At 42.1% G+C, this 144179-nt stretch overlaps 4 protein-coding genes, 1 non-coding gene and 1 pseudogene across 19 annotated transcripts in view; 4 read left to right on the top strand and 2 right to left on the bottom strand.

Moving 5' to 3' along the window:
• Positions 1-2632, bottom strand: part of DDX20 (DEAD-box helicase 20) — a 14121-nt gene extending 11489 nt beyond the window's left edge. Inside the window, exon 1 of the mRNA XM_063625683.1 lies at positions 1-2632. This exon is cut by the window's left edge and continues 827 nt beyond it. The gene's annotated coding sequence lies outside the window, so the exon portion shown is untranslated.
• LOC134734842 (uncharacterized) overlaps positions 1-10090 on the top strand; it is a 10618-nt gene extending 528 nt beyond the window's left edge. Inside the window, exons 2-4 of the mRNA XM_063628214.1 lie at positions 1-92; positions 2096-2252; positions 7704-10090. The exon at positions 1-92 is cut by the window's left edge and continues 301 nt beyond it. Of these exons, the coding sequence (XP_063484284.1) occupies positions 1-92; positions 2096-2252; positions 7704-7827 (373 nt within the window). The 3' untranslated portion in view covers positions 7828-10090. The remainder of the gene's footprint in view (positions 93-2095; positions 2253-7703) is intronic.
• A 6080-nt stretch (positions 10091-16170) lies between these two features.
• On the top strand, positions 16171-32835 carry INKA2 (inka box actin regulator 2). Of its 2 annotated transcripts, XM_063625667.1 has the most exons (3): positions 16184-16408; positions 19155-19240; positions 27830-32835. In XM_063625667.1, exon 3 carries the CDS (start codon positions 27830-27832, stop codon positions 28664-28666), a length of 837 nt encoding a protein of 278 aa, XP_063481737.1. In that variant the 5' UTR covers positions 16184-16408; positions 19155-19240; the 3' UTR covers positions 28667-32835. The 2 variants fall into 2 exon arrangements, with proteins under 2 accessions (XP_063481736.1, XP_063481737.1); XM_063625666.1 differs by lacking the exon at positions 19155-19240 and having other exon boundaries at positions 16171-16408.
• A 9912-nt stretch (positions 32836-42747) lies between these two features.
• Positions 42748-139598, bottom strand: RAP1A (RAP1A, member of RAS oncogene family). Of its 14 annotated transcripts, XM_063625677.1 has the most exons (11): positions 139410-139483; positions 131676-131769; positions 98707-98805; positions 91963-92042; positions 65042-65125; positions 61059-61127; positions 58963-59019; positions 52426-52566; positions 51419-51562; positions 46610-46725; positions 42748-43433 (listed from the first exon to the last, which is right to left on the bottom strand). In XM_063625677.1, exons 5-10 carry the CDS (start codon positions 65096-65098, stop codon positions 46639-46641), a joined length of 555 nt encoding a protein of 184 aa, XP_063481747.1. In that variant the 5' UTR covers positions 65099-65125; positions 91963-92042; positions 98707-98805; positions 131676-131769; positions 139410-139483; the 3' UTR covers positions 42748-43433; positions 46610-46638. The 14 variants fall into 14 exon arrangements, with proteins under 14 accessions (XP_063481747.1, XP_063481752.1, XP_063481748.1 ...); XM_063625682.1 differs by lacking the exons at positions 91963-92042; positions 98707-98805 and adding an exon at positions 130584-130720 and having other exon boundaries at positions 139410-139589; XM_063625678.1 differs by lacking the exon at positions 131676-131769 and having other exon boundaries at positions 139410-139566.
• Positions 106541-106647, top strand: LOC134734961 (U6 spliceosomal RNA). Its single transcript, XR_010117829.1, has one exon. It is a non-coding gene; the product is annotated as a U6 spliceosomal RNA (small nuclear RNA).
• LOC129468526 (keratin, type I cytoskeletal 18-like) lies at positions 107522-108807 on the top strand (annotated as a pseudogene).
• Positions 139599-144179: the final 4581 nt, after the last annotated feature.

Genomic DNA, 144179 nt, shown 5'->3' with positions numbered 1-144179 from the left:
TTGGCTGGTGTATCCGTCTGCTGTGCAACCCCATTTATCTCCGGGTCCCCATCCCCTAGCAAGTCCCTGGCGCACAGTGAGCTCTGATGAAAGTACGTTGAATTGGAACCTGGAACTGGACTAACAGCTCCCAAGTTCATATCTCCGCCTCAGATCTGCCTTTAAACTCTAGACGTGTGCATCCATCTGCCTCCATGCATCTGCCTCCGCAGCACCTCCCCTGGGATGCCTAATAGACTGTCAAATGTTACATGCCTTCTGTATTGCTCCTTCCCCCATCATTTCATGCGTAGGCAGCTAGCAGTCTCTGCCACTTTTCCTTACTGTGGACCTCTGCTCAAATATCACCTTTTCAAAGAGCTCTTCGTTTTCAAAGAGGTCTTGAACACCCTAAGACAGCTCTGTCATCCTCTCTGCTCCCTGGCCTTTCCCAGCACTCTCTTCTTTTGTTTTGCTTTATTTTTTCTTTGTGATACTTATACCTACCTGAAATTATATGTCTACTGCCTGTCTCCCACACTCTATGAGGACAAGGACCTATCCTGTCTTGTTCTCTGCATCCCTAGTGGGAAAAACAATCTGACTTATAGGAAATGTTCACTATTTATCAAATGATTGAGATCCCATAACAAACTCGTAGTCATCATGCCAAATTTAAATATTTATGGACCTCAGCCATATTCAGCCATATTCATAATTCCAAATTTAGTTGTGTGGGGTGGCTCGCACCTGTGATCCCAGCTTCCTGGGAGGCTGAGGCGGGAGGATCACTTGAGGCCAGGAGTTGCCAGCCTGGGCAACATGCAGAGACCCTGTCTCAAATTCTTAAAAAGTAAATTTTTAAAACTACAAAGAATACCAAACTTAAATATATTCTGCAACCAAGCCCAACTTTGTCCATAGATTATAATGCTAGTCATTGTCCCTACCCCCTTGACACAAACACACACAGTGATGGTCTAGATTCCATATGATATAGGAGGGGTTTTGACATGGTAATCCTGTTGGAAGGTGGTCCTGAAGGTTTATTTTGCCTGGAAATTTACAAAACATTGAGAAAATGTCAACTATCCGTTTGATGGAATGGAGACTGATCGAGGAGATGGCACTAAAGGTCCCAGCCTTCCTCTTAGTGCCCTCACCTCTTTTATCTGCCTAATCCCCAGACCACAAACCTGGGAATTATTCTTGACTCCTTCGCCACTTTCTAACAATTTACCAAGCACAAGTAATTTTGCCTCCAAATATTTCATCCATTCTTCTTCAGTCTCCATAGCATCTGCCCTATATTTTAGATCCCTTTATCATCCTAACTTGGAAAAACCTCCTGAATGGTTTCTCTGGCCAGAGTTTCTTCTCTATCCCAGCCATGTACCCCACAGGTGCTGGAGTGATCTTTCTTAAGTGGACATCTTAGGTTGCTTGGGTCCAGCTCCAGATCCTGCTCCTTTTGACACCCTTTTTTATTCCCCACCCCAGGGTCTCACATCACACTATAAATAATTCCAGTCTGGCTCTTATGTTGTATTTGCTTGGTAACTTGTATGTGCCTCACATTAAATAAACTGTGAGCTTCTCAAGGACAGTAATTTTGTCATCCTAGGCCCTCCAGGCCAGCACCAAGCACCTGGTGGACCCAATAAACATTGAATGGCTGACACCTTGCTCAAAAATCTTTTCTGGGTCTCCATGCACATAGCAGCGGTTCTGTAGAACTCACACCAATCACTGCTGAAGAACCACAGGATTATCCCAAGAAAAGCAAAAAGTACATTTCCAGAAAACATTTATAGTTTTATAGGCATTCTGTTACTGCATTTGTTGTTTATGATGTTTTACAGACACAAATAATTGAGTAATGTTATTGGGAACCATGGTGAATAACACAATTTTTTTTTCTCACTAGTCGAAAGTTATAACAGTGTTGTTGACCATAATTCTTAGTGCTATAAAGATCTCTTGCACAAAAGCAAGAAATCATTTAATAACTAGGTAAGGTGTGAGCATAACACATACAGAAATGGGCTAGATTGTGTCTGTCTCCCAGCCTCCCCCAGGATAAATAACAGTGGGATCCCTGTCTCTTCTCTGGCAGAGCAGCCCATCTACCTCCTCCAACCAGACCAAAGTAGCCCAGATGCTTTATTCTCCATGACTTGTAACACCTCAGTACCTTTGTATTTGCTGTTCCATCTACCTGGAGAGCCTTCCCAGGGAGCTAGAGGAGGGAGAGATTTCTATGAACTGAAGAGGTGAGAGTGACACTTAGACTCAGAATGGGTGTTAAGATTCAAATGATCTCATCCAATCATTTTGCACTGGAGGCTTCAGAACCCAGAGGAAAAGAAAACAGGCCGGGCGCGGTGGCTCACGCCTGCGATCCCAACACTTTGGGAGGCCGAGGTGGGCGGATCACAAGGTCAGGAGATCGAGAACATCCTGGCTAACACGGTGAAACCCCATCTCTACTAGAAAAAAAATACAAAAAATTAGCCGGGTGTGGTGGCGGGCCCCTGTAGTCCCAGGTACTCGGTAGGCTGAGGCAGGAGAATGGTGTAAACTGGGAAGGCGGAGCTTGCAGTGAGCTGAGATCACGCCACTGCACTCTAGCCTGGGCAACAGAGCGAGACTCCATCTCAAAAGAAAAAAAAAAAAGAAAAAGAAAACAGTATAAAAGAAGGCATAGTGTAAGGTGGCCCACCCTGGGTGTGAGGATCGGTGGGGGAATGTGGAAAGAAGGAAAGAAAACTTAAGATTTTAAAGCCACTTTTTCTCATTTGACCCTCAAAGCAACACAAGGTAGGCAATATTATTATTTACATTCAATCTACAAAACATCTCTAATCATTCAACAAAAATTTCCTGAACACCTACTATAAACCAGCCAAGTGCTAGAGATACAAAAATGGAACAAAGCAAACAGAGCCTCTGCACTCGGGGAGACAGATGCACACAAACAGGTGGCCTCATTTGCTGTATAAAGTGCAGGGTGCTACTGAAGTCAAGGAGGTAATCAGATGTGGGGAGCCAAGAAAGACTTAGCCGTCAAGATTAGGTTTGATTGAAAGTAAGACCCCAAAATAGGAGTTTACCTCCCCAAGATAGAAGTTCATTTTGCCGTTGTAGAGAATTCTGGAAGCAGGACTGATAAACAGCCCTGGTCCACAAAGATCCCAATCACCCAGGCTTCTGCCTTGGTCCCCAAACAGTTGCTGTAGTTCCAGTCATCATGTTTGCATTGCAGCCAGCAGGAAGGAGGAAGATTCAAAATAGAAAGTAGAAATGGTAATGGTCATCATGCCAGCAGTCCTTTTAAGAAATGTTCTCAAAAGCTGCCACACTATCTGGCATTTCTTGGAAAGAACTTAGCCATAAAGTTATACCTTCTTGCAAAGAAAAAAAAAAAAATCTGGGAAATGTCATTTTTCTGGACAGTCACGTGCCCAGCTATACACTGATTTGAGAGGAGGTCCATTACTGTAGAGGAAGGGGGAAAGGACATTGGAGGCAACTAACAATCTCTGCCACATCTTCCTAGCATTAGTGAGAGCTACGGTAAGTCTGAAAAATGAATTGAAGTTGGCCTTGTGACAGAGGAGGGGAAAATGGAGGTCTGGAGGTGAGGACCACCATAGCACATTCTAAAAGAGCTTAGAATGCAAATGGGACAGTAAGCTTTGATGAGGCAGGAGAGTGAAGTGTAGGCCAGGTTGGTGTCTGGACTTTATCCTAAAAGCCTTCTATGTGTCAGATGCCAAAGGAGATGCTGCCCTCAAGTAACTCCTCAGAAGAAGATTAGTAATCTGCTCAAAGTCACAGAGCTCATAACTGGGATTGGAACTCAGATCTATTTGACAGCAAAGTCTAGGCTCTTTCTATCCTCTGTCCTAAAAGAGTTGACAGCCCAGCTGGGGAAATGATCAAGCATGAAATATGCAAGTAGCACAAGCTGGTGTAAAATCATATGCAGTACTGACATTTTTTCAGGGCCTTAGTTGTTCAAAGTGTGGCTGTCATGTGGGAGAGAGTGAGAACTTCTGAGAAATTGAGGAAAACAGCTTTTGGTATTCAAAGAGCAATAGCTTTATTCTCTATGTCCTTCTCCTCCACACCCCAAATCAAAGTTGCTTAAAGTATATATGGAAGTATGATAAAACAACTGCACATATAAGATCATTGTTTACCTAATTCCTGGAGCCTAGCACTTCTGCCAAGACAGCAGCACCAGGAGACAAAGCTCAAGTCCTGTGAAGCAGTGGGGGCTGATACCCTGAGCTTATCCTGAATAAGGCGTTCATCAGGCAGTGGGAGTGCAAAGAGAGCTCACCAGGCAGACAAGTCTCAGAAAGATATTCTAGGCACAGAGAACAGTTTGTGTAGAGGCGTGGAAGCATGAGAGCCATAGTTGTTTAGGGAAGTTAAGTCTTTTACTGTCAGTGGAGGCAGGTATGGCAAAAATGACCCGGACATGAGGATGCAGAGATATACTGGCCCTATATTAAGGAGCACCTCATCTGCCACCATAAGGAATATAAAATGAGTGTGTTATGCTCTTCCAAAGCGGGGTAGTGTTATTTAGCAGTGAAGAGAAATACAGTTGGAAATGTAACTTGGGGCTTGGGTAATGGCAAAGCCGAGCAGTTTGGATCTTAACTTGCAGACTTTGGAGCATCACCTAGGTTTGGGATCTAATATGAGGCAAGTAATGGGAAGGCCCACAACACACACTGTTTCTTAGACCTAGCAGTTCCTAGGACTTTAGGTGTTGGAACACTGCTTTCCAAGTGCCAGTGCCACCCCTATGTACATGCTGCTTATCCAGCAAAGCACAACTAGCTTATGCTTCCTAGTTGCTCTGCCTAGCCATGGGTACTTTCATTGTTATATTCTTGAGCCATCTGTTCAGTGAACTGGCACCATCTATAAACTTATGTTGTATCAAGTTTATCAAGAAACAACTTCTGCCCTTCTGAATAGAATGTATTATTTCATGACCCTGCTCAATCCTAGCTGGCTACCTCCCAACATGGAAAATTCCCATTTTTACATGTGTCTCATGGCTTATGGGGTGACTAGCCTCAGGAATTAGGAAAGAGGGAGAAGTAGCAAAAGCCTGAGCCCATGCCCACTACACAGCCAGCCCCCACCATGGGGATTGCCTGACTGGCTTTTGGAAGAGAACCCCAGGTGATCCTCCCTCAGGCTTCAGACCAGATTCCTCTCTGCGCAAGGCCCACGTTGATTAATTGTCCCATTTAACACCACTGCCTCAGTCTTTAGGGAGGAAGGTGACATGTTTACTCTTCTCCTTTTGAGAAAGGGGCCCAATTTATTCTTGTCCAGGCAGCATAATAAATAACCTGCCCCTTTTGGCAGGGAGTTTATTAGAGACTGATGGGACATTTAACAATAACTGGGGGCCTATGATTTATTAGGCAGGGAGGTTCATGGCATCTCTGAAGACTGGGAATGTGGAATTTAATTGATAAAGCGGCTGTCAGCAGCAATGAGATGCACTCAATAGAATATGCATTTGAGGGATCCTCTTTGGAGCTGTCAGGAAGAGTTTCTGCTAATCATATTCAGCTCCTGTGGATGGTGGTGTCTGCTGGATATCTGGGTGAGAGACAAATGGTAGGGAGGGGGACTCTGAATGGGGCTCAGGGACGGGTACACCTGTCAGTTGCCTGCCGACCGATGGAAGAATGTGGCACAAAGGAGCAAAAAGAAAAAGAATTTCTATCACCTTAAGTAAGGGCTCCCCTTCAAGAGGTCTTTGTCTCTTCTCTGAGCCGCTCAGGAGAACAAGAGGTGCTGAGCACCCACTTCCTGAAAAGAGAGGGAAATGAAAGGGTTAAATGACAACAAAAGAGATTTGCTCTGGAATTCTGAACTCTGCACCAGAGACTCCCCTGCTTTGGCTCCCTAGTGCACGCACACACACACACACACACACCCACCCCAACACACACAGCATAGCTACCTCACACCCACGCAGCCACCCCTGAACCCCTCCCTGGCTCAGGTGGCATCTCCTCTTGTCACTGCAGCTTCCACACCAAGAACAGAGCCACAGAAGCTCAGATGGATGGGGCCTCACCTTCCTGTTGTTGTGGTTGTCTCCCAGCTCCGGAGACCCCAGAATCCAGGCCGAGAACGTGGAAATAAATGCTTGTGGTCTGGAGTACATAGAGCATGCAGCTATCTTACTTCTCTACCCACCCTCCACCCCAGTTTCCTGACAATAAGGGAGACTGGTTTCATCTCTGTGGGGCCATCAGTGATGGCACAGCTCTGTCCTCAGGCAGCCTTGAGCCTTTGCAAGGCAGCTTTGCTCACATTTTCTGTTCCCTCCACCCTTTGAGCTGTTGCTCAGCTTTAAACCAGGCCATGTAAGGCGTGGAGAGGGGCTTTCTCAGGCCAGAGCCTGTTTCCCTCCTTTGATCCTCCCGCATCTATTCTTAGGTCCCGAGAGATTGGTCTGCCTCCTTGTTCCCTCCAGGGAGTGAAAGGGAGGGGGGAGGCAATAGCTAGGAAAGAAGAAGTAATTGTCACTGTCTAATCTGAGCCTCGGTGGTGACACTGAGGGACCTCTGAGCAGGATGGATACAGCAACTGGTTTGATTAAATCAAACCTCTCCCAGAACCTTGTTAAATTAAACTGACAGGCCCAGAGCAGATGAGGGAGAGCAGCAAGATCATCGCATCAGGTCAGGGGGAGGGGAGGCGAGGGTAGGATTGGTAAGAAGATCAGACAGAGGCAGAGCATCAGCCTGCCCTTTTTCTTATTTGCTGACTATAGATAGGAGGTGAGATTTACGGATGTGAGATGCTTAAGTACCTGTCTGAGCACAGACTATAGAAACTGACACAGAAGCAAACTGCTGCCTCCCAGTAGGCCTGGCAAATTCCTTTGGCAGGCAAGCCTCACATTTAGAACTGTGCTCTCGACATTTCAGAGGGCCTTTGCATACTTTACCTTCACAAGAAGGTAGCAGTGGGATTATCTGTCCCACTTTACAGTTAGAGAAACTGAGGCATTAGAGATTACAGGGCCAATCTAGAGCCAGCCCAAGAACCCAGATTTCCTGCCCTCCCGGTCCTGGCACACACTGCCTCCAACATTGTGCCAGATGGCAGAATTTCCTAGGACTTAGTCCCTGGAGTGCCATCTTTTCTTCCACCCACTAGAAATGTAAACCACCCAGCTTGCTTCATGGGACGTCAGGAAAATGCTAATTCCCAACTGGCCTAGCGCAGCCCACCTGCAAGCACATGGCTCACTTACAAGGTCACAAGGCCATTGTAACATCTTCATATTACTCTCCCACATGCCCAAGCCCTTCCAAGTCATTTCTACTCTACCTAATTACATTTCATGGAACAGGGAGAGGTGGGAGAGATATTGTTAGCAACACCAGAAACAGCAATAGTAGAAGGATAACACTGATACCCTGCTGGCTTCCTCACCTGTCACCCAGTTCTCCACCTGCCAAAGCTAATTTTCCACTCACCAGTGGGTGAGAGCTCATTTCAGACTGTCTGAACCACACACACACACACACACACACACACACTCTCACACACATATATGTATACACATTGTGAATAATGCCTCACCCAGGATGTCCTTGTTCTATTTCAGATGCCTTCAATGTGTGTTTATTGACACATCCACCCCTTTCCCATCTCTTTTTCAATAGGGAGGATACTGGGATGAGGATGCTTGTAATGTGGTGCACACTGATTACCAGAGCACAGCTGAGATACTGTTGGGCCCTGTCCCCTCCCAAAGCACACATCACATCCCAGGGTGCACACCAGTAAATGATCAGATTCTGGACATGGGGAGCCAAGGACGGGGAAGGCAGAGAGAGGAGCAGAATTGCAACCACTGTCATCATGAAGGAAGCTGGGTGAGAGAGCTGGCACAAGGTGGCAACATTTGCATAAAGAGGACAAACAACTGGAAATACCGCCAGGGGGCGTGCATAGATGTAACACACCAGTCATGCTCTTTCCCTGCGGTTACCAGGCGGGGTTTGATCACTATGCATAACCTGAGAAAGATAGACAAACTCAGCAGACAGATAGATAGGTTGGAGGTGCTTAGATAGACAAATATGACCAGCCTCCTAAGCTCATCCTGGTGTTATGACTGGCCACACCAAAACGTAACATCTCCAGTCTATCTGATATCATTGAACAGGTCTCCTCTAAGGCAAGGAGTTGGATTCCCCTAGAATACCTGCCAAAGTGCAGTGGAAGGGAAGGAGGTCTTGCCTGGGGGCAGTGGTCACTGGGCCTGGGTTTCTGTGCTGATTCTGCCCTTAGCAACCTGGGTGACCTAGGGCAAGTCACTTAACATTTCTGCGCTACACTTTTCTGACTTGTAAAATCACATGCTTGGGTGGCAGATGCAGACTGTTAGTAATTTTAAAACTTTAGAGATCACGGAGGAGAAAACTGAGAACCAAAGAACTTAAATTACTTGTCCAAAGCCACTTGATGAGGGAGTGGAATGACCGAGAGGATGTGGATTCTGGAACCAGGGCCAGTTCCACGTGATGGTTCCAACACACCCCTCACGGTGCCCTCTAGTGATCTACTGTCTCCTCATCTCTCTTCCTCCTCTGCAGAACAGAGGAATAGCAGCACCTACCTCCCAAGGTTTGGGAAGAATAAATGAGTACCTGACACAAGGAAAGCCTCCAATATATGTTAGACCAGGCCTATTTTTAGTGATGAACCAGAGGCTCATACCCACAAATCTTTTCTTCCAGTCTTTCTATGAGGCCACGTGCCCTGATGAAGGTCCTTTTCAGCTCCCAAATTCTATGATTCTAAGTTGGAAAGATTAAGATGCAAGTTATTTCCAAAACTCTCCAGGCAGAAACACAAAAGCCTATTTGAAGGATTCATTATTCACTCTCTGTTGCCTCAGTCACTTTCTATGGATGATGATTCATGGAGAATAATCACAGCAGAGAAGATCTGTCCAATGCTAGGAGAGAAGGCAGTAAAGCAAACTCCTTCGCATGTTCAGCTCCTATTCTCCAGTATGCGTCTTCACTTGTTAAGCGGTGGCAGCGTTTCTTGGCCTCACTGCCTTTCTTCTCTGGGAATTTGAGGCCTTCTCTTGGTATAGACTGTTGCTAGTGCAGTCACTGCCCACCCAGCACCGCTCCTCAAAATGCCGGGGAGAGGGTCCTGCCTCTCTGGCCAAGCAAAAGCCCTCACAGAAGCAGCTGTCACCAATGGCACTGGCTCTTCTCAGGGTGTCCAGGCTGAAATGTTTAGCATGCCCCAGGTTGATGTCTAATCAGAGCTATGAGAATTCTCTGGCTTCTGAAAAACAACAGAAGAGACTTAAGAGCCAGCCTGGTGGAAGTAAATATGCAGATAGCCAAACCTGAGATGTGACCTCTTTTTCTCCTCACCCCATGGTCTCAGGAGGAGAAGCAGGTGGCTTTTCTTTCCCTCTTGCTAACATGTCACTCCCTGGCAAGCTGCCAACCACTGGTCCTTACTTACAGCTAGCTAGTGGAGATGGCCAAGTGGTATCTGATAAAATGAGCCTTTGCTCTGAGTTCCAGGCCATGGTAAGGTTACAGGGCAGCCAGCACTGGGCCTCTGGAGTATCAGATGTTACAGAATGTCCCAGGAGAGTCCTGGGTATGAGCCATTTTCCTTCCTGGTACAGTTTGCATCCACCAGCATTAGTTTGCACAAATGCCGTATTTCCCTTAGCTGTGCCCTGGCATTCTTCACGTGTTCTTCATAGTTCAAAAATATTTGCTTTTCCTGGCCCAGCATGGTGGCTCACGCCTGTAATCCCAGCACGTCGGGAGGCTGCAGTGAGCAGATTGCTTGAGCTCAGGAGTTCAAGACCAACCTGGGCAACATGGCAAAACCCTGTCTCTACAAAAAAAAAAAAAAAAAAATTACTGGGCATGGTGGCATGTGCCTGTAGTCCCAGCTACTTTGGCGGCTTAGGTGGGAGGATCACCTGAGCCAAGGGAGCTCAAGGGTGCATTGAGCCGTGATCACACCACTGCACTCCACCTGGTTGACAGAGTGAGACCCTGTCTCAAAAAAGAAATATATATATATATATATATCTGTGTATATATGTGTGTATATATATATCTGTGTATATATGTGTGTGTGTATATATATATATATATATATATATATATATATATATATATATTTGCTTGCCTTTCCAGTAAATGTTTGCAAAATGGAAATACTTGCTTCCCAAGTAGCAATGAGATCTTTGCTTAGGCACCATAAGCACCAAGCCCATAGCTCCAAATTATTCCATATAGAAGTGAGTATCAGCCCACAGACTACCTGTTCATTATTTGGACAAATCTAATTTTGCACTTGAAAACTGTTCAGATGAGATCGCCTGGGAGCCATTCATACATGAAGTTTACTCAGAATACCATATTGCTATTTCTTCTTCCATCACTTTCCTTCAGTCCCTCTCTAAAAAGTTTCAGCAACTCTATAATTGATAGCCTGATCTTGAAGCCCAGTGACTTTATAAAGAAGTAAAGGTTGTGAGAGTGGTGGTCTAAGTTAGCACTATGGGTAAAAGTATGAGGCAGGCAGACCACGAGGTCAGGAGTTTGAGACCAGTCTGGCCAATATGGTGAAACCCCGTCTCTACTAAAAATACAAAAATTAGCTGGGCATAGTGGCACACACCTGTAGTCTGCACACGTGTAGTCCCAGCTACTCAGGAGGCTGAGGCAGGAGAATCGCTTGAATCCAGGAGGTGGAGGTCGCAGTGAGCCGAGATCATGCCACTTACTCCAGCCTGGGCGACAGAGCGGGACTCTGTCTCAAAAAAAAAAAAAAGAGTGATGGCAATTCTGTGGATGTGGAACATCAGAACTCACTTCTTCAGTGGCTTTCATCGTTTCAATAATCCACTTTAGGGCACATCCCTCCTGCTTTCTGAAGAGTAGAATAGCTGAATGAGTGCTGTGCTGAAAACTGGGAGACCACATCCCGTCACCATACAGACCAACCTTTTTGGGTTGAGTCACTCCATTTGTAAGAGACTGACAACCTTTGTTTGAAGACACCCAAAGTTCATGGAGCTTTTTATGACTACAGTCTTTGATTCCTCCACCCATTCCAAAGGGTTTTTTTATTTTTTATTTTTTATTTTTTTTTATTTATTTTTTATTTTTTTATTTTATTTTTTTTTTGAGACGGAGTCTCGCTCTGTCGCCCAGGCTGGAGTGCAGTGGCGCAATCTCGGCTCACTGCAACCTCCTCCTCCCGGGTGGGTTTTTTTATTTTTAATTAAAACCCAAAGTGATTAGTTCTTTTGGAACTGAGAGAGTTCCCCAACACACAGGCCGCTTCATCCTCTCAGCTGTCCCTCCTGGTATTGGAATTATAAGGGTCAGAGGAGGCCAGTCCTCTGTCTAAGGTGGACAAAGGAAGATGTCATGAAAGCTAGGAGTTGGATTCTTTCAAGAATAGCTGGGCCTCAGTCCAGTTCCTCCCCTGCCATCCCAATGTGTTCCCACACAGACACGTACACAGTCTCTGCTCAGCACCTCTGGGCCAGCCTGTCAGGCAAGGTCCTCTCCCTAGAGAGAAACAGTTCCGCAGTGATATCTGAACACATTCCAACAGCATGTGTTTATCTCTAGGGTCAGCCTTTCCTGTTGATGATCAGGCAGCCTGTGGTGGGTGATGGGATTGGGATAATAGTTGTTGGCAGCCACAATCGGGGGCAAGGAATGAGGGCACTGGGGATAGGGTCCCTGCCCTTGGAAGGGTGATGTTATGATGAGGTTTCCAGACTGGTATGTGACCACATATCTCTCTCCTTGCACCAGGATGTGCTGTCCAGCTCTCCTGTTTCCAGTGGAGGTGAGAAGCTGGACACTGCCTCACTTGGGTATGTCTTCCAGAGCTGGCTAGGGCCTGGTGGATAGGGACCTCCAGGTGGGTGCCATAGGATCTGGAGCCAGGAGAATGATGGTGTTTCCATTATTTAATGTAGGATCTGAGCTCCCTTGGGACACAACTGGTTCTGCCTCTTCATTTGAGTGCATTGACAGGTGCCAGGAGCTTCAGGCTCTGGCAGTGGGACAAAGGGGGCCACCCTCCCTAGCTAGGTTAGGCAGACAAGTCCCAAGAGTTGACAGCACTGGACACAGTTTCCAGGAGCTGCACCCTTTCTGTCAGGTAAAGTACCGACCACTGGAGGGCAAATGGCTACGTACCTTCTGAGGGTTCCACCCCAGCTCTGAACAGCGTTAAGAAGGTGTGTTCACAACCAATCTCAAGACCTTTGATTTCTTTATTATTTATTTTCGAATGAGATAACCTCATCCTTCCTCTAGGCTGAGTTTCAGAGGGGGGTGGGTGGAAGGGAGGAGGCTGAGCCATCTGATTCCTCTTCAGCAAAAATGAATCATGTCCCCCAGCCCCCATCCTCAGCCCAGAAATATTTATCCATGTTTATATAACCATGGCAACAGGCTTTATTCTCTATCACTTAAACCCTTTTTTAAAAAGAAAAAGCAGAAGGCAGCTATTTTTCCTACTTTTGCCACCTGCCTGCTCTGCCCAGATGAGAGTTACCTCTTCAGAAACAAGGCCAGAGAGAGACCCCCCGCCAACACACACACACTCCTGGGGTAACGTTGGCCTTCTCAGAAGCAAGGGAATAGGTAAGTTGCAATGGCCCAGCACCATGAAAGGACTTCAGAGTTAGACAGTAATTGTCCTCCAAAGTCTTGTGGGAACCACACAGTGATACCACCTCAGACTTGTCTAAAACTTCTCTTTTGAGCTCTGCACTGGTATTATGATTATCAATTTGTTTTCTTGCTATCTCTCTCTACCTGAAAATGGATGGAACGTGAGCTGGCTTTGCTAACAATACATTCTTCATCTGTAAGATGGGGTAAACATTCCCCTGCTCCTGACTACTTCACAGTTAGTTTTCAGAAGAGAGTTGTTTTTTTGAGACAGAGTCTCGCTTTGTCGCCCAGGCTAGAGTGCAGTGGCGCGATTTCGGCTCACTGAAACCTCCGCCTCCCAGGTTCAGGCAATTCTCCTGCCTCAGCCTCTTGAGTAGCTGGGATTACAGACGCCTGCCACCACACCAGGCTAATTTGTGTATTTTTAGTAGAGACAGGGTTTCACCATATTAGCCAGGCTGGTCTCAAACTCCTGACCTCGTGATCTGCCCACCTCGGCCTCCCAAAGTCCTGGGATTACAGGCATGAGTCACTGCGCCCAGCCCAGAAGAGAGTTTTGTAAGGAGTATAAAGTGTTATAAAGTGTTAGACTCACAAAGGTTTAAACCCATAAGCAGGGGAAACTGATGGCCAGTAAAAGGAAAGCATTTGTGCAAGGTCATACTCTGTTGTCAGCAGCACAGAAGACCTAACCACCCAGTCCTAGGTTCTTGCCAAGAGATCAGCCCACTTCTTTTGGATTTTCAACCTTAGCCTCCCAACTTCCAAGTGGATTCCAGCCCATGAAGTCTCAGAGAAGGAGAAAACTGGGGCTTAAGCTTGACCCTAAAGACTATTTCACCAGGCCGGGCACGGTGGCTCATGCCTGTAATCCAAGCACTTTGGGAGGCTGAGGCAGGCGGATCACCTGAGTTCAGGAGTTTGAGACCAGCCTGGCCAACATGGTGAAACCCCGTCTCTACTAAAAATACAAAAATTAGCCAGGCGTGATGGCACGCGCCTGTAATCCCAGCTACTCAGGAGGCTGAGGCACGAAAATCGCTTGAACCTGGGAGGCAGAGGTTGCAGTGAGCCAAGATCACACCACTGCACTCGAGCCTAGGAGTGAGGCTATCTCAAAAAACAAAAACAAAACAAAAACACGATTTCAGCCACAGATCCACAAACGTTTACTCAGAGTTTCTTACATCTGACTACCGTGCTGGAGACTGGAGATGGAGCAAAGCAAGGCCCTTCAAGCTGGGGAACACTTTTGTGGTGTTTCTCCCCATTGAAGACCCCCTCTGTGGACTATATGTCAATGCTGGGTCCTTTCTATCCCAGTCCCATAGCATTCAACTACAGAACTTCTTCAGCTGGACTGAAAACCACAGCTGTGTCCTTGGGGGCAGCTCTCACTCTGAACATCTGGTGGGTCCCATAGAAAGGGATCTCTTGGAGAATTTCTGCCCACAGCTGCAGAAAAGGCAGGAGGGCCAATGCTGCTCAGACTGGTAGGACCAGAGTTGCCTGGGCTTGGCCAGCGGTCACCGACCAAGTTCAGCCCATATTGTGCCTCTTTTTTCTTTTCTCTATCCGTTGGCTATAGCTGCCCCAGCTTCGCCCAAAGGGACACTTGGGGCTAGGCTGAAAGGTGTGGGCAAGGGCTATTGTATAATTGAGGACCTGGGGTTGTTAAGTGGAGGCCATTCAGCTGGACTCTGCAAAGTCTTCTAAAGATTAATTCTCTCTGTTTCTCTCTCTCACCCTCTCTCTCTTCCCCTCCATCTCTGTCCCTCCTCCCTCCCCGCGCCATGTCTCTGTTTCTCTCTGTATCTATCTCTCTCCTCCTCCTCTCCCCCATTTTTTTTTTTTTTTTTTTTTTTTTTTAGACGGAGTTTCTCTCTTGTTGCCCAGGCTAGAGTGCAATGGCCCAATCTCGGCTCACTGCAACCTCCGCTTCCCGCTTTCACGCGATTCTCCTGCCTCAGCCTGCCGAGTAGCTGGGATTACAGGCATAGGCCACCACGCCCAGCTAATTTTGTATTTTTAGTGGAGACAGGGTTTCACCATGTTGGTCAGGCTGGTCTCGAACTCCTGACCTCAAGTGATCCACCCGCCTCGGCCTCTCAAAGTGCTGGGATTACAGGCGTGAGCTACCCGCGCATCTTTCAATAGTTAGCATATCTGGCACTTTTGGCTGCCACGGACGGACGGATCGCGGCGCCGGCACCGTTCGTGCCTTCTCTGTTCTTACAGTTGTCCCACTCAGAGACCTCAAATCCTGCCTGGGGCAAACTTTTCCCCGTTAATTACCTTTTAACAACACGTCGCTAATTGCCTAATTACTCTCCGTGCTCTCCGCCACCGTCCCCGGCTGGCCCGGCCGGGCGCGGCGTCTCCGCGCTGGGAGGGAGCAGCGCTGGCGGGCGCAGAGCCCGGCGTCCAGGGCTGGGCTGGGAGGAGCACCCCCACCCGTCTGCGGAGCCCATCGGCCTATCGAGCCCATTGGCCGCAACTCCATCCTCCAGGGCCTGGCTGGCGCTCGCACGGCTCTTTTTGAATAACATCGGAGCATCCCGGCCTTAGAGCTCTTCGCCAAAGGCCAGAGCGTCAGCTAGGTTGACTGACGCCGAGCCCTGGGGAGAGAAAGGCTTGTTCCCTGCCCACCCCACTGAAGGCCCCAGGGAAAGCAGCCCCACCCCCTTACCCCGTTTCATGTTTTCATAAAAATCGTTGTCTGAAATTACCGTGCTTACCGTGTGTGTGTGTGTGTGTGTGTGTGTGTGTGTGTGTTTACCTGTTTATCTCGCCTCCCCTTCTCCCCCATGTAAGCTCTTGAAAGCAGGGACCTCGCCTGTCATACTCAATATCCCCAGCCCTACAGCCTTGCCAGGGGCGCAGCCGACCCTCGGCGGCTTTGTGTGACAGGCGTGAACCAGACAAGCGGCGGCGTCTCCGCTCCGCCCGCGAGGGCAGAGCTGCGAGGATTTCACTCTAGGAGTGAGGCGGGAGCCACCTTCCCAGGGTCGTCTTCTGGGAGAAAAGAGCTTCTGAGGGACTTCTGGGGATGGGAACGGAGTGGGTGGGGGTGTTTCCTTCCTGATCGGAGTTTGGGAAAAGGGACTGACACTATGGCACTCTGCCTGTTACTGAGACCGCTACCTGGTCCCTCCCCGTAAAGCTGTGCTCTCCCTTTATGACCACACGAGGGTCACGTGCTTCGTTGGGGGCCGCGGTACGGCCTGGAGTCACGATGCCCTCCGCCGCGCTGGCCGGGACCAGGTGTGTCCCCGCCAGCCCCAGTGGCTGCTCCCCGGTCCTGTGCAAACACTGCGGTAGGGTCCGCCTCGGCCGCCCAGCCCGGCCCCCCGGCCGCCCTGCCTATTGGCTGAAGACAGCCCCCCTGAATTCTCATTGGCTGTCCCACTTTTCCCTCCGCCCCCAGCACCGACCGCGCGCGGCTAGCTGCGGGGGAAGCGGCTCTAAGTCCCGGGCTCGTAGCGCAGGCTCAGCTCCGCGCTGCGAGCGCTACGGGCGCAGGGGCGGGGAGCCGGCCCGGAGCGCAGTTTCCAGTGGGGCCGGGGTCCCACCCAGGTACTCTGTTTGAACCGAACCCGACAAATGGGCGCATGACGATGGAGAGCAGGGAAATGGACTGCTATCTCCGTCGCCTCAAACAGGAGCTGGTAAGAGCGAAGCTGGCGCCGGGGCAGGGAGGGCTGCTCCGCCCCGACGGGCACCTGGTCCCCGCCCCGGCCCCCGGGGAGCCGGGACGTAAGCAGGGCGGAGGAGGGCCAGGGAAGAGAGGAGAGGACGGGGGCCCGCAGGCAGAGGGCAGGGCTTGTCCTCAGGAAAGGGGGCCACGAAGAAACTTTGAGCAAAGATTTGTGATGAGACAAGAACAAGTGACAGAGAGAAAGAGAGAGTAAGCCAGCCAGGCTGAAATGTGACACAGAGAATCCCAGAGAGACGATAGGGCGCGCCCAGAGACGGCCAGGCACACGGACGTAGTGGGGGCCCCCGCGCCGCCGACGCGGAAAGCGCGGGAGCGAAGGCCGGGGGAGCGGGACGCGGGCGCCTGGGTGCGGGGCTGCGCGGGGCGGCCTGGAGCGCGGGGAGGAGGAGGGTGCTGGGGCCTGATCCCTGCCCGGGCACGAGGTCAGCGGGACTGCTCGCTCGAGGGGAGCCGGTACCACCCTGGGCCCCCAGCTCTGCCGGGCTTGGCAGAGCTGGCGCGGCTGCGGGGGCAGGCTTGGCCGGCTGTCTGCCTGGGCTTGTCTGCCAGCCGGGAGGGGGCTGGCAGCTGGAAAGGCGGGGGAGGGCCCTGCGCTGGAGGAGGGGCTCTGCCTGGCAAATTGCGAGCGGGAGCTGCCGAGGCCCAGCCAGATGTCAGGTCTGGGCTTGGGGAGTGCGCAGGGAGCGTTCGGAGGCCCCGGGGTGCAGGGAGGGGGAGAGGTAGCTCAGTCTGGGGAGGAGGGTGGAAATCACCGAAGTCGGGGGAGTGGTGTCCGCTAAAGCTATGTTAGGGAGAGCCAGGTTGATTCTCACTGGCTTCGTATACTACTGCCCCCGCCCCCACGCCACCTGCCACCTTTCTTATTCCTTCACCCACCGGAATTCAGGAAAATGTTATGCACATACAGCCCCATCTCTGCTTTGCCCATCTCTCGTTCCACTAGGCTCTGTTGTGTCTTTGCCCTCCTCTGTTTTTGTCTCTTTTAGTTTGTCTCTCTTGGAGTCGACTCTTCTCAGTCTCACTTTTCGGCTCTCCTCTTTCTTCTTACTTTACAGAGCCAGGGGCACCCAGGCCACACAACAGCAGACCTGGATCTAGAAAGGGCCAGCTTATGGCTCTCCGGATTCTGTGACAGCGTTTCCCACTGCTGCCTGCAAAGGCTACACTCTTCCTGCTTGGGAAGGAACTTGGCAGTGTGTTAGGGGCCAGCTCTGGGGGTAGGGGGCAGAGTTTGAAACTGCAGGTGTTCTCACTGATGTTTCCTGACCAAGTAACCCTGCCACTCTTCCTGTCAGTCCTACTCCAGGGTTGGCCTGCTCACATCAACCATCATTTCTCTTTCTAGTCCTCCCTCCTGGAGCCCTTTCTGTGGTGACACTTAGATGCAAAAGTCAGTGACTCAGAGAGATACTTCTTGAGAGACAGGAGTATTCATTGCTTTTCTTCTGAACTTACGCCATGCCCCTTCCCTTAGTCGTTTGCACATGCTTCTCATGCCAGATTGGGATGGCTGGCCCCACCCCACACGTACACAATTCTCATTTTTTTCCATTTATGTGTGCAGTACCAGACAGAAAGCTCAAGGTCATCACAGATAATGTCCGAGGTCCAACACCCATGCAGAGAAAAGAATCTAATAGAATCCTCCTTTTTGTGCTTCGAACTGGGGACTCCACCACCCACCTCAGGATCTGCCTTAATGGAGGGTTTGTGGGTGTTCCTGGCATGGGCTCGAATTTTTAAATCCTACTGATTTGCAATTTTTATAGCAGTCTAGGTGGGAGGTGGTGAGGGGAGGAAGACAGAGACTACGGGTGCCAGGAGAATAAAAAAGGCAAATGGGAATCTGCACTGAGCTGAGCTTCACATCTTGATTTGCACCCTCTCTTGCCAAGGACTTGAGCCCCCAATGCCTGGGAGGAGGAAAGGGAGAGGCTGAAGTCACTGAGCGCCCCATTAGCTTTCATTTGGCCCTTTGTCTGAGCAGCTTCAGCCTTTGACTCTCTTGGAGAGGAAGCCGAATGCCTGGCCTGGATCCCAGAATGACACTCAGATGGGAGAGCTCTGCACTACCCCCCATGGTGCTCCGCCCCCCTCCCCAATGCCAGCCTGCTCAGAGACGAGACAGAGCAGAAGGACAGACAGAGCTAGTAGAATGTCACTCACTCCCTGACACCTCAGTTCAGTGCTTAGGTAGTTGGGCCAAATCTCAGTGCCTTAGTAGCAAAGGGGAAAGCAGAGCTGAGTTAGTCCAGGGTTAGCCCTTTGGCTGCCTTGCCCAGGGACAGTAGGGATTGAATTCAGTGCAGCTTGCTTGTGGCTGGGATAGAAGGGTGTTGACTTAATACCCTAGGTCTGCAATGGGGTGGGAAAGGAATACAGTTGGTTTCTGTCATGAGCTAGGGAGCTTTTGCACTGCAGATGGCTCATCCCAGGCAGGATCTCCCTTGCCATCCGGGAAGACATTGTGTTGCCTGGCTCTGCCCTTAGTTCGTGTTTACACAGGCATGGCCTCCTGTAATACTGGTCAAGTTCTATATTCATTTATTTCAGTAAATTTCTTTCAAGAATCACACATTCTGCAGACACTGTGGGATAAACCTGCTGGGAAACAAAACATTAACAGGTTGTGAAATTATCTTTGTCAAGGGTGTTTTATGCTCCCCTCCTGCATTCTACCCCTGTCCTTGGCCCAGAAAATCTAGGCAAGAAGAGTGTGTTTCTGAAAACCAAAGTAGTGGAACTTCCCAATTCCCTGAAGCAGAAAATTTCATTGTAACAGGTGAGCGCTGGGAGAAGGCTGAGGGTTTGGGGATCCTGACTCAATTAGTTGATAAGTAGAGAGCTGGCCCTTTCCTTCTGCCTGGAAAGGGAAGGGGATCGGGTTTCAAGGATGAAATGTGGCAGGAGAAGTAGCAGCAGCTGACATACTTCTTCATTAGAATGAGGGGTTGGGGCTGCAACAGCTCAGCAGGGAACACATCTCTTTTCTCCCTCCAGCCACCAAAGAGGGGCCCTGCCTGAACACAGGCCTTGGGACCAGCTGTTCCGTACACACAGCTCCCTTGTGGGCTGCCAATAAGTGGGGTAGACATAGGCACACAGAGGAGGCAGATGTACGATGCTCACAGGGCATCCCTCGTGAGTTCAGATCAGTGTAGAACAAATAGAATGCGTAAAGGCTGAGTGATCAGAGCTCATGAAGTACAGCCAGGCCGGGAAGGCTTCCTGGAGGAGGGAGAGGTTGCAGGAGGCCATCTCTGGGAATGTCTGTCCTAGCTGAGGCATGGGGAAGCAGTTCTCTAGCTTTTAGTGGCCACAAGTTCAGGGGGTTCTGGCAAATGGGTAAGGACCAGGGTCTAAAGGCAAAATAAGGAGAAGAAAAATAGGAGATCTGGAGAAGATACAGTAGGAACAGCCTTCAGATCTTGGGGCAAAAAGGCAAATCTCCTGAGGCAGAAAAACTTTTGCAAAGGATCTCATAATGCCTCTTCCTTGATGTTTAACGCTGGGGAAAGATGACTATGTGACTAATTAGGCAAAGTGGTCAATGGGAAGAATGCAGAGTATAAGATTTGGGGTCAGGCCAACTTCATTTCAAATCCTTAACATACTACTTAACCTCATTGTGCCTTGGTTTTCTCATCTCTAAAATGGGGGTTTTAAAATACCTACTCTATACGGCTACTGTGAAGATTAAATGACAATATAAGTGCCTTACCAACTGTTTGTCTTTCGCACATAGCACAGTGTCAGATGTGTCGCCTCGTAGGCACTTGGTAAACTGTTGATGATGGTTTGATCAGACTGTTTTGCATAACAGTCATTCATACATAGAACATGTTATTGAGTTCATACTGTGTTTAGGGCATTTACTGGGCACTGGCACTATTGTTACAAACAGACACAGATCCTGTCTTCAGGGAATACACAGTTTAATAGAAGATATAATAATGATATTAATTGATGTTAACATTGATATGCCAGACATATAATTTATGATGTCATTTAATTGCCAAAACAACACTAAGAAGTTGTACTTTCGTTCTTCTCATTTTATGAATGAGTCAATAAAGACATGGGAAGGTTAAGTCACTTGGCCAAAGTCATAGAGCTGGTAAGTGGAGGAGCCAGGATTCAAACCCCATCAGTCTGATTGCAGAGCTTATGTTCTCAACCAGTACATGTATGCAGACCTCTGGGGCAGAAATAGAGGAGTTGTGCTAGATAACAAGCACAGGTTCAGTGCTCTGAGAGAGGGAAGTAAACTCCAGCTGGGAGATTGGAGAAAGCTTCATGTCGTGGAAGAGGTAGCATTTGAACTAGACTTTGAGGGATAAATAGGGACACGCACAGCAGAAGAGCAATCCAGGCAGATAGTGAAACAACATGAGCAAAACGTACAGAAGCTGAAGTGGTGGGGATGTCTGAAGACCAGCTGGAGTTTGCCTAGAGCATAGGGTAAAATGCAGAGAAAGAGTGGGCAACAGTGCTGAAAGAGCTGTCGTAGACACACTCTGGATATCATACTAAAGAGTCTGGCCTTTTCTGTATGCATTGGAGAGCAGCCCTGGGATCCAGAAGGTGATATGGGGTAGAGGTGGAGGTGGAGGGAGGGAGGAAATTGAGGCAGGAGGATGAGTTAGAAGGTTATTACAAGAGTCAGGCAAGAGACACTGAAGGCCTGAACCAGAAAGGAAAAAAAAGAAGGTAACTTCTTGAGGTCCCTTGGATGTTCGAGGAAGTTGATTGACTGCAACGGAGAGAAGTTAAAGGTGGTCAGAGGGAAGAGGGCTTGCGTAGACTAAGAGGCAATCTCCGAGAAGAGGCAGCATTGGAATCCCCTCTCCATCTGTCTGCCCCTTGCCTAAGCATGTGACCCCAATAGATGGTTCCGTTGGGAAAGTGGGCCCATCCATTTCACAGCCCTCACTTCCTCCTTTCTTTACCCTCCTCCCTCCTCCAGCTCTTGGCACAGTTTCCACTTTACCTTCCTGTTGAGAGTTCCAGCCAAGTGTGAGGGGCTGTGAAGGTCCCTATTCACTGAGCTGGAGAATGGGCCACTTGGCAAAAGCAGGGCTTTTCCCATTTCCGGCCCTCAGCCTCCTCCTAGCTTCCCCAGGGGCTGAAAGGAACTTTGTGGGGATCTTGTGAGTAATGGAGTGGGGGAAGTGAGGCAGGGCACACAGCCAGGCTCATGGGCAAAGCTGGAGCCTGTATCAAAGGATTCTGGCTGAGCTGGGAGAGGGCGTGAGATGGATGGAAGGAGGGCACAGCTGCAGGATCAGTCGGGGCCCAGGGGAGGGATTGGGAAGGGAGCCGAGGATGCTGGCGTCACATTTTCCCATCCCTGCTCCTCCCTTACCACAAAGGGCCCCAAGAGGGCCCAGGGGGAGGGTGCTGTCCATGGCCAGCTGACCCCACACAACCTCTGTGGGGCTCAGGGCTGCAAGTCCAGGATGGTGGGGTCTGGTTCCCAACCGCATCTTCCCCTCCAGCCCCAGGCAGGCAGTTCCTCTTCCCTCTTCAGATGACTCAGTGAAAGGGAGGCCTCGGAGTCCCTCAAAAGGATGACTTCACGTTCTTCCTCCACATCTGGTGGTAACTGCCCTTTGCACTTCCTGCTGGCTGCCCTGGTTTCTTCTCACAACAATCCCAGGAGGCTAAGAGGTCAGGGGTTATGATGACATGGAAAGCTCGTTGGCCTGGAGTATGAAAGCCAGCCTTGGGGTCCCAGCCGTCTCACTAATAAGCCTCAGGACCCCAGGGACCACTGGTGGTGCTCAGGATGATGGAGGCAATACTCCAGGAAAGCTTTCAGTTTAAGATGTGTGTTGATAGGTGCCATCTGTCTATGGCAAGTGTAAACACTTCACACAAGTTCCCTCACAAGTACACTATTTACATAAACAGATAGGAGATGTGTTCATGGAGACGAGGTCCTATGTAGACATGGTGAAAATCATGAAGGAGGTCTGGGGAGGAATGCTGGGAAACACTGAGGGAGAAGATGGACCTCCCAGCCCCTGGTTACCTAATCCATTACATGGGGATAACTCCACCTACCTGGCCAGCTCCTTAGAGTTTAGCCGTGGGGATCAGGCCGTGCAGAGGAAAGGGCTAGTGCTGACACCAGGAGTTGTCATCTGAGATTGAGAACCTCGGGCACAAAAGGTGGGCGATTTTGCCCAATGTCACGTGGCTGAGTAAGTCAGGTCTCCAGATGAGTGTGGGGCCCTTCACAAACACCAGGAGGGCGCCTGTGGCACTACAGCTCTAATACAGTGAGGAACCCAGGGGCTGGTTTAAACTGCAGCCACGGAGACTGAAGTTTGACATGCAGACTTCCAGAGACGCTGAGGGTGGGAGAGGGACTGTGGGGTGGTGTGGAGGCAACGAGCGGGTGAGAAGACCTTTCCTGGCTTTTCACAGAAGGGATTCCCACAATCTTCATTGGAATATGGTTATTAAGGGTTTTACCTTTGATGGTGGAGCAGGTTAGTTCTGTGTGTGTGTATGTGTGTGTGTGTGTGTGAGAGAGAGAGAGAGAGAGACTAGGGGTGGGTCGAAAGGAGGTGGCTCTTGCTCAGACTAATCAGGACCAGGTCGACCTTCTTGTGAATTCTCTCAGCTGACCCCTGAGAGCAAGTCGGGTATGATTTGGTGCCTGTTCTGAGGAAGAACCTGAGGCTCCAAGACAGTAAGAGGCTCCGGAGGAACTCTGCACCCTGCAGCCTGGAGATGGGTTTAGAGCTACTCATGTCTGCTCGAGATTTTGTCTATCTGAGCTGGCCCCTCTCCTTTCCTCTACCTCCCTCACTGCCCCCGTTTTTTCCCCTTTTGGTCCTGAGGCAAGGGAATCCCAGGGACCTGAGAGGATCCCAAGCTCTGGAAGAAGAAGGCATATCCCAAGCTCGGCCTCCGACTCTTCCTCCTTGGGTGATGGCATCCCCTGGGGTCAGTCTGGAAAGGCTGTTTTGCTGGCTCCTCTCTTAGTCAAGAACCAGCTAACACTCCTGCCCACCACTGCCCTGGCCCTCCCAGGTTCCCACAACTCCTCCTTCGCTTCTCATCCCTCTCCCAGCTGCCTTCTCGCCCTTCAGTGTCGGCACCCTGGATGTGGCTGGGCTGACTGAGCGTGGCTGGGAGTGGGCAGGAGGGTGCCAAGACTTCCCTTCCTTCCCTCCCCATCCCCTGCACGGGGCAGGAGTGAGGAGGGAAAAAACAGGAACTTCTCCTTGTGCTTCTCCTTGATTAGACCAGATATAAGGAATGGAATCCTGTCATTACGATGTGCTGAGTTTCACCAGGGAAGAAATGTTGTGAAAGTACATGGGAAGTCTTAAATTCACCTAATGCTTTCTTGGTTTCATGCAGAGATACACGTTACCTCACCTAATCTGCACAATAGCTGTATGAGGCAGGAACTGTTATTCCCATTTCAAAGAGTGGAGAAATTTGGCTGGGCGCGGCAGCTTACGCCTGTTAGCCGAGCACTTTGGGAGGCTGATGTGGGAGGATGGCTTGAGTCCAGGAGTTCGAGACCAGCCTAGGCAACATGGTGAAACCCCGTCTCTACAAAAAATACAAAAAAGTTAACTGGGCATGCTGGCCTGTGCCTGTAGTCCCAGCTACTTGGGAGGCTGAGGTGGGAGGATTGCTTGAACCCAGGAGGCGGAGGTTGTGGTGAGCCGAGATCATGCCATTATACTCCAGCCTGGGCAACAGAGCGAGACTCTGTCTCCAAAAAAAAAAAAAAAAAGTATGGAGAAATTGAAAAACAGAATGTAAATAACTTGCCCAGGTCACACAGCTGCTAATGGCAGAGCTGAGATTTGAACTTTGTTCCATTGTCTTTAGAACCCAAGTTCTTAACCAATGCAGAATATTATTTTGCAGATGGGTGCAGTTTCAGCACTTGCTTACTTACACAGGGCCTCTGTTTTATGGGCAGCTTGAATTCATGCATACCCACACATTCATTCTCACTGGAAAAGTGTGCAAAATGTCAGCATTATTTCTTCTGGATTTTTCCACACTGGAAGAGATTGAATGGGGTCATTTCATTCCTCCCTCTACCTCCGACCTGGGCTGGGTTTAGCCTTCTGGAAGGAAGCCTGCCAGTTTGGACTCCTTGCCTCTGGGTGAAACGAAACCTTGGGAAGCAGCCCTGCCTCTTTCTCCCTGTGTAGTGAGTTACTTTCTGAGGGTAGCAAGCAGCCTGGAGGGTGGTCTGGGGTGGTCAGTGGTATTCAATATGTGTTTTATGGGTATGTAGCAAGTGCCAGGTGCTAGCGAGGTTCTGGGGTGACATACTGATGTATAGATCTCAGCCCCTGTCCTCAAGGAGTAGATACTCAATACATATTTCCCAAGGGACTGAGCATTTAAATGCACAGAGGACATGAGGTGAGTGCATAAGTGGCAGGACTACAGGGAAGAGCATATTAAATATCACAGAAGATTTCTAACAGGAGCATGGGGGCTACATCTCAGGGAGTAGGGATATTCCTGGAACTGAAAGTTGGAATTCTGTCCTGGAGGATCTTGACTGCAGGACCAAATAGTTTGGATTTGAGTCTGGGCATTGGAGAGCCACGGAGATGACAGGAGGTGTGTGCTGGGAAGACTGATCAAGTGCTCACGTGTCTGGCAGTTCGGAAGCCGTCTAGGAGGCTTCTGCAGCATTCCTGAGGATGGAATGAAAGATACGCGACATTTATGGGAGGAAAAATCCAACATGAGTAAGTGGGGCAGGAGCAGGGGTAGTTGAACGGAGAAGCCAAAAATGACGAGGCTCTAGGTAGGGAAGACAAGGAAAGTGGCATTGGAGGAAGGGGGAGAATAGGGAAGTCTGAGGGAGAAGCAGTTTGCAAGGGAGGCACTGAGTTTGGTCTGGGGCTTAGAGTCTCCTCTGACTCTGCTCTAGGTCTTAGCAGCTGTAGCTGAGTGCTTCCAAAAGGAAGGGGTCAGTAGAGTAGAAGCAAAGAGGCCAGAGAGAGGGGCTGTCAACAACATGTGCATCTGTCCCACAGGCTCCGTGTCTCTTGCTGCTCCTGCCACGCCCACCATACAACTGGTGAAAACTCTGGCAAATCCCAGGGCTGTCAGGGCCTGGAACAACCATTTCTTCTTGCCTGTCTTGGGGAAAGTGCACAGAGCTTGGGCGATCTCCACGCCCCAGCAAAGGCCTCCTTGCCCTCAAGGGCAGTCAGTCCTCCACTGTCCTTTAGTGCTGCTTCTGCTGGCTCATTGAGAGCCTGGCGGGAATCTCCCATCCCCCTCAGGGCCAGGGTTGGCAGGGGAGGATTTGACCCAGAAGCCTGAGAGGGTCAGCTGCAGCCCAGCCCTGCATAGCCTCTGTGCCTGCCCTTCCGATCCCTCCACCTTCTGGGTTTAGCCCTGTGCATTAAGACAAGCCTGGGAGGTAAGATGATCCCGCGGGTCTCTGGAGGGCTTAAGAAACAGATGGTCCCCGCATATGAGGTTTGCTGTTGGTAACTTGATCAGGAGCTGGGGAGGGAGCTGGCAGGACCAAGGCAGCTTGGGCCCAGGAACTGGGAACCTTGTGAATGTTATCAGACACAACCCCCCCGCCCCTTCCCACTGCAGCCTCCAAATTCGGCCCTCACCCAAGTCAATCTCTCAGCCCCTTCCAGCTGGCAGCCGGGACTCAGGCCTTAGACACCCACAAAGGGGCTGGGAGAATTGGCCCCCAGCATCCCACTCTGGCTTGGCCAGGGCAGCAGAGCCAACTGGGCTGAGAAGGCAGGAAGAGTGTTGAAGCCAAGTCTGAGAACAGCTGAGAGAGGACAGGTGTTTGGGAGGGAGAGGCAGGCTGAGAAGCGCTGGGTTTTCAGCAAACAGGAGTTTCCTGGCCTCCTTGTCTCCCTCCTGACCGGTCAGATATGAACAGCAATTGCAGGAAACCCCAGGCCTACCCTTTCTCTTGGGGAATCTGGGCTCTTCCTTAACCACTAATGCCCTTTTCAGCCCTTCTTCACTGTCCTGTAGAGGACAGAGTAGCCTTAAAGTCCAGCTCTGGGTGCAGGTAGCACACACCTGTGGTCCCAGCTACTCAGGAGGCTGAGGCCAGAGGACTGCTTGAGGCCAGGAGTTAGAGGCTGCCGTCCACTATGATTGTGTCTGAGAATAGCCACCACTGTGCTCCAGCCCGGCAAACAGCAAGACCCTGTCTAAAAAAAAAAAAACAAAAACAAAAACAAAAAAAATGCCTAGCTCCACTGCCCACTGCCCAGCCATCTCGAGTCTCGAGGTAGTACAGGAGGTTTGGGCATTCCTTATCTGAAATGCTTAGGGCCAGAAGTGTTTTGGATTTTGGAATATTTGTATATATACAATAAGATATCTTAGGGATGTATAAGAAGATATCTTAGGGATGGGACCCAAGTCTAAACATGAAATTTATGTTTCATATACATCTTATACAAACAACCCAAAGGTAATTTTATACAATATTTTAAATAATTTTGTGCATAAAAGAATTTTGACTGTGTTTTGGCTTCCGCTTGTCGCATGAGGTCAGGGTAGAATTTTCCACTTTTGGTCACGTTGTGGCTCAAAAAGCTTTGGATTTTGGAGCATTTTGACTTTCAGATTTTTGGAGTAGGGATGCTCAACCTGCATTTGGTAGTTAGGACTACAGCATCTGGAGTGGGACAGTACTGTGTTTGAGTCCTAGCTCTATGAGCTGTGTGACGTTACAGAAGTTACTTCACCCCTTCCAGCTTACTCATGTTAAAATGAGAAAATAGCAACCTCATAGGGTCTATATAAAGATGAAATGAGATGAAGCACGTAGAGCCCTTAGCACAATTCCTGTTACAAAGCAGATTCTCATATTGTTTTTTCCACCATCATCACTATCATCATTTCAGGGAGGCCCAGGGAGGAAGAGGGCTCAGACTCAAAAAAGGATGAGGATGGCCACTATAGCTTTGTGCACTTCAGGCTGATCTCAGCCCCACCTCTTACTATCTTATCTGGGGCAAATTACCTGTTAAATGGGAACAGTAATAGTCACTACCTCATAGGGTAGTTGGGGAGATGAAATGTCTGTGTGTGTGTCTCTCTGTGTGTGTGTGTGTGTGTGTGTGTGTGTGTGTGTGTGTGTGTATGGGGTGGGGGGAGCCTTCTCAGGACAGTGCCTGCCTTAGCTAGTTAGCTACCATTATTATTTCCTTTACCCAGCACTGCTCTGCACTGCACTAGCCTATAGAGAGATGGAGCTGGTGGCAGGCTGGATGACCCTGGAAGTGTATGTTTGCGTGGGGGACCTAAGTTCAGGTCTGGGAGAGGCACTGCTGCCCATTGTGGCTCATAGGCCCCATGCTTTCTCTCTCCCCTGCAGATGTCCATGAAGGAGGTGGGTGATGGCTTACAGGATCAGATGAACTGCATGATGGGTGCACTGCAAGAACTGAAGCTCCTCCAGGTGCAGACAGCACTGGAACAGCTGGAGATCTCTGGAGGGGGTCCTGTGCCAGGCAGCCCTGAAGGTCCCAGGACCCAGCGTGAGCACCCTTGTTGGGAGGGTGGCAGAGGTCCTGCCAGGCCCACAGTCTGTTCCCCCTCCAGTCAACCTTCTCTTGGCAGCAGCACCAAGTTTCCATCCCATAGGAGTGTCTGTGGAAGGGATTTAGCCCCCTTGCCCAGGACACAGCCGCATCAAAGCTGTGCTCAGCAGGGGCCAGAGCGAGTGGAACCGGATGACTGGACCTCCACGTTGATGTCCCGGGGCCGGAATCGACAGCCTCTGGTGTTAGGGGACAACGTTTTTGCAGACCTGGTGGGCAATTGGCTAGACTTGCCAGAACTGGAGAAGGGCGGGGAGAAGGGTGAGATTGGGGGGGCACGTGAACCCAAAGGAGAGAAAGGCCAGCCCCAGGAGCTGGGCCGCAGGTTTGCCCTGACAGCAAACATCTTTAAGAAGTTCTTGCGTAGTGTGCGGCCTGACCGTGACCGGCTGCTGAAGGAGAAACCAGGCTGGGTGACACCCATGGTCCCTGAGCCCCGAACCGGCCGCTCACAGAAGGTCAAGAAGCGGAGCCTTTCCAAGGGCTCTGGACATTTCCCCTTCCCAGGCACCGGGGAGCACAGGCGAGGGGAGAATCCCCCCACAAGCTGCCCCAAGGCCCTGGAGCCCTCACCCTCAGGATTTGATATTAACACAGCTGTTTGGGTCTGAATGCTAGAGACAGAAAGTTGACTGAACCTGAAAGGGCCAGGTCCCAGTGCTGGACCCGGGCCCCTAGGGAGGAGGGAGGGGGGCGCGGTATGGCTCTCGAAAGCCCAACTCCAAGTTCCTTTCCCCCAGAAAGCAGGGAGAAGCCAGAGTTCTTGGCTCAGGACTGAAGGGAATGTGGTTGGGAGAGGCTGTCTTGGGGGCTGGCTGGTGGAGGAGGTAAGAGTAGCTGGAGAGCGAGCTGTGCGTGTGTGTGTGTGTGTGTGTGTGTCTGTCTGTCTGTCTGTCTGGCATGCACGCACTCACTTTGGGGCTGGAGGTGATGGTAGGTGAGGGCAGAGGAGGAGTTCAGAAAATCCCTCTGACATCTCCACTGCCCCCGAAGACCTCCGTTGAACATTCTGTGTGGAAAAGAGCCCTGGAGCATCAGGTTCCCCAGATAGGCCCCCAAATAAAGACCTGTCTATGGCTCTCCCAACCTTCTGTCAGCTTCTTTGGCAAGACATTGCTCCAGGCACAGGGACTGAACCCCAGGCCTCCTGGGACTGGAGCAGCAGTGAGGCAAAACCCAACCCGCCAGCCCTTCCTGCCTTTGAGGTTTCAGTCCATACCTGGACCCTGAGAAAATGAGCTGAATAAGGAGTACAGTGTGCAAGGAGCAGCCGGGGAAGCCCTAGACACTCCCCGCGTCTCCCCCATGCACAGGGGAGGAAGGATGTTGACATAGCATTGGGCCGTTTGAATGCCTTTTCATCTCCATGGTCTCATTTGAAAGTGAGCGAGGCAGACAGGCATGATCCCATTTTCCAGAGAAGGAAACAAGCCTAGATATGCTACATGTCCAGGAACAACTGCAGCCAGGAGGCAGAACAGCCTAGGCCTGACTGCAGAGTAGAAGCTGGACCCTGGAGTTACCAACACTCCTCCCCAACAGTTCTTAGCGCTGCGCAGGCCGGGCACTGTGGCTCACACCTGTAATCCCAGCTCTTTGGGAGGCCAAGGCAGGCAGATTACCTGAGGTCAGGAGTTCATGACCAGCCTGGCCAACATGGTAAAACCCCGTCTCTACTAAAAAAAATATATAAAAATTAGCCAGGCGTGGTGGCACACGCCTGTAAACCCAGCTACTTGGGAGGCTGAGGCAGGAGAATTGCTTGAGCCCGGGAGAGGGAGGTTGCAGTGAGCCGAGATCGTGCCACTGCACTCCAGCCTGGCTGACAGAGCAAGACTCTGTCTAAAACAAAAAACAAAACAAAAAAAAACCCAATTCTTAGCGCCCCATACCCCACAACCCCCTGTCTCCTGCACTTAACTCCCACCTGGGTCAGAGAACAGTCAATTCACCAGTGAGGTAAAGGTGAACCCAGAAGAAATAGCCACTTGATTTTAAAATTCCTAGCTCCATTCCGTGGTTTCCTCCCCACTAGACACAGCAGTCCCAGGCCTCCTGTTCCCTCCTCACCTAGAGGCAGCCGGGATGGAGGGGGAAGGGCCAGGCAGCAGCTCAGCTCCGGCTTCTCTAAAGCCACTCTGGGCACATGGCCCAGGAGGGCCGCCTAGCGATCCAGGGACCCCCTAGGACCGCCCTGGGAAGCCACTGTCCCTCCCACTCCAGCAGGAAACACCCACTGGATGGGAAAAGACAATGTGGATCTTCTTTTGGGCCGACAAAGCCAGGAGGGCACACCCTCCCACTGCCCCTCTCTGCCTCCCACTGATTGTCCCTCAGCCTGATGGGGTGTGACAGCTGCAATTAGAGGCAGGATTCCTTCCCACCCTCAAAGCATTAATAGCCAGTTGGAGAGGCAAAATAGTAAGAAAAGTCTCCTCTGCTTGCTTCCTGGATCCCTGGGGAGAGTGGAGACAGGGGCAGAGCTCAAGATGGGATTATGGGGGCGCAGCCGCGGTGGTTAGGGTCACCCTCAAATCCTACGCGGTCAAATGGTAAGATGTTTCATTTTTGGTGGCGGAGCTACAGGAGGGAGGAAGGCGCTCATGTTTTTGGGTTTTGTTGAGCACTCACTGTCAAGTAGTGTGCACATCTTTCAAACTCAGAAGGACCCTAGAAGGCATTGTTCTCCAGACACATCTATGGAGGTTATTAGGGGGCATGTAAACTGCCCAGATTAGGCTGCTAGCAAAGGAAAGGACAGAGATTTGAACAAAGGGTTGGGTTATCTGGCTCCAAAACCCCTGTCCTTTTCTTGCTACCTCTCTACCTGGAGTTTGCCAACCGAGCAAGCCCACTCTGGTGGAGCCAGCCATTGCAAATCCTTTGTGTCTTCCCAGAGAATACTAACATTCAGTTTCGAGTGAGGGAACGTTGGCTCTGACTGCCTTTGAAGGTGGAGATGGTGGAGGTGGTGGTGGAGGTGGTGGTGGTGTGTGTGTTGGTGGTGTGTGTGCCTGCGCGCGTGCACAAAGAAACTGCATGTGAAGATTCCACCTACTGAATCACGAGAGGAGGAAGTCGTGGGTTGCTGGCTGGTGGAGAAGCCATCTAGCATATTATTCAAGATGACACCAGCTCCAAGTCTGGAATGAGTCTATGGGAAACCAAGGTACTTCTTGGACATTCACCTATAACTCACCTGTTTCGTGGACTGGTCACAGTGGTTCGGATAAATTGAACAGAACTTTATGAACACCTCCCAGCACCAGGTGTTGTTATAGAAACTAAGAACAGAGCAATGAAAAGGACCCAACTCCTGCTCTCAAACGGATGCAGTGGAAAATAAGCAGACTTTGAACCATTGGTTAGTCAGAAGAGACTTGGGGGACTGAAAACTTATTTCAACTTGGGCCAGAACAAAAAATTAGGAAGCAACACTTGCTGCCAACATGATTTACAAGTGCCAGCACCTTCACCTCTGTTATTTCCTTCTCACTACACACTGAAAGCAGTTGCTCTTGTTTTACGTGGACAGGCTCAGAGAAGTTAAGCAACTTGTCCAAGGTCACATAGTAGTGGAACTGAGATTGAATCAGTTCCAACTGACTTGCAATCTTGTGCTTTTCAGACGATCCCACTAATTGTCCATATCTGTTCCAAAGCCAAATCAAGAGGAATGAGAGCAAAATCTGTCCTCCCATATTATCCCTGGTCCTGCGTGGATCATAAACGGCATGCTGACTGTCCGATGGAGACTTACTTTTCCCTTCCCCCGGACACCTGCCACGGCAATGACAGAGGCTGTATTTTACTGAAGTGGAGGGAAGAGGTGAATGCGAATGCCTAGGGCCTAAGTATACAGGAAGGTGTAGGGAGAGGGAAGCAGTGTGTATGGGGAGGAGATAGTGGACGTAAGCAGAGAAAAATCAGACAGCTTAATTCTTCCTCTGGGGCGCACTTTGTGGTTAATCAGGACATGCAAATGAGCTAGAAGCTCATTTAATATCCTCCCTGACATGTAGCCCCACCCCACCCTGGCCCACTTCCCTGGCAGGTACGAGGGCCACCTGATTGGCCCAGGTATCTGTGGAAGGTTCCACCTGCTTCTTTGTGGCCCAGGGAACAGAAAAGAGTCCCTGCTGGGCATGGCTAGTGGGGCCGGCCTGTTCTCCCTCCTCCCTTTCTCTTCCCAACCTTTCAGACTTGGGACCTCTCTTTTCCCTCTCCCTCAGACACTTCCCTTGTGCCCCGCCCCTCAGGGTGATCTCTGAACCCAAACTTGCCCCAAAGAAGGTTGCTCTGTCCTCTCCACATCCCCACCTCCTCCCCAGGGCCTTGTAGGGGAGAGGCTCCTCCATCTTTGCCAAGTCACACCATCGTTTCCAACGTGGCCTGGACAAGAGCAAGAGCACACCTTGTCCCCACCTTCTCCAGAGCAGCCAGAACCCACCTCAGGTGCCTTCCCCATCCAGTGCAGCTAAGGCACTTCTGCCAGCACCATGGTATGAGCACTAGACTTGGAGTTAAGATTTGAGAGCCCCCTCTGTCACTGTGGAAGCTTGAGCATGTTGCTTGATCTCTCTGAACCTCGTGTTTCTCATCTGTGAAAGGTGATAATGTGGGGCTGCTGTGAGATTTAAAGGACATAATGCACCTAGGGTCCAAGCACTGCCTGGAACACAGCGGAAGCTCAGCAGATACTGGACTACCAATCCCCTTAGTAGAGGCACTAACCATGTGACCCAAGGCAAAAGTGCTTAAAAAAAAGTGCTTTCTCTGAGCGTTGGTCTCTTCTTCTGTCAAAACATTTATATTGATTTAATAGCTCACAGGATTGTAGCAAGGGTCAGAGAAGACAATAGGTGACATGTTTCTGTGCGCCGTATACTAGCCACCCAGATGGGCTGTTATTTGCTAAATGGCAAATTTACACTGTTCCCAAAGGATGACATGCACTGGGGAGGACGGGGGTGTGGGGGTGGAGAAAGGCTGAGGTGGAAAAAAGGTGCTTGAGGACCCCACTGCCTAAGGACCTCCTCTAGGAAACATTCCCACCCCCTACACCCTAGCTGCCCCTCACAGTCAACCCTTAAGGACCTCAAATTCTTGGCAAGGGGTAAAGAGTTGAAAGTGCCAAGTCCTAGTGGTTTTGAGAAGCCTCTGGTCTGCTCTTTCTGCTCTGTAAAGCCTTAGTTGCCAGAGTCCCCTATAGCCCCCACATCGCTCTCTTCCTCCTGCCCTCCGGCCACCCTGGAAACTAATGGCCTAAAGGTGCTGTGGCTGTCCTCCTAAAATCCATTCCCTCCTGATAGGGTGGAGGAATCTGTGAAGCCCACCTTCATGAGAGGTCTCGGGGCTCAGGCTGGTGCTGCCAGAGAAAGGGTGACTGAACCAGAAAGGCCTAGAGGTAAGAAGCTCACACGCAGCCATCCCCTTAGTACGATTATTAGGATGTCCCTTGCCTTCCTTTTGCCTCCTCCACCCAACCCCTAAAATAAACAGTATGATGAAGCCTCTCTTCCAGATTCCCTCTGAATTTGACAGAGGACTTACTTCCTGGCTCTCTACCCTTCAGTGAGTCCTGACCTATCACTCTGTCCACCCCCTCCAAGCCCTAGATCTACATACCCCAGTTCTGGAGTACACATGCACATGCACGGGCGCCACAATGAAGTCGGCCTTGCCAATGTCCCAGAAACAAAGTCCTTGCAATTCTTACACTCTTCTCTCCCACTGGAGTCCTCCTCGTCCCCGCCACCACACACACACACACCATCCCCTGAAAGTGCTTCTGTGTTCCTGGTCAGAGAGGACACTGAGGAGCAGTGTGTCCCTGAACACAGTTTGTGGCAATAATTATTTGACAAGGGGACCATGACAATCACCGTATGCTTTCCCTTTTCCTTGCATCTTTGAGGAGAAAGGGCAGAATTCTATGCCTGGCTTCACGCCACAGCTGCGCACAGTCCCTGGCTTCCACTCACAGAACCTATTCACCCATATGCCCCTCTGGGCTTGTCCTTCAAGATGACTGGCCCTCTACAGGGACATACCAGAAACACTGCCAAAAACCAGCTCCTGTGAGCTCTACACCCCCACCCTCTCTGGTTCCCAATTTGCCTCCACCCACCATGACCTGGCTCTGTGCTGTCTGCCTTGTCCCTTTTTGAGTCTTCTCCACTCTGAATGTGATGACCCCAGTTTCCTTCAACTGGCCAGGGAAGGGGGTGGCTCAGGAGCCCATCTGAGGCTGCCTGGGGGCTGCTGGTTTGCAGGGGAAGCTGTCCTCATCCAAAGGAAGAATCAAGTTTTGTTTTCCTGTGGTTCTCTTGCTCTCCCCCTGCCTCACCTCGAGGTTCCACTTGGGCCCTTTCCCATGCTTCTACTTGAGCCCCGCCTGCCTCACCGCCTGCCTCACAGCCTGCCTCACCGCCACCTCCTGCTCAGAGTCTGAAGGACAGAGGAGTGAATGCAGGATCTGTCTGCGAGCTCCTGTCACTTCATCCTGTTTCCTGTCTTCCCTGGTGTCTAGCCCAGTCCTGCCCAATTAGATCCCACCCACTTTACCCTCCAAGGTGATGGGTTGAGTGTGCCAAGCTTGGGTTCTTTCCATGCCACTAGGTCTTTGCATATGCTGTTTCCTGAGGAATCTAGTTCCCCCACTGCCAGTACTTGTTATGTAAGTTACTTCTGTGCGTGTTTATCTTCCCCTCTACATTGTTGCACCTCCTGGGTGGCAAATACTCCTTACTCATTTCTGTACCTCTAGTACTGAGCAGGGGTTCCCATGTGACCTCCACTCCTCAAAGTGAGCCCTGGGCTGAGCCCATCTCCTGCTTCAGGGAAGACCAGCAGTCAAGGCCTCCTTAGCTGCCTCCTAAAGCCCATTTTTCACTCTTGTCCTCGGCCCATTCTCCAGAAGAGGGGGAGCTGTGGCCAGAGTCACTTTCAAGAGAGCAGGAAAACTATCTGTCCCCAGCACTCTCTCCAAGCTGTTGGGCAGTCCCCTTTGTCCCTGGCCTGGTGCTCTGGCTTCTCCACTCTAGCTGGCAAATTCTATTTTAATGTAGGCCATCTGGTGAGCCTTAGTCCTCACCCCTCCCACTCGGCTCCCTGTCCCCATTGTCATGCTCTTATTGGCTATCCAGAACTCAGGCCCTTCAGATGATCACAGCCAATTCCCACATCGACTCAATCCCAAGTGGGTCCCAATTTCCATTCCAGAGGAAGTCACCTTTACCCTATCCTCCACGTTCTTTCCCTTTCTTCCTCGATCCCGTTCCACTCCATCTTCCTAGCCGGGTTCATCTCCTTGTCCTCTTTGGCAACAACATCTGGTCCCAGATTTATCCTATCCAAAGATTTTTTCTAACTTGCTATGCTGGTGGCCCCACTGGGGACATTGAGTCTGCTACATTCTCCTCCCATCATTGTGATTATGGAGGGAGGGCAGGGCAGGGCAGGGCAATGGGGAAGGAAGTTGAGAGTTGGGTGTTCAGCGCCTTCCCTGCCTCCGGCTCCGCTACTGGCCGCACTCCAGGCATTGTCTCCCTACCAGGGATTGAGCTGCCAGTAAGGCGGCAGGAGTATAGCCATTTGTGTAGAAGAGGGAGGAAAGTGGGGGGTGGGGGATGGGCAGATAGGCATTACAAAAGCAGCAAATGGAGTAACAACTGAAATCCCTGCATAGCCTCAGCTCCCTAAGCAGAGGTGCCAAAGCTAGTATCATCACACAGATCACCTCCATGTCCTGACCCAGGGCCTCCCCTTGCACCCCCACACCATACAACTGGCCTAGGGAGCTGAGTTATCCTAGTAAGCAATGGGCCAGATTGACTTAAGCAGGCATTAGAATCCCTGCTCTGACGTTCCAAGCATCTGTTAAGTCAATTCATATTCCAGAAAATAAAATTCATATCCCAGTTAGGCTTTATGTCAGTGATTTCAAGGGCCCAAATAATTCCAAAGCTTCTGACGTGGGCTTCAGGACCCTGCTGGGAGTATAAGGATCAAACATCTATTTCTCCATGTACAGGTACCCCCTCTCCAAGGAAGACAGGCAGGTCCCAGTGCCTAGTCTCACTATTCCAAGTCCTACTTTCCAAACTGAGAAGGCTGCATGCTTAGAGTTCCCTTGATCCTGGTGGCCGCGTCGAACTCCCCAACCTGTGCAACTGGAGACATTAGTGATGCTAAGGGCAAGGATGACAGCGGCTACAGAAGTGTGGCCTGTGCCCTTAGTCTCACCCACAAGAGGTCTGATGATGGGACCCTGGTGGGAACACTGGCGGCTAACAGATGGGGGTGGATTAAGGAAGAGTCCCCACTAAGCCTTCTCAATATGATATGGTAGATCACTAGGATGGGACAGAGGGGCTGCTGTCTCATGCTGTTTGTGAAGTAAGAGTAGAGAGGAAAACTGGGAGGATACCAACAGTCTGCCTGCCAGGTAGGAGCCACGTCCTCTGCTAAAGAGTCTGAGAAGAGCAGAATCATGTCAAGTGAAGCAGAGGAATACAGGGCGAGAAAAAGAGATTTTTCTCTTAACATCTTTGAGGGCCAAACAATTAATGCTGGTTCCCTTCTAAACGGAACATTTGTCTGGGAGTCATGGACTTAGAGGTCATCTTCATTAGAGAAAGGGGGGAAATGAAGAGTGAGAGGACCATCAGAATTCATGAGAGTAACCCTTACAACTGTGATTTTCATCCTGCTCAGGTCTGAAGTTTCTCCATCCCTGCCCTCACCAAGTCACACTGAGGTGGTTCCTATGCCCTAGATATTTAATTCAACCTACTAGATAGTTAACTTCTTGTTTCAAGGCCAGCCATGACATGGCCCCAGTGTATTCTTCCAGCCTATTCCTTCCACATTTCCCAACACCAAATAGAACTAGATAACTTCTTGTTCATTTCTGTTTTCTGCACTCGCTTTTTCCTGATATCTGCCTATAATATTCTTCCTTACTCTCACCTGTTGAAAATCCCACCCTTTTTTTTTTTTTTTTTGAGACAGTCTTACACTATTGCCCGGGCTGGAGTGCAATGGCATAATCTTAGCTCACTGCAACCTCCGCCTCCCGGGTTCAGGCAATTCTCTCCTGCCTCAGCCTCCCGAGTAGCTGGGATTACCCATGCCTGGCTTGTTTTTTGTGTTTTTTAGTAGAGACGGGGTTTCACTATGTTGGCCAGGCTGGTCTTGAACTCCTGACCCTGTGATCCGCCCACCTCAGCCTCCCAAAGTGCTGGGATTATAGGCGTGAGCCACCATGCCTGGCCAATCCCACCCTTTCTTAAAGGCCTACTTCAAAACGCCCCTGAGGAATTTCAAATCTCCCAGAACAGAAAGCATCTGTCCTGTCTCATACTACTTTCCTTCTTTGAGACCTTCTCTATACCTATATACCATTTTCCTTTCTGCAACTATGCCCACCTACACTCCTGAGTCAGCTTCTTTTTTTTTTCTTGAGACAGAGTCTCGCTCTGTCGCCCAGGCTGGAGTGCAGTGGCGCAGTCTCGGCTCACTGCAGGCTCCGCCTCCCGGGTTCACGCCATTCTCCTGCCTCAGCCTCTCCGAGTAGCTGGGACTACAGGCGCCCGCCACCACGCCCGGCTAATTTTTTGTATTTTTAGTAGAGACGGGGTTTCACTGTGGTCTCGATCTCCTGACCTCGTGATCCGCCCGCCTCGGCCTCCCAAAGTACTGGGATTACAAGCGTGAGCCACCGCGCCCGGCCAGCTTCTTTACTTTTATACTAGACTCCACCCATTTAGCCTACTGTTTTCCTTCTCAACGGATCATCCCCCTTAGCTCAGAAATATGCAGTTTCACCCATCTTAATAGGGTAATCCATGCTTGATGTCTCCAATGTTTTTCTTCGCATTTTTTCCTGTGTCTACTCCAGACACTGTCCCCGAACATTCCACTGACAGTCCATCAAAGTCACCAGTGCCCTCCATGTTTTTCTCTGCTAATTCCTCTCCATATCTCAACCTCTTCATAGAATTCCTCAGGAACCTCTTTTCTATCTACACTCAACCCTACTGATCCTCTATAGCTTCATATTTTAAAATACTGAATGTCCTCTCCAGACTGCTTCTGCTGAATTCAACTCATATCCAACTGCCTACTATAAATCTCTAGAATGTGACACACTTCTTACACATAGTAGGTTCAAAATGGAACTTCTGCCCATTCCTCATTCTCCTTCCAATCTGCTCCTGTCATAATCTTCACTTGATTATTGGCCCAAATCTTGGATTCTTCCTTGTTCCCTCTCTATTATACTCTTATGTGTCAGCAAATCCTGTTGGCTTCACTTACAAAATACACCTAGAATATAGCCACTCCACTGCTACCACTATGGTCCAAATGACTGTTCCTCACATGATTCCATGTTCTAAGTGGTATCAGCCTTCATATTTGTCCTCATACGGGCTATTCTCAGCTCAACAGAGCACTCCTGATGGCATATTATGGTTGAGGAGTCTGATCACATTATACCCTTTGCTGAAATCCTCTCCGTGGACTCAACACAGAGTAAATGCTGTGGGAAATTTCCCCCTACCGAATCCCATTACCTCTTTTACTACTCTTTTCCCACTTGCTCACTCTGCTCCACCCATACTGACCTCCTTGCTAGTCTTCAACACACCAGGCCCATGTCCACCTCATGGGATTGGCACAGACCCTTTCCCCAAGGAATGGAAAATCCTCCTTTCCCCCAGGCAGTTGCACGGGCTGCTCACTTTGAACACTTACTCGAATATCAACTTCAATGAGATATTAACCCACTACCGCCACCTCTGCCCAGTACTCTTGCCCCTTTACACTGCTTAATTCTTCTTCAAAGCACTCATCATTGCACAACAGTTATCTTTTACCATTTTCTAAAGATAAAAACTCCATGAGGAAAGGGATCTGAGTCTGCACTGTTCACTGTTGTTTCCCCAGCGTGCAGATCAGCACTTGCCATACAGTAGAAGTGCAATGAATATTTGTTGGTAGGCCCCTAAGGATCATGTCGTTCTGATTTGCATGTTCTACAACATTCAGCACAAAAATTTGAACATGGTAAGATTTAAAAAAATTCATCGAAAACAACAGCTCAAAATAAGAGTCACACCACTGTTTAAAATGGGAAGGTTTATTAAGGTTTTTCCTCAAGAGGAACAGCCAATCTCTTGCTTCTTGAGAGAAGCAATTAGTGGGAAATGTATGTCACACCTTGGGCCCAGAACCACAGGAGGCCGCTTCTCAGCATGCCCAAAGAACATACATCCCCCAATTCCCGTTTAAAGCTCATTAATGTCTACAAAACAGAATCCATGTTGCCTTCCCAGAAAACAGAACTAGGAACCCAGTCAAAGCCTCCAGCTGTTCTCAACAAGAATATTTAAGCAAGACAGGGCAATAAATGGACTGCACATTCAACAAACCCATGATGAAATTGCAGTAAAATCCATGATCAAAGAAATGTCTGGACTACATTTTCAAGAATAACTTACAGTTTTTACATTTTGGGGAACATAAATACTAAAAGCTGGGTGGTTAGACTGCCTCAAAGCTCACATTCATTTCCCTCTCGGCAAGATGAGCTCTTTCCAGACCCTGGACAAAAATCCAAAGCACTCTGCCCTTTTAAGCCTGGAGCTGATTCAAGAGGGGATATTTTAACACATATTTAGCACCTTAAATAAGTACAAAATCCAAATTCTTAAAAAGGTTATTTTACAAATTATTTTCCTCCTCCAAATACCTGACAATTTCTTCACACTTTGGTTTCAACACACATACAATTTGTAAGAGTATATTTTATGTTTTCTAGTATTCTGCTGTGATTGCTTACAAAGGAAAATACCAAGGTATTCCTTATTTCTCTTTCTGTCCCTCAGTCCCTAAGACAAAACTGAGGCACATAAACTGACAAATACATGTGTATCTACGAGGGTAATGGGGCAAAATACTTTAAACTGGCCATGTCCAGGAAATGTAGAATGTCTTATTACTATTCTTCTATGAGAAAAATGTTCCAAGCCTGTTTTAATAAAGTTGGCAATAAAGATCATTATTTTCTGTAAGTATTAACTTTTCCAAGTACATTATAACCTCAAAGAAGAGGATTATTTCAGTGAGGAGTAAATGGTGGCCATTTATGATGGCAAATCAAGGTGCCGAACACAGATTAGTTCAGAGTTGTAGGGAGAAGAGAGTAACACACCAACATCCATATTTCGCCAAAAGTTCTTAAGATAATTACCCATGTAGCTGCAGTTCAGAAAACTATGGTGTTATTCATATCTTTGATGAACTGTAGTATCTTCCCTGCCCAATTAGATTGTAAGCTCTTGAGAGAGTGTCTCTATGCCTTTCTGTGAACCACGCAGTGTTCGTGTACTAGGACTTAAACAGTTACTTCAATGCTTATGAAAGTATTAACCAGGCCAGGTGCGGTGGCTCACGCCTGTAATCCCAGCACTTTCGGAGGCTGAGAGGGGTGGATCACGAAGTCAGGAGTTCAAGACCAGCCTGGCCAACATGATGAAACCCCGTCTCTACTAAAAATACAAAAATTAGCTGGGCGTGGTGGTGGGTGCCTGTAATCCTAGCTACTTGGAAAACTGAGGCAGGAGAATTGTTTGAACCCAGGAGGCAGAGGTTGCAGTGAGCAGAGACTGAGCGATTGCACTCTAGCCTGGGCGACAGGGCGAGACTCCATCTCAAAAAAAAAAAAAAAAGTATTAACCGATGTTGAAGCTCCCCCTGGTGGAGGGTAAGATTACAGCTGGATTGTGTATTTACTGTTAATTTCTAAAAGTAGACTGTTCAGGGATACCAACAAGCCATTACAGCAAACTATGAACTATGGCATCAAGCCTCCTTAAATTCTGTGTCACTCATATAACCAAAGTCATTATACTTTAAATAGCCACACGTACTAATACGAAATCAGTTTCTAGATATTTATCATTTGACATTCCTACAATATCCTAGAAACTCTTTTGATTTTTCAGCTATTTTCAGGTACGCTTCCCTTTGGAACCAAGACTAAGGAGTTCACATTAGGACAATATAAAAACACACCTATCTCACTTCCTAACAGGATACCTTTTCATCCTGCTCAGCAACCACAGATTTCCTTGCACATCTGACTTCAGCTGGTCCTGCTCTGCATATCACTGTGTGCTAGAAAGGCGTTTTTCTTGACAGTTCCACCTTTAACCCAAGTGGACTGTATAAGATATGACTAAGGAATCTAATAACTATCATCTTTCTCTACCACATTCTAAAACAGAAGACACTGAGTTTATGCTACCAGTCAAGCAGACTGAGACTTGGAGTCTTATTAAATGACTTCTATTTAATCTGTTAAATAACTACACAATAGATGTGACAAGGTAGTATTTAGAAAATTTTACTGGTTGATGAGATGTCTGTCTATGATCTTAAGTTTAAAGAAATGTTTGAGAGGTGTTTTAAAGCAGAATGACTTTAGAGGACCTTAAAATAAAAGATGCCACCCTAACCTGACGACTGGCCCTAATACTTCATTAAAGTTCACTATAGTTTTGGCCCCTCAATCCCAGACATATGCATAATTGGATGAGTGGAAGGGAAGTGTTAGGTAACTAAGTTTATTCGAAACAAAAACAAAAACACAAACAAAAAAAATTTCCATTGCTTTAAAAACAATACTTTAACATTTTCTCAGGTTGGTCAAAGCTTAACATCTGAAACCTGATTTTAAACTTTCAGTTTAGTAAGTGACAGGCTGACCACATGCCTGGAAAATCTCAGCAAGGCATGAACACTTCTTCATACCTAGTTGCAAAGAGACAGTATCTAGAGATCCCTGAGCAATGACTTAGACTTTCTGGGACTGGTCTCCTCCTTAATATTTGAGGACAAGGCACAGGGTTTTCTAAGCTTGTTTCTTTCCTTTTCCAGAACTTAATTGGCTAACAAGCTTTTTGTTCTACCTCTCTTTATAGAGACTACATAAGTAGTATCACCCTGGCTCCATGTCTTACTTAAGCCCTATCTTTTGTAAAGAGAAAATAACTGGGAAGGAAAAGAAAAAGCACCACTATATAGGAAGCTACAATTTTAACTTAGCAATCTCTTCCATATTACTACTACCATACTATTTCATAAGTAGTTTAAGCAAAAGTAACACACTCCTTTTATGTGTTTTAACTTTCTCTCACTTCTCTCAAATTCTTCAATCTATTATAAAGCAAGTTTGAAATTTTTCACATAACACTTCATTGGTGGACTCACACCCAACAAATTAACAATGCAAAAGGATTCCCTTGACGAAATTACAAGCTGTGGAAGATCTGAAATAGTAAAAGTTAAACCCTGATACAGTATTAAACTTATCTTTTTACATATAAAAATAATATACAGTGGGATTTTTATTCAATAAGATACAATCTTTAAGATCAAGAGAGAATATACAAAACTATTCTATGTTGTCTGATGTATTTTACTGTATAGTAGGAATAAATATATTTAGAACAGAAAGTGCGAGGTCTGTTCCTAGAGAAATCACCAGTTACTTAGTATAGTTTAAAGCCAGTGTTCTGCAGATACTAGGCAGAAAGGAGCTACTGTCGCATTTAAAACAATGTGGTCATTATAAAATAAAGGCCTTAAATCTATAAACAATAACAAAAACACACAAACCAAATGAAAATGTACTAAAATTTAATCATCCATAAAAGCTGTAATTTAATCTGACAGTAAAACACAAGAAGCAATATTAGAGTTGGTTTAGTATATTATATATTTTAGCTTTGAAAGCCATAGAAATCAGTTATCCCAGTTTTTTTCCTATAAAAGATCCATTTTTCCAAAGCATTATGCACAAACAATTTTAATTAGAATATAATGACAGATGATATTCCATACTTTTTTAAATATAAAATGAAAATGACTCAAAAAAGTTACCTGCTGCAATGAGTTTGAGGGGACATTTCATAATCAATATCATTACAGATATAAAGTGTAATGGTTCAACTTTTTAGTGCTTGATAGGGAGGAATCATGATAAAAAGGTCAATATGAAATCATTTGATTATAGTAGCAATATCTAACATTTGAAATGCATCCATGCTCTTTTGTATAATCATGTTAGAGTCAAGTATATTTTCACATCTGTTATAACTGCTATTGCAAAGGAGAAATACTATTGTCTTATTTTCCAAGAGATATACACAGAGCAATTTTTTTCTCCAGGGAACTTGTGCAAACCAATATAAGATCTAAATTCTTCACATAATATATAAAACAGGAGAAGCCTCTTCAGATTTTTTATTTTTGAAGTCTGGAATGCTGGCACTTTCCAATTAGGCAACAGTTCTTCATTCCTGTAATCTAAGACATTGGATACAGATATACATATATGTATGGTTAATCTCTTGATGTCAGAAAATGGTACTAAACAAGCAGGTATTCAATAAAATTTAAAAATAACGATTTTAGCTGATCATAACTTGAGAACTAAATTATGCTAAACAGCTACAGTAACAGTGCTATTTTAAATTCCCTTTAAAAATGTTTTAAAAAATCAAAAATAGAAGTTTACAAGAGAGGAGTCTATAATTGATCAATCTGAATTATCCTCAGTTATACTTAGTTATACTCAATTATATTTAGTGTTTCCCTTTACATCTGGCAATCCTGTCTGTACAGAGGGACAATTATATTTTTATTCTATCTCATTACCATCTTATTTCTACTTTCCTTTTTTACTAAAGGACACCTGCCTCCATAAACTTTCCATAAGACATTCTTTATTCAAGCATTTTATGATTATATATTAGAATTACCATTTCTAATACAGGTTAAGGCAAGGGATGATACAGAAAGAGCTAATCCCCATAGTCAAGAGCAGAAGAATCAAAGTTAGTCTTATTTTCAACAGACAAGAATTAGGTAAAAGGAAGAATCCAGATGATGAATTTCTCTCAGATGTCTTTAAAACTGGGACATATAAAAAGGAGAATAACATGATTCAATACAATTTTGCCTAAAGGCTATGGACTAGATAAGCTGCCCTCAGAGTTCATGTACTCTTACTAAAAATGTTTATAATTTCTATTTAGATCTATCCTGTATCTCAGTACTTTTAAAAGTACAGGAACAACATGGCACTTCAAGTCTATAATCACAGTAAAATGTACGCAAAGTAGTCTGATTGCTAAGCCACCTATTATTTGGTATTATCAAACATCCACAGAGATCTTGGATGACTTACTAAGTAAACTTTATTACACATCAGAGTCTAAGAATTTATGCAAGCAGGAGTAAAGTCTTATTCCAGATCTAGGTCAAGATTTATCTTCTCTAAGGTAAAACTCACAAGGGACTGTCACATTGTTGGGTGTGTATAAATGAATTTTAAAAATCATAATAGGCCAGGAGATGGCACCTCTTCCTTTAACATAAGCTAAAAGGATATTTTGTGAGAACTGGAAATTAAACTAGGGCCAGCCATGGTAATGAGCTGTCAATGAGCCAGTCAACTATAAGAGAGTTAAATAATATAGTATTTAAAAACTGGAACTGGAGTCTTCATTTTCTCTATCTTTGCACCTTTACCTAAACAAACACATACACCAGTAATCTTAATAATCACTTTCAGGGAACTGATGATTTAAAGTTATTGAATCAAGGCCAGGTGCAGTGGCTCACGCCTGTAATCCCAGCACTTTGGGAGGTCGAGGCAGGTAGATCGGATCACCTGAGGTCAGGAGTTTGAGACCAGCCAGGCCAATGTGGTGAAACCTCGTCTGTACTAAAAATACAAAAATTAGCCGGGCATGGTGGTGCACACCTGAAGTCCCAGCTACTCGGGAGGTTGAGGCAGGAGAAATCGCTTGAACCCAGGGAGGCAGAGGTTGCAGTGAGCGGAGTGCGCCACTGCACTCCAGCCTGGGTGACAGGGTGAGACTCCGTCTCAAAACAAAGAAAAAAAGTTATTGAATTAAGATTTCCTTAAAAGCCTAAAGCAAACATTAGCCAGATGCTGTCTTTCCTAAATCTGACTACCAGAGATAATCCCTAGGCCCTTTTCTCCTTTCTGCCCATTTTTCCTCTATGTACCTTCATTTAAAAAAGGAACTACAATTACTCAGGTGTTTCCCTTACTAGAGAGATTCCTATCTCTAAGGAAGCACATAGTAGTTAACTGGGAGCCCTTAAGGGATAATCTACTAAATGGACCAAGAGACTTACAAGAGTTAGTGTAACCAACTTTCCAGTGGGACCAGTTTACTCCAACTGGAGACCAAGTTTAGTAATAATCATGTAATAAGCATCAAATTATGTAATAAATCCACTCCATGAAAATAATCTTTTATGGTATTATTTATAGAATTGATTAAGTAGAAACCTTCAGGGGATTTAAATACAATACAAATTAAAGAAAAAAGTCCCCATAGATCCTAGTTTCCCACTTGATAGTCAGCTTAAATGCTGTCATAAATTTCTTTCCAATGGGGTCACTTAGTGGAAACTAAAATGGTAAAGTCAACTAATACTTAGAAGCCTAAATAGAAAACCTTTATTTGAAAGAAGTTGACTCATACCAGAGAGGGAAATGACTACCAGAATTACACTGATACACCACCACACATCCCCTGGAATGGGTCAAGTTAAGAAGACTGACAATATCAATTTTGGGGAGGATGCAGAACTCAAAAACCGTTGCAGGGTGTGTAAACTGGTACAGCCACTTTGAAAAACTTTTTAGCAGTATCTACTAAAGCTGTCCATATGTATAGTATATGATCTGGTCATTCCATTCTTAGATATGTACCCAACAGAAATGCATGTACATGTGCACAAAGACATACAGGAATGTGCACAGAATTATTCATACTAATTCCCCCAAAGAAAGAACTTAAATGAACACCAACAGCAGAATACATAAACGTACTGCCAGTACTGTCATGCAATAAAAATGAACTATTGCTACATTTAACATAAATAATTCTCAAAAACATATTTTGGAGTGCAAGAAGCCAGACACAGAAAAATACACTACGTTTTTGTTTATGTAAAGTTCAAAGAGATGCAAAACTAATCCATGGAGTTAGAAATCAGGGCAGAGTTTTAATTTAATTTGGGGAAGGGTGACTCTTGTTATATACGGGTATGTCACCTTGGGATAATTCACCAAATGTGCACTTAAACTTTTTATTTCAGAGCAACTACTGTTTCACTTCAATTAAGAATGAATTTGAGAGTCATCTAGGAAGGCGTTCTATTCATTCAACCACTATTTTTTAAAACTCAACTCTGTATCAGGCACTGGGGACACAGTGGCAAGAAAAAACAGACATGGTCCTTGCTGTCAGAGAGCTTAGAATCTCAAGGGGAGTAGGCAAGTTATCCAACAGATGACTGTACCTACAAGTTATATATCACATTTACAAGTTACAGAAGCTTAGAAATACCATAACAGATGAAATGGGAAGTAGCTAAAGTCTGGAAAAAGCCAAAATAGGAGGATGAGAAAGGCACTTGTTCTGCTTTTAGCATCTTACCTGGCTCAGAGCTGCTGCTGACTATGGTCCTAGAGCAGCAGACATGATTTCTTTTTAGGCTTCTTCTTTTCCACTGGTGTTTTCCTATTTATCTGTCTGACCAGGTCATAAAATATCTAAGTAAAAACAAGAAAAAAAGTAGTTACTCAACCAATTTTTGAGACTTTGTTCCACAAAACAATTCTGGTAAGTACTATTCTGGTCTTAGATCTGCATTCTGCTTCTTTCTTTTAAAGTCAGGTTTGTTAGAAGGCTCTGCTGACTTTCAATCAGGGCAGAAAGCAAGACTTACCTATTTCTAATGAAGGAAATGCCCTTGCTCCCAGATATTCGACATCAAATCAAGAAAAAGAACTGGTAGTGAAAAATAGTGAAAACTCCAAACCTATGGAAAAGTTGCAAAAATAGTACCAACAACTTCGGTTCTATTCTTCCCAGATTCACCAATTAGTAACATTTTGCCACTTTTACTACACACACATACACACACATGCGCGCACACACACACTTTCTGAATCATCTGAGAGTAGACCTTAACTATTAAGTCCTTTAACAGTTAAGTTGTTCCTAAGAACGAGGATATTCTCTTACATAAACACATTATAGTTATTGCACTTGAGACATTTAAGGATTGACACACTATTTTGTATAACTACAGAGCAAATTCCAATTTTGTCAATTGCCCCAATAATGTACTTTATAGTAACTTTCCCCTCCAAGGACAGGATCCATTCAGGATCACACATTGCATTTTATTTCCTCTCACTTTAGTTTTTAAAAATCTGGAACAGTTCTTTGGCCTTTGCCTTTCAGGACATTGTCATTTCTGAAAAATAAAGGCTAGTAACTTCCCTCGCTTTGGGTTTATCTGAGGTTTTCTCATGATTAGATTCAGGTTATATACATTTTTGTCTAAAATAGGACAAAAGAGATACTGTCTCCCTTTGAAGGTATCACATGCAGACGCACATGATTTTTGTTTGCCTTTGATGTTAATTTTGGTTAAAGTAAAAAATAGAAAAAGTCTGCTAATCCTTGATTTGAAGTAACAAATATTTGTGGTTTTTAGTTTGTTTGTTTTGTTTTGAGACAGAGTCTCGCTCTGTCACCCAGGCTGGAGTGCAGTGGTGCAATCTTGGCTCACTGCAACTTCCACTTCCCAGGCTCAAGCAATCCTTCCATCTCAGCCTCCCGAACAGCTGTGAACTACAGCGTGCACCACGACACCCAGCTAATTTTTGTATTTTTCGTAGAGACAAGGGTTTTGCAATGTTGCCCAGGCTGGTCTCAGACATCTGAGGTCAAGTGATCTGGCTGCCTCGGCCTCCCAAAGTGCTAAGATTTTAGGTGTGAGCCACTGCGCCCAGCCCAAATAATGTTTGTTAATAAATCTTGTGGACTCATTTTTGGATGAAAAGTGCAAAGTATCAAAGACAAAAATACAATGCTACTTATCTCATAAAAGCAGACTATTTTAATTCTGATGCCAAGGTATTAAAACACAAAATAGATAAGCTTTGCTATGAAATACAACACTTACTAACGATTTGGAATAAAAACAAGTATCACAGAAGTCCCTTATTGATACTAATCTGGAATAAATAGTTCTTTGCAGAAGTATATTAAAAAACGGACTGGCTTTAAGGAGCATTACAGGGACAACTGGTAAAATCTGAATATATACCAAACGCAGACTGTGTCATCAATTTTTAGGATTCTAATCATTGTGCTGTGGTTGTGTAAGACAATGTCTTTGATCTGAGGATACATACACTAAAATATTTAGGGGTAAAGAAGTGTAATTTCTGTAAACAAGTGGCAACATTTTAATAATGGGTGAATCTGATGAAGGGTAAACAAATTCTTTTTTATTGTTCTTACATCTTTTGAGTACATTTTAAGAGTAAAATATTTTTAAATTATCGGTCTACATGTATTTTAAGATAGATGGTAAATAATTATATTTCTTTAAAATGATAATTACCTATTTACTTTTTTAAATGGTCCAGACTACAAGACTAAATTAACTGTTAAAAAGAAAAAAAAACCTGAATGATTTATCCAAAAGCTATGCAAGTGACTCATTTAAATTCTTTTCTTTCTGCTCCATTCTTCCCATTCCCATCCTCTTCAAATCATTTAACTCTCTGTCATCTTATTTCTAAAAAAAGTCTGAAAACAGAATTTATAAACAAAATTGTAGTTTGTTTTGCAACTCCGAAGTCCAAGTTGTTTCAAAACTCTGAAAACTTCAAGAACTCAATGTGCTTAAGCCACAAATGAGCTTTCATTAGCTCCCTATACTCAATGCATAAGCTATAAGATAAAAAAATAATAAAACTAAAACAGTAAGTTAATAAAAATTACAAGTAGTTTCTATTTCAGTTTCTTCATACTAACCAGTTTCTGGTTTCTGGTACTATACAGAAAGGTAACTAATGTTTGTAGTATTATTCTAAATTATTTCTTTGGAAAACATTGCCTACCTCACAGCAGCAGATGGTTCAGTGATGAGGGCAAGTTCGAACTATAATATTTGGTTAGAAATGCTGAAAGGCCCCAGCCTAGGTTCTTCCTCATCTCTCTGAACTATAGAAAAATCTAAAGGGAACACAGAATAGAGTTTCTCAATCCCTCTCCCATTCCTAAATTGGAATGTCTTGATTCCAATTACTATTCCAGCCTCTGCAAAGAACAATTAATTCTTGATTAAGACTACTGTGATTCTGGCATAGCCATATACTACTTTAAGAACATTGCAAAGTGGTGTGAATAAGAGTTTTTTAAAAATTATATATATAAATATATATATATATATAAAATTATATATATATATGAATGAATTAGGGGGCTCTTTAGCCAAGCAGTATGTCCTTGTGTCTGTTTTCAAATTTAAGGCCAAGAGGTGAATTTTTGAAAGTATCTATACTTCAGGCATCCAAAAATCACAAAAAAATTTACAAGGCAAAAGTTGTGTGAGGAACTATTAACTACCAAAGAAATCCTGTAGCTGGATTATCGGGTTATAAAGAGAAAAATATTAAAAAGAAACTCAAATTATCTGCTCCATTCTCCCCACTTCCAAGAACTGGGCATAAAGTTTGTATGTTTTCCAAAAAGTAAAGATTCTTGAGATGGCTAATGCATTTCATTTTATGGTTTTTCTATGTTTGTTTTTATAAACCCTCGTTTATAAACTCTCTGCTTTAACAAGACTGCTACGAAAAAGTATCTCTGCTGCATTGGAAACTAATCCAGAGGAAGTTTAATAGCATCTAGGTTCTCACAAACATGTAGTATACTGTCCTCTGGCTCCCAAAGGGAGAAGTCCTATGCACTGGACCCAGGCCCAACCCAGCCCCACCGGAGCCTGGAGTCTGATGAACTTGGTTGGTGGGTCTCATGGAGGTAAGGACAAGGACAGCAAGGAACCACATCCCGTAAGGCCAATTATCTTGTAGATAGTGACCTCATGTCACTGTTCTGCCAGCCAAACACACTCACAATTTCTAACACATTCTTTATCAAAATCACTTTTTTTCTTTAATTATTGCTGGAAGATTTGTTCCCCCAGTAGGATGCAAACTTCTTCAGGGCAGGAAGTGTCTGTCTGAGTGACTGTTACCTGAGGGCCTGACACAGTGCCAGACACACAATAGTCAATAAATATTTGCTGAATAAATACAATTTATAAATTTCTTGTTTTTATGTACTTGTTAAAAATGGTTTCACATAAAAAAGCAAGCTTTGGCATTCTTGATTATCTGTAAAATACAGAAGTTGAAGCAAGCTTAATTTTTTTTACCTGCCAGGTGTTTAAAGTAACCTGGTCATTTTTAAAAGTCAGATAATAGTCTATAAGCATAATATTAGTCACGAAAAAGTGGCCAGCAGAACCACAGGCCAGAGACAATAGCAAGCAAAAACAGAGGACTCATAACTTAACCCACTCTCACTCTCACCTATGTAGTTAAGTGATCTGAATTCTGACTGATTACCTGTAATGCTACAAATGGCAAATGCAACGGCAGGAAAGCAGCCCATTCTGTTTTGTTTCTATTTCTTTGAAAGGCTTATGGTAAGGTTAACAAAAGCAAGGGAACTTTTTAAGGTTGACTGGTGGGGACAGTTGGAAATTGCTCTAAATTTTTAGGGGCCCAGTAAACTAGTAAACTGTTGGCCCTTTACACCCAGGCATGCAGCTTATTTGCTAAGTATTCTTGTCCACAGCTGTTTTCAAGATAGTGGAGTGCTTAATCCAGTGACCCCACCCCCATGCCCCGCACAAAAGCCTTGTGCATCAGCTGTATCAGGCCTAAAGGACTGAGTGAATTCCAGGTACATGTCCATACTCACACAGATTACCCACTTATGAGTCATGCACCAAAGGTGATGTAAGACTCAGAACACAATTCTGTGATATCCATGAAAACATATTATTTTCCAACTTGACTTTACAACCTATTTATATGCATTTGGATAAATAATTATTACAATATAAGGGTGATGTAACAATTTTTACACACCACTTTATCGCATATCACTTAGAGGCTTAGCAGGATTTTATACACATTCTTTAATTTTAGCGTCCTCTTTTACAATAAGGTAAATTTAAGTATCCTCATACAGTCATCAAAGTGACCTTACGTAAGCTAAAAAATACAGTTTCTAGGAATTACTTAGTGTTTCCTATAAAATTATAGAATCAAGATTGCTTAAAAGATAAAAATTTTTTCTTAAAAGTCTGGCTGTTAACTTAAAGCAAACTAAAAAGGCACTTGTTTGTGCTGCCCAGCAGTTGTAGGTTACCTCATTAACATTGATCTTTGACTTTGCAGAAGATTCTAAAAAGGCACAGTTACACCACTGTCTTGCTAAATTCTGGCCCTGCTCTTTGCCAACTACTCGCTCATCTTCCAGGTCACATTTATTGCCAACCAAAATCATTGGAACCTGTGGGAAGAAAAAAACATAAAATGAACAATAACATACTCATTACTTAGCCTTTTAAAAAAATAAATAAGCAATTATCTGCCACCAACTGAAATGCATTAGTTGGGACCGCAAGCTTCATCAAATACTAACGAAAGTATATGTTGAGGGGAAGAGGCAACGGAAGAAGGAAGAGATAAAAAAAAAAAAAAATGGAAGAGATCCTACTACATAGATATGCTAGATTATTTTAAGAATATAATCCTGGCTAGGCACAATGGTTCATGCCTGTAATCCCAGGGAGGCTGAGGTAGGAGGACTGCTTGAGCTCAGGAGCCTGAGACAAGCCTGGGTAAAATAGTGAGACCTGGTCTCTACTAAAAAATTCAAAAACAACCAGCCAGGCAGGGTGGCACACACCTGTAGTCTCAACTACTCAGGGGATTGAGGTGGGAAGATCACTTGAGCCCAGGAGGTAGACTGTGATGTGTGAATTATACCAATGGAATTTTAGAAATAAAAACACACCACTATGGATCTTAATAATGTTCTTTGAACACTGTTTCTGACATAACTACCACCTTTCAAAGCTCAACTCGGGTCCTACTTCTATGAAGTACTCTTTGGCTCCTCTTTTTCCTCTAAAGCACTTTTTAGCCTGTAGCACAATGAGTACTTTATCATATATGTCCTCATTTTCTAAACATCTCACCACATAATTTCGAGGTTAATTTTGAAAGTTAAAATTTTTTTTTTGGTCACAGGGGCTCTTTTGGGCATGTGGTAGATAACTTCCAAATCCTCTACTGATAGAGAAAACAGGCACTTTTTTATTTGGCCACAGAGAGATGGCATAACATCTTACAGAGAGAAAAAATACTTACATCTTCCGTGTCCTTAACCCGTAAAATCTGTTCCCTCAGGTCCTGTAAGTCGTTAAACGTGGACTGAGCTGTAATAGAATATACTAGTGCAAAACCTTGGCCGTTCTTCATATACAAATCCCTCATTGCTGTAAATTGCTCCTATGATTAAAAAAATATGCAATTATAAATATATAAATTTCTTGAATGTATACTGCAACAATTTAAAACAGCATAATTACAAGTGAGCGACATTTTTTATTACTTGCTATCCTGACAGAAAACAAGACATAATACAAGTTGCTAGCAACTCTGAGGTGACTAGAAACAATGACAGTAAACTGTAGAATTAAAAAGGAATTCTTAACCACTTTAATTTGCTTTTGTGTGATTTAGAACTGTACATAATTTTTTAGAAACAGATCTTTTGATCCTAAATAATTTTATTTGCAAATTTATGACACAACTACTTCCCAAGTTCTAACAATCTGAGGTATAAGTCCAATACTAAACTATGACTTAATCATCCAGAATCAATATCTCTACTGGCAGATTTTATCATCTTTCTTTTTCTATTCCCATGGCATAGCAAGATTTTTATCATCTTGACAGTCAATAAACTCTTTATAACATCACACTCTGGGGACTGTTGTGGGTTGGGGGGGGGGAGGAGGGACAGCATTAGGAGATATACCTAATGCTAAATGACGAGTTAATGGGTGCAGCAAACCAACACGGCACATGGATACATATGTAACAAACCTGCACATTGTGCACATGTACCCTAAAACCTAAAGTATAATAATAATAAAAAAAAGAAACTGCAAATGTACAAATAAAAATTATCTTAGGGACATGAAAAAAAAAGAAATAAATTGCTTTTCTTTATAAATTAAAAAAAAAAAAAAGAGCTTGTTAATGGTCGGGGGCAATGACTCACACCTGTAATCCCAACACTTTGGAAGGCCAAGGCAGGTGGATCACCCCAGGTCAGGAGTTCGAGACTAGCCTGGCCAACATGGTGAAACCCCACCTCTACTAAAAACACAAAATTAGCCGGGCGTAGTGGTGCACACCTGTAGTCCCAGCTACTTGGTAGGCTGAGGAAGGAGAATCACTTGAACCCGGGAGGTGGAGGTTGCAGTGAGCCAAGATTGTACCACTGCACTCAAGCCTGGGCAACAAGAGTGAAACTCTGTCTCGGAAAAAAAAAAAGAGCTTGTTCATGTATTTTCATTTTCCCCCTCATTCCAAACCTTTAGAAAAGATTTGAGAATAGTGCAATGACTATCTATCCCCTTTAGTTAAATTTACTAATTGTTAACATTTAGTTACTGAGCTTTAGTCATGCCAAATTAAAATTATTTAATTTTAAACTTCCTTTTATTTGGTGACAATCATTACCTTATGTTGTAACTACAGAGGTTAATACAAGACAAAATCTTCTTTTAGAAAAGTTTTGGTATTTTATATATATTATTTTAAAAGCACATATGGCCGAATATTAAAAATGTATGTATCTTGGGTCTTTATATTAAATAACTATACAATTTGGATCTTTTTACCTCTGGATGCATTAAACACAAAAGATAAATCCACAAGGTTTCTTAAGCTTGTTGTACCTTGGCTTCCTTGTTCCCCATGACCACTACCTCTATTTGTCTACTACATCTAAAATAGTTCTGGTTGTTCTACCCTGGCTGATGTACTCTTTCTTGTATTCCAGGGAGTTAGCTATGCTACCACTCAGCCATTTCCCCAGCTTCAAATTCGTCTATGGTGTGCCACAGGAATACGGCTGAGCTTCCTATACTGCTGCCAGTGTATTTTCTGGGAAAGATGTAAAAACTGGAAGTTTCCTGGATTTTTCATTGATAAAGTTTGCATATTCCAGAATTGCACCACTATGGTAACCAATTAAATTCTGCCATTGCCCAAATGTTTATATAATAAATGAGTTTACTTATAAATGTTAAGTGCTACAAATACTAGCAATACTATTTCTATGATGTTCTCTAGAGATCATGGTCTCTGCTTATTAAATCAAAAGAATAAACATACAGGCAACCTGAGTTCTGAAAATCCAGTTTAAGAAAAGTCCTTACAAAAGTGCTGTGGTTGGTGTCCCCCCCATTGAGAATGCCAACCTCCTTCTTAAGGACATTCTACAAGTTTCATCCATTCACAACAAATATCCACTGACATAGCTGTAGCCCTACAGATATGTTAGTGATCATGAGAGGCAAAAATTTCTGCCCTGGAGGAGTGTACACGGAGACAGACAAAAATCAAGTATGCAAGATGGTAATAAATGTTATAGAGAAAAGTAAAGGTGGGGAGTTTATTTTGAGGGTAGGAATATAAAGTTATATTTTAAAAGACTATGCTCAGGGAAGGCCTCACGGGTAACATTTGAGCAACCATGTGAGGGAGGTGAGGGAATAAGCTCTACGGTTATGTGGAGGAAGAGTACCCCAAGCAGAGGAAAGAGCAAATGCAAAGGCCCCAAGGGGAAACATGTCTAAAGTGTATGAGAAGCTGTAAGGAGGCTGGATTCATTGAAACACTGTTAACCTAGTGGGTGAGTATAGGAGGTGGGGCCAGAGAAGGCACAGAGAGAGAGGATTCTCATTTGGACCTTCCAGGGAAATGTAATAAAGACCTGGGCTTTTACTCTGAGTTTAATGCATAATTTAAGCTGAGGAAAACATGATCCGACTTACATTTAAATGGGATTATGATGGTTACTGTGTGGAGAACAATCTGAAGGGGGTGAAGAAGAGAAGCAGGGAGATCAGTTTTGAGGTTACTGAAATTATCCAGCTGAGAGATGACAACTGTTTAGACCAAGATAGTGTCATTAGATTCTAGTGGTGGTAGCTGAGTTCTGGGTAAGTTTTTAAGGTAAAGCCAATAGGGTTTTCTGAGAGTTTGCATGTACACAGAATATAACAAAAAATACAGTCAAAGACGACTCCATGGTTTCAGGCATAACCAACTAAAAGGGTACTATTTACTGAGATGGGAAAGATTGGAAAGACCCAGGTCAGGGAAAGGTTATCAGGAGTTCAGTTTGGACATGTTATGTTTGAGATGCTTATAAGATATACAAAAAGAGATATTGAAGAGGCAGTTAGATATAAGAGCTCGAAGTTCAGAAATGAAATGAGAGATAAGGATATTGTTTGGATGTTTGTCACCTCCAATCCTATGCTGAAATGTAATCCCCAGTGTTGGAGGTGAGGCCTGTGGGAGGTGTTTGGGTCATGGAGGTGGATCCCTCATGAATGGCTTGGTGCTATCCTCACAACCATGAGATATGGTTGTTTAAAAGTGTATGGCATTTCTCGCTCCCTCTTTGCTCTTGCCATGTAAGACACCTACTCCCCTTTGCCTTTCACTATGATTGTAAGCTTCCTGAGGTGTTCACCAGAAGCAGATGCTGGAGCTATGCTTGTATAGCCTGCAGAACCATGAGCCAATTAAACCTCTTTTCTTCATAAATTATCCAGCCTCGGGTATTTTTTTTTTTGAGACGGAGTCTCGCTCTGTCACCCAGGCTGGAGTGCAGTGGCACGATCTTGGCTCACTGCAAGCTCTGCCTCCCGGGTTCACACCATTCTCCTGCCTCAGCCTCTCCGAGTAGCTGGGACTACAGGTGCCCACCACCACGCCTGGCTAATTTTTTTGTATTTTTAGTAGAGACGGGGTTTCACCGTGGTCTCGATCTCCTGACCTCATGATCCGCCCGCCTCGGCCCCCAAAGTGCTGGGATTACAAGCGTGAGCCACCGCGCCCGGCCAGGTATTTCTTTATAATAATGTAAACGGCCTAATACAGACAGAGTTACAAAGTTATACTTATCAGCATACAGATTATATTTAAAACCAAGCAACTAAAGATCTCCAAAGCAGTGTTGTTAGGAAAGAGAAGTGCAAGTATTGAACCCTGAGGTCCTCCAACATTAAGAGGTAGGGGAGATAAAGAGGAATTAGGAAAGGAGACTTAGGAGTAACCAATGAGACAGAGGAAATCAGGCAAGTATTGCTTCTTGGAAGCCAAATGAATAAAGGTTTTACATTAGAAAGCAATGATAAACTGAGTCAAAGGCCGCTGAAAAGTCACGGGAGTTGAGGATATATTCAAGAGAATTATAAACGATGGACCGTGGACCTGCTATATGCAGAGGGGGTTGAAGATATAAGGGATAATAAAAAGATGTTAGGATAAAGGGACTACAGGTTGTAATGAAGTTGAAGGGCACTAAAGGAAATGAGATGGCCTGGGTGCAGTGGCTCACACCTGTTATCCCAGCACTTTGGGAGGCCAAAGACAGGAGGATCCCTTGAGTCCAGGAGTTCAACACTAGCTTGGACAATATAGTGAGCCCCTCTCTCTATAAAAAATTAAAAAAAAAAAAAAAAAGCTAGGTGTGGTGGTATGCACCTGCAGTAGCACCAGCTCCTCAGGAGGTTATGGTGGGAGGATTTCTTGACCCCGGGAGGTTGAAGCTGCAGTGATCTGTGTTCACACCACTGCACTCCAGCCTAGGTGACAGAGAGAGACCCTGTTTCAAAAAAAAAAAAAAAAAAAAAAAAAGGAAGTGAGATGGATAAAGAAAAAAGTAGTGAGTAGTGGAGGATAAGATGCTTGGAAATTAGATTAGGGAGGTATTATAGTTACTGGTAATCACACAGCCTAGAGTAAAACCATGGTATGAATGCCTTAAAGGTAGGATGGACATCAAGGAAATGACAGGCCAAGCCAGGGTAGTAAATCATCTATAATATCCATATAGATTCTATATGGATAGTAAAATCACTAAGAATTCTGATTGAATCAGTGTATGTGAGAGAGAGAGAGCAAAAATCTTCAAAGAGTAAGGAGTGATTCTGAGACAAGATTAAGCAGCTGTTTGTAAGGTTTTATGCAAGGTATTGGGGACACAAACAAGCAAACAGGCCTTATAACCCAGCATGCTGAGTGCTAGATGGGAGACAGACACGATATTGGATAGCACAAAGTAAAGATCTCTGTGATAGAGAATTTCCTTCTTAGAATCTGGACAGAGAAAGAAGAAAGAATGCCCGTACACTGTGGATGTGATTTAAACAAAAAAAAAAAAGTAGACAGTATTCTTTTTAGCTGTTGGGGTCTCTGGAAACAAAGGGGAATTTTGCTGATTCAGAAGCTAAAAACATTAGGAAGCAGGAGGGTGGGAGAGGGAGAGATAGCTTGATTCAGCTGATAGAAAATGTAGTTTCAGAAGGTCTTTACCAGAAGTTCGTTGTGAGGGCAAAGGTCCCTGTTAAGAGTTAAGCCATTTTCCCAAAAAAGAATGGAAAAATATAATATAATTAGTACTATATTGTTGTATAAAATCACTCCAATTTGCTTACATGCTTTTTTGAACTATCTGAAATATTTCCATCATTTATAAAAATTATAGTGGAAAACTTTGTGCTGAATTTTAAACAACTTATCACATTTAAGAATGCCAGCCAGGTGCCATGGCTGACACCTATAATCCCAGCACTTTCAGAAACAGAGCCAGGAAGAACACTTGAGGTCAGGAGTTCTAGATTAGCCTGGGCAACACAGCAAGACCACCTCTACAAAGAAAAATTTTTTATTAGCTGGGGGTGGTGGTACATGCTGTAGTTCTAGCTACCCAGGAGGCTCAGGCAGGAAGACTGTTGGAGCCCAGGAGACTGCAGTGAGCTACGACTGCACCACTACACCCTAGCCTAGGTGACAGAGCAAGACCTTGTCTCTTAAGAAAAACAAAAAATGAACCCAACCATTTTAAAGCTAAGAATTATCTAATGTGTCAAGTCTGTGTGTATGGAGAAAAATAAAGAAAAGCAAAGATTGCTTAACGTATGTATTTTATGTGGCAGTATAACTGGAAACCATCAGTTATTAATAAAAATTATAAAGGTGATGGTATTAATGATGAATAAAAGCAAATACACAATTCCATACTGTGTAACAGACATTATGCCTAATGATTTATAATTATTATCTCATTTGCTTATCACAAACACCTTATGATGTACTAATATCATTATACTCATTTAAAGATTAGAAAAAGGAGGCTCAAAATAATCCTAAATCTTCTGAGGAAGATTTTTGCCTTCCTCAGAAAACATGTATCTGTCACCAGCCCCTTGAGATGTCAAAATGCTAGTGAAAAGAAAAAAATATAAAAATTAATGACTATGGTACCAAGAGACAAGGTCTTATTTAAACCCACAGAAATACAAATATTAACTAAAATTCTAAATTTAAAATACATTTAAAAAAATCACTGATAGCATAATCCTTACCTCAATGTAGGAAGAAACCCAACACACAGATTATTACAGATGAACTTTGTGATATGTGAGCATTAACTACATCACAGTTGATTTCATATACTTAAGAATCCCTATGTTCAGAGAATTTCTTAATCAGAATGATTATTTTACTCAGAATTATTTGGATGACAAAACCTATTCAGATGACAAAACCTGCTCACAAATTAAAATCTACCAAAAGAAGAGAAAACATCCTTACTGTCCCTGCAGTATCCAGGATTTCAAGCATACACTGTTGACAATCGACTTCAACTTGCTGTGGGGGCAAAAAAAGAAAAAGTTAAAAAGTAACATTAAAATCTCATTCTGTTTTCTTCCCACCTCTTCCATCAAAGTATCTATTAACAAATACAAAGCCTTTCTCCAGCAGTATGCTGTAATGGCTGGTGGTAAACTTGGTACCACAATAAAGAACAGCGGTCTCAAGTACAGTCTATTCATATTACAGAAGCCAAGATGCTTAATGCTGAGTTTAGATATTTTCTGACCTCTGTAATGATTCTTATTTGTTATTAGAAAAGGCAAAAGTCATATTTTGGAATTTGAGGAAAACTTCAACGAACAAGTATAGTTCTAACAGAAAAAAAGTACATATGTGTATTTATATTATCTCCAAAGAAAACAAAGTACAAAAATATTAAATGGCTCAAAATGCGCACAAGATTTTGGGGTAAAGAAAATCTTGCCAACTTACCATGTTCAAGTTGCTAAAATTTTACTAAAATATGCAGAAAATTAAATACATAGTAAAATCTGAGTTTAAGACATAAAAGAAACACAGGAGTACTAAAATAAATAACAATGAGCTAAAACAGTGCCTCAAGAAAAAGGCACTTTTCTAGAAAAGCTCTATGTGAAAGGTGAAATTTTATACACTGAGTTCTATTTACCCATTGGTCTTATAAAAGAAGAGAAGGTTGGTCTAATGAAAGTATCAACTATCAACTGTGTGGAAAACTATTTTAATAAAGAAGGGATTAAGAAAAGTTAGTCCTTTAGAATTTTAGATACAGATCTTGCTTTGCAGTTAAAGCTTTAACTAGCAACTTACTTTGGGGAAATTTCAGTAGAGCAACACTGTCTTCTAAAAATAAATGTGCTAACCTAAAGACTATTTTAAACTCTGCTTCTGTGTCAGATCAGACATTGATGAGGGGCACCACTGGTCAGACCACAAACTCATCCACCCCACCACTTATGGGACAAGTGTGATAATCTGCAAAATTTGTAACTGGGAATGTTCAGTGAATAATCAATTAGGACTATAGTTTCTCGATGTATCTACAGCATAATTCTGTTTCCAATTTGAAGACAATGAAACTGCTCTACTAGTAGTCCTTCATGAACTAACAAATTAATTCAACAAAAGTTACAGCACTATTAAAGGAAAATTCTAAAAACATCTTCAAAAGCAATCCTTTCCTATTAAAGTTTAATCTTTTTAAAAAATATTCTTGGCTACTAGCCTTTTATAACCTCCACCCCACCCAATATATTTGACATATAAAATACTGAAAATTTTCCACAACTCTAGCTGGTCTTCTACAGAATATTTTTTGTCAAGACCAAGTACCTAATTTTTTTTCCCTTTTAAATAGACTTTTTTTTTTATTAGAGCAGTTTTAGGTTCACAGCAAAACTGAGGGGAAGGTGCAGAGATTTCCCACATACTCCCTGCCACCACAAATGCATAGCCTCACCCCACTATCAACATCCTGCACCAGGGTGGTACATTTGTTACAACTGATGAACCCACATGAACACATCATTATCACCAAGAGTCCACAGTTTACATTAGGATTTTCTTTTGGCATGGTACATTCTATGGGTTTTGACAAATGTATGGCATGTAACCCAATTATAGTATTACACAGACTCTAATTTTTTTGTAGTCTAAAGATGAGATATATTTAAACTTATAAAACTACACAAAAATAAAAATGTTCAGTCACTGGATAACTTCAAGCATAAAGGTGGTCTTAATTTTTGGTAACAAAAGAGCAAGTTGAAAACACACCTACTATTTATATGCAATTTTTTCATATGTGGCAACATTCTCCACCAGGAAAATGTCCACATTAAGGAACAAGTCACTAATCAGTAACAGAACACAGAGCTCTGAATATCAAAGTAGTATTCTGTAAGAAATATTCTGTCTTGATGAAACTTTTAAAAACAGATGCACGATATTTGTATCATTTTTCAAAACTATTTTCAAAATGCAAATTTACAGATTAAATTTTAACATCATAAGGAACTACTTGTAAGCGTGTGTGTACAAGTTTCACATTTTACCTTTCTGTAGGAATCTTCTATCGTTGGGTCATATTTTTCAACAAAAATTCCCTGAACAAACTGAACTGTCTGGGGGAAAAAAATAGAGAAATATTAAAAAATTAAAGGAAAACTCCTTTGAATGTTACTTAACCTCACAAGTTATAATGATTAATAGAAATTATGTGAAAATCTGAGTAAACACGCAAATGTAAAGTATAATATCATTATTAATTCTTTCAATATAAGGATACATCCATAACTAAGAGTACATTTATTATGAAAGGAGGTAGTCATGTTAAAAACTGTCATCAATACTGATGATAATACACTGTTAATTACATTAAGTTTTAAAATGCAAGGATACAAATAACATATCTGAACTAATTAAAACATGAAAAATTATCAATATTTAAACTCCTATTGCCCCTTTATATATCTATAGTAACTTTTATCCCATGCCCTCTGCCCTTAATGGAGTGACAAAGGTTCTAATTTTTTTTTAAACACAGGGTCTTTGCTATGTTGCCTGGGCTGGCCTTGAACTCCTGAACTCAAGAGATCCTCCCGCCTCAGCCTCCCAGGTAGCTGGGACCTCAAGCAGCATCTGGTAAATTTTTTAAAGCCTTTCTAAATTGTGGTGGAAAAGAGAAAGGGAAATTTAAACTTACTGAATGTCTATTATGGTCCAGACATTAAGCTAGTCACTTTTAATTTATAACCACATTCAAATTTCACATTTGTCCCAGAAATAGTTATTCTTCCTATTTGCCAGTTGAGATTCAAACATACATCTTCCTGATTCCAAAGCCTTACTTTTTCCATTGGAAAATATTGCCCATTCATCCTTTTCAGATATTATCAACTTTTAAAGGCATCCAAAAGCACATACTAGAAAATACGTATTTATCATTCAGTAAGTGAAAAAAGTACAGAAGATGGTTTTAAGATATTTCCTAGGTAACTTTAAAACAGGGTCTGGTACATTATTGCCTAAAAAGCAAGGGTAAGAATGTGGACTGAGGTCATCTACACTTAAATTACTCAGAGGAATATCTGATATACTATTTTAGCTTGAGCTAAAGAGATTAACTCAAATATAGTAAACTTCTTTCTCCTACTAAGCTTCTATTATTCAAAGGCAACTCAAGATATAATCACACCAAAAACCTTAATCGTGATTTTTATCAAGGATTTAATCACCTCATCTTCTAAGTACGACACATAATTTAAACATACAAAGCAGTCTACGCCGGATGCAGTGGCTCATGCTGTACTCCTAGCACTTTAGGAGGCCAAGGCAGGAGGATTGCTTGAGCTCAGGAATTTGAGACCAACCTGGGCAACACAGTGAGACTGTCTCTACAAAAAATTTAAGAATTTAGCCAGGGGTGGTGGCATGCACCTGTAGTCCCAGCTACTTGAGTAGCTAAGGTGGGAGGATTGCTTGAGCGTAGGAGGTTGAAGCTGCAGTGAGCCATGATCATGCCACTGCACTCCAGGGGAAGACGCTGATTCAAGATTTAAAAAAAAAAAAGGCAGTCTAATATGGTTTCCTAATATGCTTTAGGCTAGAGCAGAGTCTCAAAATATGGTCCAAGGCAGAGGCTCCCTAAGGTCAAACTATCTTCCTAACGATACTAAGATGTACTCTGAGATGTACTCTTTTTCTTTTCTCATAAGTTTACAGTGGAATCTTCCAAAGGGTATAGAACACGTGCTATTGCAAGAGACTGGATACAGAAGCAGGCATAAGAGCCCATGTGCCTTCTATAAGCCAGACATTAATAAGACTTGCAAAAATGCAAAACAATCCAACGCTTCTCATTTCTTTCTTACTAAAAGTAATGTTTGACTACTCCTCTGAATCTTATCCTCTGTCTTAATTTTCAGGGACATCTCATTCATTCATTCACATAGATTATAATTTTATCCCTCGGGTTTTTGTACTGGATCCTCTCCTCTTTCCCTCTCCTGTATCCTTATTTCTCTCTCCAGTGGAGAGGAATTGCCCCCAGCATACAAATATGCTTTACTATCTCCAATTCTAAAACAAAAACCTCCCTTAACCCCAATATCTCTCCAGCTTCTGCCCCCATTCTCTGTCCCCTCTCATAATCAAGCTTCTTCAAATGTCTATATTCCATTTCCTCAGCTCTCATTTACTCTTCAACCCACCCCACTATAGTTACGGCAACATGACCTGACTAAAGCTGCTTCCTTTATCATGTCCAACTACCTCTATGCTCTCTGATCATCTCTTTCCTCTTTTTTACTTGACTTTTGAGCAATCAAGACAACTTCTTCTATGCTAGATCCTCCAATCCTACCCACTTTTTAAAGGTTGAGAGGTACTCAGAGCTCAGTCCTGGGCTCTGCTCTTCTCTCTCTAGTATATCCCTAGACCTCTTTCACGCCTATGGATTTTTTCCAAAATTATTTTTGAAAAGGTAATTAATGGACATCGGACTAAATTCAAAAAGGCACAAAAGGCTATGCAGCGATAACTAAGCTTATCTACCACCCTTGTTCCCAGCTATCCAATCCCACTCCCAAGAAAGTAACTGATATTATTCATAGTTTATTCAATCTTGCAGAGATACTCTACAATTTTACAGGTATCTCCCCTCAGCCTACATTTTTTAAAATATAAAACACAAATTATAGTCTACACTGTTTAGTACCTTTTTTCTCTCTAATAATACATCTTGATATCATTACATATCGGTATACATAGAGCTATTGCATTCTAATGGCTGTATTCTACTCTGAAAATGTATTAAAATTTACTTAACTAGCCCCTTAATGGAATACATTTAGGTTGTTTCCAGACTCTGGTCACTGTAAAGAATGTTGCGATGTTCCCTGACCATGCCATTTTGCACATGTGAACTTATATGTGGGCTACAGTTTTAGAGAAGGAATTGCTGAATTGAAAGTTATATGCCATTAAAAATGACAGATACTCTCAAACATTCTCGACAGAGGTACTGACTTACATGCCTAACAGTAATGTAACTCTCATGAAATTAAATATCGTCACCATATTGATGGCACCCAAAATCATATCACCAGCCTCTCTTTTTTATTACTTCAACATGTCACAAACATAAAATTTGGCATGACTCTTTGATTTGGACTCTCACTGCTCATTCTCCACCTCCCTTCTTCTTTTAATCCATCCATAAAATTAGTAGCTCAAACTAGAAACTTGGGAGCCATCCTTGACAGCTCCTTCTTCTCCTAGTCCCCATATCAATCCAGCACCAAGTTATGCCAGTTCTACCACTTACTCGATCCTCAAACATTTACTTCTCTCTTCTTAACTGCCATGGTCCTAATCCAAGCTTCCATAAACAATTACCTAGTATACTGTATTAACTCCCAATTTGTCTCCCACATCCACTTTGCCTTTCTTCTAAATTAATCTGTATTTTTCTTTCAGAGTATCTCTCTCACAAGTATAACCAAGTAGTTCTTTGTTTGTGTATTTATTACATCTCCTCCACTATAATGCAAGCTTCATGAGAAACTATGGCTGTTTTCATTCACTGTTGTGACCCTAGAATCTGACACTGTAGAAGCTCAATAACTATGTACTAAATAAAAACAGCATGAACACAAAAAATGACCTTCATTCCATCTAAGTCTAGGGTGGAAGCAGGTGAGGAATTATCCCACTAGAATCTGTAATAATCAGTTTCCCCCACTACGATGTAAATTCCTTAAAAATGAGAACAATCTTACTCCTCTCTGAATCATAAGCACTGGTGCTTGACATATAAGATAGCCAATAAATATTTGGTAAATATAAGAATAAATGAGCCAATGTTATAAAACTATACATCTGTGGTTATTAAATGATTTCCTGTCCTTTGTGGGACAGATATCAGATATATAATAATGCCACCTTTTCTCTTTGGCATCTAGAAGTCTGAAAGCAAGGAAATGTCAAAATTCTTCTTGTATTACACTAATCAGTTACAGTTAGGTGGCTAACTTACCAGAGCAGACTTCCCAACGCCTCCTGAACCAAGGACCACTAGCTTGTACTCACGCATGATGTGATCTGTTTAAATACTGACGATCTGAAAAACAAACAAAAAAATCAAAGATTAAGAAACATGCTAACAGTCTAATAAGGTATACTACTGCATCAAATATAGGAGTTTGTTTTGTTTTGTTTTTTCCTTGTAAGACTATCAAAGGGACAACAGGAGCTACATGGTAAAATCCATATAGATTTTAACATAAGTTTATAGGATTACTTTCAGATATTTTAATTCACTGAAGATCATCTTTGACTAGGCATCAATTACGTTCATATTACTTCTAAAAATCTTTGATTAGAAAACAAGATGATTAAATCCAACAGTTGATAATCTTATGACTACAATGATAAACCCAATTCTTTGCAAAGCTATCATTTAAACAACTTATGTACTGTTTAAAAACATTCACTCATGAGCTTTAATACAATGTACATGCTATTTTATTTGCTTAAAATATCCTACAGTAATTCTATACTATTTTGTTCATTATTGTATTATAGCTGAACCATTTAAAATGTCATCTTGGCCGGGCGTGGTGGCTCACGTCTGTAATCCCAGCACTTTGGGAGGTTGAGGCGGGTGGATCATGAGGTCAGGAGATCGAGACCATGGCTAAACCCCGTCTCTACTAAAAATACAAAAAATTAGCCGGGCTGGTGGCAGGTGCCTGTAGTCCCAGCTACTCGGGAGTCTGAGGCAGGAGAATGGTGTGAACCCAGGAGGCGGAGCTTGCAGTGAGCCGAGATCGTGCCACTGCACTCCAGCCTGGGCGACAGAGCGAGACTCCGTCTAAAAAAAAAAAAAGTCATCTTGAACAGGAGATCAGATGAAATTGCAACACTATAGGCAGTTATTAGCAATATACGCCAAAAGGCCCAAATAGCCAGAGAAAATAAAAGGAACGTAAACTTTATTTTTTATCTCCATGGTTATCTTAAAAGGTATAAAAACAGGAAATAATTTTCAATGGCCACGGTGGAATAACTAGAAACAGACTTTTCAACCCACAATAACAGCCAGAACAGTGAACAAAAAAATATAAAACTCTTTTTAGCTATTGGATAATAAGCAGTGTAGGACCGTGATTTCTGAGATGCAAAAGAAATGAAGTGAGACCTAACATTGCCCTGGCTTTCTGCCTAGAGGCATTTTTCAGACTGTGGTGAAGGGAGAAAGAACTCAAGCAGAGCTTGGAAGTGGGCCAGAGAAGTGGAAGCTAAGCATATAAAATTCCAGAAATCTGCATAAGGATTCACTTGAGTCTGTGGCCAAGTCCAGCACACAGACTAACTTCAAAAGGTAAGGCAAAGAATAAATAGAGATTTACAGGTGGAACAATTCCCAGAATCATATGCTTCTGACTAGAAGTCTTCCTTGTTGAAAAACTAGGAATTCACTAGAAACCTCAGAAGACTCTTATCTTAGTAGCAGAGCTAAATAAGCTCTAAAGTAAATGATATTCTAGATGCTTCCTAACAAAGCTTAAAACAAGGCTCAAAAGGATGGAGTTGATCCACATGTAACTCAACCACTTGTCTGAACAAAGTCCAAAATTCTTTAAAAGAAGCAGAAAAAAAAATTCTACCACTCAACCATATAAAATTAACAATGTCCAGCATCCAATAAAAAATTAATAGAAACGTGAAGAAAAAAAATGTGACCTGAGGCCAGGCGCACTGGCTCACACCTGTAATCCCAGCACTTTGGGAGGTCGAGGCAGGTGGATCACGAGGTCAGGAGATCGAGACCATCCTGGCTAACATGGTGAAATCTCGTCTCTACTAGAAGTACAAAAAATTAGCCAGGCGTGATGGCGGGCGCCTGTAGTCCCAGCTACTTGGGAGGCTGAGGCAGGAGAACGGCGTGAACCCGGGAGGCGGAGCTTGCATTGAGCCGAGATTGCGCCACTGCACTCCAGCCTGGGTGACAGAGCGAGACTCCGTCTCAAAAAAAAAAAAAAAAAAAAAGTGACCTGAAACCAGAGTGAAATAAATCAGCTGAAACCATCCCAGAAACGAGATGATGAAATTAGCCAATGAGGACTCTAAAACGGCTATTATAAATATGCTCAAAAATTTAAAGAAAAAAATGAGGAAGAAAACGGCACACATAATAATATGAACCAAAAAGAACTTACAGTATTCAAAAACAGTATGTGAAATAGAAATATCACTGGAGGGTATTAACAATATATTAAATACCACAGAAGGAAAGTTCGGGGATCTGAAGACATAGCAATAGAAAATACACAAATTTAAACAAAGTTAAAATGTGATGAGAATAAGAGGAAAGAAGAGAAGGGGAAAGGGAGACAGGAGAGAAGGAAGAAAGAAGCAAGGGTAGAAGGGTTAGGGGTGTAATAAGAAAGAAAAGAAAAAGAAAAAAAAAAAGACTAGAACTACAGGACAATACCAAGCTATCAAGCAGTACAATATACCTGTAACTGGAATGGGGAGCAGTGCATTTGAAGAAATAATGACATTTTCGAAATTTGATAAAACTGATACATCTGGCCAGGTGCAGTGGCTTATGCCTGTAATCTCAGCACTTTGGGAGGCCAAGATGGGCAGATCACTTGAGGCCAGGAGTTAGAGACCAGCCTGGATAATATGGTGAAACTTCACCTCTACCAAAAATACAAAAAATTAGCTGAGGGTGGTAGCATGTGCCTGTGGTCCCAGCTACTTGGGAGGCTGAGGTAGGAGGACCCCTTGAACTCAGAAGGCAGAGGTTGCAGTGAGCTGTGATTGTCCCACTGCACTCCGGCCTAGGTGATAAGAGTGAGACCCTGTCTCAAAAAAAAAAAAAAAAAAAAAAGACACATCTACACATCCAAGTAACTCAATGAGCCCGCCTCCTGAAGGAGTAAAGAGGCGGGCGGATCACGAGGTCAGGAGATCGAGACCACGGTGAAACCCCATCTCTACTAAAAAAGACAAAAAATTAGCCGGGCGTGGTGGCGGGCGCCTGTAGTCCCAGCTACTCGGAGAGGCTGAGGCAGGAGAATGGCGTGAACCCGGGAGGCGGAGCTTGCAGTGAGCCGAGATTGCGCCACTGCACTCCAGCCTGGGCGACAGAGCGAGATTCCGTCTCAAAAAAAGAAAAAAAAGAAAAAAAAAAAAAAAAAGAAAACCACAACGAGGCACAACAATCAAATTCCTGAAAAGCTGTCAAAACCAGAAAATCTTACAAGAAGCCAGAGGAAAAAAATTTAGATAGAAACAAAGTTAAAATATACAGACTTTGGCCAGGCGTGGTGGCTCACGCCTGTAATTCCAGCACTTTGGGAGCCCAAGGCGGGCAAATTGCCTGAGCTCAGGAGTTCGCGACCAGCCTGGGCAACACGGTGAAAGCCCGTCTCTACTAAAATACAAAAAATTAGCTGGGTGTGGTGGCGTGAGCCTGTCGTCTCAACTACTTGGGAGGCGGAAGCAGGAGAATCGCTTGAACCTGGGAGGCAGTGGTTACAGTGAGCCGAGATTGTGCCACAGCACTGCAGCCTGGGTGACAGAGTCAGACTCCGTCTCAAAAAAAAAAAAAAAAAAAAAAAGAATACATACACACACACACACACAGACTTCTTGTGAAGCTATGCAGGACAAGAAAATAGAACATCTATAAAACAAAGAAAAAACTAGTCAACCTACAATGATAAATACAATGAATATATGTTGAAGAAATGAAAGTAAAAGATTTTTCCCAGACCTTATCCTCCTGGTGGGGGCAGGAAAAAAAAAAAAAGCTGGAGGCAAAAAGTTCACCAGAATACATTTAAATCGTGAATAAGTCATTTTTTTTTTTTTTTTGAGACAGGGTCTCACTGTGTTGCCCAGGCTGGAGTACAAGGAGTACAGTGGTGCGATCATAGCTCACCCAAGATCCCAAGCTCCTAGGCTCAGGCAATCCTCCCACCTCAGCCTCCTGAGCAACTGGCACTACAGGAGTGCACCACCACACTTCGCTAATGTTTCTAATTTTTTTGTAGACACAGAGTCTCACTATGTTACCTAGGCTGGTCTCAAACTCCTGGGCTCAAAGGCTCCTCCCACCTTGGCCTCCCAAAGTGCTGGGATTACAGGCATGAGCCAGCACACCCAGCCACAAGAGTAACTTCACCACTTAAAGCAAAAAGGTAACAATCACAGGGTTTACATGTAGAACTAAGATATATTACAATAGTAGAAGAGAGAGAAATAGAATACTGAAGGTCCTTAGATTATATATGAAGTAATATTATGTTTTGAAAGTAAATTCTCATATGTTAAAGAAGTATATTCTCTAAGTCCCAGAGCAACCACTAAAAAAACAAACAAAATTCAACTCAGGCTACGTATGATGGCTCACGTCTATGATCCCAGCACTTTGTGAGGCTGAGGTAGGTGGATCACCTGAGGTCAGGAGTCCGAGACCAGCCTGGCCAACATGGCAAAATCCCATCTCTACTAAAAATATAAAAATTAGCCAGGCATGGTGGCAGGCGCCTGTAATCTCAGCTACTTGGGAGGCTGAGGCAGGAGAATTGCTTAAACCCAGGAGACGGAGGTTGCAGTGAGCCAAGATTATGCCACTGCACTCCACCCTGGGCAACAGAGCTAGACTCCATGTCAAAAAAAAAAAAAAATTTCAACTCAATCAAAAGAAAGTATGAAAAATGCAAACAAATAAGCAAAAAATAGCAAAGAAAAAAATGGGACAAATACAATACAAAAGGCAAGATGGTAGAATTGAAAGGAAATCACATCATTACATTAAATGCAAATTGTCTAAACATTCCAATTTAAAGGCAATATAAAAAAGCAAGACCTAACTATATGTTGCTTCAAGAAACAATCTTTAAATATGGATACAGGAAAAAACATCTATTGGTAACAAAGTCACAGTTGCTGCTAATATTACTGCTGTGTTTTGTTGCCTGCATTCAAAATAGAAACACTGAATTTCATTCAGAGGTTAGTGAAAAAAAAAGATATATAGATATAAAAATATTTTTTCTAAGAGTATTGGGAACCCTGGATTAAGAATCCCTACCTACTCTAAACAGTTACCATTTTAGGTTACTTTAGTCCAGTTCTCAAACTTTTTGGTTGCAGCTGTTCTTTATAAACTAATTTTTTTTTTTTTTTTTGAGACAGGGTCTCACTCTGTTGCTCAGGCTGGAGTGCAGTGGCACAATCACAACTCACTGCAGTCTCCACCTCCCTTGCTCCAGTGATCCTTCCGCCTCAGCCTCCCGAGTAGCTGGGACTACAGACATGCACCACCACAACTTTCTTTTTCTTTTTCTTTCTCTTTTGCAGAGATGGGGTCTGATTATGTTGTGCAGGCTAGTCTCAAACGATTCAAATTCCCAAAAGTAAGAATCACTTGTGCCCAGTGAGACTCACCTGGGCAACATAATGAAAGAGGCCATTAAGTAACGCTCAAGACGCCTCGGCCTCCCAAAGTGCTGGAATTATAGGTGTGAACCACCATGCCCAGCCAACACTTTTACATTCTTTTTTTTTCAACAATATCAATAATCACTTTATTATACTTTAAACTCTGGAATACATGTGCAGAACGTGCAGGTTTGTTACACGGGTATACATGTGCCATGGTGGTTTGCTGCACCCATCAACCTGTCATCTACATTAGGTATTTCTCCTAATGCTATCCCTCCCCTTGCCCCCCACTCCCCGACAGGCCTCGGCATGTGACCTTCTCCTCCCTATGTCCATGTGTTCTCACTGTTCAACTCCCACTTATGTGTGAGAACATGTGGTGTTTGGTTTTCTGTTCCTGTGTTAGTTTGCTGAGAATGATGGTTTCCAGCTTCATCCATGTCCCTGCAAAGGACATGAACTCATTCTTTTTCATGGCTGCATAGTATTCCATGTGTATATATGCCACATTTTCTTTATCCAGTCTATCACTGATGGGCATTTGGGATTGGTTCCAAGTCTTTGCTATTGTGAATAGTGATGCAGTAAACATATGTGTGCATGTGTCTTTATAGTAGAATGATTTATAATCCTTTGGGTATATACCCAGTAACGGGATTGCCAGGTTAAATGGTATTTCTGGTTCTAGATCCTTGAGGAATCACCACACTGTCTTCCACAATGGTTGAACTAATTTACACTCCTACCAACAGTGTAAAAGCGTTCCTGTTTCTCCATATCCTCTCCAACATATGTTGTTTCCTGACTTTTTAATGATCGCTAGATGGTATCTCCTTGTGGTTTTGATTTGCATTTCTCTAACGAGCAGTGATGATGAGCTTCTTTTCATATGTTTGTTGGCTGCATAAATGTCTTCTTTTGAGAAGTGTCTGTTCATATCCTTTGCCCACTTTTTGATGAGGTTGTTTTTTTCTTGTAAATTTGTTTAAGTTCCTTGTAGATTCTGGATATTAGCCCTTTGTCAGATGGACAGACTGGAAAAATTTTCTCCCATTCTGTAGGTTGCCTATTCGCTCTGCTGGTAGTTTCTTTTGCTGTGCAGAAGCTCTTTGGTTTAATTAGATCCCATTTGTGGGATTTTGGCTTTTGTTGCCATTGCTTTTGGTGTTTTAGCCATGAAGACTTTGCCCATGCCCATGTCCTGAATGGTACTGCCTAGGTTTTCTTCTCGGGTTTTTATAGTTTTAGGGCTTACATTTAAGTCTTTAATCCATCTTAACTTAATTTTTATATAAGGTGTAAGGAAGGAGTCCAGTTTCAGTTTTCTGAACCAGTTTTCCCAACACCATTTATTAAATGAGGAATCCTTTCCCCATTGCTTGTTTTTGTTAGGTTCATCAAAGATCAGATGGTTGTAGATGTGTGGTGTTATTTCTGAGGCCTCTGTTCTGTTCCATTGGTCTATGTATCTGTTTTGGTACCAGTACCATGCTGTTTTGGTTGCTGTAGCCTTATAGTATAGTCTGAAGTCAGATAGTGTGATACCTCCAGCTTTGTTCTTTTTGCTTAGCACCGTCTTGGCTATATGGGCTGTTTTTTGGTTCCATATGAAATCTGAAGTAGTTTTTTTTTCTAATTCTGTGAAGAAACTCAATGGTAGCTTGATGGGGAGAGCACTGAATCTATAAATTACCTTGGGCAGTATAGCCATTTTCACGATATTGATTCTTCCTATCCATGAGCATGGAATGTTTTTCCATTTGTTTGTGTCCTCTCTTATTTCCTTGTGCAGCAGTTTGTAGTTCTCCTTGAAGAGGTCCTTTACATCCCTTGTAAGTTGTATTCCTAGGGATTTTATTCTCTTGGTAGCAATTGTGAATGGGAGTTCACTCATGATTTGGCTCTGTATTATTCGTGTATAGGAATGCTTGTGATTTTTCCACATTGATTTTGTATCCTGAGACTTTGCTGAAGTTGCTTATCAGCTTAAGGAGTTTTTGGGCTGAGACGATGGGGTTTTCTAAATATACAATTATGTCATCTGCAGAGACAATTTGACTTCCTCTCTTCCTATTTGAATACCCTTTATTTCTTTCTCTTGCCTGACTGCCCTGGCCAGAACTTCCAGTACCATGTGGTGAGAGGGCATCCTTGTCCTGTGCCAATTTTCAAAGGGAATGCTTCCAGCTTTTGTCCATTCAGTATGATACTGGCTGTGGGTGTGTCATAAATAGCTCTTATTATTTTGGGATATGTTCCATCAATACCTAGTTTATTGAGTGTCTTTAGCATGAAGGGGTGTTGGATTTTATCAAAGGCCTTTTCTGCATCTATTGAGATAATCATGTGTTTTTTGTCATTGGTTCTGTTTATGTAATGGATTACATTTATTGATTTGCATATGTTGAACCAGCCTTGCACTCCAGGGATAAAGCCAACTTGATCATGGTGGATAAGGTTTTTGATACGCTGCTGGATTCAGTTTGCCAGTATTTTATTGAGGATTTTTGCATCAATAGTCATCATGGATATTGGCCTGAAATTTTCTTTTTTTGTTGTGTCTCTGCCAGGTTTGGGTATCAGGATGACAGTGGCCTCATAAAATGAGTTAGGGAGCAGTCGCTCTTTTTCTGTTGTTTGGAATAGTTTCAGAAGGAATGGTACCAGCTCCTCTTTGTACCTCTGGTAGAATTCGGCTGTGACTCCATCTGGTCCTGGACTTTTTTTGGTTGGTAGGCTATTATTTACTGCCTCAATTTCAGAACTTGTTATTGGTCTATTCAAGGAGTCGACTTCTTCATGGTTTAGTCTTGGGAGGGTGTATGTGTCCAGGAATTTATCCACTTCTTCTAGATTTTCTAGTTTATTTGCATAGAGGCGTTTATATTCTCTGGTGGTAGTATTACTGTGGGATCAGTGGTGATACCCCCTTTATCACTTTTTATTGCATCTATTTGATTCTTCTCTCTTTCCTTCTTTATTAGTCTGGCTAGCAGTCTATCTATTTTGTTAATCTTTTCAAAAAACCAGCTCCTGGATTCACTGATTTTTTGAAGGCTTTTTTGTTTCTCTATCTCCTTCAGTTCTGCTCTGATCTTAGTTATTTCTTGTCTTCTGCTAGCTTTTGAGTTTGTTTGCTTTTGCTTCTCTAGTTCTTTTAATTGTGATGCTAGGGTGTTGATATCAGATCTTTCCTGCTTTCTCCTCTGGGCATGTAGTGCTATAAATTTCCCTCAAAACACTGCTTTAGCTGTGTCCCAGAGTTCTGGTACATTGTGTCTTTGTTCTCATTGATTTCAAAGAACTTATTCATTTCTGCCTTAATTTTGTTATTTACCCAGTAGTCATTCAGGAGCAGGTTGTTCAGTTTCCATGTAGTTGTGCAGTTTTGAGTGAGTTTCTTAATCCTGAGTTCTAATTTGATTGCACTGTGGTCTGAGGGACTTAACGATTTCCGTTCCTTTACATATGGTGAGGAGTATTTTACTTCCAATTATGTGGTCAATTTTAGAATAAGTGCTATATGGTGCTGAGAAGAATGTATATTCTGTTGATTTGGGGTGGACGGTTCTGTAGATGTCTATTAGGTCCACTTGGTCCAGAGCTGGGTTCAAGTTCAGAATATCCTTGTGAATTTTCTGTCTTGTTGATCTAATATTGACAGTGGGGTGTTAAAGTCTCCCACTATTATTGTGTGGAAGTCTAAGTCTCTTTGTAGGTCTCTAAGAACTTGCTTTATGAATCTAGGTACTCCTGTATTGGGTCTATATTTAGGATAGTTAGCTCTTGTTGCATTGATCTCTTTACCATTATGTAATGCCACTGTCTTTTTTTTTTATCTTTGTTGGTTTAAAGTCTGTTTGATCAGAGACTAGGATTGCAACCCCTGCTTTTTTTTTTTTTTTTTTTTTTTGCTTTCCATTTGCTTGGTAAATATTCCTCCATCCCTTTATTTTTGGCCTATGTGTGTCTTTGCACATGAGATGGGTCTCCTGAATACAGCACACTGATGGGTCTTGACTCTTTATCCAATTTGCCAGTCTGTGTTTTTTAATTGGGGCATTTAGCCCATTTACATTTAAGGTTAATATTGTTATGTGTCAATTTGATCTGGTTATTTTGCACATTAGCTGATGCAGTTTCTTCGTAGTGTCATTGGTCTTCATATTTTGGTATGGTTTTTGCAGTGGCTGGTACCAGTTTTTCCTTTCCATATTTAGTGCTTCCTTCAGGGCCTCCTGTAAGGCAGGCCTGGTGGTGACAAAATCCCTCAGCATTTGCTTGTCTGTAAAGGTTTTATTTCTCCTTCGCTTATGAAGCTTAGTTTGGCTGGATATGAAATTCTGGGTTGAAAATTATGTTTTAAGAATGCTGAATACTGGCCCCCACTCTCTTCTGGCTTGTAGCGTTTCTGCTGAGAGATCCACTGTTATTCTGATGGGCTTCCCTTTGTGGGTAATGTGATCTTTCTCTCTGGCTGCCCTTAACGTTTTTTCCTTCGTTTCAACCTTGGTGAATCTGACAATTATGTGTCTTAGGGTTGTTCTTCTTGAGGAGTATCTTAGTGGTATTCTCTGTATTTCCTGAATTTGAATGTTGGTCTGTCTTGCTAGGTTGGGGAAGTTCTCCTGGATAATATCCTGGAGCATTTTCCAACTTGGTTCCATTCTCCCCGCCACTTTCAGGTACATCAATCAATCGTAGATTTGGTCTTTTCACATAGTCCCATATTTCTTGGAGGCTTTGTACATTCCTTTTCATTCTATTTTCTCTAATCTTGTCTCCATGCTTTATTTCATTAAGTTAATCTTCAATCTCTGATATCCTTTCTTCCATTTGATCAATTTAGCTACTGATACTTGTGTATGCTTCACAAAGTTCTCATGCTGTGTTTTTCAGCTCCATCAGGTCATTTATGTTCTTCTCTAAACTGGTTATTCTAGTTAGCAGTTCCTGTAACCTTTTATCAAGGTTCTTAGCTTCCTTGCATTGGGTTAGAACATGCACTTTAGCTTGGAAGAATTTGTTATTATCCACCTTCTGAAGCCTACTTCTGTGAATTCATCAAACTCATTTTCCATCCAGTTTTGTTCCCTTGCTGGGGAGGAGTTGCGATCCTTTGGAGGAGAAGAGGCATGCTGTTTTCGGAATTTTCAGCATTTTTTTCCCCCGAGATGGAGTTTCACTCTGTCGTCCAGGCTGGAGTGTAATGGCACAATCTTGGCTCACTGCAACCTCCGCCTCCTCGAGTTCAAGCAATTCTCTTGCCTCAGCCTCCCGAGTAGCTGGCACCAACCATTATAAATGCACCACACCTGGCTAACTTTTGTATTTTTGGTAGAGACGGGGTTTCACCACGTTGGCCAGGCTGGTCTCAAACTTCTGACCTTGTGATCCGTCTGCCTCAGCCTCCCAAAATGCTGGGATGACAGGCGTGAGCCACCACACCTGGCAGTTTTCAGTATTTTTGTGCTGGTTTTTCCTTATCTTCATGGATTTATCTACCTTTAGTCTTTGACGCTGAGGACCTTTGGATGAGGTTTTTGCATGGGCTTCCTTTTTGTTGATGTTGATGTTATTGCTTTCTGTTTGTTAGTTTTCCTTCTAACAGTCTGGCCCCTCTTCTGCAGGTCTGCTGGAGTTTGCTCGAGGTCCACTCCAGACCCTGTTTGCCTTGGTATCACCAGTGGAGGCTGTAGAACAGCAAAGACTGCTACCTGCTCCTTCCTCTGGAAGCTTCATCCCAGAGGAGCACCTGCCAAATGCCAGCTGGAACTCTCCTATATGAGGTGTCTGCCAACCCCTGCTGGTGAGAGGTGAAGCCAGCTGGACTTCCTGGGTCGAGTGGGGACTTGGAGAACTTTTGCGTCTAGCTAAAGGACTGTAAATGCACTCTGTAAAAACACACCAATCAGCACTCTATGTCTAGCTAAAGGATTATAAATGCCCCAATCAGCACTCTGAAAACAGCACCAATCAGTGCTCTGTGTCTAGCTAAAGGATTGTAAATGCACCAACCAGAATTCTGTAAAATGAACCAATCAGCAGGACATGGGCGGGGACAAATAAGGGAATAAAAGCTGGCCACCCCAGCCAGCAGTCACAACCTGCTTGGGTCCCCTTCCACGCTGTGGATGCTTTGTTCTTTCGCTCTTCACAATAAATCTTGCTGCTGCTCACTCTTTGGGTCTGTGCCACCTTTAAGAGCTGTTAACACTCACCGCAAAGGTCCGTGGCTTCATTCTTGAAGTCAGCGAGACCAAGAACCCACCGGAAGGAACCAACTCTGGACACACTGAGAGGTGTCTCCCAGTCAGAAGGCACGGGGATCAGGGATCCACTTAAGGAAGCAGTCTGTCCCTTAGCAGAGCTTGAGTGCTGTGCTGGGAGATCTGCTGCTCTCTTCAGACCTGGCAGGCAGGAATTTATGTCTGCTGAAGCTGTGTGCACAGCTGCCAATTCCCCCAGGTGCTCTGTACCAGGGAGATGGGAGTTTTATCTATAAAGCCCCTGACTGGGGCTGCTGCCTTTCTTTCAGATGCCCTGCCCAGAGAGGAATAATCTAGAGAGGCAGTCTGGCTATAGTGGCTTTGCCATGCTGCAGTCTGACCTTCCCGGAGGCTTTGTTTACATTGTGAGGGGAAAACGCTTACTGAAACCTCAGTAATGGCAGACGCCCCACCTCCCACCAAGCTGGAGTGTCCCAGGTCAACTTCAGACTGCCGTGCAGAGAATTTCCAGCCAGTGGATCTTAGCTTGCTGGACTCCATGGGGTTGGGACCCGCTGAGCAAAACCACTTGGCTCCCTGGCTTCAGCCCCCTTTCCAGGGGAGTGAACAGTTCTGCCTTGCTGGAGTTCCAGGTGCCACTGGGCTAAGAAAAAAAAAAAAAAAAAGAAAAACGTCCTACAGCTAGCTCAGTGTCTGCTCAAACGGCCACCCAGTTTTTTGCATGAAACCCCGGCCCCTGGTGGTGTAGGGACCCAACGGAATCTCCTGGTCTGCGGGTTGCAAAAACTGTGGGAAATGTGTAGTATCTGGGCCAAATAGCACCGTCCCTCGTGCACACTCCCTCACGGCTTCCCTTGGCTAGGGGAGGGAGTTCGCTGACCCCTTGCACTTCCCAGATGAGGCGGTGCCCCACCCTGCTTCTGCTAGCCCTCCGTGAGCTGCACCCACTGTCTAACCAGTCTCAATGAAATGAACTGGGTACCTCAGCTGGAAATGCAGAAATTACCCGCCTTCTGTGTTGGTCTCACTGGGAGCTGCAGACTGGAGCTGTTCCTATTCGGCCATCTTACCCGGAACCCCCACTTTTACATTCTTAAGAGCTTTCATTTATATGGGTTCTCAGGAAAAGATGTTGGATTTTTTTTCCCAAAATGCTTTTACTGCATTTACTGATAGTATACGGTTTTTCTTTTTATTGTATCATTATGTCTACTCTTACCATTTCTATTGACATTGCACTAAGCTAGGTACAGTATATATGCAAAAGGAAGAAGTAAAACTGTTTTTATCCACAGATGACAATCCTGTATGTAGGAAATCTTCAGGAACACACAAAAATGCTACCAGACTAACAAGTGAATTTAGCGAAGTTGCAGGATAAAAAGTTGATACAAAAAAAAAAAAAAAAAAAAACACCTGAACAGTCATGTGCTGCATAATGACATTTCAGTCAACAGACTCTATTACATATATAGTGGTGGTCTCACAGATTATAATAACATTTTTTACTGTAACTTTTCTATGTTTTAACACACAAATACCATTGTGTTACAACTGCCTACAGTATTCTGTACAGTAATATGATGTACAGGTTTGTAGCCTACAAGCAGTAGGCTATACAATACAGCCTAGGTATGTGGTATGCTATATTATACATCCAGATTTGTGTAAGTACACTCTATGGTGTTCACACAACGATTAAATTGACTAACAAGGCATTTCTCCCCATTATGAAGCAACATGTGACTATATTTCTATCCACTGGCAAAGAACTGAAAATTGAAATTTAAAAAAAAAATGCCATTTACAAAAACATCCAGTAAGAAACTACTTAGAGATACATTTAGCAAAATATGTGCAAGACTTATATACCAAAACTACAAAACATGGCTGAAATTAAAGACTTAATAGAGAGCTATGCCATTTATTAGGATTTGCCCATATTATTAGTAAGATGTCATTCTCTTCATGTTGACCTGCAGATTCAATGCAAACTCAATCAGCAGTTTTTGTAGAAACTGACAAGATAACTTTAAAACTTATGTGAAAATGCAAATAATTCAGAAAAACTAATATGGTTTTAAAAAAGAACAAAGTCTTATATTATCTGATTTCTAGACTATAAAACTGTAGTAATACATAGTGTGATATCAGCATAATGACAAACATACAAATCAGGGAAACCAAATTAAGTCCAGAAGTAGAAACACAGCTACACATTAATTCATTTTTAATAAAGGTATATTGTGACACCCCATCCTGCAAGACAGCTCTCAATCAATGATCCTGGCCTCCTAGTATTCATACCTTGTATCATTCCCTCTCATTATACATATCCTTGAATAAGTTCCCTCCCATGCTGAATCAAGATTGGTCACGTGACCAATAAGATATGGCAGAAGCGAAAATATGTGACTTCCAAGTCTAGATCCTAAAAGGCACTGCAGGTTGTGGTGTGGTCTCTTGGATCACTTGCTCTGAGAGAAGCCAGTCACCATGTCGGGTGAACACCAGCCCTTCAGAGAGGCACACCTGAAGAGGAGCTGAGGACTCCTACCAAGAGCCAGCACCAACTTGCCAATTATGTTAGTGAACCACCTTTGAAGCTTATCTTGATTTTAGTCAGCCTTAATACAAATACCTGCAGCCTCGTGAGATATCATGAGCTAGAACCCTCCAACCAAGACCCTCTCAAATCCCTGATCCACAGACACTGTGACAGAAAAAAAAATGATTATTGTTGTTTTAAGCCAATAAAATTTGGGTCAATTGGTTATAGAGCAATAGATCATTAACACAGGAACAAAAGTAATTCAGTGTGTAAAAGACAGTATTTTCAACAAGCCAAGCTGAGAAACAATGTTAACTTCAACTTCTGTCTTTGTAATAGCCAAAAAGCTACAGACAACCCAAGTATCCATCAAGCAGTGAACAGATAAATTGTGATATATCCAATTGACAGAATACTACTCAGCAATGAATGTAAGGAATGAATTACTTGCAACATGGATGAATCTCAAAAACATGTTCAGCAAAATAAGACAGACACAAAGAGTAATATTCTGTAATTCTACTTTTATAAAAATCTAGAAAAGGCCGGGCATGGTGGCTTATGTCTGTAATCCCAGCACTTTGGGAGGCCAAGGTGGGCGGATCACCTGAGGTCAGGAGTTCGAGACCAGCCTGGCCAATATGGTGAAACCTCGTCTCTACTAAAAATACAAAAATTAGCTGGGTGTGGTGGCACACACCTGTAATCCCAGCTACTCGGGAGGCTGAGGCAGGAGAATTGCTTGAACCTGGGAGGCGGAGGGTACAGTGAGTTGAGATTGTACCACTGCAATCCAGCCTGCACAAGAGAGAGAGAGACTCAGTCTCTTAAAAAAAAAAATCTAGAAAAGATAAAACAGTGACAGAAAGCTGTTTGGGGCCAGTGGTGGTGGCACAGGGGTAATGGCTACAAAGGAGCATGAGGATACTTTTTGGGGTGATGAGAGTGATCTGTATCTTGATTGTGGTAATAGTTGCATAGGTATATTTATTTACCAAAATTTATTGAACTGAATTATTTAAAATATATACATTTTATTACATGTAAATCACAGCTTAAAAAGTTAATTTAAGTTAATTCAATGCGGGAAAGAGAGAAATTTCTCAGAATACTAGTTACATACTGATATGGTTTGGCTCTGTGTCCCCACCCAAATCTCACCTAGAATTATTTATTTGGGAAATTTCTCAGAATACCAGTTACATACTGATATGGTCTGGCTCTGTGTCCCCACCGAAATCTCACCTATTTATTTTTTATTTTTGAGACAGAGTCTGTCTCTGTCGCCCAGGCTTGAGTGGCACGATCTCGGATCACTGCAACCTCCGCCTCCCGGGTTCAAGTGATTCTCCTGCCTCAGTCTCTCAAGTAGCTGGGATTACAGGCACCCACCACCATGCCTGGCTAATTTTTGTATTTTTAGTAGAGGCGGGGTTTCACCATGTTGGCCAGGCTGGTATCGAACTCCTGACCTCATGATCCACCTGTCCTCAGCCTCTCAAAGTGCTGAGATTACAGGCGTGAGCCACCACGCACAGCCTCACCTTAAATTTAATAATCCCCACGTGTCAAGGGCAGGGCTAGGTGGGGATAATTTAAATCATGGGGGCATTTTCTCCTATACTGTTCTCACGGTAGTGAGTAAGTCTCACAAGATCTTTGATAAGGGGAAACCTGTTTCACTTGATTCTCATTCTCTCTTTGCCTGCTGCCATCCACGTAACATGGGACTTGCTCTTCCTTGCCTTCTGCCATGATTGTGAGGCTTCCCCAGCCACATGGAACTCAAAGTCCAATTATAAATCTCTCTTTTGCCCAGTCTTGGGTATGTCTTTATCAGCTGTGTGAAAATGAACTAATACACATACATAGTGAGGACACTATAAAGCAGACATAATGGCAAATATCGTTATTCTGAATCAAGCATTTGCAAAGTATTTTCTAGGTACCAGTTCTGTACTAGGTGTCAAGGAAACAAAAATGAAAAGTGTTTTCCATCCTCAAGGAGCTTATAAAGGAGAAAGAAACAAGTAACTACAAAACAATGGGAATAAAACTGGTACAAGGCAAAATTAATGGGCTAGGGAAGGATGGACGAACAGAGGAGACTCCAGGCCGGTTTTTTTTTTTTTTGAGACAGCGTCTCACTCTGTTGCCCAGGCTGGAGTGCAGTGGCACGACCTCGGCTCACTGCAAACTCCGCCTCCTGGGTTCACGCCATTTTCCTGCCTTAGCCTCCCAAGTAGCTGAGACTACAGGTGCCCACCACCACACCTAGCTAATTTTTTGTAGAGACGGGGTTTCACCATGTTAGCCAGGATGGTCTCAATCTCCTGACCTCGTGATCCACCCACCTCGGCCTCCCAAAGTGCTGGGATTACAGGTATGAGCCACCACGCCCGGCGCATGACAGTTTTTTTAATTTTGACTAGCTCATATGAAGAGCTAAGTAAAAAACTGAATAGGAATATTTTAGCTATAATGCTTAGAAGGACATTCCAAGCAAAGGAAACAGCTTAAGCAAACATGCTAAAGAATTAAACACAAAAGATCCAGGGATACTACATAGCTCAGCATTTGTCATGTTAAAGAGCGCATATTTTATCTAGTAAGTAACGGGGATAAGACAAAGTGATTTAAAAACAATTAATATGATTAGATTTGTATTCTGGAAAAACAACTGACAGTATGCAAGATGGACTGAAGAAAGAAGAGACTAGAGGCAGGGAGAATAGCTAGGAAGCTACTGCAATAACTCGAGTGAGAGATGACACGGGCCTGTACAGGAGCACTAGGGCTGAAGAGGGGCAGTGCTTTTCTGAGGATAAAACTGACAGGACTCCATAACTGATAAGCTACTAAAAGGAATGAAGAAGAGTCAGTGATAACTCCTAGGTATCTAGCTTGAGCAAGTAAGTGGTTGATAGCCTACCTCCAATTAAGACAGGAAATACAAAAGGAGGTTTAAAAACAAAGACAATACTTTCTTCCAAAAATTAACTATGAGATTCCTATGGGAAGAACAAGTAAGGGTACCTGATAGATATTTTAAAAGCCAAGTCTGGAGGTTCCGTAGAAACCAATGGACTAGAGGTACAGACTCCGGATTCAATGGTGGTCAAGATGGTAGCATTGAAACCATAGCAGTGGATGAGGTCAACCAATGAGAAAGAGAAGCAAGGTAAGAACTGGGTGAGCCTTTAAAAATAACCACCACATTTTTGAAAAGGTAGAGTGAAGTGGGAGAGGTTTGTGTGGGACACTAGGCATCTTATACCTCTACCTGTATTAGGTGATTCCATGAAAAAAAAAAAGTGATTTCCATGAAAAGAAAAATACTGACAGCTAAACACAAGAGCATATATTTCACGTAAAAGGATGCCCACATCCCTACCCTCTTTCCAGTCTGGGGATCGCTGACATTTTAACAAGATGTGAATTCAACAACTCTCTAATCCAAAAATGCGTATCTTTCAAGACAGAATCCTAATATAGCAAGGATCATTTATATTCCCCAAATGCCTCCAGCTTTTCTAGGGCAACAGAAACTGGGGAAAGAACTCAGAGATGGTCAAATTATTTTGGGTATTCTGCAACAACAAAATATTTGGCCCCTGTTCCTCAACTAAAATGGCAAGACATTCAAGTTCCAAAGCCATTTTTCACAGAGTATGTACAGAAAATTTTATTTACACCTAACAAATACCATGGGTCACGAATGTATACACATAGGCACATTCACAAATATAATAAATAGGTCACACAAGAAAGCATACACAAAAATGAATTCCCCATAAGAATGTAAGTGAACTTTTCTTTCTAAGGGGAATTAGTTCTAACTCATTACTGCCAAGTTAGAAAACCTCTATGTTCTTCCAAGCAAATCCCATGCCTTTTTATGGAAATCTCTTCTGCCCTGCACTCCCGACATAGCACCAGAAAATTTCTTACTCTGGTTAAGATTCCCTGACAAATATGGAAGACAGGAATAAACATTACACTATGTTTAAATTTTAAGTCAATTCTGAGTCCCTAACATTATGGTCCAAGTTATAACCTAACTCTTCATTCTTCCTTCAGGAAGCCTACTTCTAACATTTATAAAAATAATATGACTTTATTGTCTTTGTGAAGCAAATTGATCCCAACTTTGTTTCTGCAATTTTTAACACAAATGAATGTATTACAGACAAAAGTTTCTCCTGTAGAACTGAACTTATAAAATAAAATTCATTAAAGGAAATTTAGTGATTAGAAATTTTGGAGAAAAATTTTTTACATTAAGGAACAGTGCAGGTAGTTTCTTAAGCAGTATATTGTTGGTTATCTTTAAATATTTACAGGGATCATAAATATTTAAAACTGACAACTCACCACAACATGCTGGTGGGGAGGGGAGTGAATATGGAAATCATGGTAAGATTTAACTTTCCAAAAAACAAGGACAGTGCTCTTTAGAGTACATCATAAGAAAAACTGAACTTTTTGGTAATATGAAATCACATAAATATAACAATACACAAACCAGAGAGTGCCGAACAAAAGAGCAGAGAGATGGAATGTATGAAAGAAAGAGGTAAGGAGGATACACCCAAAGGTTTCACCAGCTATCTGATGGGAGTGTAGAAAGAACACCAGACCCAAAGTAACAGTAGAATAACATTTCTAGAGGTAAACTAAGAAAAGTTAGGAATCATCAGATTCAAACATCACACCCAATGAATGCCAAACACAGTGGGAAGAGGAAAGAAAAAAGATTCTTGCACCTGAACATATTGTAGTTAAAATTCCAGACCCTAAAAACAAAGACAAAATCCTAAAACACTTGTAGAAAGAAAAAACATATTCCCCTCCCCTTGAATACAGGCAGGGGTAGCAACGAACAAAATCCAGCCAACATGGTGCTGCTGTCTGAATTCTTAAGCTAGGTTAGAAAAGGCATCAGAGCTTCTTCCTGAATTTTTTCTCTTTGGGGATACATATCTATGGAGTCCTAAGTGTTCGGCTGCCGTGCAGCCACTGCTTTGGAGAGACCACAGAGAAAGACATGGTTACCGGAGTCCCACCTGTTTCTGTCTTCCCACATCTGTGAATAATAAAGGCTTCAAGATGATCCCAGACAGCAACCATCTTACTGCAACATCATGAGAGACTTAGACTAGATTCACCCAGCTGAGCTACTCCCTAATTTCATACCCAAGACATTTTGAATTTCTTGCAGTATCATAAAAAGCAATCTCAAAGAAACAAAGATCAACAAACTGAAAATAAATGGAAAGTTGTCAGATAATCCATGTATATAAATATGTTAATATTAATTTACATTAATAGCATTCAATAGAAAAATAAAATGTAAATATAAATCAAAGCATACAAAGCAAAACTTGACAGAATGGGAATCATGAATAGAATTTAACAGAACTTACTCAGTAAATGATAGAAAGGGAAGACAAAACCAGGAAGGATATATAGAAGATTTGAGCAGATAATGAATCAACTTAACCTAATAGACATATAGAACACCACACCCAACAACTGCAAACTATACATCCTTTTCCAGTGTACAGGGATAATTTACTAGAACAGACCATGCTGAGCCATAAATCAAGTCTCAAGAAATTTCAATGGACTGAAATCATAGAGTGTAATTTCTGACCAAAATGAAATTAAACTAGAAATCAGCATAAAAATATAACCACATTATTCCCAAATGTTTGTAAATGAAACAATTCTAAATAATCCATAGGTGAAGAAAGAAATCAAGATGGAAATTAAACAATTTGAACTAAATAATAATTAAAATGTAACATAACAAAAATTACTGGAGCTAGAAAGGCCTAGTGGCTCACGCCTGTAATCCCAGCACTTTGGGAGGCCAAGGCGGGTGGATCACTTCAGGTCAGGAAGTCAAGACTAGCCTGGCCAACATGGTGAACCCTGTCTCTACTGAAAATACAGAAATCAGCCAGGTGTGGTGGCATGTGCCTGTAATCCCAGCTATCTGGGAGGCTGAGGCACAAGAATCGCTTGAACCAGGGAGGCGGAGGTTGCAGTGAGCCAAGATCACGCCACTGCACTACAACCTGGGTAACAAAGCGAGAGCGTCTCAAAAAAAAAAAAGAAAGAAAGAAAAGAAAATAGTATACTTGACTTCATGAGGCAAATTTTTTATGAATAGCTGATTTTGTGTTTTCTTGTTTTAAATGCTGAAGTCAGTATTTAAAAACAATAGAATTCCTGAAATACAGCAACTTTCATTTGTGGCAAAACGTATCTAGATATGGTCATCTAGCCCTTTGAATTCTATCCTCACACAACAGTATGTTTTAGATGGGCGTGGTGGCTCTCACCTTTGAGGCTGGAGGGTCGCTTGAGCCCAGGAGTTCTATGGGCACAGGGAGCTGTGACTGTACGACTGTATTCCAGCCAGCCTTTTAAAAATACAAGGTTTCCACAATTTCTCAGGTTTACGCATCTCCCATCTTCCTTATGTATTAAAAGGGAACACATATTCTAGTTTTAAAGGAATTTATCCATATCTATATCCCCAAATAAATCTTTACCACAATCTTTAGTAAAATATAACTGAAGCAGAGTTATGTGATTCATTGCACCTTTGTAATTCTCCAAATATTCAAGTAAAGGGTTAAAATATTTAATCCAACCATCTTACATATTCAAGAGTAAAATTTTTGGCAAGTTTGACAAGTGGTCTTGATAGGCTTGATATACTGTTATGACAACAGATACAATAATCTACCATTTGAAATTATTCCCTGCACAAAAATGTGTTAGTGTGTGCCCTTTTCTTTTATAAAAATCTGCCACATCTTTAGTTATATCTACTTTTTCATTCGTATTGTTTATCTGTGCCCTTCCTCTTTTACTTTTGGTCATTTTACCAGGTTTGTTACTTTTATTAGTCTTTTTCAAACAACCAACTTTGGCTTTGTTGATGTTTCACTGTAGACCTCTTTTCTATTTCTTTAATTTCTGCTTTTATGTTTATTATTTATTTCCTTTCTTTAGTTTATTCTAATGTTTTTCTAACCTAAGTTGGATACCTACCTCAAGAATTTCAGTCATTTTTGTTTTTTTTGTTTGTTTTTTTTGAGACAGAGTCTCAACTCTGTCACCCAGGCTGGAGTGCAGTGGCATGATCTTGGCTCACTGTAACCTCCGCCTCCTGAGCTCAAGCAATCCTCCCACTTCAGCCTCCAGAATAGCTGGGACTACAGGTGCATGCCACAATGTCCGGCTAAATTTTTTGTATTTTTGGTAGAGACAGGGTTTCGCCATCTTGCCCAGGCTGGTCTTGAACTCCTAGGCTCAAGCTATCCGCCCACCTCGGCCTCCCAAGGTGCTGGGATTAAGGGAATGCGCCAATGCGCCTGGGACCATTTTTCTTTCCTAATTAACATTTCAGATCCTCCATTAGGGGTCACTTTCCTTCTACCTAAAGTATATCTTTTGTAATTTTTCTTAGTGCTGTGCAAGTGGTGAGAACAAAAAAAACTCCCAGTTTTATTTATCTGAAAACTTTGCTTCACTCTTCAAGGATATTTTAGCTTTAATAGTTATTTACTCTGAGTACACTGTAGTTACTATTCTACTGTCTTTTGATTTCTACTTTCCTTTCAGTAAGTCAGCTGCTAGCCTAATTGCAGAGCTTTTGAAAGTGATCTGTCTTGTCCTTCTGGTTATTTTTGAAATCTCTGATCATCTGCAAATTTAACTATGAAGACTTAAGGTTTAGATTTCTATTTACTCTGCTTAGGATTTATTTGACTTCTTGAATTTGTATCTTTTTGCAGTTTTGGAAATTCTAATCCTAATCTCCTTAAATACTGTATCTACTTGACTTTTCTTCACATCTGAAATTCTGGTTAGACAACTATTAGACCTTTTCATGCTCTTCTTGAGTAGTTAAGATGTAGACACCGGCTGCTGTTAATAAGAGACTCAAAAGTGGCTTAACCAAAATTCAGGGTTATTTTCCTCTCACATGACACTCTTGTTTGGCAGCTAGGTAGTCTGAGAGAGCCAAGCTCTTATGTCTTATTGCTCTATCATCCTTAGAGTATTGCCCCCTTCTACACAGGCAAAAATATCTCATCACCATGTTTACATTCCAGTTCACGGGCAAGAAGAAAAAGAAAACGGCATATCCCCTTTCCTCTTACAGGCATGATCTAGAAGTTACACACATTTCAATTTGCACCCCAAATTACCAAAGCTAGTCAAATCTTACTATCAGGAAGGCAATGAAATGGAAGTTTTAGCTAGGCAACAGAGCATCCAACTAATATATCCACTACTTATTAGACACAGAATGGTATCAGGGAAAACTAGCAATTTAGGCTATGGTTGTCCAATTTTCTTTTTTCCTTTTTACATATTTTCCATTTCTGTCTCTTTATTTTGGTTAACTTATTTTTCAGATCATCTTCCAGGTCACTAATTATAATATATTGTTAAGCCTGTCCATTGACTTTTAAGATTTTTATTTATACATTTCTTTTTTTTTTTTTTTCTTGAGGTAGGGTCTCATTCTGTTGCCTAGGCTGGAGTGCAGTGGCACAGCTCACTGCAGCCTTGACCTCCTAGACTCAAGGGATCCTCATACCTCAACCTCCCAAGTAGCTGGGACTACAGGCACGCACTACCATGCCCAGCTAATTTTTGTTTTTTTTTTATAGAGATGGGATTTCACCATGTTGCCCACGCTGGTCTCGAACTCCTTGGGCTTAAGTGATCCACCTGCCTTGGCCTCCCAAAGTGCTGGGATTACAGACGTGCATCACCGCGTCCAGCCTATATATTACATTTCTAAAAGTTCTCCCCCCAAACACAAAAAAGCTATTTGTAACTTCTCATAACCTCACTATCTTTCTCATAAGCAGTATAGTAAAATGGTTAAAACCTGACTTTAGGACCCATACTGCCTGGCTAGAATCCTGTTTCTACCACTTCACTAACCTTGGTCAAGTTACAACCCCATTCTGTGCTTCATTCCTTCACCTGTAAAATGGGGTAATAATAATCCCTACTTTAGAGTTTTTGTGAGGATTAATTAATTTGTAAAGTACTGGAACGGTTCAAGGTTCATAGGAAGCACTACAAAATGTTAGCTATCATAATCCCATCATTCTATTTAATCTTTACCTTGCTAAACACACTGCTTTTAAATTCCTGTCTAATAATTCCAAAATATGAAGTCAATGGGGGTCCAATTCAGTTGTCTGTTATCTTGGATAATCTGTATTTTCAGTCTCTTTTTCTTTTTGAGTTGTGTGATCTTTTACTGTGATGTGCATTTGCTTCTGCCAAGTGCCTGGGGTTACTAGTGGCCAGAATTACTTTGAACCATAGTCAAATTTTAAGATATTTTTGGACTAACCCAAAAAGTGTGATTTAGATATGGAAACATAAAGGCTAGGTTGCAACTATAAAATGTCAAAGAATAACAACCCCCAAACCTGCACCACCACTTCAACTTAGTGCCAACATTTGCAACAGTTCAGTTTCCTTGGAGTTGGCAGGAGTAGGGGTGGGGAGGGGTGCACAGACACTCGGTGGGATGTCTCCTCATAGACTGAGCTTAGTCTCCTATCCTCTATGTCTGAGAAGGCAATGAAACCATAAGCCCAGGTTTAGCTAGTTCAGTAGGTGCCATCCAGACAAAAATAGGCTCTGAGTGCTGATTCTAGCTTTCACTTACTTTTTAGCCTTTGAGCATGTCTTACGTCAGTTCCTTATACTGTTTCTTTAGGTTTCCAGTTGTAAAAGGGACATTCATTTAAAAAATCTTAAATGGCCAATATGCACATCTTCACAGTGAGAAGTCATGAACCTACATTTTTTTTTTTTTTTTTGAGACGGAGTCTTACTCTCGTCGCCCAGGCTGGAGTGTGATGGCGTGATCTTGGCTCACTGCAACCTCCATCTCCCAGGTTCAAGCAATTCTCCTGCCTCAGCCTCCCGAGTAGCTGGGATTACAGGTGCAGGCTACCACGCCCAGCTAATTTGTATTTTTAGTAGAGACAGAGTTTCACCATGTTAGACAGGCTGGTCTCAAACTCCTGACGTCAAGTGATCCAGCCGCCTTGGCCTCCCAAAGTGCTGGGATTACAGGAGTGAGCCACCGTGCCCAGCCATGAACCTACATTTGATGAAAACATTTCTTTATAATATTCTCAACATAAAATTATTAGTTTGTTATTAAGAATATATTAAGAATATAATCTATAATAAAAGTGTGATAATTTAATCACAGAATACTACTTTGTATTTTCTATCACCATTTTTTTAAAGAGTGGAGAAACAGGAGAGGAGGGTAGGAGTGTCAGAATCACCTGGGCAGAGAACGATTACCCTCCAGGCAAAGAATCTGTCAGTTCCTTTTCCACTACATGACTCTAGTCTAAGCAACCTCCTGGGACTACTGAAATAGCCTCTTAACTAGTCCACTGTTGCTCACTTGGGTTCCTCTACATTGCAGCCAGAATGATCTTTTCAAAACAGAAAATTAAATTATTTCCTTTTGCTCATAGGGTAAAGATTAAACTCCAAGTTCTCAAAGCTCCTAATGATTTGGCCTGTATCCACTTCATCTTGCTCCACATCCCTATCTTGCTCCACATCCCTGTTTACTCCCTATGACAGCCACACTGGCCATCTTTCAGTTTCTTAAACCTGATATGCTCCCTTCTGCTACAGGGCTTTTGCAGAAGCTATTCCCTTTGCTTGCAATGACTTCTTCCTTCTCCACTTAGTTAATAATGCCTGCTCTTTTCTTTGGATCTGAGCACAAGTATTAATTCCATAAGATATCCTTCGCTGACCCCTTTGAGTCAAAACTTTACACACTCTTATAGTATCGGGCATTTTTCCTAAGCAATACTGATCACAAATGCAAATCAATGTTTTTTTTTAAATCTCTGTGATTTGATTACCTAAATTAGACTGTTGAATATCATTCAAATTATTTGCCACATATAATAATCTCAGAATTAGTGTTAAAACCTAATTTACATTCTATTTTTAGAATATCTGCAATGTGATCTGAGTTCTTACATTCAATGACTACCATGTTGCTATAAATAAGGAGTTTTTAAATCTAATTCTTTATTTTAAAAAAGCCTAAAACAGATTGTTTCAGTAATTCCAGATTTTACATATGGAAACTAAAATATGCACATGTTGCATGGCTGAGTGTTGCCACACAGAACTGTACAAATAATCCCTAAATGACAGTTTTTGCAGGTATTAGTATAAATACTTAATCTGAGAAGAGTCATCATTCTGAATTTTTTTCTGAAAGATAACTAAGAAAGTAAACATTTTTGTGAAATTCAAATATAATAGCTTTGTTTACTGTGAATTTTCATGTCATGAGGCAAATAACACTTGTACTGTTTTGAAGACTTCAACAAAAGATTATACAAAATTATCTTTCCTGTATGCTTTGTCTCAATGCATTTAAAAAATATTCTCCCTTTATTGATTTCAGTTTAAACTGTCAGTCATCAAGGTTACGTATGTCATCAGATTGAGCCATCTTCTCTCTTCAGAGAAACAAGTATTTTAGAAACAAATGAAATGAAAATACTTTCAAGACAAACCCAAAGTTTACTAAAATTGTTACTTTAAATCATTTTAAATCTCTAAAGTAAAATATATTCTTCATATTAAAATGATTTAAAAGAAAGAGATGGTCTCCTTTGACTATAACTTTTCCTCCTAAATGTTTAATACTGGGAATGCTTCTAATTGCCAGAAGAAGGGGGGGGAATATCACAGTATCCAAAAATATCCTATACTCTGTGCCTTTAGGAACTACATGTGCTCTTGGATCCACGAGCTGTCAAAAAACAGTGAATGCGTATCCTGTTTTAGCAACATAGCAAATCATCAAAAGCACATCACCAGTAAATGTTTGACTAAGGGAAATGGAAATCAAAGACTGCTTTTTACATGTATTACCATCTACTTAAGTAAAGTGAACATTCTTCAGTATAACTATTATCATCGCAGACAAACAAAACATTTGTAAACCATGCAGAAAAAATTTAAGGCCATGACTAATACTTTCTTGGTTAACCAAAATACATTATTTTCTTTAAAAGATACATTTGGCCAGGTGTACTAAATTATGCCAAGTATAGCTAAGTTTATCAATTCTGGAATCTTGATAGATACATTTCCATAAATAGAGGTATTCACTCTAACTTTATTCCCTTAACAGCACTGCCACATAAACCATATATGACCAAAACTAAAGCATGCCAAAGCTAATGAAGAAGTATGAATTTGGAATAATTATAAGTAAAAACGCATAATTATAACTAAGTTTCTGATATCTTTGTTTTTTAGACTATTATCCAGCTAAAATGTTATAACCTTTCCTTGAAGGGAAAGTAAAACCATGTAACCAACAGCAACTAAATTTTATATAGCATACTATCACTTACAATGCTCTTTCCTTTTTATTTTTTAGGTAATCAAAACCAAAACTATATGTCATTACCCCCACTATAAAGAAACATACAAGGCTTAACTTGGATTAAATGACTTAAGCATAAAGTAATTAGGAAGCTGTATTCAAACCTATGTCTCTAGATTTTAAATGTTGCTCTCTTTTGAATATATTATGCGGTTATATAACAACAACACAACAATAATAATGGCAAACATTTACTGAGTGCTTACCATGTGCCAGGAAGTGCTGTAAGAAATCCTCACAATAAGCTTTCAAGGCAGATACTAGTAATATCCCCAAAGTCACTTATCTAGGAAGAAAAGCCACGATTTGAACTCAGGCAACCTAGTTTCACGGTTCACAATCTAACATGCTAATTTGCCTGTATTCATTCATGTACATAAACTTGTATACGCATAGAATACCTTTGGGAAGGAAGCTGAGGAATGACGGGACATGGAAAGAAAAGAGATTTTTCACTGTGTACTTTGCATGTATTTCTTGAAGCCCAGGGAGAGGAAGGGGGTGTAGGTAGACAGAATGTTATAGACATGGAATTCCAGAAAAAAGGCAGAGACTCAAGAGACTCTGTGATGATCTAATAGAAACACTATATTTAAAAAAAAATCTAGGTGGCCTGAGCATTTACTGTGAAAGGGTGAGAGAGGAAAGGACTTAGTACATATGTGGTTTTGTTTTTCGTTTTTTGTTTTTTTGTTTTTCTTTGAGACGGAGTCTCACTTTGCTGCCCAGGCTGTAGTGCAGTTGCGCAATCTCAGCTTACTGCAACCTCTGCCTCCTTGGTTCAAGCGATTCTTCTGCCTTAGCCTCCCAAGTAGCTGGGACTACAGGCATGTGCCACCATGCCCGGATAATCTTTTTGTATTTGTAGTAGGCAGGGTTTTACCGTGCTGGCCAGGCTCATCTTGAACTCCTGACCTCAGGTGATCTGCCCTCCCTGGCCTCCCAAGGTGCTGGGATTACAGGCGTGAGCCACCGTGCCTGGCCCATATATGGTTCTAAACAGCAGGCTATAAAATTCCTCTATGACATCCTATGAACTTGAAACTTTCCTATCAGATGAGAAAAGCCATCTAAAGCTTTTGAGCAAGAGTTTGAAGAGAAAAAAGAAAGCTCTATGAGTACTCTGTAGATTGCAACAGAGGAATGAAAAACTAGAGGAGGAAGATCAGTTAGGAGGGCAAGGAAGCAAACCTTTTTTTTAAGTGCCTTTTTCTTAGCCTTTAGCAACCTTCAAGGCAGACATTATCTTCCCTTCAAAATGCAGATAAAAGATGCCATTCCTAGTGCCCAGAACAATAGTTGGGAAATAGTACATGCTCAATAAAAATTTATTGAATGAAAAAAAGGGCTAAGCTTCGATTCAAAGCTAGGTTTTGTCTAACACTAATGCCTAAGACCTCTTCCACTATATTCGGTACTTCAATTAATCCAAGGAATCTTTAAAATCTGGTGAGGCCATTTAGATAGAGGGCTAATCTTAAAGTAAGGGACATAGTTCAGCAATGTTGCTGTGAACACCAAATTAGATAATGCATATGTAGCACTTAGGAGAGTGCCTGGCAATTATCCACTTAAAAAAAATACTATCACTACTTTATTAATGTAACGAGTGTTACTGATATTCTGAGAAGAATTTTGGAAAGGTAATTCAAGACAAGAATGGAAAGCACTGTCAGATTAGGAACCCCAAATCAGGAGGCAGTATAATCAAATTTATTGATTCTTAACTTTATTGTATTCCTTAATCCAGTAAATCCAGTTATTTGAAAAGAACATATACACTGGGGGAAGTGACGGAAATGCTGGAGACCAGGGAACCCAAATTAACAACCTCTGATCAAAAACAAAGAGCCTTGGCCAGGCACGGTGGCTCACACCTGTAATCCCAGCACTTTGGGAGGCCAAGGCAGGTGGATCACGAGGTCAGGAGATCAAGACCATCCTGGCCAACATGGTGAAACCCTGTCTCTACTAAAAATACAAAAATTAACTGGGTGTGGTGGCTCGTGCCTGTAATCCCAACTACTCAGGTGGCTGAGGCAAGAGAATCGCTAGAATCAGGGAGTCGGAGGTTGCAGTGAGCCAAGATCATGCCACTGGCTCCAGCTTGGCGACAGAGCGAGACTGTCTCAAAACAACAACAACAACAAAAAAAACCAAAGAGACTTTTGCAGGAATATCTGGGTCCAAAATCAGGATCTATAAGTTGTGTGAGCCTAGACAAGTCGTTTATCCTCATTAATATTCAACTTCTTTATTTACACAACAAAGCTGGACTAAGATACCTCACTGGTTTCTGGTAAGTAAACAATATATTTAATAACATATTTTAGGTACAGAAGCTTAATGCTTTTTTCCTTCCCAAACTAAAGCAAAGAGAATCAATGTTTTAGTTGATAAAAACACTGCCACATTAGAAAACTATCAGAATCCCTATTTATTAAATCTGTTTGCTCATATAAGAGCGTCAAATCTCTCTTAGCATGGCCAGAGTGTTATGAGTTTCCTATCCTCGTAAGTGCTACAGTTCTCTACATAAATTTTTGTTCCCAAAGCTATTAATTTTGTGAAGAGAAGTAACACCCGATATGTAGACACCTTTGTTTTGAAAACATCCGATTGAGGAACAATCTTAGCCCTGATCAAGTTAACTTTTTTTTTTTTTTTTTTTTTTTGAGACAGTCTCGCTCTTTCACCCAAGCCTGAGTGCAGTGGCGCTATCTCTGCTCACTGCAAGCTCTGCCTCCCGGGTTCACGTCATTCTCCTGCCTCAGCCTCCCAAGTAGCTGGGACTACAGGCACCCACCACCACACCCGGCTAATTTTTTGTATTTTTAGTAGAGACAGGGTTTCACCGTGTAAGCCAGGATGGTCTCGATCTCCTGACCTCGTGATCTGCCCACCTCAGCCTCCCAAAGTGCTGGGATTACAGGCGTGAGCCACCACGCCCAGCCAATCAAGTTAATTTTTTCATATGAGAGAAGGTTGGGAAAAACAAGGAAATTAGCTAAAGCCTTGCCTTCATGAGAGATGAATCAATTTCAACAGGATCTAGAAGTGACCATTAAATAATAATTGGCTTAATTAGGAACCTTTGATTTTGTGCCAAATGCTAAGAAGTACACAAAAAAAGATACATAACTATTTGACTAACAGAATTTCTAGGGTTTATTCTGAAGAATTACGTTGGGAAAGCCGTTCTACTTTCTTACCAAAGTAGAGGACCAAAAAGAGATCCTCTAAATTGGAAATTGTTTTTTTTTTTTTTCTGAGATGGAGTCTCGTTCTGACGCCCAGGCTGGAGTGCAGTGGCGCAATTTCAGCTCACTGTAAGCTCTGCCTCCAGGGTTCAAGTGATTCTCCTGCCTCAGCCTCCTGAGTATCTGGGATTACAGGCATGCACCACCATGCCCGGCTAGTTTTTGTATTTTTAGTAGTGACAGGGTTTCACCATGTTGGTCAGGATGGTCTTGAACTCCTGACCTCATGATCCCCCCGCCTCAGCCTCCCAAAGTGCTGGGATTACAGGCATGAGCCACTGTGCCTGGCCGCTAAATTGGAAATCTTAACCTGGCAATCAGGAGTTATGAGTTGCTGACCACAGATGTATATAAATACATTTCTTCAGAGACTCATTCTTTTTGTATGGCCATCAACCATAACAGACTAAATAAGCTACCATCAGCTTACACCTGGATCACTTTAATAGCCTCTCATCTGATCTCCCTACATCCAATCTTTTCCCCCTCCAATATATTCAAAATGAAGCTAAAATGAACTTTGTAAAACGACAAATTTAATCACTTAGTGACCTCCTCCAAATCCCTCCAGTTCAGATACTTCAGTGATTTCCCATTTCCCTTAAAGATAAAGACCAAAGATGTTAACATGGCTTACAAGGGTCTGCACAGTTGGGTCCCTAACTCCCATTCTGGCTTTATTTCACAACAGTGCTCCCTCTCATTCTCAACACTCCAGCCAACTGGCTTTCTTACATCTTCTCCAATGCATCATGCACTCTCCTGCCAGAAACAAGTCAGCTGGTAAAGTGTTCCAGAAAACAAAAAGCAATGGGGAGATCATAGTCCATATGGCATGTAGGTTTATAATCTAGAAGAGTGATGTTTGAGCAAACAACTAAAGATGATGGGCAGTTAAGAGAACAGAGTTGGGCAGACATCTGAGGGAAGCAGAAAAGCCTTGAGATGCCTGGTGACTTCGATAAGTAACAAGTAGGGCACTATAATTGGAGGACAATGAGGAAGTCATTAGGAGAAGAGAAGGTAAGAGATTAAATACAGAGCTAAATACAGGCTTTTAGGCCATGGTAAGGACTTCAGCTTTTACTTGGTATGCATGGGAAGCCACTGGACAGCTTTGAGCAGAGGATGTCAAGTTTCCACTGAAATTTTTAAAAGGTCTCTCTGGTTGTAAAAGAGAAGGTCAAGGGCAGAATCAGGAAGAACTGGAAGGCAACTGAAATAACGCAAGAGATAGGAATGTTGACCAAAGGAGTAGCAGTGCAGGTAGTAAGAATTGCTTAACTTCCACATACATTTTGAAGACAGGGCCAAATGAAGGGACAAGTTGGGAGAAAAAAAAGACTGCTAAAAAATAAACAGAGGATAGACACCAAACCACAGACCCAGGAAGTTCAGAGAACACTAACCAAGATAAATGCCAAAACATCTATACTTAGGTATATTTCAGACTGCATAAAATCAAGGCAAAGAGAAAATGCTGAAAGAAGCCAGAGGGGGGAAAAACATCTTACCTATAGCAGAACAGAGATAAGAATTGCATCAGACTTCTCTTCAGAAACCAGGAAAGCAAGAAGAGAGTGAAGTAAAATATTTAAAGTGTTCCCAGAAAAAACCACCAAGTTACAACTCTGTATCAAGTGACACTATCCTCCAAATGAAGGAGAAATGCATTTTCAAACAAAAATTGACAGAATTTGTCACCAGCAGACATGCCTTGCAAGAAATGTGAAAATTTCTTCAAAAAGAAGGAAAACTACTTAGATCAGAAACTTTACTTTTATTTTTCTTATCCTTTATCGATCGAAACATATACAGTTTGTTCAAAATAACAGCAACAAGGTATTAGGTGACTATAGCTTACGGATAAGTAAAATGAATGACAGCAATGTTATAAGGGACTGGTGTAAGTAATTAAGAATATTCTGTTCCAAGGTACTTGCAATACCCATGAAGTGCTATGTTGTATGAAAGTGGGCTTGGATTAGTTGTAAATGTATACTGCAAATTCAAGGGCAACTAGTAAAAAAAAGTAAAAACAAGTATAATACAGTAAGCGATGGGAAAAAATGAAGTAACATAAAACGTTCAATTGAAATCAGAAGGCAAAAGAAGAAACAAAGAACAAGGGAGGGCAATGAATAGAAAACAGTAACAAATATGGTAGATATATATTAATCCAACACCAATTAAAAGAGACTGTCACAATGGACTAAAAAAACAAGACCAAACTATATGTTGTCTATAAGAAACCCACTTTAAATATAAATACAGTAGACCCTCCCCGCATCCATGGTTTTGCTTTTTGCAATTTCAGTGGCCCAGTCTACAGGTATCTAAAAAATATTACAATATTGAGAGAGACAGACTACATTCACATAACTTTTAATAAAGTATATTGTTAGAATTGTTCTATTATTAGGTATTGCTGTCAGTATCTTACTGTGACTAATTTATAAATTAAACTTTATTATAGGTATGTACAGGAAAAAACATAGTACATATAAGGTTCGGTACTATATCTGCAGTTTCAGGCATCCACAGAGGATAGTGAAATGTATCCTCCATGGGTAAGTGGGGACTACTGTACACAGATTAAAAGTAAAGAGATGAACAAAAATATATCATGCTAACACTAATAAAAAGAAAGTTAACAGTAGCTATATTATTCTGAGACAAAGCAGGCTTCAGAGTAACAGAAGTTATCAGGTATGAAGAAGAGAATTACATAACGATAAAGGCATCAATTCTCCAAGAAGACATAACAATTCTTAATGTGCATGCATCTAACAACAGTGTCAAAATACATGAGGCAAAAATGGATACTGCAAAGAGAAACAGATGAATCCATTATTATAGCTGGAGCCCTCAACACCCTTGTCAGTAACTGACAGATCCGGCAGGCAGAAAATCAGTAAGGTCGTAGTTGAACTAAACAACACCATCAATCAATTGGATCTAATCGACATTTACAGAATACAGCCCGGTACTGCATGACATTGTTTCAGTCCGAATTGTTTAGACCGCATATATGATGGTGGTCCCGTAGGATTACAATGGAGCTGAAAAATTCCTATTGCCTAGTGACATCTTAATGATCCTGAACCAGCGTAGGCGTAGGTGAATATGTGTGTTTGTGTCTTAGTTTTTAACAAAAATGTTTAAAAAGTTTAAAAAAAGTTAAAAAGTTTAAAAATAGAAAAAAGCTTTATAGAATAAGGATATAAAGAAAGGAAATATTTTTTTTTTTTTTTTTTTTTTTTTTTTTTTTTTTTTTTTTGAGACAGAGTCTTGCTGTCACCCAGGCTGGAGTGCAGTGGCGCGATCTCGGCTCACTGCAAGCTCCGCCTCCCGGGTTCACGCCATTCTCCCGCCTCAGCCTCTCCGAGTAGCTGGGACTACAGGCGCCCGCCACCACGCCCGGCTAATTTTTTTTTGTATTTTTAGTAGAGACGGGGTTTCACCATGGTCTCGATCTCCTGACCTCGTGATCCGCCCGCCTCGGCCTCCCAAAGTGCTGGGATTACAAGCGTGAGCCACCGCGCCCGGCAGGAAATATTTTTTTAACAGATGGACAATGTGTTTGTGTTTTAAGCTAAGTGTTATTACGGGAGTCGAAAAGTTTATAAAGTAAAAAAGTTATAACAAGCTAAGGTTGAACTGAATGATTTACTTTATTTATTTACTTACTTATTTTAGAGACAGGGTCTCACTCTGTTGTCCAGGCTGGACTGCAGTGGTGTGATCACAGCTAGAAGATATGTTGTTAAGTGATGTGTGACTGTATTTCTATATATTGGCAAAGAAGTGAAAAATAAAATTTAAAAAATCACTTACGAAAGTATCTAAAAAGAAACTATTTAGAGATTAACAAATTGCCTAATGATATATTTCTCTGAACGTATCCCTGTTAAGTGATGTATGACGGTACTTTATCCAACAATGAAAGAATATACATTATTTTCAAGTGCACACGAAACATTTACCAAGATAGACCATATTCTAAATTATAAAGTAAGTCTCAATAAATTTGAATAAATTTAAATCATACAAGGTATGTTTTCTGACTACTACAGAATTAAATTAGAAACCAGTAACAGAAAGATCAAGAAAATCCCCAAATATTTAGAAACTAAACAACATATTTCTAAATAATCCATGGTTCAAAGAAGAAATCAAAAGGGATAAACTGGTATTTTGAACAGGATGAAAATGAAAACACAACATATTAAAATTTATAGACAGTCCAGAAATAAATCCCTCACATATATGGTCAAATGATTTTTGAAAATGAGGCCAAGACCATTCAATTGGGAAAGGATGGTTTTTTCAATAAATGGTGCTAGAAAAACTGGATATTCACATGTAAAAGAATGAAGAGTTGGGCCCTCTTCATTGGGCCCACCATATACAAAAATTAACTCAAAATGGATCAAAGACTAAATGTGAGAGAGGAAAACCGCAAAATTCTTGGAAGAAAACATAGGAGGAAAGATACATGACAATGGCTTTGGCAATGATTGCTTGGATAAACACCAAAAGCACGGGCAACAAAAGAAAAAAATAGATAAATTGGACTAAAGGTTGAGTATCCCTTTGGGAACAGAAGTGCTCCAGATTTCAAATATTTTCAGATTTTGGAATATCTGTATATACATAATGAGATCTATTGGTAATGGGACTCAAGTCTAAACACAAAATTCTTTTATGTTTCATAAACACTTCATACACATAGCCTGAAAGTAATTTTATACAATATGTTTAACAATTTTGTGCATGAAACAAAGTTTTGACTACTATTTTGACTGCAACCCACATGGGGAAAGATATAAAATGTTCCACTTCTGGTGTCATGTCAGCACTCAAAACTTATGGATTTCGGATTTTGGGATTAGTGACGCTCAATCGTGATGTGTTCTTTGATGCACAGAAGTTTGCAATTTTGACATACAGGTATCCCTAATCCACTTATATAAAGTACCCATTGTAGTAAAAAATTCAGAGACAGAAAGTAGAATGGTGGTTGTTAGGGGCTGAGAAGGGGGATGGGGAATTACTGTTTAATGGAATCAAGTTTCAGTTACACAAAATGAAAAGAGTTCTGGAAACAGATGGTGGTGAAGTCTGCACAACAATGTGAATGTACTTAATTTTACTGAATTGTATACTTAAAAATAATTACAATGGTATGTTATGTGTATTTTACCACAATATAAAAAAATACAACACAATTCTCCATATTAACTAAAACAAAAAAAAAAAATCAGAGCAGAGGAGCCATCAAAGCAGGTCAAGAAAGAGCAACTAGTGAGGCAGTGGCGGGGGGAACCATGTGTATAGTTTCTTGGGATAAAGAGAAGAAAATATTTCAAAGAGGAGGGAGTGATCAATTGTCAAAGGCTGACATGTAAATTAAGATGAGACTGAGAACTTGACCACTGGAGGTCACCGGAGACTTGATAAACTAATTTCAGTGTAATAACCCAGGACAAAAGCACAATTGGGTTCAGGAAAGATTGGGAGGTAAGAAATTGGGAGATGGCATTATAGACAATTTTTTTGAGGAGTCTGCTTTAAGGAGGAATAGAAAAATCAGGTAGTCACTACTACAAGGGAAAGGAGAATGTGGTTTCAAAAGGGGTTTTGCCTTATTTATTTTTATAGTAGGTACTTATTAATCAAACATTTAAGAGCAACTCAGTAAGTATTTGTCCAGAATGAACTCTTCTCAAGACTAGGTTTACTGCTTGACATTAGAGGTTAAAGTGTTGCAATTCTGAATCTTGTTTTTTATTACCACCACCCCCACCCCCGCCGATATTACTTCATCTCTCTCCGAGGTCATTAAGTTTTTCAGAACTATTTTAACAGATATTGCAATAAATGTACAGTAATTTAACTATCCTTCTTGCTGGGCATGTCCAAGTGTTTTCTACTATTACAGATAATGCTGCAATGAATCTTTATTTATATAATACACTTTTATCCAGTTGTCATTATTTTCTTTGGCTTATATTCTCACACGGAACATTAATTAATCAAAGAGTAGGAACATTTTTAAGGTTCTTCATGGAGATTAGTTTTATCAACTGGCATTCCAATCAGGAATGTGTGGGTCCCATTTCACCATATCCCTAATAGCACAGTTTCAACATAAAATGTTCCTATTTAGTTAACTGTATTATCAAAATTTTATTACTCTAAGTTTCTCTGATAGTGAGGTTAAAGTTTTCAAATATTTATCAGTCATGTGCTTTTTTCTTTTGTGAATGCCTATTCTTTTTCATTTATCTTTAAAAAAAGTTTGTTCCTATCAAGCAGTCTGTTCTATTTATTAATAGCCACTTCTTTTGATTGATTATCCCATTTTCCCTCAGATGTTGTTTGCTTTTAGCTGTTTATTTTATCACACTCAAGTTAATTTCTGTTTTTTTTTTGTTTTTTTTGCATTTTTTTTCTTTTTTTCAGTTATTTTGCATTAAATCTATGTTTCCCATTGTCATTTTCCCCTCATAGCTCATGAGTTTGGTTTATAACTGCTAAGGACTGGGCACCAGTGAATTAAAGCAAAAGACTGGGTTTAAGTATGGAAGTTCTGTTGTGAGGAATTTAGAAACTCTCTTTTGCTGTAACTACTTGGTCTATGGTCTGGCCCACATTTATTTTTTCCGACAGGGCCTCACTCTGTCACCGCTGGAGTGCAGTGGCACGATCACAGCTTAGTGCAGCCTCCAACTCCTGGCCTCAAGCAATTCCCTCCCACCTCAACCTCTAAAGTCCTGGGATTATAGGTGTGAGCCACCGCATTCAGCCAGTCCACATTTAAATCAAAGTTTAGAAGGCTAATAATTTTATGTCCAATAAGTAAATAAACATATAATAAAATATGGCAAAGGCAACTAGATAAATTAGCAAGTAGGACTTAGATTCAGATCACCTATATTTAATCACTGGCTCTACCACTTATCAGGTGGAAGGCTCTGGACTTCTTAAACTTACTCAATTCTCATGATCTATAACAAACAGTAGCAGTTTAACACTTACTGAGGACTTATTTATTATGTGCAAGCATATTTCTAAGAATTTTACTTTTAGTCAATTTAAAACAATTCTATAATATTATTATAATCACCACTTTGGACAAGAGAAAACATACAACCTACAGAAGTTCAATAACTCAACAAAACTCACAAAACGATTAGTAAATGGCAGAACGAGGATTTGAACCTAGGCATTCTGCCTCCAGTGCTCCCATCCCGGCTCCTAAGCACTCTATTATATGGCCTCTTTCATCTTTAAAATGGGAATGATACCACCTAACGCAGGTGTGATGGAAGGATTAAATAAAACAGTATACATGAAAGTGTGAAGTGGCAAGAATAAGAAATAGTATTAAAAGGGGGGTTTGTTTGAAGTAACAACAAAACCTGATAGACACTTATGATTTAAAATAGGTTAAAAAAAAAAAAGATGGCAGCAAATTCCACAAAGCATATGCAATCAACTAAAATCCTTACAGTAACCTGTTAAGAATACCATGGCGGAGAGTCCTTAGGCTCTTGCTCTCTGGCTGGAATAAAAACTTCTTGCCTGAGACTAGAAGGATATGCAATTTATTCCATGAAAATAATTGTGCAAAGCATTATCCCTAGCAGGCCAGATCAGTTAATATGCCAGTTTAGAAGCCCCATGAAAACAAGAGACTCGCCTTGTCTTTTCTTCCACTTACATCTTGCCACTTCTCTTACGTCAAAATAACATCTTGGTTTATCCCCCTTCCTAGGTAATGCCTTAACCACTTCCTCTATCTATCCAAAACCTCTATGCCTTTTGAGGTGCATTTCAAACCCCAACCTCAGAGTTGTATCCATTAATTCATGCCCATAGTCTTCTTTTCTCTCCCTGACCTCTCATTACCTCTTTTATACTACTTAATCTCTGGTTACATTTTCTTTTGTTGAGATATAATTCATATACTGTAAAACCCACCATTTTTTTTTTTTTTTTTTTTTTTTTTTGAGACGGAGTTTCGCTCTTGTAGCCCAGGCTGGAATGCAATGGTGTGATCTCGGCTCACCACAACCTCCGCCTTCCGGGTTCAAGCGATTCTCCTGCCTCAGCCTCCCAAGTAGCTGGGATTACAGGCATGCGCCACCACCCCCAGCTAATTTTTTGTATTTTTAGTAGAGACGGGGGTTTCTCCATGTTGGTCAGGCTGGTCTCGAACTCCCAACCTAGGTGATCCGCCCGCCTCAGCCTCCCAAAGTGCTGGGATTACAGGCGTGAGCCACCGCGTCTGGCCCACTATTTTCAGGTACACAATTCAGTGGATTTAAAAATTATATTCACAAGGCTGTTATAACCACCATCACTATCTAATTCCTGAATATTTTCATCACCCCCTCCCAAAAAAAAACCATATCCGGCCGGGCGCGGTGGCTCACGCTTGTAATCCCAGCACTTTGGGAGGCCGAGGCAGGTGGATTACGAGGTCAGGAGATCGAGACCATGGTGAAACCCCGTCTCTACTAAAAATACAAAAAATTAGCCGGGCGTGGTGGCAGGCGCCTGTAGTCCCAGCTACTCGGAGAGGCTGAGGCAGGAGAATGGCGTGAACCCGGGAGGCAGAGGTTGCAGTGAGCCGAGATCGTGCCACTGCACTCCAGCCTAGGGGACAGAGCGAGACTCCGTCTCAAAAAAAAAAAAAAAAAAAAAAAAAAAAAAAAAAAAAAACCATATCCATGAACAGTTACTCCCCATTTGCCCTCCCTACAGTCTCTGGCAACCACTAATCTACCTACTGTCTCTGAAGATTTGCTTTTTCTATACATTTCACATAGATGGAATTATACATGTGGCCTTTTGTGTCTGGCTTTTGTGCTTAGCATGTTTCCAAGGTTCATCGATGTTGAAGTGTGTGTCAGTATTTCATTCCTTTTTATGGCTGAATCATATTCCATTGTATGGCTATATCACATTTTGTTTATCAGTTGATGGACATTTGGGTTCTTTCCACTTTTTGTTTATTGTAATGAACAGTCTTGTACAAGTTTTAGTGTACACATACGTTTCCAATCTCTTGGGTATATATACCTAGCAGCAAAACTGCTGGGTCATAAGATAACTCTATATATTTTTTTATTTTTATTTATTTATTTATTTTTCATTGCGTCTCTTTAGCATATGTTTAACTTTCTCAGCAACTGCCAAACTGTTTTCCACAGTGGCTGTACCATTTCACATTCTCATCAGCAATGTATGAGAGTTCCAATCTCTCTACATCCTGACCAACACTTGTTATTGTCCTTTTTTCCCCTAAATTACAGCCATCCTAGTGTGTATGAAATAATATCTCATTATGATTTTGATTTGCGTTTCCCTAAGGTCTCTGTTTACATTTTATGTGATATATATTCTTCTAATTCATAGTCAGCAAACTTTATCTATGAAGAGCTAGACGGTAGATGTTTTATGCTTTGTGAGCCACATAAGGCCTATGTCACATATTATTCTTTATTTCTTTTTTTTTTTTTTTTTTTTTTTTTAAAAAGCTCTTTAAAAAGTAAAAACCATTCTTAGCTTGAGGGCCATACAAAACAGGTCTTGGACCAAAGTTTGGTGACCTCTCCTCTAACTGTTTCATAATTAGCCTTGCCTTTGCTATCAACGTCAACTTTGCTGAATGCAAGGTAAGGATTATTTTGTATTTCCACATAGAGATTTGCACAGGGTCTATGAATGTAAGAACAGAGGTTCTAAAAATACGTGAACTGGGTCAGGCCTATAATCCCAGCACTTTGGGAGGCTGAGGCGGGTGGAGAACCTGAGATCAGGAGTTCGAGACCAGAGTGGCCAACATGGTGAAATCTGGTCTCTACTAAAAATACAAACATTAGCCGGGCATGGTGGCACAAGCCTGTAGTTCCAGCTACTCAGGAGGCTGAGGCAGGAGAATCATTTGAACCTGGGAGGCAGAGGTTGCAGTGAGCCAAGATAGCACCACTACACTTCAGCCTGGGTGACAGAGCCAGACTCCGTCTCAAAAAAAAAAAATAAAAATAAAAATACTTGAACTAAACTTTTTGCACACACAAAAAAAATGTCAATTAAAAAATATATATATTTGGGGCCGGGCACGGTCTCTCATGCCTGTAATCCCAGCACTCTGGGAGGTCGAGGTAGGTGGATCACGAGGTCAAGAGATCGAGACCATCCCGGCCGTCAACATGGTGAAACGCTGTCTCAACTAAAAATACAAAAACATTAGCTGGGCGTGGTGGCACATGCTGGTAATCCCAGCACTTTGGGAAGCCGAGACAGGCAGATCGCTTGAGGTCAGGAGTTCAAGACCAGCCTGGCCAACATGGCGAAACCCTATCTCTACTAAAAATAAAAAAATCAGCTGGGCATTGTGGCACATGCCTGTAATCCCAGCTACTCAGAAGGCTAAGGCACAAGAATTGCTTGAACCTGGGAGGCGGAGGTGGCAGTGAGCCAAGATTGTGCCACTGCACTATAGCCTGGGCAACAGAGCGAGACTCTATCTAAAAAAAAAAAAAAAAAATATATATATATATATATATATATATATATATATATATATATCCCACAGGCATTACGCAATATAAAGGGTACTAGTTTTTAAAGTGATTATTAAAAGTACAGTCATTTTTCTTTTTTGAAACTAGCTAACTTGAAAGAATTTTGTTAAGAACCAGAGAAAGACTTTTTCATAATGCCCTTAAGAGTCAAAATTATAATCAATTAACTTAAAGACATACTTCTGAATCAAGTATTTCTAAATCCCACAACTACAAATAAGATTAAAATTACAGTAATACAATGTGGAAGAACTTGCCATCTGTTCCTCTTTATATATAGCCAAAACAAGCAAACAAACAAGACAGGAACAAAGAAGACTTTTAGGGCAGCAAAACTATCTGTATGAAACTATAAGATGAAGCCAGGCGAGGTGGCTCACGCCTGTAATCCCAGCACTTTGAGAGGCCGAGGCAGGCAGATCACGAGGTCAGGAGATCGAGACCATCCTGGCTAACATGGTGAAACCCCGTCTCTACTAAAAATACAAAAAAATTAGCCGGGCGTGGTGGTGGGTGCTTGTAGTCCCAGCTACTTGGGAGGCTGAGGCAGGAGAATGGTGTGAACCCGGGAGGCGGAGGTTGCAGTGAGCAGTTGCAGTGATCGCGTCACTGCACTCCAGCCCGGGCAACAGAGCAAGACTCTGTCTCAAAAAAAAAAAAAAAACTATAAGGTGGACACATATCATTTTACATTTGTCCAAACCCATAGAATATATAAAACCAAAAGTGAACTCTAAGGTAAACTATGGACTCTGCATAATAAGTATGTGTCAATGTACATTCATCAGCTGTAACATATGTACCAATTTGGTAGGGGATTTGTTGATAATGAAGGAGACTACGCACGTGTGGGGGCAGAAGATATACAAGAAATCTGCTCAGTTTTATCGTAAACCTAAAACTGCTCTAAAAAAAATTAAGTTGTGTTTGCTTTGGCAGCACATACACTGAAGTTGGAATGATATAGGGAAGATTAACATGGCCCCTGCATAAGAATGACACACAAATTCATGAAGCATTCCATGTTTTTTTAATTGTCTATTTTTTTAAATGGCATACTTTTCTGGTAAATGCAGAAAAGCCAGAAATTTCAACAATTTGAATTTTACATTTTAGAAATTATAAGTAAATCATATAGAAGTCTTTCTGCATAGAAACTCTTTGATATAGGAGAATGAAAACTAATGCAAAAGATAGCAGACATAACTAGCTATTTATCTCAGGGCAAGTCACTGAATTTCTTTGAAGCCCAAACTTCTTATCTTTAAAAGTAGGAGTGACACTATCTGTCCTACCTTTTTCACAGAATTGTGAAAATCAAATGAGACAAACTTGGTAAATGTAAAAAAAAAAAAAAAGCACTCTACCACTCCACAAATATTACTTATATATATTGTTAGAAGAATTCTAAACCAAAACCAAGTTTTCGCTATTAAAATAAGTGTAAACAGGAGTTCTCTGGGTCTTCATAGTTATAACAAACATTTTTCCTAATAGTCCTAATGACATCAATGAATAGTGTGGTGATTCTTTTTTAAGCCTAACAGAGGAATGAAAATCAGACCAAACTGGTCTCACATTCTGAATGGCATAAAGGTTAACCCAGTGCATAAAAGCATTCAGACCGGTTTTCCAGGTCTTAGGAACCTAAGACAACATTCATTCTTTTGCACCTTTAGCTTATTCTAGCTAAAAGAAATAATGTATTAAATATTCCTTTAAATACTAACCTCTCTGCTAAAAATTCTATGGGAACCAAACCTCAAAAATCAAGTCAGAATTAGTAATAAAGTTTTGATTATCAACAGCAAAAGAAGAAAGGGATATTAAGCAACGATAATACGTAATATTCTGGTCATCGGCAAAGCCTGAGTCCTATCCTCTCACTCTCCTCCCCAGACAGCATGAGCTTCACCACTCGCTTCACCTTATCCACCAACTACCGGTCCCTGAGCTCTGTCAAGGCACCCAGCTATGGCGCCTGGCCAGCGTCTATCCAGGCGCTGGGGGCTCTGGTTCCCAGATCTCCGTGTCCTGCTCCACCAGCTTCTGGGACAGCTTGGGGTCTGGCTGCAGGGATGGCCAGGGGGCTGGCAGGAATGGGAGGCATCCAGAACGAGGAGATCATGCAATGCCTGAATGACCACCTGGCCTCCTACCTGGACAGAGTGAGAGCCTGGAAACTGAGAACCGGAAGCTGGTGAGCAAAATCCAGGAGCACCTGGAGAAGACGGGACCCCAGCTCAGGGACTGGGGCCATTACTTCAAGACCACCAAGGACCTGAGAGCTCAGATCCTCTTAAATACTGTGGACAATGCCTGCATCGTTCTGCAGACTGACAATGCCCATCTTGATACTGATGACTTTAGAGTCGAGTATGAGACAGAGCTGGCCATGTGCCAGTCTGTGAGAGTGACATCCATGGACTCCACAAGGTCACTGATGACACCACTGTCACCTGGCTGCAGCTGGGGCCAGAGATCGAGGCTCTCAACAAGGAGCTGTTCTTCATGAAGAAGAACCACAAAGGGGAAGTAAAAGGCCTACAAGCCCAGACTGCCAGCTCTGGGTTGACCAAGGAGGCAGATGCCCCCAAATCTCAGGACATCAAGATCATGGCAGACATCTGGGCCCAATACGATGAGCTGGCTTGAAAGAATCGACAGGAGCTAGACAAGTACTGGTCTCAGCAGATTGAGGAGGGCACCACAGTGGTCACCAAGCAGTCTGCTAAGGCTGGAGCGGCTAAGATGACACTCATAGGGCTGAGACATACAGTCCAGTCCTTAAAGATTGACCTGAACTCAATGAGAAATGTGAAGGCCAGTTTGTAGAACAGACTGAGGGAGGTGGAGGCCCTCTACTTCCTGCAGATGGAGCAGCTTAACGGGATCCTGCTGCAACTGGAGTCAGAGCTGGCACAGACCCGAGCAGAGGGGCAATGCCAGGCCCAGGAGTACGAGGCCATGCTGAATGTCAAGGTCAAACTAGAGGCTGAGATCGTCACCTACCGCCACCTGCTGGAAGATGACAAGGACTTCAATCTTGGTGATGCCCTGGACAGCAGCAACTCCATGCAAACCATCCAAAAGACCACCACCCACCAGATAGTGGATGGCAAAGTGGTACCTGAGACCAATGACACCAAAGTTCTGAGACATTAAGCCAGCAGAAGCAGGGTACCCTTTGGGGAGCAGGAAGCCAATAAAAAGTTCAAAGGTCACTGGATGTCAAAACACACACACACACACACACACACACACACACACACACACACACACACATTGTTTGAACCTGGGAGGCAGAGGCTCCAGTGAGCCAAGATTGTGCCACTGCACTCCAGCCTGGGCGACAGAGCAAGACTGTCTGAAAAATAAATAAATAAATAAAATTTAAAAAATAAAATTCTCTACAAGAGTACAGACAGGTTGTCACCTAGATTTGAACTAAGAAATGTTAAACAGAAAAAGGTATTTATAGTCAAACCAAAAACCACCTGAACACAGACCTTAAAAGTATTACTAAACGCCTTGAAGTTCAGGGTTCAAAGGAAGAAACTACAGTTAAATACCTATGACTAAACTTTCTAAAAGCTATGATCTTAATATGTATTAGATCTGGATCCCTGGCCAGGCATACCGGCTCATGTCAGTAATCCTAGCACTTTGAGAGGCTAAGGTGGAAAGGGGTCAGGAGTTTGAGAGCAGCTTGGACCTCATCTCTTAAAAGAAGGGAAAAAAAAAAGACCTAGAGCCCTAATTCTAACAAACCTTACAGCAGCAAGAAGCAAATAATTGAAACATTAGCCATATCAATCTGTAAGGCATGTTGAGCTTTAGCTAAATATCTAGATTAATACAGAAAAAATGTTATAATAGTCCCTTATATAACCACAAATATCTATTATGTTTATCTACATAATTTAAGGCAGCAATCCCCAACCTTTTTGGCAGAGCCAGTTTCATGGAAGACAATTTTTCCACAGACTGGACCAGGCGTGGGAGATGGATTCAGGATGATTCAAACGCATTACATTTATTGTGCACTTTATTTCTATTATTATTACAGTGTAATAATAATAATGATATGAAATAATTATATAGCTCACCATAATGTAGAATCAGTGGGAACCCTGAGGTTGTTTTCCTGCAACTAGACAGTCCCATCTGGGGGTGATGGGAGACAGCAACAGATCATCAGGCATTAGATTCTCTTAAGAAGCGTGCAACCTAGATTATGTGCATGTGCAATTCACAAAAGGGTTTGCACTCCTATGAGAATCTAATGCCACTAGTGATCTGATAAGAGGCGGGGCTCAGGCAGTAACACTCAACGCTGTTTACCTCCTGCTGTGCAGCCTGGTTCCTAACAGGCCATGGACCATTACTAACTAGTCTGTGGCCCAGGGGTTGGAGACCCCGATCTAAGGGTATGAGACAGTAAAAGACAAAGAAAAATATGACCAGTTACCCAAATTTAACAATAAAAAAACTTTAACTCCTATTCTCAAAGTGCTAGTTTGACTAATGTTATCTTGGGTAACAAAAACTTGGAAAAAGCCAAGCATTAGGAAAAAATAAATCAACTAGTTCTGCGTTGAGAAGGTGTTCCACTCGTCCGTGCACGGTGGCTCACGCCTGTAATCCTGGCACTTTGTGAGGCCAAGGCGGGCGGATCACAAGGTGAGGAGATCAAGACCATTCTGGCTAACACAATGAAACCCCATCTCTACTAAAAATACAAAAATTAGCCAGGTGTGGTGGCGGGCGCCTGTAGTCCCAGCTACTCGGGAGGCTGAGGCAGGAGAATTGCGTGAACCCAGGAGATGGAGCTTGCAGTGAGCCAAGATTGCACCACTGTACTCCAGCCTAGGGGACAGAGTGAGACTCCGTCCAAAAAAAGAAAAAGAGAAGATGTTCTACTCCAATGGATGCATTCATTCTTAATCCCTTAGTCTGCAATTGCTCAATTTATAATTTGGGCATCGAGTTTTTTTTTTTTTACAAAAAGGAAAACTGACAGAGAATTTAAAGACAGACATACCCTGTCTCTCCAAATTAGAACAAAACATCACTAGCTCTAATTGGCAGGGATCTCCTATTAAATGGGCAGAGGTATACTAGTGGATACAAACACACTAACATTTTTTAAAGCTTGCCAAACCCATGTTATGTTGTGGGAGAGAAAAAAAAGTGTAAAAAACAACCTGGTCATTTACTAAGGGTTCTATCAAATTCGCAGTGATGAGGGGTACAAAAGGAAAAGATGTTTACTTGTACAAGAATTCCTTACTGCCTTCTACTATATAAAAATGAAACAAAAAGAATTGTGCAGCACAAATATGACTCATTAAAAATGCTCCTGAAAGAATTCCTGGTAAATATCTAAATTAATTATCTTTTTTTCAGCCCCTGATATAAACACGTGTGCACGTGTATATAATCTGAGGAAAATCCCACAGCACAGGTTTTCCACCTCACTGAAGCATCAGCTTTGAGCCCTAAGCCCTTCATCTTCTCCCAGCTTACTGTTTCCCTTCCTTTTCTCCTAACCCATGACTCCAAGGGTGATCAACAGTGTAGATTAGTAGTTAAGAACACAGACTTCGGAATCTAGCTTCCTGGGTTTAAAGCCCAGTTCTGCCACTTACTAGCTCTGTAATCCTAGGCAAGTGTCTTAAACTCTCTGTGCCTCAGTTTCATCATGGGGATAACAGTGCCTGGCTCGCAGGGTTATTTGAGTAAATGAAATGGTATCTACAAAGCTTATTTACATGCCCAACACAGAATGGGGGCTCTATAAGTTATACACTACCATCTTTGAGTTAGTCTTTGCTCAGACTCCTCCATTCCACGTATTCCTGTTGTTTCACCTGCAAATCAGCCAGTACACATCAACTGTTAGTGAATCTTAAACTTTCTCTTCATTGGTGGAGAAAATATTATTATATAACTGATGTCACTACTTCAAATTCCTGGTCTGAAATCTCACCTGGACCCTCAGTACTGCACATCAATCCTTTTACCAATCTCTACTCCACTTCCTCTCTCATTCCCTCCCTTATTGATAACTTAAGTCCAGTTACTATCATCTTTTTTCCTAAAGTCCCACTCAAAGGATGAGGCTGTCCCTTCTCACATTTAAGGTCAACCTTTCTATCTGCCCTATATATTCCCCCTGCAATTCCTACAAGCTAAAAACCTATAAGCCATACTTGACTGTGCTCCCCCTATATAATCAACAGTTGAGCTAGTTCTGCATATTTTGTTTTCTAAATAATTCTTTAAATTGTAAATTATTTTTATCCCTATTTCCACACTGTGTTAATAAGACCCTCATCATCTCTTAACCAAATTCCTCCAAGAGAAATCAAAGAGATTAAGGAGAATCAGCAGTGCAAATATCAGAAGCTGACAGAGATATAATATTTTGATTGTTTTTCAGGTTGAGACTAGCTCCTTTTTCCACCAACTATGGATCTACTTCAAGAGGTAAAACAAACGCTTGAAATGTTATACAAAACAAAACAAAAACAAATCTTTTTTAAAGCATAGGTATAATCTTCTAGGAGAGAAGAGGGCCCAATATGTGGCCCCAAAATTTCAAAATTTCAAAGAGATCTATGACCCTTCCCCCTTCCCCAAAAAAGTTTCATTATTCTAGAGAATAAGGCCCAAGCTCATTATCAGGCCTTGTAACATTCTACATAATCTGGCTCTGATCCATGTTAGTTTTACTAGCTGACCATCTATGTGAGATATCAAGAGTTGGCGAAGTGGACATCTTTTATTTGTGCATGTCTAGTATTCCTCTTTCTTTTGGTAACAACCTTGTGACACCTTATTGGGAAACAATCCTTGTCTTCCTGAATGCAGTTGTGGTGAGAATGTCAATCAAGGTGTACCCACCTTTCACTGAGCAAGGGAGACATGTGACCTCAACCCAGCCTACACCAATCAGGCTGAGTTTCCCGGGAAGCTGAATCTTAGAGTGATGTGAGGAAGGAAAATGGCTAGAGCTGATTCTTTATGACTGTGGTACACTGAAGACATTGTTCCTTACTACTGCCTAGGTCCCTACCCCTGCAAACTGCTCTGGTTCTTCTCAGGACTTCTTGAGGCCTAAGTGCTCACTTTTTTTTTTTTTTTTTTTGAGACGGAGTCTCGCTCTGTCACCCAGGCTGGAGTGCAGTGGCGCAATCTCGGCTCAATGCAAGCTCCGCCTCCCAGGTTCACGCCGTTCTCCTGCCTCAGCCTCTCCGAGTAGCTGGGACTACAGGCGCCCGCCACCACGCCCGGCTAAGTTTTTTTTTGTATTTTTCAGTAGAGACGGGGTTTCACTGTGGTCTCGATCTCCTGACCTTGTGATCCGCCCGCCTTGGCCTCCCAAAGTGCTGGGATTACAAGCGTGAGCCACCACGCCCGGCCAAGTGCTCACTTTTTACTTAAATTCTGTTATTCAACATCCTCCAAATAAACATTTTTCTGCTTAAATTAACCATTTTAGCCATTTGTTCTTCCTTTTATTGGACAAATATATATTGAACCACGTAACGGTTAGTTGGACATGTCAACTTGGCTAGACTGTAATACCCAGTTATTCAAACAGATGGAAGTGTTGCCATGAAGGTATTATCTAAATGTGGTTAACATCCACAATCAGCTGACTTCAAGGAGATTATCGTCAGTAATGTGAGTAGGCCTCATCCAATCAGTTGAAAAGCCTTAAGAGCAAAACTCAGGTTTCTCTGAAGAAGAAATTCTACTGCAAGACTGCATTATCAGCTTCAGCTAGAGAATCTGCAATGTGTTGGCCTGCCGTGTAGATTTTGGGCTTTCCAGTCCCCACAATCACATAAGCCAATTCCTTGAAATAAATCTCTTTATTTACACAATGTATGCGTGTGTGTATGGTGTGTTAATGTGTGTATCGTCTTACAGGTTCTGTAGGTATCTGCCCAGTTCTCTGAGAGAAGACCTACTACATACTGGTGCTGATGATAAGCACGGGTTGTCATTTGCTTGCTGCTATGACTGAAATAAAGGACTCAGTTTCATGTACATCCACAAGGCATTTAAGTTAAATTTTGTACCAAAGAATAAAATCTCCAATGAACCATGATGGTTCTGCTGCTTGCAACCAAAGAACCCTAAATACAGTTATATATGTTATTGTTTGAGAAGGAGAGAGTTCACAAAGTTTCACTGTTTCAAATAGTGCTAATAAACAGCTTAAGCTCAAAGCTGTGAGTAGAATTTTAAAGTTCTAAACTTGATGCCAAAAAATTAACTTTCTAGATTCTCCCAAAGTACAGAGAAATTTAAAAATGAAGGCATGTCCAAGAAAGAAAAGATGTCTAAAATAGTTACTAGAATGTACAGGTTTGTTTACCCTACTTCAGGGGCCAGCACACTATGAGCCACAGGCCAAATCTGGGCCACTGTCTGTTTTTGTGTGGCTTGTGAACTAAGGACTGTTTCTATATTTAAGGACACCTTCAGCGTCTATAAATAAAGGAGACACAATCACTCTCATTTGCTTATGTAAATGGCTGCTTTCACCCTATAACAGCAGAGTTGAATATCTGCAACAGGGACCAAATGGCCCTAAAATCCTAAAGTACTTACTATCTGGTCCCTTACAAAAAAAGTTAGCTGGCTGGGTGCGGTGGCTCACGCCTGTAATCTCAGCACTTTGGGAGGCTGAGGCGGGCGGATCACACGGTCAGGAGTTTGAGATCAGCCTGACCAACATGGTGAAACCCCGTCTCTACTAATAATAACAAAAATTAGCCAGGTGTGGTGGCGCACGCCCGTAGTCCCAGCTACACGGGAGGCTGAGGCAGGAGAATCACCTGAACCCGGGAGTGAGCCACGATCACATCACTACACTCCAGCCTGGGCGACACAGCGAGACTGTCTCAAAAAAAAAAAAAAAAAAGGGGGGCTGGGCGCAGCGGCTCACGCCTGTAATCCCAGCACTTTGGGAGGCTGAGGCGGGCGGATCACGAGGTCAGGAGATTGAGACCATCCTGGCTAACATGGTGAAACCCTGTCTCTACTAAAAATACAAAAAATTAGCCGGGCATGGTGGCAGGCGCCTGTAGTCCCAGCTACTCGGGAGGCTGAGGCAGGAGAATGGCGTGAACCCGGGAGGCGGAGCTTGCAGTGCGCCGAGATAGTGGCACTGAACTCCAGCCTGGGAGACAGTGAGACTCTGTCTCAAAAAAAAAAAAAGTTAACACCTACTCTAGTTTATCAGAGGAAGCATTAATTTCAGGAGGAATGAGCAAGAAAGGGGCAAGAAATGTTAGAAAATAGACTACGAGAAAGGAATAAACTAACTGTTATCTATTGTACATTTACTGTGCATAAAATACTGTTTTGAGCACTTTACATCTACTAGTATTTTTAATCCTCACATTTCTATGGGGTGGGGATTATTGTCCCTTTAATTTAAGTTTTTTGAGACGGAGTTTCGCTCTTATTGCCCAAGCTGGAATGCAATGGCTTGATCTCGGCTCACCACAACCTCCACCTCCCGGGTTCAAGTGATTCTCCTGCCTCAACCTCCCAAGCGGTTGGGATTACAGGCATGCGCCACCACGCCTGGCTAATTGTTGTATTTTTAGTAGAGACAGGGTTTCTTCATGTTGGTTAGGCTGGTCTCAAACTACCAACCTCAGGTGATCTGCCCACCTTGGCCTCCCAAAGTGCTGAGATTATAGGCGTGAGCCACTGTGCCCAGCCTACTGTCCCCATTTTATAGATGAGGCAAAAAGGCTAAAACTAACTTGTCCAAGCTCAACATACATAAATTATGGAGCCAGGATTATAACTCTGGCACTGTGGCTCTAGCATCAGTGTGGTTAACTACAATACTATATTGCTTTACCATTCATCTTCTTGTCTATCTAATCTGTACCATGCAAATATTATTTTTCTTTAGAATTAAAGTATACAAACACTATGGATGAACCAATACTAGAATAAATTAGAAATCTGTGGTGGTACATTTCTTAGAGAATTTAAAGGATTACAAAGACCTATGTGCATGAACACACACACACACACACACACACACACACACCCCTTCCTTCTAGAAGGTAGAGAAACTGAGGAAGATGGCCCCTTGGATTCAACCACTGCTTTCCTGCAAACCATATTTGAACTCTGAAGCTGAGGCAAGCTTTATATGCAGGCTAAGATAAGGAATGTTCTCCTCCGACATCCCCTGCATCATTATGACCAATTAATTAAGAATCTGGAACATGGAGCCAGAATGTGGATATTTCTCAAAGCTCCCAGTTAAATCTAATGTATCGCCAAGCCAGCGTTGCAATCCACCACACTGTAAGTTCTCTTCTCTCAAGGAGAAGAGTGGTAAGAACAGAGTAAGAGTGATGGGAGGAGCAAGCAGAAAGATGAGAGAAACTTGACAAAACTTCTCTCTGAAGAATGTAATTTTTATTTACTACCATGCTAATATAGAACTAGTCTTCATGTAGTGAGGAGCGCCTCTGCCCGGCCACCCACCGTCTGGGAAGTGAGGAGCGCCTCTGCCCGGCCACCCACCATCTGGGAAGTGAGCAGCGCCTCTGCCCGGCTGCCCCGTCTGGGAAGTGAGGAGCGCCTCTGCCCGGCCACCCACCGTCTGGGAAGTGAGGAGCGCCTCTGCCCGGCCGCCCCGTCTGGGAAGTGAGGAGTGCCTCTGCCCGGCCACCCCGTCTGGGAAGTGAGGAACGCCTCTGCCCGGCCACCCATCGTCTGGGAAGTGAGGAGCGCCTCTGCCCGGCCACCCATCGTCTGGGAAGTGAGGAGTGCCTCTGCCCGGCCGCCCCGTCTGGGAAGTGAGCAGCGCCTCTGCCCGGCCGCCCCGTCCGGGAAGAAGTGAGGAGCGCCTCTGCCCGGGCGCCCCGTCCGGGAAGAAGTGAGGAGCGCCTCTGCCCGGCCGCCCCATCCGGGAAGAAGTGAGGAGCGCCTCTGCCCGGCCACCCATCGTCTGGGAAGTGAGGAGCGCCTCTGCCCGGCCACCCACCGTCTGGGAAGTGAGGAGCGCCTCTGCTCGGCCGCCCCATCCGGGAAGAAGTGAGGAGCGCCTCTGCCCGGCCGCCCCGTCCGGGAAGAAGTGAGGAGCGCCTCTGCCCGGCCGCCCCGTCCGGGAAGAGGGGAGGAGCGCCTCTGCCCGGCCGCCCCGTCCGGGAAGAAGTGAGGAGCGCCTCTGCCCGGCCGCCCCGTCGGGAAGAAGTGAGGAGCGCCTCTGCCCGGCCACCCCGTCCGGGAAGAAGTGAGGAGCGCCTCTGCCCGGCCGCCCCGTCTGGGAGGTGAGGAGCGCCTCTGCCCGGCCACCCATCGTCTGGGAGGTGAGGAGCGCCTCTGCCCGGCCACCCATCGTCTGGGAGGTGAGGAGCGCCTCTGCCCGGCCACCCATCGTCTGGAAAGTGAGGAGCGCCTCTGCCCGGCCGCCCATCGTCAGGGAAGTGAGGAGCGCCTCTGCCCGACCACCCATCGTCTGGGAAGTGAGGAGCGCCTCTGCCCGGCCACCTATCGTCTGGGAAGAAGTGAGGAGCGTCTCTGCCTGGCCGCCCCGTCTGGGAAGTGAGGAGCCCCTCTGCCCGGCCGCCCCGTGTCTGGGTAGAAGTGAGGAGCTCCTCTGCCTGGCCGCTCCGTCTGGGAGGTCTACCACGGAGGCCAGAAGCAATGTGGGGGCTGGACGTGGTGGCTCACGCCTGTGGTCCCGGCACTCTGGGGGGCGAGGCGGGTTGATCACTTCGGGCTAGGAGTTCGAGACCAGTCTGGCCAACTTGGCGAAACATGAAGAATACAACAGACAAACCAACCAACCAACTCAATGACAACAAAACAGGTCTACCCTGGAGTCATACTCTAATTTTTTCTATTTTCCTCCCTTTCTGATCCTTTATCCCACTTTCTTTTTCTTCCTCTTCCTTCTCCCTCTTCTTTGTCAAATAGAGGATTGAGTTATTATCACTGATCCATATAAAGTCCCTCTCTTATTTATTTTAACTCCCACCCCCATTTCTATTCCCCGACTTCCCATGTGCAACCTTCCTAATATGTTTGATACGCATCTTTTTGTTTGTATGTATTTTTAGAAAATGTTTATTGTTTTTGTATGCAAAAAAAATTAATAAAAAAAAAAAAAAAGAAAAAAAAAAAAAAAAGAACTAGTCTTCATGTCTCATTGCTACACCTGAAGACTTAAAAAAAGGAATTGTAAAAAGAAAACTAATGATTTCTATATATGCATATATGTACATATGCATGTTTTTACAGGAAACTTCTGTCCCTTAAGGATACACAGCAAACTGATAACCATTATTTTTGTTTCGTTTGCATTCTTTTCTTGATCTGTACTTTTCAGGGCATTACTTGTATTCCTTTTAAAATATATCACTTAACAAAAATAGTGGTGTCTTTTGTTTTTTTTTTGAGACAGGGTCTCACTGTCACCCAGGTTGGAGTGTAGTGGCACAATCATGGCTCACTACAGCCTCAACCTCCCATGCTCAAGCGATCCTCCCACCTCAGCCTTCTGAGTATCTGGAATTACAGGTATGTGCCACCACACCCTGCTAATTTTTTGTTTTAATTTTTGTAGAGACAGGGTCTCACTATGTTGCTCAGGCTGGTCTCAAACTCATGGGCTCAAGCTATCCTCCCACCTTGGCCTCCCAAAGTGCTGGGATTACAGGCGGGAGCCACCATGCCTGGTCAAAAATAGTGAATTATTTAAAAACCGTGTGACTAAAAGGATGTTCAAGGTTACTTTATTATTACTTTGAATAGGAAAATAATTATAAAAAAGGGCTAGTAAAAATTACTTAATACTTTCCTGAAAAACAGCTTACTTTTTAGTCACTACACAAAACATAAAAATCTCTCAACTTTTATGTACTGTGAAGATGTATACTCTAACAAATCTATTAAAGAATCCCTGCTATCAGATGGCTATTATTAATTAAAGTCTTACTGATACTAATTTATCCCAATATTTAGTGAGGAAAAAATGTTTTAAATAATGAGAAATAATAAAATGAAAACATTTTAAGTTTTATAAAACACAAAACATCACATAGTTTTTGTAATCACTTATAATAATCTCACTTAATATTTAGTTAAAATCAAATATTGTCCTAAAAATAAACATCCTCCTTATATGGACTATTCAGTTAAATGAATTTGAAGTTTTCATATGGCTTCAGTCTTCAAAAAACAAAGTAGGCAATGGTGGAGGGTAAGGCTTTATCTAAGCAATCACAGGCTTGGCCAAAGGTCTAAGTGATAATGAGTTAACGCTCAAGCATGGGTTGTCATTTATTTGCAGCTGTGATTCTGAGATAAAGGACTCAGTTTTGTGTACATTCACAAAGCATTTAAGTTAAATTTTGCACCAAAGAATACAATCTCTAACCTAGTTAAATGGTAAACCTCGACACACAAAATCACCATTGTGATGTTAATTTTCATAAACACACCACGCAAAAAGCATACCACTACCATGAGGGGAAAAAGTTGGCTTTTCACTTTGATAGACCCACAATCCAAAGCAAGGTAAACCTCTGTAATAAGCTTAACCTAGCTGTGGTGACAACTCAACTCCAAGTGAGGCTAGTGTCAGAAAACAGTCCTGTCTGAAATGCCTGGGTACTGACTACCCTTTTTTATATTTATTTGATTAGTTTTCATCCTAGTGGTGAGTGTAGTACTCTCATGACAGATTTTTCATTATAAAGGTAAACTAACTCTTCCAGAACACTAAAACCATTTGAGAATCTCACCTGACAGTACGTCCTAAGGAAAAAAAAAGCTCATAGTGTATTAGTTACTAACAGTATCAGAATCAACATTTAAAAATTTTAACAATGCTGTGAGTGGCTACATTTAAAGAAAAAATAGTCTCAGAAAAAAATTAGCATTTTTAGAAACTAAACACATTTCTACTTTAAAAAGCAAAGTGTAATTCTTCTGCAATGTTTACTGTTTTCTCATAAAGAAACCTACATAAATCCAGCAAAAACACTAGATTCTTAAAAAATCAGATTCTAATTCACAAAAGTGTTACCTACTACAACATCTATTCTGATATTTTGAGCTATATTAGACTAAATCTCAGGAAAATCTATGTATAACTCTGAAGGTAACACATAAGTAGAGAACTACAGAAATAAGCAGAAACAACACAGTATGATGCACCTAAACTAAACACATTACCAGAAATGTAAAAAAGATAGTGTATCTCCTTTAAAAAGAATAAAAGCTTGATAGCAACAAGAGTGTAAGTCCAAAATACTTCAATCAATAAACCAAAGATTAAAAGGCATATTTGACAGAAATGTTATGGTTCCAAGTATTTCCAGAAAGCTCACAGCTCAATAGCTTGTTTGTTCACTATGCAACTTTGACGTGCCTTTAGATTTCTGAATTACTGCCAGGACCTAAAAGTCCTCAAAAATCTGTATTATTCTAGACTATTTAAAATTCATATACTTGTCTTAAAAAAACAAAAAAGATACAAACCGAACACCTAGCCAAAATTCAACCGTGACTTATCTGTCTACTTATTAGAACATGTTATATTACAAAAGTAATTAAAATCTGGTCCAATACCAGAGTAGGCAAATAAAGGAATGAAAAAAATAGAAAACACAGGGTATGGTGGCTCACACCTATAATCCCAGAATTTTGGAGGGCAAAGGTGTGTGAATGGCTTGAGCCCAAGAGTTCAAGACCATTCTGGGCAACATAGCAAAACATTGTCTCTACAAAAAATACAAAAAGTTGGCCAGGCATGTTGGCATGCGCCTGCAGTCCCAGCTACTCAGGAGGCTGAGGTGGGGGAATCACCTGACTGCGATAAGCCGTGACCCTGCCACAGCATCCCAGCCCGGGGGTAGGAGTAAGATCCTGTCTCAAAAACAAAAACAGAAAAGAAAGAAAGAAAGAAAAATAAACACACAAAAAAGACCTGCACATATAAAGTACTTTCAATTCTTAAATGACCCAGAATTCTATTACAAATGGGAATTTATGCTGCAGAAATAAAAAACAAAGACATACACAAAAACAAAACAAAATGGGAAAGAAAAGATCCTTCCATAGAAGAATGGACAAATTACTATGTATCATACAGCTTACAAGAATGAGGTAGAATTATACATAGTGATATGAAATGACCAAAATCTCTCAGGCAAAATGCGTTAGGCAAAAAAGCAACTTGCTATAGTTAAGGAACAATATATTTTTCTTTTTTAAAAGACAGATATAGCTATATAAAAGTATTTACATGCAGTTTTTATATAAATAATATATATAGCTATTTATGTTAGGATATATATAGGAAAAGGCTAGACAAAGATTCATTTTAATGGTGGCTGTCCTTGGGGAAAGGGACTTTCTAAGTCATACACACCAAAAAATATTAAAATGTACAGAACGAAGTAATTCTACTTTTTGGAATTTATCCTACAGAAATAATTAAGGATGCATGGAAAAATTCAACTATAATGATATTCATAGCAGAACTTTTATAATAAAAAACTGAAAACTATAGAAAAATCATTTAAACAAATGATGGCAAATTCACACACTACTATACATCTATAGTATTTATCCATTAGAGATGATACTGTTAAAAGATACTCATTTATCATGAAAATTCACAAAATATTAAGAAAAAAAGGAGCATGAAATATTATGTATCTGATTTCATTTTCATCAAAGAAAAGGCATATATGCATTGAACATCACTGAGAAAGATGTACACCAAAATGTTAACAAGTTGTAAGGTAAAATTAAAGGTGATTTTTCTTTTGGCTTATGGCATGCATTCTTAACAGGAGCAGTATCACCACCAATGGGGTGAAAATTGGCTCTTGAGGGGCAAAAAAATAATTCTTATTCTTTTAGTGCATAAAACACAGATACACATACAATACATAAACAAATATACAGTCATATCTGTGGCATTAAAATTTCATGAGGGGGACAATTAGAAAAATATCTAAAAAGGCTGAGAAATAATGTCTAATTGGTACTTTCTTATTTTTTTCTACAATGAACTTGGTATTACTTGAGTTTGACTTAAGCAATCTATGTACATTTAACTAATTGAAAAGGTAAAACAAAACATAACCATGGAAAGCTAAGATATATCATTAATTTTCATTAACTATAAAATGTGCTTCTTTATTCCTATGGCTTTAAAAATATAATACAAACCATCTTTTAAAAATAACACTAAAATGAAAATATAGAGATAAATAAATTGAAAAAGCATCTCATCAGAATCATCTGGGGATCACCTACAGGAGTAAAATGCAGCACCTTAGCCCTATCCCAGACCCATAAAATCAGTATTTCTGCAAGGTTATGCAGTATACCGGAGTAGCTTTTATTAAATGAAGCACACTTACATCATCACACCACTCCAGGGAAATATGAAATCTAGACAGGAAATATATTTTAATTTGGCCTGAGATTTAAAAAATTATGTACGGAAGTAATAGAAATAATAAGAGCCTAGAAATCTAGAAATTCCCAGTAAACTCACCCCTTTCCTTTAATGAATCCAAAGATTTACAGTTCTTGGTTGGGCGCAGTGGCTCATGCCCGTAATCCCAGCACTTTGCGAGGCCAAGGAGGGTGGATCACCTGAGGTGGGGAGACTCAGCCTGACCAACATGGAGAAACCCTGTCTCTACTAAAAATACAAAATTAGCTGGGAGTGGTGGCGCATGCCTGTAATCCCAGCTACTCAGGAGGCTGAGGCAGGAAAATCCCTTGAACCCGGGAGGTGGAGGTTGCAGTGAGCCGAGATCACATCATTGTACTCCAACCTGCACAACAAAAGCGAAACTCCGTCTCCAAAAAAAAAAAAAAAAATTTACATTTCTTCACAAACTATCAAACACACCTTATTGTTCATTATCTCTACTGGGCGCAAGACATTGTGAAGAACAGAAAAGAAATAAGCAACACTCATGAATTGAATTGCTACTAAAATAAACTTACTTTATTGCCATAGTGTTGCCGAAAATCAAGAGTTTATCTAAATCTGCAAAAACCAGTATTAACTACTGGCTTTCTCTGGGTACTATATTCACAAAGAAACAGTTTTTAATTCTAGGATGAAAATTAAGTAGAGAACAAAAGTCACGTCACTGTTGGGTAATAAAAAGTGGGATACTGTCAGCTATATTCAATTCTCTAGTTAACAGACTTGTTCAGCACCTCAACCTTGAATTCAAAATTTTGCCTATACCAGATTATACATTTTTCATGCTAAATACTTTAGGTCTAAACTATTAAGTCGTGAATGCCAAAGATTTATTGTATACATAAACAATGAAACTACCTAAGTGAGGAGCTAACCGTCCCACTTAATTAATGGAGAATACCCAGGGTTGACCAAAATAGGGGATACATGGCATAAGATATTGTTCCAGTCCCAAGGATCTTTTACCTCAGTTTCATAGAAACATCAATGCCAGCCAGGCACAGTGGCTCAGACCTGTAATTCCAACACTTTGGGAGGCTGAGGTGAGGGGATCACCTGAGGTCAGAGGTCAGGAGTTCAAAAGCAGCCTGGTCAACATGGTGAAACTCCATCTCTACTAAAAATAAAAAGATTAGCTGGGTGTGGTGGCACAAGCCTATAATCCCAGCTACTTGGGAGGCTGAGGCACCAGAATTGCTTGAACCCTGCAGGCAGAGGTTGCAGCCAGCAGAGATTGCAGCCACTAAACTCCACCCTGGGCGACAGAGTGAGACACTGTTTCAGAAACAAAACAAAACACAAAGGAAACAAAGAAACATCAATCCCAACTTTGGGGTAATAACAGCAGCAATAATTTTAAGTGCTTCTTGTACCTCAGGCATGCTTATTTAAACCTCAAACAAGATATAGATATTGTTCTTTCCCCACTAACAGATGAGAAAACTGAGAAAAACTGGTAGGCACTACATGCAAACTTTTGCCAAGTGTTTTGCCTGCTGACCACAAATACAATGACCAAATATTCAAAGCAAGATTTTGCATACCATTTATATAAATGTTTAAATCCTATAATTAAACACTTATCCATAAAACAGCATATGACGTAACTGAGGCAAATCTGAGTTAGAAGAATCAAAAGGTTTCCAAGGCAAGGTACAACAGTAAAAAACCTTTCCTATTTCTCCCATCCCCATGCCCAGAAAATGGCAACTTAATTTTGTGTCTGTTTTAGTTTTAAAGGAAAAATGTTTACCATAGCATAAAATTCCATTTCAGAAATCCTATTTATTACTTGTAAAGCATTTAACTCATTTTATCACCTAAGAATCTTTATCTTTAAAAGCTTTATTAAATTTAATTTCATACTCTATAATGAATTCATTTTAGAACTTTTAGTTTGATTATAAAATATATGAACAGGCCAGGCGTGGTGGCTCATGCCTGTAACCCCAGCACTTTGGGAGGCCGAGGCGGGCAGATCATGAAGTCAGCAGATCGAGACCATCCTGGCCAACATGGTGAAACCCCGTCTCTACTAAAAATACAAAAATTAGCTGGGCGTGGTGGTGTGTGCCTGTAATCCCAGCTACTCGGGAGGCTGAGGCAGAAGAATCGCTTGAACCCAGGAGGTGGAGGTTGCAGTGAGCCGAGATCACAGCACTGCACTCCAGCCTGGCAACAGAGTGAGACTCCGTCTTGAAAAAAATTAATGAATAAAATAAATAAATAAATATATATATATATATATATATGAAGAATGTAAAGTTCATAAAAGGCTTAACAAGGGAAATAAAATATCATATGATATATAATAATACACATAATATATAACATATAATAAAATATCTATAACCCACACATCAGAGATAACAATCTAGGTCTTTTGGTGTTTCCTTTTAGCCTATATTCTACACATGAATAGATATATATTTTAAAAATAAGTACTAAAATCATACTATGTAAACACTGGTAATCTGCATTTACCAATGTAACAACAGAGAACGTTTTAAAAATAGCACACACAAATGCAATTTTATGATTGATTTTCTATAAAACACTTTGGCCTATATAACTAAAAATAGTTTATTATACTGTGAAAATTAACCAGGGTGGGAAGAGATAGTTGGTCCTTCATATAAAGGGCACTCTCTCAAATATTTGAATGTTTTTAAAAATCATCTTTAAATTTTACTGATTAAATAGCCAATTTCTTTGCACTATTAAAAAACTTCACATGCCCATCTTTGGTATGCCAACACACAGAGGACACTGAACATGTGGTTATGGGAGTGTTGTTATAAATGCAAAAGACCAAAACTGACTACAGGCTCAGCCCAGAACACTAGAACTTAAGCAGAGTCAGCTAAGAAAACCACAAAGCAATGATTCTTTATGTCCAGTATCTAAGGCCTACTACAGCTTATGTACACATGCAGGCAGATGGCACTGAGTGGTGACACAATCTCAAGTATGTTCTGTTGTGACAGCAGTCCACATCTGAAGCATAATGGGAATAATAGGATAAGTACATCATCTAAAACCCTCCAACCCATGGTTTCTACTGCAGATTTTGGTTGGTTCTTGAATTATAATGCTATCATATTCCAATGTAAAAGTTTTAACACTTGAGTGAAATACTAGTCAGAAGTTATTAAACAGTAATTTCAAATTCAAAGGGATGTTTTACAACTGAGGTTTGTCCTAGGTGTGAAACTCAGTATTCAAAAGACACAGAAACTTTTTTTAAAAAGTATATATTATTTGACCAATTTCAAGACACTAAAGTCCCAGGCTTCTTACCATTTGAACGAAAAAGAAACACTACCAAAATAACCTAATATATGAAAATCTAAACACGCAAATAAAGGTGTGTCTGATTATAAGATTCTCCCTCCCAAATCACTTGCCTATGGTTTTTCTTAAGTTAATCTGATATCCTTAATCACACCAGTTTTTATAGATACACATCTACAGAGCAAATTGATACTTGCACTTTATATGCCAAACAATTTTCTGAAGCATAAAAACTTCATGCCGGGGGTTATGTATGTCATTACTAAATCAATTGTATGATTAGAATGGAGAACAGCAGGATGCAACAGTAGGGCAGTCTAAAGCTGACATACAGAAATCCACCAGGAAAAATTAAAAACCAACACTTTGAGGATACCAAGAACCAAAATATCATATAAAGTTATCTTTTATAGGCCTGTCATAACAAGTCTCAGACAACTAGAAACAAATTTTAAAATATGTTACTTCTTCACAACAACCCTTTTCATTTAATCTAGGTTTATTGTCCTTCCAACTCCAATCAACAAGACACCATACTTCATGAAGTAGTAATTATACGGCCACAAATGGTGACAGATTAATCATTTTTTTTTTTCTTTTGAGACGAAGTTTTGCTCTTGTTGCCCAGGCTGGAGTGCAATGGCACCATCCTGGCTCACCACAACCTCTGCCTCCCAGGTTCAGGGGATTCTCCTGCCTCAGCCTCCTGAGTAGCTGGGATTACAGGCATGCGCCACCACACCCAGCTAGTTTTTTTGTATTTTTTTTTTAGTGGAGACGGGGTTTCTCCATGTTGGTCAGGGTGATCTCAAACTCCCGACCTCAGGCGATCCGCCCGCCTTGACCTCCCAAAGTGCTGGGATTACAGGCATGAGCCACCACACCCGGCCGTAGGCTCCAATATCTAATCCAAAGTATTCTACTCCTTCAACCATAATTTACCTCCTCCTAGCCCTCATTCTATCAATTTCATTTCTCTTTTTTGAGAAAATAAATTCCATTTCCACAGTCTAGCACGTCAACTTACATGTGTTATTTCCCTATGGTAAATTCTGTATCATAATTATGTTCCTTTCTCAACTTTACTCTGATTTCTTTCAATTTCTCAATTACCTATATGTACTTTCATCCTTTAGGTATCCATTCCTATGATATTCATTTAAAAGAATACTAAACTTAAAATTTATTAAGATATTAATTTGAAGGATTAGAAACTTTATAAACACAGGGTTCAGAGATTTCATACTCCTATTCTGCCTGGGTATAGGCATTAGTTAAAAAAAAAAAAAAAGGCCTCATTTATCCTACTAACCATTAAATGACTTAGAATTATCTGTTTATATTTCTGAGCAACAAATCACACTAATAGAAGACAGAAACAAACACATGCCACCAACCCTGCCCCACTCCCCACAGACTGTGATACATATTAGGTAGACAACTATGGCTAAACATTTGGACTACTGTAATTCCATCACCTCATTTCAGAATACTAAATTCTTAAATGGTTACAAAAAAAATTAAGATATAAACAGAACCAAAAGATGTTATTGATAATGAACACTATGATGCAAAGCAGACTTTTTTTTTTAAAGCTGAAAACTCTACAAATTACTCAGTTAACAGGCCGGGCGCGGTGGCTCACGCCTGTAATCCCAGCACTTTGGGAGGCCGAGGCGGGTGGATCACGAGGTCAGGAGACCGAGACCACGGTGAAACCCCGTCTCTACTAAAAGTACAAAAAATTAGCCGGGCGTGGTGGCGGGCGCCTGTAGTCCCAGCTACGCGGGAGGCTGAGGCAGGAGAATGGCGTGAACCCGGGAGGCGGAGCTTGCAGTGAGCCGAGATCGCGCCACTGCACTCCAGCCTGGGCGACAGCGAGACTCCGTCTCAAAAAAAAAAAAAAAAAAAAAAAAAAAAAAAAAGACATTACTCAGTTAACAAACCCTAAGAGAAAATTATACTTTGTAACTGTTTGATCTTTATTTCTCTCCTCAGGATTTTTACTGTATGATTTATGGAAAAAAAAGACAGGTGAAGTCACTTTATTTCTGAAGAAATTTTCTAGACTCATTTAGGAGAAAAATGGTGTGACTCACTGAAAACAGTACAGGGACAGAGGCAGTCTCCTGTCATTTACACATTCATTCATGTTTACATTTAAGCAAGATACAAATATGTATTGATCACCTATTTTCTGCTTTGTATTGCAAAAGTCCCTTCTTCTGGACGTTTACTATCCACATGATCCTCCTCTATAATTAGAGCTGCGTAAATTTTCACAAATTACATAATTACTTTGAGTTTCATCACCTGTAAAAAAACTGGACAATAACAATATCTACTTTATAGATTTACTGTGCAAATTAAATAGGATGTAAGGGATCTACACTCAAAAACATATGAGTTCCCTTCTCCCTGTAGGTCCATTACAGATAGGATATTAATCAATGGCTCCCAACCTTTCTATAAAAAAACTCTATTCTATTCCATGGATTTCACGTGTTTAAAGATTTTTGTCTACCAACTGCAGTGACATCTTATTAATCACATAAGTAAAAGCTAATCAAAATTCTCAAATTGCCAAAGACTTAAAAACTAACAAAACCCAATGCTAGGATCTTGAAGGGATAAGTACAATATTTTATTTCCTTAACAATCTGCAAATCACTACAATGTATGATAATGATTTGAGTCAATATAATCATTGGTCAAAGAAAAGATATATAATATTTTATCTGTATAAGTCTATTTAGAGTAAATGCACAATTTTCATTTGACTTTTTGTAATACTAATCATAATTCCTTCCTATCTCTGCAGATCCCTGGGAAAAACATAATTTATGGACCAGAAATTAGTGATTCTGTATGTCTAGAAAAACTACTGGTTACCCTACAGATTTAAATGAGTATTATTAGTAACACCACCTTCAAATTCACAAGTTGCATATAGTTACCCATAAAGAGAAATAATGATATCCAGTGAGCTGTTCCCTATCAACCTCATCTACCAGGCTTTTCCTAGCCTTGTGACGACAAGGGTCTTTTTGTTCTTCCTCAAACATGATGATCTGCTTCCCACTTTAGGGCCTCTGCACCAACGGGCCCTTTCTCTGCCTGGTTCATTCTTCTTATATACTGTTATGTGTCTGGCATTTTGTAATTCGGGTGCCACATTAAATATCACCATCTCAGTGAGCCTTTCCACAACACTCAATTTAAAACCCTTTCATCATTCTCTATCATTTCATCTTGCTATAGTTTCTTCATGGCATTTGGGACCTCTGAAATTATCTTATTTACTTGTTTTTCTACTGTGTCTCTACTATCATCAACCCTTCAGTGGTATAAAAATTGCCATGAAAGCACGTCTTATTCACTGCTAAATCTCTGGTTCCTAGAATAGTATCAAGCACTCAATAATCACTCAATAAATACATGTTGGAAGACTAACCAAACTGTTTATTATTACTGTTAGGGAATGACTGACTTCTTAGTCAAGAATTTATATTTAGCATTCAAAATTGCTGATTCAAAAGGAGTATGAAAAAATCTTCTGATAAAGAAAAATGTATATAATATTCTATTCAACCAGTACACTTCATTTTGTTTCATTTTAATCCTTCGGGATAGAAGCATACAAAAGTCTATTCACATTTCAGACACTTCGTATGTCACCTCATGTAAAAATTAAATGAACTATCTTATAACAGTATGCCATAAACTGCTAGCTACTTAATTTAATAATTTATTTTTTCTGTCAAGATGCAAGCATGTTTCTAAAAATGTAAGACAACAGGCCATCATAGTCACAATGCCAGAATGGCCCAAACTAAGGACTATGCTATTCTCTCAGCTATAGTTTAAGGAGTAGGAGTGATGGGAAGAGAATGACTGTAGTTCAGATTTCTGCTGGACAAACAGGCAGAAGTATCCTCAAACTTATTCAAAAGAGACTCTTATAGTTTGTAGACATTAAATCATCGTTTTGAATATCTGAGGTCCCTTTAGTAAATGAAATTTCATTCAGTTGACCAGATCTGGGCTTTTGCAGATTCACATAGGAAAAACACAGTATTTGTAAAAAAAAAAAAAAAAAAAAAAGTCACACGCACACAATCCCCAACACTATGAGCACTATGAGTTACATTTGCTTATTAATTTAAAAATATTTTCAAGGATAGTTTTAAAGGGAAGAGATTTGAATAAAAATAATAAGTACTTTATTTCTGAATTTAGGCAGTATTTGGAAACTAAAAGAAACATTAAGAAAGGTATGACAACTCACTGTTTTAAAAAATGCAAACACTTTACAAGTATCACAAGCCTGTATTTTTTTAAATTGGTGGTTGCTTCTTTTCTCCATTGGAAGATACTGAGCAGACAATTCACAGCTCATGTGAGTTTACTTATCAGTCAAAAGAAATACTATTAATATCAATCTCTGGCTAACTTGCTTTATATTATTCAGTCAAGTGGAAAGTATGAGTAGAGCTCTAGTCAGGTACTAGAATGACTAAAAATGGCATCTGCAAACTCTCTTTTTTTAATTAGGAAAATTCAGGGGTGAGAGAGAAAACAGGAATACTAAAAGTAATGTTTTTCTAAACATCATACACGCAATTTCCCATTTTTTTGCTTCTATATTTTACTTAGAAGCTGCTTAACAAACAAGAAGTCTATATTTCACTTCTCATCACTTCTGCTCACACAACCGGTGTTTTTAAAGTCCTGCAGCAATCACAAATGCTACAAAAACCACATGCAGAAGAATTTCACCTTACAGTGAAGCGTTTTAAGGTAATAGCTCCAGAAATACAAAGTCTAAAAGCGAGGATATCCTGTTAACCAAGAACTCAAAATGCTAACTAAATAAAATTACTGCAGGAGATTGTACATATATATTTTTAAAAGCATAAATATATGCTTTTTACTGATGAAATGTTAGGAATCTTGGAATGTTTTATCCTTCAATTTTTAAAAAGTGAGTCCCATCTTCTCTCAAAGGCTGCCTAACTGCATGTAAGCCTAGGCTGTTTCTTTTGAATTTAATCTCCAAATTGGTTGTATAGATCTTCACAAACCTGAAGCCTAAGCACTTCCTCCAAAACTCTCCCTCTTGTTTTCCTTTAAACCCTCAGATCTCACCTTACCTGTGTTACTATTAATCCAGATTCCCGGTCTTCAACCTCTTCCTTCCTCAATTCATTCTTTACTCTACAAGCAAATTCATCTGCTTTTCGATGAATGCTTTTATCAAGTCATTTTCCGCGTACCAAAGCTTGTACTCCTGAAAAAGTCTACACTTATCAACCTAGCATTCAATGGCTTAAAAGTCTAGCCCCAATCTCCATAATTCTCCCTTATCTCCATATTTTCTAACTATACAAAAGCCTAAGCTTCTGTCAAATTAATCACCTGTCCTCCAACTTCTCCTGAACTTTCTTTCTATCTTGGCACATGCCACTCCTACCACAAAGAATGTCCACCATTCCCCTCCTGCTGCCACTGCTCACCACAGCCCAGTTGCATTTCAGTATTTATTCATGTAAACAAGAACACAAAAATGAGATATTTCTTGCCCTTGAGGAGACTGGCAGAAAAAACAAATTTAATGAAAACGGCTAGTTTTTATTAAATACCTATGTGCCAAGTGGTCTTACATATTATTCTAATCCTCTCAACAATCCTATGGGGTAGATATTATTCTCCTTTTATAAAAATAAGGAAGCCAAGGTTTAGAAAAATCAAATCATATACATATTTAGCAGGTTGCCTCAAATCATGTACTTAGTAAGTGGCAAAGCAAGGACACGAACCCAGGCTGCCTAACTCCAGAGCTACTGCTCTAAACATTAACAATTTTTTTTTGTTTTTTCAAAGTCAGAACCATGTGACTACCCCCTTCATCTATCTGAAATAATTTAGTTTTACATATTATTTCTACTTATTACACACTATAAAACAAGCTTTCTCATGTTTGTCATTTTAATAAAAGAACATTAAAATTCTAGCTCTCCATAAAAAAAAAACTTTAATCAGTAATTTTTTTTTGGTCACAGATTACTTTTACCTAAAATATTTTTAAAGAAACTCATTTCAAAAAGTTTTTTGGAAGATAACTGCAAATTTCTTTCATACAGTATGATGGTTTTACAGATTATTAATAATATGAGGATTTCTGCTATTACCACCCAAGAATATAACAGATGTCTATTACATTGGCAAAGATTGTAAAAACTGACCTACTCAATGCCATTGAAGGTGCAGTGAGACACATACTCTTATACACAGGGTAATCACCCTCTGATCCAGTTATCTCACTTCTGGGAATCTATCCTACAGGAAGAAAAAAAAAAAAAACAGAGATGCAATCAAAGATACATGTACAAAAAACGTCTGTCCCAGTGTTATTTAAAATAGCAATATTATAAAGAATCAACTTTAAAGTCTCAAACTAGGAGACCAACATCCCATGCAGGAAAAAAAAAAAGTATGATCAAAACAATATATATAAAGTTATAATTCTAAGTTTCGTAAAAAATAAATAAATAAAAAATCCGTACATGCAAGGAACAAACTGGAAAAATGTATATTAAAGTATTAGTAGTAACTTTTTCTGGATGATAGGCTCATGGATGTTTTCAATTTATTCTTTACACTTAACATTCTTTTCAAAATCTGCCACAGTATAACATCAATTACTTTAAACACACACAAAAAATGTTTAAGCAGTTATAACCACCGAAAAAGATCCTGAATCTAACAAGGGCATATTACTTGGAATAAGAAATACATTTCCTAGTGCAAAGAAAACGTCAGACTTTTTTCCAGCTTCTATTATGCCCAGAAGCTTGTTTTCAGCTTCTATTATGCTCACCTTTACTTTTAGATTGTGTAAAGAATGTCATCCAAAACTCAGTAGTACCTGTATTTATGAAACTGCACAAGGCCCACTATCTAAAAGTCAGCCAATGTTCCAAGAGAAAGAATCACACTTAAATGGACTATTTTATTATATATGTCTACTGAGAATAATACATGTCCAATTAATCCAAACTCAAAACATGCAAAAATGGAAAAACCAGAAAAATTATTCTCATTTTGCAAACTACATATATTATTGTTGCCTTATAAACACATCATAATTAATTAGGTTGGGAGAGAAGAGGATCTTGAAAATAAAACTGTCAAGCTAACAACAGTCACTAAAAATGCACATTTATGCATGTTGTCTATTTGCACACTTCTGTCCTAGCAGATAGTTGACTTTAGTGGCAAAGGATGATTTTAATCAGTGTAGAAAAAAATATTAACATGCCATTCTACAAAACAACTTCTGACATTAAACAGAGAATTGAAATTGCTAGCTGAACCAGGAAACAACTTCCCTACAATGTGTGTATATACATGCATGTGTGTGTGTGTGTGTGTGTGTGTGCATGTGTGTGTGTGTATGTATACATATGCAGAAAAGCTATTTACAAAAAATAAGTCTTGGACTGAAGTAAAACAGGCAGTAAACCAACAATTCTTATTTAACTCTATTTTAAACAACTGGGAAACTGATTTGGTCTAATACTCATAAGCTGTTAGAAAAAAAGACCACCGAAATAGCTGTTCACCAACTAAGAGAATTTGAGATGTTCACAATTTATTTTACTTAAAAAATGAGTATCATTCTATTTTCACTCTATCATGAAAATACAACACTGATTTATAAAACACATGACAGGCTGTGGCAAACAAAATAAACTGCCAGACTATAATAAATTCCTTCAAGCAGAAACTACACCTTCACATCTCAGTATCCATCAAAGAGCCTAATTTGGGTTTACTTAAACATCTGTTCAATGACTGAATCTGAAATCTATTAATGAAATTATGAATTAACTGTGGTGGCACACGCCTGTAGTCCTAGCTACTCAGGAGGCTGAAGTGGGAGGATAGCTTGAGCCCAGGAGGTGGAGAACAGCATGGGTGATATAGCAAGACTCTGTGAAAGAAAAAGGAAGAAAAGGGAAATAGAAAAAGAAAGAGGAAGAGGAAGAGAAGAGAGAAAAAAGAAAAGAAATTATGCAACCTTTTCACAAGCATAGGATGGAATTTAAAGGGTAGTTCCAAAGGTATCAATAGATTTGGGCTAGATTGTTCACTGTGTAAAACTGAAAGATTAGCGTTAAGTTTCAACTGCTACAATATTTAACTTAGTGCTTGCTTGCTTAATGTTTTATAATATAGCCAACTTGTCTAGAACAGAATGATCCTACTGATAAATGAATTTAAAATATCACTGAAAACACAGTGAGTGAATTTACTCTCTGGATTACACATCTGACATATCTGAAATGTATAGTCAGCAATAAAATTTCCACTACTAACTTAGAGTCATATAAACTGCATTTGGGATATATCCAAATAGTCGTATTCAGTTCTTTGTGCCTCTTTTTATAGTTTTGTCTTTTCTAAAGACAAAAACAAAACAAAAAAGAAAACAGTTAAAAAACAAAAGACATCTAAAACACAGTCCTACCATGAACAAAACTGTCTTTTACCTCCAGAATAAGTGGGTACAGCACTGCATTGCAAAAAACCATGAATGAGTAACATGTTATAGGTGTATACACCTAGGAGTTCAAGGTAAGGCACTTCAAGTTTTAATTAACCCAAAAGTATCTTTTATTAGTTTTTTTAGTTTAATATACTGCTATGCTTATGAAATATGGCCTAATTTAAATACATTCGGACACTAAAACATATGATTACATATTTAATTTTAAATTTAGTTAACTTTAACACTTTGAACCACTCTACCAGTGTAAACTAAATAGGTCAGAGGTAAGAAACACTGGGAAAATTTGAGTGATTTATAAAGAAATTTTTTTCAGATTTATCTAACCTAAATTTATACAGCCTAAGTAAATAAGTCATTAGTGCTTTTAAAAAAGCCATTAACTTGTCTACTGATTGGAGTTTATTTCATAAAACATTTAATTTTCCATGCATATATCATGTATTTCCGAAAATTAAAAGAATTATTTTTAAACCACTTATAAAAGCACATTATTTCCTGTTTCAACTCTACCTTAATAACCATACACAATTTCCTTTTTTTATTGGTGCATGTGTATATGCATGTTTGTACCTTCTACTTCTAAAAGGCTTATTTTCAAGCGGAAATGAGACCATGGCACGGTTCTCTGTTGAACTGCTTTGTTGATCAGAACCTCATGATAATGAACAAAGCTAAGCTTATAGGTTCAATACTCATCTGGATCATTTAACTTTGAAACAAAGTGCCCTCTTAACCAGTCATCTCACAACTGTGTGCAGGGGACTGAGAGAATGTGAATTATGCAGTGCAAATCTATACCACTATTACAAAAGTTTCAAAATGTAAATGAGCTAATATTAACATTATCTTTGTATACGAAAAACTAAAAAGCACATAAAAACTATTGCTTGTAATCCCCATACTTCATGCACACAACAAAAGAAAAAATGGACACTTCTTCTGTCTCAGTAACATACTAAAGCTTAAATATTTTTGTTTAATGCTAATCTTTTTCATAAGATATGAATCTGGCATTAAGTAATGCAGCAATTATATGACATCAGAATAAGCAAAAAATTCTTGGAAATAGGTCATAACTCTTCTTACAAATGATTAGGTGTAATCAATTAATTGTTATAACCAATTAATTTGAAAAGGGACATTATAAACAAGTAAACTTACATTCACAATTTCAAATGTATCCCAATATTAAAATATAACTGCTTTACATTAGTTATTTTCACTGACCAACTAAGAGAATTTTAGAACCACGAGATTAGAAGTGATCTGAGGTTCGATGAACATTTACGGTGTCCCTATCACATGTCAGAAACAGAACAAGGTGCTTTCAAGTAACTCAAGTGATTCAACCCACTCCCTTGTATAGAAGTCAAAGCTCCCCACCTATGCCAAATCAAGCCATCTAGGTTCCAGAACCAGAAATTCTGGGCAAAGCCCTCACAGTGGTATAGTTTTCTATCAAAACTGGCTGGTGTCATCATCCCCTATAAACCAAATAAAATTTCAATGTTGATCTATTTAACAAAAACAATAGTCTCAGCTGCACAAGTCCAGCACTTTGGGAGGCCGAGGCGGGCGGATCATGAGGTCAGGGGTTCAAGACCAGCCTTACCAACATGGTGAAACCCTGTCTCTACTAAAAAAAAAAAAAAACACAAAAATTAGCCAGGTGTGGTGGCACGTGCCTGTAATCCCAGCTACTCAGGAGGCTAAAGCAGGAGAATCCCTTGAACCTGGGAGACGGAGGTTGCAGTGAGCCAAGATCACATCACTATACTCCAGCCTGGGTGACAGAGCAAGACTCCGTCAGAGTCTCAGAAAAAAAAAAAAAAAGTCTCTTTTTTGAACTATAAAGAATTACAACAATTAAAAAATTCAACTGTGAGTCTTCAACTAAGTACCTACACAATTTACTGCAAAGAACAAAACATGGGGCTGTCACAGCTATAAAATTCTAAAAACATCATACAAAACAGAAATTAAACAAATTACAGATACCATTAAAAATTCCTTTGTTGCCAGCCACAGTGGCTCACCCCTGTAATCCCAACAACTTTTGGAGGCCAAGGTGGCCGGATCACTTGGGGTCAGGAGTTTGAGATCAGCCTGGCCAACATGGGGAAACCTCGTCTCTACTAACAATAAAAAAAAAAAAAAAAAAATTAGCTGGGCGTGGTGGTGGGTACCTGTTATCCCAGCTATTCGGGAGGCTGAGACAAGAGAATCGCTTGAACCCAGGAGGCAGAGGTTACAGTGAGCCAAGATTGCACCACTGCACATCAGGCTGGGTGACAGAGCAAGACTCATCTCAAAAAAATTCAATTTTTAAAAATACCCCTTTGCAAGGAAAAAAAACAATTACCAACATGAAAATTTGGGTGTCTAATCACTATTTTATATAAAATATCATCAACCATACACTAAAGTTGATGGGTAACACTAAACACTGGCAAGATCTGGAGTAACTTAACTATTACAATACAAATAATGACAGACTGTGAAACTCCCTGAGGGCAGAGACCCTGTCTAATTCATCTCTGTATCCAACAATTAGCATCCTGTAGTTAAATGTTGGGGAGGTAAGCTAACATCAGAACTTTAAACGTGAGCTATCGAAAAATTCAACTTAACAATCTGAAAGTTCTCTTTTTATGACTGACATTATTTTTTAAATGTTAAACAATAATGTCCAATGCAAGTATACAAGTGACATTACCATGAAATGTTTGTCAACAACTGTGGCTGCCAAAATTAGTATAACCTAGTCTTAAGAGTATAAGGTAGGGTGAGGGGATAGAAACAGTGGCAGGGAAGGGTAGTAAGGGAAGACCTGAGACTGGTGCAGAGACCTGAAGAAGTGAGGGATATATACTGCCTTGGGGAAAAAGGTTACAGGCAGAGAGGACATTAAGTGCAGACACCTGAGTGTATTTGACCTTTTTGGGAACTAGGAGGCCAGTGTGGCTGGGGTACAGTAAGCAAGAGGAAAAGTAAAGGGGCTTGAGATTAGGGAAATTGCTGGGCAGCTGTAAGGCTTGTAGGCCATGGTAAGAACTTTGGATTTTACTGTGAATGAGATGGGAAAACACTGGAGGGTTCTGAATAGAAGAGAGACTTGTTCTGAAGTTTGTGAGCATCATTGTAGCTGCTGTGTGGAAATCAACTTGGGGTGGAGGGGCAAGAGTGGAAGCTGGAAGATCAATTAGGAGATTAATAATCTTCATTTCTAACCTTTTTCAGTGATTGCAAAATTGTGTATCTTTCTGCTGTTGGGTAAGTAGTTTCCTTTTCTTCCCATCTGTTAAAATAATTAAACGAACATGTGCATATACAACATTTTCTTTCATTTGTAATATTTCCTTGGGATTCATTTTCAGAAGGACTACAGGAACAACGCATATGAATATACTTGTCTTCTGGGGTATATTACGTGTAGATACTGTCCTTCCCGAGGCCATACAAAAAGTGAACAAAGGCTTTTGAGCTGTTTTAATATGGAACTGTGTAACACTGAGGGATTCCATCCAGTTCACTTCTAAGACATAAGTTCATGGTTGGCCTCAGAGGGTCCCTAAAACTAATTCAAAATTTTGTGAATAAATGCCTATTAACTTTATTCTGGGGAGAGAGTTTATATATTTCATCATATTCTCAAAGGTGTCAGTGGCCTAGAAAAGGTTAAGAATTACTATCTTACAAACTGGAAATGGACTGCAATATCCTAATATAGAGTACCTCTCAAAAGGACAGAAGATTTAATACCTAGACTCATCTTTGTAATCATTCAATTCATTCCACAAATACTGAACATGTACGATCCTCAATACCTAGCAGCTAATCGTATCTGAAGTAGACCATAGTTTAAAACACCAAGAAAACTAGACAGAATTCACTGAAATATCACGCTACAAAAAAATATCGAACTATATAATTTCAAAACAACAATGTTACAGGAAAGCATAATAAAGACAGAAAGTCTGGGGCCTAATTTAATGCTTATTATGTCAAAGTATCACAGAAATAAATTACATCACAAGGAAAGAAAAACTACACATAGGCATGTCCACCCCCACACATTCTGACAGGAAACCCAAAGAAAGTTTCCAAATCCTGTTTCCAGCAGCATCTCTTGTGAGACGGCCCTTCATGCTTTTGAAGGTAGGAGCCCCAAGTTAAATCTAAGAGCTGATACTTTACTCTTACTGTAATCAAAACAAAAACATCATCCGCCACCTAAGAAAAAGAGTGGCTACCTGTAGGGCTGTGGCTCATTCACCTTCTGCTCTATTATTCTATTTCATTTCTTATACCTCCTCCCTTCAAAGAAGTAACAAAATGATTTTCCCTCCCAAAACAGAATGCATTACTCCTCAATGGCAGTTCTTTTTCCAAGAGGTCAAAGGTTCCCTAAACTCTGGTTCTCAGCCCTACGAGGAGATCCCATTTTGTAGGCACAAATGTCTTCCTCTCATCTTCTCCCCGTAGCAGTAAATTACACAACTCGGCTGAAGACACCGTCCTTAACTTCCTGATTAAGGAGGCAAGAGATACTCTTACCAAGCCGCTAGTTTGAAGGATAACAAGAATCACACCGTGACCTCTTCCCTAACAAAATTCAGGGAAGAAGCAGAGACCCATGAAAAGTAACACTGAAAAGGCGAACACATGGTAAGCTACGGAAGACGTGAGGGTAAAGAAGGCGGGAAAGGGGCTGGAAGGTGGAGTGGGATGTAGATGTCAGCCCTATTAACTGGGGGAATAAAGGAAGGAAAGGGAGACCCTGAACCCTGACAGAAGTGAGCCCGGAGACAGCAACGCTCCAGTCTACCCGCACTTCTACAGCAGAGGACAGAGAATTCACCCAATCCTCCAACCCCATTCCCGGTGTGTCCCCCCACCCGCCCCCGCCGGCCCAAAAGGGAGAGCTGGGTTTGAAGGAAGCTCTGACCCTAGACAGGGGACATGTAAGAGGAGGAAGGCAGCGATGTCCAACCTTCTGCTTCTCTCAGGCAGTGAGGTACGAGGGCACCGTGTCTGGGGAGATGGTGAGGGAAATGGGCTTGTGCTATGACACCTCGGGGAGTTGAAGGGTGGGGGACACAATGTCCTCTTTCTCTCCCACAGCCGGCCGGGGCCCCTCCCGACGGTCTCCCGCAGGCCTACAGTCGACCGGGTCGGTCCGCGGGCGTGGTTGGCTCTGGCCCTGGCGGCGGCCGGGCCTCCCAGATCCCCGGCCCCTCCCGCCGGCCAGGCCCCCGGGCCGCCGCCCCGGACACCGATGGAACGCGGAGGAAGGGGGAGCCAGGCGACCGACCGGCGACATGAGCCGCCTCACCCTCGGCTCGGCGGACCCGCGCCCCCCGCTCCCTCTGGGACCGTCTGGGGCTCCCGGCCCCTCACTCACCCCCCCCCGGTCCGGCGCCTCCTCCACCTCCTCCACCTCCTCCACCTCCTCCTCCTCCCTCCTCTCGGCCGTGGCTCCTGCTCCGGCTCTGCGCGGCGACAGCGGCGGCGGCGGCGGCCTCGGGAGCGGCGGCGGCGCCTCCTCCAGAACGCGCACGCACGCACCACGCAGGCCCCGCCCCCTGATTCTGCCCCGCCCCTCCAAGTTGGCGACGGCTGGGCTTCGGCCCCGCCTTCCTCGCGGAGTTCCGGAGTCCGCTTAAAGGAGCCACGCACAATGGAGCCGGGAAAGCCTGGAACTACCGGGAAGGGGCGGGGAGTTTTAGCTTTGCATAGGGGGGGATGGGAGGTGGGTAAGACCGGAAAAAAAATGAGGAAGGGTCCAAAGATTCAAGAAGAGAATTTGGAGGGAACGCAATCATTTGACAAGCCCTAATTGAGCACCTGTTAGGTTCCAGGCGCTGTTCTAACTAAGCGCAGAGGAATAAAGTCATAGACAGGCAAAGGCCCTCTTGCAGCTTGCATGCTAGTGGAGTGGGAGAGGGGAGACAGACAACAAACAAGTGACAAAAATTGCAGGTAGTGATAAGTGGTGTGGAGAAAAATAAAGCAGGGGATAGGGTGACTTTACACCTGGTGAGATACTGCCTCTCAAAGAAGACCTTTGAGCGCATACACACGGGATGAAGGAATAAGTCTTGCAAACACGCGGGCCGGGAAGAGGAATAGCCTTTCCAGGTTGAGAGAACATCAGCCATAAACCCAGAGGTGGGGATACGCCTGCCATGTTGCAGAAACAGTGAAAAGCCGGCATGGCTGAGCAGCCTCAGCCAGCCCGAGAGCGGTACCAGCTAGGCTCGGAGAGGCGGGCCAGTGGCCAGATCCAGTGAAGCCTGTGGGCCATTATAACAAGAACTGGAAACCATGAGAGAAGGGTGAGCCGAGGAATGACCGCATCTGATTCACGTTGTTAAAAGTTAGTCTTCCTGATCTGATGTGTGTAAAATACACAATGGGGAAGCACAGATGTCCTTGGGATACCAGTAAGGTAGCTTGGACTAACTAGCCTGGCAGCCACGGACAGGATGAGAAGAAGGCTGTTTTATTTTATTTAGATACATTTTGATTGGAATGGATTTGGATTTGGGGCATAGTGTGTGAAAGAACAAAAAGAAATCAAGAGTTGATTCTTAGGTTCAGGCCTGGTGACTGAGTTAATGGCGGTGCCACTTAATGAAATGGAGGAGCAGATTTGGGGATGGGGATATCAAGAGCCTTTTCTTACACATGTTATGTTTAAGGTGCCTGTTATACATCCAAATGGAGATATTGAATAAACAATTGATTTTGAGTGCAGGAGGAGATAAACCATTTGGGATACTTGTTAAGTCTTAAGTCTAGTTAGGATCACATAGGGAGGGGAGATAGCTGAAGGAACGGACCCAAGAGGCACTCCAACACTTGAAGGTTAAGTAGAAAAGGAGGAGCTACCGGTCAGGGCAGGAGAAACATCAAGAGAAGGTGAAGCGTTGGAAAACAAGATAATTGTTTCAGGAAGGAGGGAGTGAAAAGTCTTATCAGATACTGCTGAAATTAGTAAGATAAGGACTGAGAATTTGAACACTGGATGTGGCCTGATGAAGTTGCTGATGACCTTGATGAAAACAGTTTCAGTGGAGTCATAGGGGAGAAAGTCTGATTAGGGTATGTTAATAGGATGGGAGGTGAGGAAGAGAAAGTGTTCTAAACAGCTCATAAGAGGCTTTGCTGTGAAGGAGAAAAGGGCAGTAGCCAGAGCGGTACCTGAGATCAAGGGAGGGTATTTTAAGATGGGAAATGCTTTTTCTCATTTTAGTATGCTGGAATGAATTTTTTTTTTTTTTTTTTTTTTTTTTTTTGAGACGGAGTCTTGCTCTGTTGCCAGGCTGGAGTGCAGTGGTGTGATCTCCGCTCACTGCAACCTCCAACTCCCTGGTTCAAGCGATTCTCCTGTCTCAGCCTCCAAAGCAGCTGGGATTACAGTCATGTGCCACCACGCCTGGCTAATTTTGTGTTTTTATTAGAGACGGGGTTTCTCCACGTTGGCCAGGCTGGTCTCGAACTCCCGACCTCAGGTGATCCACCCGCCTCGGCCTCCCAAAGTGTTGGGATTACAGGTGTGAGCCACCTCGCCCAGCCGGAATGATTCTTTAGAGAGGTAAAATTGGGCCGGGCACAGTGGCTCACAGCTGTAATCCCAGCACTTTGGGAGGCCAAGGCAGGTGGATCACGAGGTCAGGAGATCGAGACCATCCTGGCTAACACGGTGAAACCCCATCTCTACTAAAAATACAAAAAAATTAGCCAGGCATGGTGGCAGGCGCCTGTAGTCCCAGCTACTCGGGAGGCTGAGGCAGGAGAATGGCATGAACCTGGAAGGCGGAACTTGCAGTGAGCCGAGATCGCGCCACTGCCCTCCAGCCTGGGCAATAGAGTGAGACTCCGTAAGAGTGGTAAAATTGATGACACAGAAGGCAAGAGGAGACAACTGGAGAAAGAGTGTCCTCAAATAGGTGAGAAGCAATTGGATCTAGCAAGAAGTGAAAGGGTTGAGGCCGGGCGCAGTGGCTCACGCCTGTAATCCCAGCACTTTGGGAGGCTGAGGCGGGCGGATCACGAGGTCAGGAGATCGAGACCACGGCGAAACCCCGTCTCTATTAAAAATACAAAAAAATTAGCCGGGCGTGGTGGCGGGCGCCTGTAGTCCCAGCTACTCGGAGAGGCTGAGGCAGGAGAATGTCGTGAACCCGAGAGGCGGAGCTTGCAGTGAGCCGAGATCGCGCCACTGCACTCCAGCCTGGGCGACAGAGCGAGACTCCGTCTCAAAAAAAAAAAAAAAAAGAAAAGAAAGGGTTGGCCTAGGATAGGAGTAAGGGAATGCATTCACACACTATTTCTGGAGAGAAGGTAGAGTGTCTGGGTGCAGATGCAGATAGATTAGGCGGTACATCTGGTGGTGGCACGCTCAGGCCCCTGCAGAGCAGAGGCGGCAGGTAGGAGCTGAAATGTAACCCTTGTTTTGCCCACAAAGCCATGTGCCCTGGTGGGGTCACATCAGCTTGGAGGAAGGGGTACTTTTCTGATTGCTCCACCAGGAGAGGTGGTGCATTTTAGCAGTCCTGCATATAACACACACACATGCGCATACACACACATGCATACCCACACACACACATGTATGGACCTTTTCCCATTTTCCACTGAGTGCCATATGTACTGGCTGCCTCACTGGGATTGATGAGGTGAGATCTGTTCTTTACGCAATGAAAAGCTGTTGGCTATTAAAGGAGATAGAAGAAGGTGAGAAATAATCTCCTTGAAGGGTGGAAAAGTGACTAGAGAAGTGTAGCATGGACAGTGCTAAGGGCCCTCTTGAGTCGATGGTCATACATTAAAGTGAGACCACTCAGCAAGGCCATGTGATTCTCCTCCAGCCACACTCCATTGCTTGGGGGTTGGAGGAGAATTGTATTTGACCAGGTCTGAGTTTTGCTGGGGAAAGCCGATGAGAGGGGTAGGAGTATTATGTAAGGGAGTGATTATAGTGGTAGACCTTGGAATTTAAGCGGGAGGGAAGACAGGGCAAGTAAAAAGTGGTGAAGTCAATGGTTTGGTGTGGTCCCTGTGAGAAGTAGTTTGAGAGGAAGTAATCAAACAAGTGAGGGCAAGGGGACTTTCCAAAGGTTGAGCATGGGGAAGGGTGAGTAAGGCGGTTAGGGGAGAGGAAGCACAAAGTATCTGTGAGAAAAAGGTTCAGGCTGGCTCCAAGGAGCTAAGGAAACAGCAAAGCCCTTGGGCTTCTGTCCTTATCACTGTATATGTGAACCGTTGGTTTGGAGAGGTTGAGGAACTGGATTGCCCACTCATAATCTTCAGGGAGCTGCACAAATGGGAGAAACTGAGTGCAGGAGGAGATAAACCAATTAAATCCTCCCAGGGCTCCTTTACAAGCTTTGGGAGAACCCAATGGGCACTTTGCTTTCCCTGCCCTTTCCTTTCACCAGGGATATCTGACCATTTGTGTAGACACTTTATCTGGCCTGGTATTTGACAGAAACTAAACAACACCTTTCTTCCTAAATCCAGCTCCTCCTCTGCCTGACTTCCTCTTTTCTGTTCACGGCACTACCTTTCTCAGTCACTCAGCTGCCAAACCGAAGCCTCCTTTAATCCATCTTCCTCATTCTGTGCCCAATTAGTCCCTAAAGCATAGTGAGCTGCACTGTTCAATAAACATTGCACTGTGATGGAAATGTTCTTTATCTGCATAGTCCAATACAGGAGGTACATATGGCTATTGAGACTTTATTTTTTTTATTTTTATTTTTTTTTATTTTTTTGAGACGGAGTCTCGCTCTGTCACCCAGGCTGGAGTGCAGTGGCGCAATCTCGGCTCACTGCAAGCTCCGCCTCCCGGGTTCACGCCATTCTCCTGCCTCAGCCTCTCCGAGTAGCTGGGACTACAGGCGCCCACCACAACGCCCGGCTAATTTTTTGTATTTTTAGTAGAGACGGGGTTTCACCGTGGTCTCAATCTCCTGACCTCGTGATCCGCCCGCCTCGGCCTCCCAAAGTGCTGGGATTACAAGCGTGAGCCACCGCGCCCGGCAGCTATTGAGACTTTAAATGCAGCTAATGCAACTGAGGAACTAAAATTTTTTTTTTTTTTTTTTTTTGAGACAGAGTCTCGCTCTGTCACCAGGCTGGAGCGCAGTGGCACGATCTTGGCTCA

This window comes from Symphalangus syndactylus, chromosome 12 (genome assembly GCF_028878055.3).
Source record: "Symphalangus syndactylus isolate Jambi chromosome 12, NHGRI_mSymSyn1-v2.1_pri, whole genome shotgun sequence".
In the NCBI taxonomy this organism is placed as follows: domain Eukaryota; kingdom Metazoa; phylum Chordata; class Mammalia; order Primates; family Hylobatidae; genus Symphalangus; species Symphalangus syndactylus.
This window is presented reverse-complemented; position numbering and strand designations above follow the sequence as displayed.

Bases quoted from the DNA above. Each gene is read 5' to 3' on its own strand.
- RAP1A (XM_063625681.1), bottom strand. From the start codon at position 65,098: ATGCGTGAGTACAAGCTAGTGGTCCTTGGTTCAGGAGGCGTTGGGAAG. The intron at 52,567-58,962 runs GTAAGGATGTTT...TTTTAATCATAG, and splicing joins TCCTGGATACTGCAGGGACA to GAGCAATTTACAGCAATGAG. The intron at 51,563-52,425 runs GTAAGTATTTTT...TTCTTCCCACAG, and splicing joins GGGTTAAGGACACGGAAGAT to GTTCCAATGATTTTGGTTGG.
- INKA2 (XM_063625666.1), top strand. From the start codon at position 16,352: ATGACGATGGAGAGCAGGGAAATGGACTGCTATCTCCGTCGCCTCAAA. The intron at 16,409-27,829 runs GTAAGAGCGAAG...TCTCCCCTGCAG, and splicing joins GTCGCCTCAAACAGGAGCTG to ATGTCCATGAAGGAGGTGGG.